At 39.5% G+C, this 128,963-nt stretch overlaps 7 protein-coding genes across 16 annotated transcripts; 5 read left to right on the forward strand and 2 right to left on the reverse strand.

Moving 5' to 3' along the window:
- Positions 1 to 30,330: 30,330 nt before the first annotated feature.
- Positions 30,331 to 47,981, forward strand: s1pr2 (sphingosine-1-phosphate receptor 2). 4 transcript variants are annotated; one of them, XM_032587325.1, is made up of 3 exons: positions 30,331 to 30,813; positions 37,631 to 37,817; positions 44,903 to 47,981. In XM_032587325.1, the coding sequence occupies exon 3, from the start codon at positions 45,040 to 45,042 to the stop codon at positions 46,153 to 46,155; it is 1,116 nt and encodes a 371-aa protein (XP_032443216.1). In that variant the 5' UTR covers positions 30,331 to 30,813; positions 37,631 to 37,817; positions 44,903 to 45,039; the 3' UTR covers positions 46,156 to 47,981. The 4 variants fall into 4 exon arrangements, with proteins under 4 accessions (XP_032443216.1, XP_032443217.1, XP_032443219.1 ...); XM_032587326.1 differs by lacking the exon at positions 37,631 to 37,817; XM_032587328.1 differs by lacking the exons at positions 30,331 to 30,813; positions 37,631 to 37,817 and adding an exon at positions 37,875 to 44,540.
- A 3,912-nt stretch (positions 47,982 to 51,893) lies between these two features.
- On the forward strand, positions 51,894 to 63,026 carry dnmt1 (DNA (cytosine-5-)-methyltransferase 1). Of its 2 annotated transcripts, XM_032587230.1 has the most exons (35): positions 51,894 to 52,118; positions 52,528 to 52,564; positions 52,779 to 52,886; positions 53,595 to 53,835; positions 53,936 to 54,008; positions 54,103 to 54,184; positions 54,274 to 54,314; positions 54,402 to 54,456; positions 54,553 to 54,636; positions 54,723 to 54,832; positions 54,912 to 55,030; positions 55,113 to 55,205; positions 55,279 to 55,430; positions 55,513 to 55,700; positions 55,843 to 55,857; positions 56,433 to 56,613; positions 56,709 to 56,806; positions 56,936 to 57,083; positions 57,607 to 57,722; positions 57,799 to 58,000; positions 58,077 to 58,210; positions 58,363 to 58,542; positions 59,194 to 59,418; positions 59,506 to 59,698; positions 59,802 to 59,892; positions 59,989 to 60,123; positions 60,658 to 60,940; positions 61,026 to 61,167; positions 61,270 to 61,436; positions 61,521 to 61,698; positions 61,777 to 61,972; positions 62,050 to 62,213; positions 62,394 to 62,510; positions 62,597 to 62,693; positions 62,772 to 63,026. In XM_032587230.1, exons 1-35 carry the CDS (start codon positions 52,072 to 52,074, stop codon positions 62,804 to 62,806), a joined length of 4,527 nt encoding a protein of 1,508 aa, XP_032443121.1. In that variant the 5' UTR covers positions 51,894 to 52,071; the 3' UTR covers positions 62,807 to 63,026. The 2 variants fall into 2 exon arrangements, with proteins under 2 accessions (XP_032443121.1, XP_032443122.1); XM_032587231.1 differs by lacking the exon at positions 55,843 to 55,857.
- A 1,296-nt stretch (positions 63,027 to 64,322) lies between these two features.
- On the reverse strand, positions 64,323 to 68,660 carry eif3g (eukaryotic translation initiation factor 3, subunit G). 2 transcript variants are annotated; one of them, XM_032587233.1, is made up of 10 exons: positions 66,885 to 67,008; positions 66,753 to 66,799; positions 66,041 to 66,129; positions 65,840 to 65,899; positions 65,649 to 65,753; positions 65,173 to 65,368; positions 64,971 to 65,081; positions 64,736 to 64,872; positions 64,498 to 64,604; positions 64,323 to 64,421 (listed from the first exon to the last, which is right to left on the reverse strand). In XM_032587233.1, exons 1-10 carry the CDS (start codon positions 66,977 to 66,979, stop codon positions 64,406 to 64,408), a joined length of 963 nt encoding a protein of 320 aa, XP_032443124.1. In that variant the 5' UTR covers positions 66,980 to 67,008; the 3' UTR covers positions 64,323 to 64,405. The 2 variants fall into 2 exon arrangements, 1 of the variants encoding a protein (XP_032443124.1); XR_004342373.1 differs by lacking the exons at positions 64,323 to 64,421; positions 64,498 to 64,604; positions 64,736 to 64,872; ... (1 more) ...; positions 65,173 to 65,368; positions 65,649 to 65,753 and adding an exon at positions 68,530 to 68,660 and having other exon boundaries at positions 65,877 to 65,899; positions 66,885 to 68,454.
- Positions 68,661 to 69,783: 1,123 nt separating this feature from the next.
- ppan (peter pan homolog) lies at positions 69,784 to 73,327 on the reverse strand. The gene is made up of 12 exons (XM_032587232.1): positions 73,114 to 73,327; positions 72,704 to 72,874; positions 72,517 to 72,618; positions 72,378 to 72,428; positions 72,019 to 72,189; positions 71,763 to 71,839; positions 71,444 to 71,551; positions 71,221 to 71,344; positions 71,060 to 71,138; positions 70,741 to 70,870; positions 70,501 to 70,658; positions 69,784 to 70,415 (listed from the first exon to the last, which is right to left on the reverse strand). The coding sequence occupies exons 1-12, from the start codon at positions 73,126 to 73,128 to the stop codon at positions 70,006 to 70,008; spliced, it is 1,596 nt and encodes a 531-aa protein (XP_032443123.1). The 5' UTR covers positions 73,129 to 73,327; the 3' UTR covers positions 69,784 to 70,005.
- Positions 73,328 to 74,984: 1,657 nt separating this feature from the next.
- On the forward strand, positions 74,985 to 81,627 carry angptl6 (angiopoietin-like 6). The gene is made up of 7 exons (XM_032587064.1): positions 74,985 to 75,196; positions 76,410 to 76,858; positions 76,952 to 77,089; positions 77,179 to 77,383; positions 79,691 to 79,884; positions 80,121 to 80,391; positions 80,477 to 81,627. The coding sequence occupies exons 2-7, from the start codon at positions 76,436 to 76,438 to the stop codon at positions 80,659 to 80,661; spliced, it is 1,416 nt and encodes a 471-aa protein (XP_032442955.1). The 5' UTR covers positions 74,985 to 75,196; positions 76,410 to 76,435; the 3' UTR covers positions 80,662 to 81,627.
- Positions 81,628 to 81,785: 158 nt separating this feature from the next.
- Positions 81,786 to 86,498, forward strand: LOC116735290 (hemicentin-1). Its single transcript, XM_032587057.1, has 10 exons — positions 81,786 to 82,012; positions 82,860 to 83,135; positions 83,264 to 83,569; positions 83,684 to 83,983; positions 84,078 to 84,329; positions 84,436 to 84,798; positions 84,882 to 85,115; positions 85,219 to 85,443; positions 85,541 to 85,804; positions 85,925 to 86,498. Exons 1-10 carry the CDS (start codon positions 81,928 to 81,930, stop codon positions 86,110 to 86,112), a joined length of 2,493 nt encoding a protein of 830 aa, XP_032442948.1. The 5' UTR covers positions 81,786 to 81,927; the 3' UTR covers positions 86,113 to 86,498.
- A 114-nt stretch (positions 86,499 to 86,612) lies between these two features.
- Positions 86,613 to 106,764, forward strand: trip10a (thyroid hormone receptor interactor 10a). Of its 5 annotated transcripts, none has more exons than XM_032587058.1 (16): positions 86,613 to 86,963; positions 91,046 to 91,161; positions 91,680 to 91,736; positions 91,980 to 92,127; positions 93,740 to 93,802; positions 95,374 to 95,478; positions 95,574 to 95,702; positions 96,291 to 96,437; positions 96,537 to 96,722; positions 102,163 to 102,327; positions 102,594 to 102,617; positions 103,198 to 103,307; positions 103,534 to 103,666; positions 103,799 to 103,887; positions 103,977 to 104,110; positions 105,457 to 106,764. In XM_032587058.1, exons 1-16 carry the CDS (start codon positions 86,940 to 86,942, stop codon positions 105,606 to 105,608), a joined length of 1,782 nt encoding a protein of 593 aa, XP_032442949.1. In that variant the 5' UTR covers positions 86,613 to 86,939; the 3' UTR covers positions 105,609 to 106,764. The 5 variants fall into 5 exon arrangements, with proteins under 5 accessions (XP_032442949.1, XP_032442950.1, XP_032442951.1 ...); XM_032587063.1 differs by lacking the exon at positions 86,613 to 86,963 and adding an exon at positions 87,515 to 87,698; XM_032587059.1 differs by lacking the exon at positions 102,594 to 102,617 and having other exon boundaries at positions 86,614 to 86,963.
- The last annotated feature ends 22,199 nt before the right edge of the window (positions 106,765 to 128,963 follow it).

A 128,963-nucleotide genomic window follows, 5' to 3' on the forward strand; every position in this document is an offset into this window, starting at 1 on the left:
AAAAGCTGTGAATGTAACTCATGTCCTTAGTAGGTTCTGACTGCGTATTATTATTATTTTTTTTATCTTAACTGTCTTTGAGTGTGTGGATTCGGACTAGCCGTCGCTGAGATTTGGAACAATTAGCCACATTTTATCTAACAACTGTCAAATGTGAGCTGACCTGAATTCTGGTGAGATTTAGACCTTGTTGAAGCGTTCTTATTTGGGTTAGTGTGCCTGACCTGATTCTGCAGTGTCAGTCAGACCTCGCTTGGGGCTGCAGTATTTATTCCGGCTTGCTTGTTTTCCATGGTATATTGGTGTCATACAAGCTTGCTCTTCTTCCTTTTTCCACTTTCAAATTTCATAATATCATTTTAAAAAGTCGTGTACATAATGTGAAATTGGTTTTTTGTATGTTTTTATCATTTCAAACTTAATTATCGGTTTTGTTTTTTTTTTACAAAGAACAGCGAGCTCCTGCTAAATTGCAATCAACATAGGCCCAGAAAAATTAACTCCATGCGTTTTCCTCATTAAATTTATTTCTAGTGGGCATATTAACATTAAATTCAGACCAGATGTCAGTAAAATCCTAAGTAGTCCACTCTTATAAACAAGTCTATAAATGTTGTGTAATAAAGTAGAATAACACATGAAGTAGATATTAACGATATGAAGAAAAGAACAAGCACAAAGGCAAATAAAGCCATGCCTAAATCAGCACAACTAAAGAAATCTACCAGGATTTTCTTTATAAAATTCTGAACATTAAGCAATTGTGGATTTTCAAGAGAATGATGCCAAAGACCTGGCCAAGAAAAACAATTGAGCAGTTTCAGAGAAAGACCAGTCTGTCTTCTCCTTGAATCTGGGTGAAATTCAGTGGAAAAAACTGAAGATTTGAGTGGATAGAAAAAAAAGAACCGAGAAAAACATGAGAGTAGTTTTTCCATACAATTCACATTTCACAACTGCCATAAACAAAAATAGTTGTATATATGGAATAAATAGATACAAGGTCCAAGACATTTGTATTACTTGAATGCTTACAAACACTGTTATAACTTTCCTATATCAACTCAACCGAGAGTATTTCTTCCGGATATAAACAACTGTTTTTTGGCAGAATTTTAAATCTGTTTTATCTCTAATGCACGGTAAAGTTTTGAAGTAGTTGGTTCAGACTGACGTGGGGGAATGATTGCTTCTTATCTGTAATCTACTGAACAGTGACAGTAGTTTGAAGCCTCTTATGAAAACTATTTCAGTGCCCACGCATCCGAAAGTCACCAACACTCTGATTCACTCCCACACATCCAGCTTTCGACTTCTACTGTTCACCAGTCTTTCTAATTTCTAAGTAGTTTGGATGAAATGGTCATGATTGCATTATCCTATTTTATGTCCGGAGAATTCATAAAACACACGTGTAATACTAAGACTGGACTTTCCACACTTTCCCCTTGAGAATCACATCCTGCCCTTGTAGTTTCACAAGTAGGACTTTCCAAATTTCCTTGGAATGATAACAGATTTGCTTCCCTTTCCTGATAGAATGAGTGTAGGAATATTAATGTGGAGTCAGCTCATGGCTGTTTAGTTTACAATATGCTATTCTTCAGTACAATGATTAAAAATCTGGGAACAAAAAGTGTGTCAGGAAAAGAAAATATCAGATGCAAGCATATACTCCCTAAGCTCCTGTCAGCCTCAGAGAGAATGGGCAGATCCCAGAAAAATGTGTTTTTAGTTAATACAGGGGGTGGGAGTATACACAGAATAAACACCCATACACAGCAAGTTTTCTAACCTAGAAGGGGATGAAAAGATAGCTAAACATTTTTACTGAAGCAGTGAACGATAATACAAAAGTGAGGTTTTGAAAGACAAACAGAAGGCATCACAAAGGGAAATGGAGATTTAGATTCCAGTCATGTCCCCAAGGAAGGAACTGCATGCACTAATCTCTCCTCCTTACTCCAGGATGTTTAGAATATCAGGCTCTGAGGGTTGGAAGAGAAAACACAATCTGTTCTTATTAATGCTGAGCTTTCATCTCTGCACAGGGAGTTTGTTACTGAGCATTTTCACAGGAATGGTAATTAAGGAAGGAACCGACAAACACAGCATCATTATACAAAGTGGGTTTCAGTTTCTCTCATCACACGTGTCAAACCGTCACATCTTAACATGAACAAAGATTTTCTACATAAACTTTGCGGAAAGGATAATAATGGATAAATAATTGACCCGGGAAATGTCTTGAAAATGACAGCTGAGGTTGATTTAATCTTTCCTCACTGCAAAGCACTTTGGTTTCATCAGGTTGTGACAATGTTCATTTCTCTACAGGAATTCAGTAGGTTAATTGTGCTTTGGTTGTTGTTTCTACAGCATGCAACAAGGACGACATCAAAGATACGTGTTTTTTTTATTATTATTACAGTCACATTGATTTTCCATAAAATAAATTTGACCCCCCTACTCAAAGAAGGTTTTTTTTTTCTTTTTGCCTCCTGAGGGCTCAGAAAAGAGAAGTGACAGAGACCCCTCCCTTATCCCTAATCTATTTTGATATGAAAAACTGGAAGCAAGTGAGCCAACATCTAAGAGAACAGGGAAGTGAATCATGAGGTAGTTAGGAAAATACCTCTAGTTTTAGTCTATCTATTGTGTCAGCAGCCCTGATGTTTAATCTGAATGGGGTTTTTTTGTAAACCCACCAGGGTGCCAGTGGTCTAGTAAAAAGACGGATGTGCCTGTAAAAGTGGAATCACAGTGATCTCTCTTTTAAGAAATCGTGTGACAGAGGGAAAGCCCTCTGTCACACAAGCCCACACAACGGAGACACAAGAAAAAACACTTATTAAACACAAAAGTGCAAACACAGAGCCAGTGACGAATGACTTGTTGAACAAAGGTGAAAGAGTGACCTTGTGCTTTCAGAGAAAAGCTTACATCAGCCTTAGAGACCAGATGTTTTCTTCTCACACTTGCTATATTTCTCATTCAGCTAAGTAGAAACTCTGCATTCAACAACTTAATTTAAAAAAAAAAAACAAAGATTAAAGGAGAGACATTCAAGGCGCAACAATGTCAGTGTTGTTCATTTACTGAACGCTAGCTGTAATGTGATCATGCAAATGTATGAGGCAAACAGAAGTCCTTCTGTTTCCACATTCTTTGTGTCTCTGCTGGCATTTTGAAGCCATTAGCTTCATCGTTTGTAAGGAAAACCGACACCAGTGTCAGAATGTCTGAGAGACTCTTCAGCTTGAATTATTTTTCCCCATGAAAATAAATTTCCCTCTGAAAACTTGCAGGAATGCCAAAGCAGAGAGGCCTAAACTTGTGTTTCAACGAGCTGCTCAACATTAGAAACAAAAGTATTTACAATCTGTTAGAATATATGTTGGATGCACTTTCCTTGCCGACCTCACACAACACCACTTCTGCTATGAAAGAGAGAGTGCAACACGTCACAGTGTTGAAAGAGATAAATTCCTGTCCAAGGAGTTGTTATTTCCTGGGAAAATTTCAGTGAACTGTGGTAGCGTCCAGATAGTATTGTGTTAATAACAGGATACAAGAATTACTCAACCTGATTTTATCTTGCCCCTCTTTTAAAAATTCCCAGAAATTAAAGCAACTTCCTGGAGTTGCATAAGTGCTGACATTCTGTTTTTTTTAATTATTATTATTATTATTATTATTATTATTATTATTACTAACAATAATAATAATAATTATTATTATTATTAGTCAATAATAATAATTATTATTGACTAATAATAATAATAATTATTATTATTATTATTATTATTGTTGTTATTATTATTATTATTAATAATAATAATAAACCAATACACTCTCAAATTGTCATGAAGCGGTGTGGTGAGGGGTGGTGAGGCAGACGCAGCGGACCCAGGTATGATGAATAAAATGATTTAATGGATAAAGTCCAGAACAACACAGTCCAAACAACGAGCAGCAGGCACAAGGACACACTGACAACGACTAGACTGGACATTGACGTAACATTGACGAGGACCCGACGAGGAACAAGGAACACAGGTGGAGTTAAATACACGGGAGGGTAATCACAGAGACGAGACACACCTGGGAACAATCAAGGGGAGGACAGGACAACGAAGAGACTTAAGGACACAGAAAACTCTAAATAAACACAGAAAAACACAGATCCTGACACAAATGTTTACTTCTTAGTGGTAAAATAAACCATAAATTTACTGTTTCACAATAAATAGAGTAAAGCTCGAGCTAATTCTTTTGCTTTGAGGATACTCACATCCAAACTGATGGGTTAGTTTATATTTGGGAAAACCTTCTCATTTTATTTTATAAAATGTGACTGAATAGTTACAGTTAAGCCCAAAATCATTCACACTTAGAAGACTTTGAGCTCATCGCCAAGGATAAGAATACCATGGAAATCCTGTGAAGTGCTGGTCAGCAAACATAAGGAGGGTTTGATTGCTGAAATGCCAAAACACTTTCCAATTAAAAAGTAAGAAGTATATAAGATTGCTTTTAATGTACTTCCGATATTATTTATTATCTCTTGAGAGATGCCTGTCTCGTTTTAAATCAGAAGACAGTTTCTTGGTTGAATAAAAATACATTTTAATCTGAGTCTGCCTGGGGTATTTAAATGTAACTTGTGAGTCCCTTATTAAGCTGAAATGTAATGTTCTAGTAATACCCCAAGTAGTAGTATTTGTTGTAGTATTTGTCAAGTAAACAACAGAAAATTAGATTCCAAGTGGCACTTTGTTTCTTACTGATTAGGAGTAGTGGAAAAGGTTATTGATTGCAGCTGGATTGCTGCGCCTTAAGATGCAATAAACTCTAATAGTTCACAGATGTTCCATTCTAAAATGAAAAACATAATATTTCTGAAATACAAAGGGTCTTGTGTCCTTGGAGGAAAACATTTCTGAAACATGACAGAATAATTTTCAGATGCAAAAAACTGCAATATATACCGTATATGTCCTAGTTAAATATTCGTTAACATCATTGCAGTTACTAGACTCACCATGAAAGATGATAAAGGAAAGATAAGTTTTATGTACAGAAATATGACCGTTGCATTTAAAAAACATGTTTTAAAAAAAACATTCTTTGCTAGGCTCAAACTGAGAATAACTTTGTCCATATGATAAAGCGTGGAGCACACTGCAAAAGCAAATGGACTGGAGTCCATGCATTCCACAAAGGAACACAAGGTCACATGTGTTTATTAATGATACGACTGGTGAGGGAAGCAGCCAGATGAATTAGACAAGGTGGAATAGTTCCCTGAAAAGAACCACAGCAGCTTACAAATACAATCAAAACCACTAGTAAAGTTTTAACATTCTACTAAAGTTGAATCTAACTTAATTTTGTAAATCATTGATTACAGACAAAACCAAAGAAAGATTGATAAAAGTTAAAAAAAACATTGTGTTATACATTTTAAAACAGAAGACAATTTAGGACAGTTTTTTCCTGAAGTTTTCAGTTTCCTTAAACATGTTAAATCAATCAAGAAAAACTGTAAACTAGCTAAAACAAGTCAACTGTGCTAGCTCTTCACATAACGGTACACATTATTGTCACTGTAGCATCATTGCAGCCTTGTCATGAAGTTTATGTCTTCACTGAATTCTGCGTTTCACTGTGATAATTTCAATCTGATTTAAATTACATCTCATAAAATTCACTCTGTATTTTACATGTACAGCATAGTGAACATAACACATTACTCATGTTTTTATTTTACTTTTATTTCTGGAATCATAACTCTCTTTCTTTTTTCAGATGCATTATTGAGATGTTTAAATTCCACCCTTCTTCACAACACAACAAAGCCGTCCTACTGTTGCCTCCATGTCACAGGAGCTCACCCACTGCTTCATAAAGAGTCCCACAATAAATCTCACCTATGGTGCCAAAGTGGCTAGGGCCAGCCCCAGTAGTGAACTTCAGGCTAATGCATACAGGCTAATGCATACAGGAACTACATGCTAGTGAACTTCAGGCTAATGCATACAGGAACTACTGTACATGCTAGACATGAAACGGATGTTTGACTCTTTGACAAAAGATAGCACAAAACAATGGAAGCTGATATAGAAGTAAAAAAAAAAACGGTTGATGACAAAGGCTCTTATGCAGTCAAAAGTTATTCTCGTCATATTATTTTTGTTTGATAATCCAGTGCTCTGACTCTACTTTTCATTTCCTCAAATTACTTTCCCCAAATTCATTCTGCTGGTCAGCATCTCACTTTACAAAAAACCTACAAAAGGAACACACATCCAGAGCTCAAAACCTGCATGAATAAGCTGTGAAAGAAGTGTCTGCTAAACCAAATCCTTCACCCATCTTCTCATTTTACCCGATGTACTTAGTCAGCTTGTTTCTCCAGTTTCCTTAAAATGCAACATCTGTCTTCATTTGGAAACTAATGACTGCTGTTGCTGCCTCAGTTGGCAAAGAAGTCATCATTTCACAGTAAAATACAATGTGTGATCATATTGCTTTGAGTGGAGAGTCTCCCTGTTGTCCCACTGAGTCGTGAGAGGAGGTATTTCCAAGAACAGTCTACCCCTTCCAGGCCCCCTCTTTTTGCTAGTGGACTGATCAGAAAACAACCAGAAAGCCCAGGTGACGGAGGGAGGATTTGTTTACGTATTGGATCAGGAAAACAGCAAGCTCTTTCAACCTGTCAGGATAGGAGAAAACTTTTTTTTTTTTTACAGATTGTAAGGGGGAAAATGATGACCAGGTTACACATTTTTGCACAGACATCAGATTTTTCATCCTCTTCTTTGGATGAAGGGAAGCGATATAGTCTGACATCAGATTCCAGATCCCCTTTTCCTCCCTCTCTAACTGCATTATGTGATCCTGATGGTCTGCAGGAGAGGGTCATTAATCTGCAACATATAGCTTGACTCAACCATATGGAAACGGTTAGGGAACTGGAGCATAAAAACAACTAAAAAAATCATCCACCTCCTACAAGTTATTTAGCATAAACACAAAATTCTAAAAGATTCTGGTAAAAATAAACATTTCTTTTTTTAACTCTCAGCAGCATGTTATTTTTTTCTCAGCAAAAATAATTTTGAGTTTATTCTACATGCAGAGGCTGTGTAAAATGATGTAATGCAGTCTGGGAGAGATAAAGAGCAAATATTTATCAGCTGAACAGCAGTGACACTCCCACGACATTTAATTGACTTGAGATGCTCTTAACCTTTTGAGTGATGTTATCTTCAGAAAACAAAAGCTCACAATGTTAAACGATTCCTCGGGGAGACAGAAAAGCATGTGAGGATGATGGTTTTTATTTATTTATTTATTTTCTTTTTGTTCGGGGATTTAACTGCAAAAACAGATGCAGAAAAGTTGCCTAACAATCAAGATCTCTGGCTCCTCCTAGAGACCGAACCTGCAATGTGTTCTCATAATAAATTTCAACTTGCAAATCACCAGTTTGCCAATGTCCCTTCTACAATACATTAAACATTTCCTAATATAAAGATAAACAACTTACAACAACCTATCATCATTAAATCCTTGGAGTTTTCAGCTGCTTCACTTCATTACAAAGGTGGGGGGGGGAAAATCATAATTCGCCACTAGATGGCACAAAAGTGCTAAATTGCAGCAACTTGAAACAGTCTTAAGCCATCAAACAATGTGCTCTGTGCTTTGCAAAAACCTGCGGGTTTTGGTTAAGATGTAGCAGGGAGCCTTTGCAAATCTCAAAGACTGATTTCTTCAGTCATCACAAGATCCCAGCAGTAGCAAACCACAGCTACAGCATCTGCTAACTGTGGTTTCACCTGAGCTCCAACATAATCAACAGGGTTCAAATGTAATAAGTTGAAACTGCGACTCAAATCCCAGTTTTAATGAACTGTATTGCAACTGGTGCTTACTAAGAGGGGTTTAAGTAATGCAAATAAATATTTTTACAATAAATAAAAATAAATAAAATTTTACATTTATTTAGAAAAATAAATGTAAAAATAAAGCTGCATATACAGTAAGTACGCCATGTTTATATTCAGCAGGAAACAGAATTCAGTGTTGTCATGCAGGTTGTTTTCTGTACAGACAGGTCTCACCATCAAAAGAAGGTTCTGCAATTTTTTCTTGACTTCATCTAAAATTAAAATGCACTCTATTCCCTTTATAAAATTTGTATTGACATAAAGTAGGTATCGCTTGAAATTCTCTCTGTTTCTGCTCTGCTCTGCTATTCGGTTTAAACTGAGCGTATTACGTTGTTACACCCAGCTCAGAGAAAATGTTGGGCTCATATTTCTATCAAAAGCTTTTAATGGGTGGGTTTGTGATTTCAGGAAAATAAATGTTTGAATTTCAGAAATTTCTTTCGAGGAAAATGGTTTTCCTTTTGCATGCCGATGGATTGCGGAAGATCGACATAGTTTTATTTCCTATCTTGCCTCATTTTGTGGTGACCGGCTGTGCCCCGGCCAGCTGTGTAGCTGCTACATAGATTATTGGTTGCATTGTGGTGGGATAGACCACAAAACTGACAATTTCTTAGGCCTTTGAAATGGTAACAAGGTAATCCAGTGTTTGCTGGAACTTTAAACATACAGATTGGCTGTCCTTCTGTGGTTTAATTTTAACCTATTTGCTTTGGACTGTCTCCAGCGTGTGCTGCAGATGGATGCTTTCTCACAGGGCTCTTCAGCTTGAAACTTTTTCCCTCTCTCTCTCCTTTTTGGATTTTGTTCCCGGGCTCACTTGCGGCCTCTGTGGATCCCCCAAAGGGTAAAAATGTTTTATCGCCTGACTTTGTGGCTCTTTCTCTGACCTGGCAAACTCAAGTGATTCTTAGCTGGTATCTTTAAGGATGTCAGTAAAAACTTGTACTTATTATTAGAATTTTTTAACTTGCGTTATCTTCTGGGGAGTTCTGGTGATCCAGATGCAGATTAATATCGAAGACTTTTGAAATTGTTCATCTTAAACTCCGGTATCACTTAGTGAGAGAAGGTAAAGAACATGATAAAAGAAGTTAATCTTGAAAAATTTCCATAAATGCAGAACAAACTGAACTGGGAAAGATTGCAGAATCGTAACAGGTTTCTGATATGAGATACCCAAAAACCCAACCCAAGGATGCTAACAATGAAACCTAATAGTATTTACCCCCATTTCCCATTTGCACAGAGAACAGCTGCAGAAGAATTTGTTATTCTGTTTGTGAGCACACCCGCCATTCAATGATACCAAGATGCCTCTTTAAACCCCGCCCAGGCTGCAGTATTTTGTTTGAATCCCTGCTGATCAATGCAAAGAGAGGATGGATCAGTGATTACCCTGTGAAAGGGAAAGCATCCCCAGGTCCTTTTTGTGGGCTCTGTAGGAGCTTGAAAGGGGCCTGTGACCTCGCCTCCCTTCCCCCATCAAAGGCCTCTTGGGCACCATTAACACCATGAGAGAGGCACTGACTTCCAAGGTCTGCTGGAGAGTACAGCATCCCAACATCTGGAAGGCATTATGTTGTTACTGCCCTCGGGTGAAACTCAGGGACACGGTGACGGGGGACTGCGTGTGCATGTGTCGGGGTGTGTGCGTGTGTGTGTGCTGACAAAGCAGAGTCAGAATTCGTTAATTGCGTTGTTGTGTGAGATTATGAAACCACGACCTCTTAAGAAACTCTCAAATGATGGTGGCATCACAAACTGTAAATAACCTGACGCAAGACAAAGAGATATACTGTACTCTGTGTGAGTGTGTTGGAGGAATGTACACAGTCCTGTATGGGTCTTTGTTCGTGCAACTTGTTTGAACGTTGGCTATTTTACAGGGCGGCAGGATGTGGAAGTTCTTGGCAACGGAACAGCTCCATCTGAACCTGGTCTGAAACAAGATGGCTTTGTGTGTATGATCACCATCCTGCCCCTCCCTTCCTTCCCCCTCACTGTACCTTTAAGGTTGGAGGTGCTGCTTTCAAGGTGCACCCCCTCTTTACCCTCGCAGCGGTTCAGGTCATGCTGCGTACAGTGGTGGTTAGGGTAACCTGACCCTCATGCACACCGAATGCAGCGTTTTCTCTAACAAGGACTGTTTTAACATCAGGTAGGAGAAAGCGAGACGCAGGCTAGATGTCAGGGTCCAGCATGTGACGCCGCAAGGTTGCTGGAAGACGCGCTTGTGCTGAAATTCTTCATTGTGACACAGTGAGAAGCATTAAGTTCAATATTCTGCTTGCTCTCAGTCCAACCACAACGTGATGTTAACATTGCTTATGGATTATTTTCTGATCATCTGACTGAACATTTTAAAGCCCAATGAAAAGTGAAATAGATGGAAACGGACAGGTTTTCCTTTGAATTTCTGACAAAACAAAACGGTAACACTTTATTTGAAGGCTTGTGTGTAAGACTGACCTGAAACTGTCACAAACATAACATAACACCTGCCACAAATATGAAGGAGTCTTCATGAATGCTTATGAGTGTTGTCGGAAGGAAGTGTCTTTTGGTAAATAATGACACTTTTAATGCAAAGTTGACACTTTCAATTTATTTTTAATGCAAGTTGTAATGGAACTTTGCATTAAAAGTGTCATTGTTTACTGAATACTGAAAAGCCGACACTTTCAATTAATTTTTTAATGCAACTTTTAGTGCACCTTTCCATTAAAAATGTAATTATTTACCGAGCCCTGCGACAGACTGGTGACCTGTCCAGGGTGAACTCCGTCTCTCGTCCAAAACGTTCGCTGGAGATAGGCACCAGCACCTCTCCCAACCCCACTAGGAACTAGGGTGTACAGAAAATGAATGGATGGATGGATTATTTACCCTGTCGTAAACATTTATGAAGAGCCATTAATGTTCATGACATGTGTTTTGTCATGTTTATGACAGTCTCATGTCAGTCTTATGTACGCCGCTTCAAATAAAGTTACCAAAAAACTTCCACTGGTATGATATGTATTTGTATTTGCTTTCTTTAAAAAAAAAAAAAAAAAACTTCTGGGGAAAATCCAGTTCGAGAAATTTGTGAATAGAACACAATCTTATTACGAAAACAATGTTTTTGTGAAGACGTGATGGTTATATAGAAAACATCAGTGAGCAATCAGTTTTAAGAAGACCAGAGAACACAAAAAGGTCTGGGACTTAAGTTCTGGAGACGCCTAAAGCAGAGTCAGGCTATAAAACAATAACACTGAACCTTTCACTGAGCTTTGCTAAATCCATCATTTGAAAATAGACTATGACACTACTGCAAACGTACCAAGACAGAGTACTGATCAGAGCTGAATACAAATACATGTAGGAAGGCTTTTGAAAGGCAATGCAGATGTTCTACAATAGCTAAAAGAAACAATCCATTAAAAACAAATCTTGTTTTTTCTGGACCCTCACCTTTACACCATTTATTTAAATGCAGACTTGAGTTTTTCCTAAACATGAACATATGTTATGAACCTCAGGCTCACAGCAGATGAAGGCCGTGGACAACCTTCTCCCTTTCTCCTTTACCCTCCTCCACCCCCATGTCAACTTGTCATCTACTCCCCTGCCCATGCTTTGCATCCCAGTCCCCCCACCCTTCTCCTCTCTTGCCATCAGTTGGTTGCTGTTGAGCACGCATTTCACAGACACTCCCACCGAGACCAGTGACCTCAGCAGCGGGCAGGAAGTCAAAAGGGTTCAAGTTCCTCCTGTGAGAGTAATCCCACACATTTCTGTACATTTGATTCAGGAGAGGGGATCAGTGTGGGACTCCGGGGGTGTGGAGTCCCGGCATGAGACAGTTTCTCACTATCAGACCATGCCACATCATCTCTGTCATCGCAGGGCAATAGACTTTGACGTAAGCGCTCCTAGAACAAGAGAGCAATCTGAAAGACGAGCTGAATCCAGGTGTCCGTATTTCCTGTGAGCCAACAAGGCTGCAATGTGGCACTGGAACAATGAGAAGGAAAAGACCAAAATTAGAAAAGAAAGGAGAGAAAAGGAAGTAAATTTTAACAACTGGCATTGTGTATGTTTGACTGTTAATAGTCAACAATTTGGTTTGACATTACCAGTCAAACACAGCTCTGTCTCTTTATCAAACGTCCTTCAGCGATGGAATAATCATTAATTTGAAATACCAGGGAAAACTGCTGGGTGTTTTATTTTTTTCCCCCCTGAAATGGGTCAATGACCTCGACTGTTTGTCAGTCTCTTCCTGCTGATACTTTGTTGCAATGAATGTGATCAGTGGGAATGTAAACCAACACAGACATGAGTCCTTGCTAGACACACCCACCTGCACTAATCGGGGGAGAACACCACATGTTATTCCTTTGCGGTTATGTTGTAAGATTTAAGTGTGTTTTACTAAGACGGTCAAAAACAAGAAATGTTGCATAACAACATTTGAATAGACACAAACAAGCAAAAAAAAAAATCGAAAAAAAGCCCAGTCCGCTATGATCATTTGGGAGAAACAATGGATTTGTTCTTGTCATTTTCTTTGTTAATGTTGCCTTATTGAGCTGCTTCCATTACATCCCTTTCAGCTGTGTGGCATGGTAGTACATATTTCATGCAGATCAATGGGAGCTCATTGAATATCTACTGAGGCTGTGTCATGCTGGTTCACATGTCCCCAAATTAAATCAAGCAAACACAGCTGTGGGGTTTTTTGCTATACATTGTGTATCCAAAAGAAAAATCTGTCCCCTATTTAAGGAAGCAAGTAGACTGAAGTCTCTTAAGGCACTTTTCCACTAGCAAGTCTTGCATTTATTGGACAATTACTGCATGAATGATTGTTGTTGATTATTGGCAACAAGTTAGTTAACACTAAATGATGCAAGCAGTGATTTAAGCAATGTTGTTGGAAAGCAAGAATGCTTGAAGGTCAATAATTTGAACCTTCTGTTTGTGAAATGCTTCAACAGCTTTAAGATGTAAATTCTTTTTGGCCTTTTTCCCCTCCAAGACACAAGTTCAAACAAAACAGTTTTCTGTGTCTTCCCTAATCATTTCCAGAGTATTTAGGGGAAAAAAGTCTTTACTTATGGTTTCCTAATGACAGTTCTGGGAGTATTTGGCATGTTTCTATTTGTTTCTGTGCTTCAACATGCCTGGTTTTATATGATACGTCATTAAAAGGCTTCAGTAGAATGTGATCACTGTGTGTTTACGTGATTTTCTCTTTTGACTCAGATGTGTTGGAGCAGGAGAGATTGCCTCGAGAAGTGGGATTTCAAAACACTGATAGTAAAAAGTTTCCATACATCCATAAAAAATGTGGGAATGAACAAAAGATTGACATTGATTGGCAACCCTGATAACATAAGTCAAAGCCTTTTATTAAATTACATTGAGTAGAAAAATTATTTATTTTCTTATTTAATTTTATTAGGATTTTATCTATGAGATCAATGTGGATTTGTGCAAATTGTTTCAAATTTAAAAGATGTGCCATACGCTTTCAGCCTTATTTAGGCTGCTACCCCTAAATACAACCCAGTGGAAGAAATTATCTTTAGAAATCAGCTATTTGGTACATCGAGTCTGCCTGTTGTCATGGGGTGTGGTGCGGTGGAGTGGTGAGGCAGATGCAGCGGACCCAGGTATGATGAATATGATGTTTTTAATGATAAATAAGTCCAACAATGAACAGCAGGCACAAGGAAACACTGAGGACGACTAGACTGGACATTGACGTTGACGTAACATTGACAAGGACCCGACGAGGAACAAGGAACACAGGTGGAGTTAAATACACAGGAGGGTAATCACAGAGACGAGACACACCTGGGAACAATCAAGGGGAGGACAGGACAACGAAGAGACTTAAGGACACAAAAAACTCTAAATGAACACAGAAAACACAGATCCTGACAGTACCCCCCCCTCAAGGGCGGCTACCAGACGCCCCCAAAAAAAAAAACCACAACAAGGGTGGGCGGAGGGGCGCCGGATGGGGGGCCAGAGTCCAGAAAAAACAAAAACACAACAAGGGTGGGCGGAGGGGCGCTGGACGGGGGGCCAGAGTCCAGAAAAACAAAAAACAACCCACCATCGTGGGCGGAAACACAAGAAGGGCCAAGAGTCCAAAAACAAACAAAAAACTACCCACAGGGTGGGCGGAGGCAAAGGAGGCAGGAACCACGGAGGTGGTCCGGCGGTCGTCCGCGGCGGCGGGAACCACGGAGGCGGTCCGGCGGCCGTCCGCGGCGCTGGAGGCGGGAACCACGGAGGCGGTCCGGCGGCCGTCCGCGGCGCTGGAGGCGGGAACTACGGAGGCCGTCCGGCGGCCGTCCGCGGCGCTGGAGGTGGCGATGAGTCCCGGGGGCCGCCCACAGACGGCGACGACGAGCCCCCCGAGGCAGGGTCTCTGGTGGAGCACAGGGGGTCTCAGTGGGAACGCCGGGAGTCTGAGTCGGAACACTGGGAGTCTTATGAGGAACGCAGGGGGTCTTGGTCGTCGGGGTCTCGGAAGGAACGTAGAGGGTCTCGGGAGTCGGTGTCTCGGAGGGAACGTAGAGGGTCTCGGGAGTCGGGGTCTCGGAAGGAACGCAGAGGGTCAGGGTCTCAGGAGGAACGCTGGGGGTCTCGGTCTCAGGAGGAACACTGGGGGTCTCGGTCTCAGGAGGAACGCAGAAGGTCAGGGTCGGAACGCAGGGAGTCTCAGGAGGAACGCAGGGAGTCTGAGTCGGAACGCAGGGAGTCTCGGAAGGAACGCTGGGGGTCTGGGTCTCGGAAGGAACACTGGGAGTCAGGGTCTCAGGAGAAACGCTGGAGGTCAGGGTCTCAGGAGGAACGCTGGAGGTCAGGGTCTCAGGAGGAACGCAGAAGGTCAGGGTCTCAGGAGGAACGCAGAAGGTCAGGGTCTCAGGAGGAACACTGGGAGTCTCTGGAGGAACACAGGGAGTCTGAGTCGGAGCGCTGGGGGTCTGGGTCTCGGAAGGAACACTGGGAGTCTCGGAAGGAACACTGGGAGTCTCGGAAGGAACGCCGGCTGGAACGCCGGCTGACTCGGCCTCGGGTGCGCCGGCTGGAACGCCGGCTGACTCGGCCTCGGGTGCGCCGGAGCGAAGCCTTGGAACCGGCCGCGGAGGCGAGCCGCAGCGAAGCCTTGGAACCGGCCGCGGAGGCGAGCCGCAGCGAAGCCTTGGAACCGGCCGCGGGGGCGAGCCGCAGCGAAGCCTTGGAACCGGCCGCGGGGGCGAGCCGCAGCGAAGCCTTGGAACCGGCCGCGGGGGCGAGCCGCAGCGAAGCCTTGGAACCGGCCGCGGGGGTGACAGCTCCGGAAGGCGACGAGGGGCCGGGTCCACCGGCGGCTCACGTCGCTGTCTCCGGGCTGACCGTGGAGGTGGCGGCTCCGGAAAGCGACGAGGGGCCGGGTCTGCCGGCGGCTCACGTCGCTGTCTCCGGGCTGACCGTGGAGGTGGCGGCTCCGGAAAGCGACGAGGGGCCGGGTCTGCCGGCGGCTCACGTCGCTGTCTCCGGGCTGACCGTGGAGGTGGCGGCTCCGGAAAGCGACGAGGGGCCGGGTCTGCCGGCGGCTCACGTCGCTGTCTCCGGGCAGACAGCGGAGGAAGTGGCTCCGGAAAGCGACGAGGGGCCGGCTCCACCGGCGGCTCAGGTCGCTGGCTTCCCGGACGGAGGTATCGACGGGGGCCGTATCCGGGGGGTGCCAACACCAGTCTTGTCCCCCGGAATAGCTCCCGCTGCAGGTCGGCGAGGGCTTCAGCTAGCTCCCTCTCCTCCCTGCCAGATCTCCGCCGCCCTCCGCTCTGCCTTTTTGGAGGGAACCTCGCTCCAGCTGGGTCCATTTCTTTTAGCAGCCTCACCGTTCAGTCTGGTCGGGTCCTTCTGTCATGGGGTGTGGTGCGGTGGAGTGGTGAGGCAGATGCAGCGGACCCAGGTATGATGAATATGATGTTTTTAATGATAAATAAGTCCAACAATGAACAGCAGGCACAAGGAAACACTGAGGACGACTAGACTGGACATTGACGTTGACGTAACATTGACAAGGACCCGACGAGGAACAAGGAACACAGGTGGAGTTAAATACACAGGAGGGTAATCACAGAGACGAGACACACCTGGGAACAATCAAGGGGAGGACAGGACAACGAAGAGACTTAAGGACACAAAAAACTCTAAATGAACACAGAAAACACAGATCCTGACACCTGTGTGCCATTTAATTGTCATTTAAATACAACTGTTGTGGCTCTGAAGGACCCAGAGGTTTATGAGAGAAAATCAGTAGGACAAACAGCATCAAAAAGAGACAAGGACACATTAGACAGGTCAGGATGTTGTCAAGAAATTTCAAGATGATTTAGTTTATAATCTAACACTGCATATAATCCTGAATCAACTAAAGTAATGGCGTCATGCTGTGGGGATGCTATGTTTTTAAGCAGAAACAGGGAGGCTGGTTACACCAGGAATATTTCTAATGTAGGTTAATAAATGTCAAACCTGCAAGAAAACGTGTTTTCTAGTGTTTTTAAATTCATTGCCTTGTTGTAATATCCAATTGTGGCCACTTTGTGCAATACACCAGGAGTCACCACAATGTTTGAAAGCTCCTTCTGTATTCATATCTTTGTAAATCCAACCTGGAGTATTTCAAACACCCTCCATCATTGTGGTGGAAGTAGCAGACCAATCTTTATCTTGTATGATTACTAAACTTTTCTAAAGAAGTCATTTGACTAGTCTACATGTAATTTTGTGGCTATCTTACTGATACAACTTTTGTATCCAGTTCTTCTTTATTGTTACTCAACATGCTAACCAATTTCCTTTTGTCTTGTGGTTTAAACGTTTGTGCTAGAAAGTTAAAAGTTCATACATTTAATTGATCCATTGGAACAATGATTCCTAACCAACAAATCAGGCGAACATTAATCTCAACATGATTAAACCTTTATGGATTGTGCTTAAAAATGAAAAATATGTCAGGAATGAGAAATACCAATTCTGATGAGAAGAGAGGCCCATTATTGTGTCAGAGTTACACCAAAGCCACGCTGACGGCTTCAGAAAGCATGGGCTCGTACTATATTTGGAACCAGAACATATACTTTGGAGCCTATCTAAATAAAAATGAATTCAAACTTCATGACTCAGTTCTGGATTTTAGTATTCTGGTTGAGGTGCATATTGTATAACTATTCCAGACTGGAAAATGAATGATTCAGATTAATTAAAGGGCCATAATTGATATGTGATTATCATCCTTGGTTAGCTATATTGGACAATTTTCTTGATTCACATGAGCTTCAGCCATTCAATATATTGTGAAGCAATCTGTATTAATCAGTGAGATGACTACACACACTGCTGTAGGTACATTCAACAGTTCAACTTCTACAATGTTGAAATATTGGTTGATTCAACATTCCCAATGTAAGGAAAACTGTCCAAGCTGACAAAGGAGCAAAAGACATTATCTCATATGAGGAAGTATTAATGTCCCCTGCACAGCCCATTTTTGTATGAGTGAATGTACTCTGTATGGATATTCACATGCTGGAACTTTTGAGACTGTACCATTAAAATGTTATCTCTTTCAAATATAAATTTTATTTCATCAGATTTCATTCGGTGTGATTTAGAGCATACCCACAAACAGTACAATGTCGTCTGTGGTAAATGTTTGTACATCATGAATAGGAGAATCAGACAGTCAAATACAGACCAGTCATCACTGTAAGTTATTATTCCCTCTTCCCTAACAGTTAAGTGGTGTAATTAAAGGGGAGGATGATGCACCACGATGCTACTCATCTAACTTTGTATTTATGAGTGTATTGCTGGAGTCAAATACTGTACTGATTTAAATTCCCTAAACACATAATATGGAAGGTTTTGAAAATCTGTTTCTTTATTTTGCATTTTATAGAGGAGAATACAACCAAATCTCGGTTTAAAGTTATTGCTGCGCTTTTGAGAACTAAAGTTGTCTGGAAATAGGGCTTTTGTTTCACATCCTGTGTGTAACTCCTACTCATAACCTCTTTTCTGGAGCCAGTAGGGGGTAAGTTGCAACAGGTTTGTTGCTGCTTTGTGCTGACGGAGCAGAACAGCGTTTTAGTTCCATGGAGCTGCTTTGCAACTCTAGGCTTGCAAAACACAAAGAGGTAAACCAGAAATCCCATAAAAAAACAGACTTTTAGTCAATCCATGCAGAAGCTCACAAGACCAGGCAAAAATCAGATTTAGGGTGTTGCTTTGTATGTGTCTGAAGGAGTGTAAAATAACTGCGAAATGGGCATCGGCTTTGCTTGGTTCATCACGGATCTTCGCCCACGAGAACATTGACGGGTTTGTACCCAGATGTGTGGGAAGGACAGAGCTGAACAGTCATATCCAGTGTTTGTGAATTCTTTCCAGCTCTTTGGACACAGTCCATTCTCGTCAATAAATCTGCCACACTTTCAGGCACTTGCCGTCAGTGACCCAGTTGCTGATTTTACATGCACAGACTACGTGCTTCTCCAGCCTTATAAAGGTTTAATTGCTACGATAAAGAGTAACAACACAAAGAAGTGTTAGCTTGTATTTTGTTTTTGTTTTGTCTTGTTTTATTCAAGGCTTATCATACGGGAACAGGAACCCAGCGATAAAGTCGTGCAATTTAAACAGCACCACTTGTCCACAAGGCCCACTGTCGCCGGGTCACGTCACAGTCAGCCCACTCTGCTTTCTTTGTGCAGTCAATGTGGAAGCTCTATGTGTCTTAAGGGCCTTTTTTCTTCTCTGGATCAGACTCGATGCCAGTATTCATACTTTGGTGAAGCAGAACATTCAGATAAAAACAGCAGTGAGACTGGGAGGACATTCAGTGATAAACTTTGAACCCTCACAATGAGAACATTCAGGCTCTGCAGACAGGGATGGGCTGCACGCACTCAGCACCCAGTAGATAGCCATGGCGACCTGAACTTCAAGCTTCTGTCATGCAATGAAAATGAAAATGTAATTACGCCGTTAATAATGCACAAAGGTCTTATTTGACACGCACAGTTTGACTGGGCAAGAAACGTTTGCCTATATCGGCACGATAATCGCGGAGTTTAGAGATCTATAGATTGAGAGAAAGAGGCGGAGTGATAGAGAAAGCATGTGAGTGTGCGGAGATAAGTGCAGGTCACTGGAGTCTGCTTGCCTGAGGGTCAAGAAGGTCAGCTCTGATGTAGGAACATGGAACGCCGTGAACTGTTGCTGTGTGGGAAAGCTCGGAGAGAGGAAAGGGGGGGAATATTTTCAGGTCTGTTTGGGATAATTGAAGTGCGTCCTTCAGCTGGAGTGTGAGTCAACAGAACCCTGGTCATATGGAGAGCAGTGGAGGGGAAGGAGAACGAGGAGATTTGGTCCTCGAGCAGGTCTGGTTCCCATTAGACCAGAGGCCAGGGGTCGGTTTGTTTGTACAGGCAGAAGGTCCCAGAGGAAAGTGCAGGCAGTTTGATGTTGCTCCTCCCCGACTGGGCCGTCATTGAGGGGAATATCAGCTGCAGCGTTTCACTCGTTTGGCCCTCTGTCTTAGTCTGCTTTCTGCCTTTCCCCACCCTTCTGGAACAAAGTCCAACAGGGTCCTCCAAACTGTTTACGGATGTTCTCTGTTTATGTGCTCATCATGAGAGCAGAACAAGAGTTCCTGTAATACCCTCTGGCCATGATGGCACTCATCCCAACCATACAATGGGTATGTTACTCACATGTCAGCCTAACCTTCTGGATTAATCAGCTCACCTGCATGTGACGGGCGTGCAGCGACAGGCCTGTGCCACTCTCCTGGGTTAGGCTGCAACACCAAGCTCCCATCTGTTTTTTGGGGCTAAACACAGGCCGATCAATAAAATCTTTTTCATCCCGATTGTAAAATAAAGGTTGCATAACAAGGCTGTGTTGTGTCATGGAACATTTTCCCAGTCTGCATTCTGCAGCTCTGTCCTCCTCCGTTATATGTGTTATTACTGCAACATGAGCCTGCAGGAGGTTTTGGTTATGTGCTTCATTGTTTGCCTCAACGCTGCAACTATAAGAGGAAAAACAGTGTTTTGACCGTAGCACTAGTGTTGTGAAGTGAGGGGCAATAAAGGCTTCCAACGACAACATGGCCTCATGCAGAAACACGTACAGATAAAAGGGGCAGGAAGACTGATTGATGGAGCTCGACTTTGACACCAATGTGGTGCGTCAGATGGGGGCTGTAAAGACCTGAGCATACCGCGAGTGACTCAGAAGGAAACAGAGACCCTGTGGAGGTTGCGGTAAAATGGTGAGGAAGTTCTCATCTGCTAAATTTGGCTGCATTATAGCAGTCAGAAGAAGGTGGGTGGAGCTCTTAGAGGTCGTAGAGGAAAGGGAAAAGGATGATGTTTCTCCCTTGGAGCTCCACAGGGAACAGTCTGGGAGTGGGTTTGTGATTTATGGAGGGGAGAACTGTACAGAAGAAGTTTTTTTTTTTTTTTTTTTTGGTATTCAGGGTTGTTCATCAGAGTAGAGGTGCAGCTAGAGAAGAGGTTACAATGCGGGACAGATCTGAATCTAGAATATGAGGGTGTACTTCATTTGGGTTATTACAATCACTTACCTCAGAAGGAGTCAAGCAAAAGAGCTCACTAACTGTTAGTCATTTCCTTTTACAAATTGGACTGAATTATGAGTCTGTCTGAAAGCTGTTTTACTTAGATTGTCAAAGAAAAAGCTTGACTGAGAGTAACTTTGTTTCTACCAACTGAAATCACAGAGGCAATTTAGGAAACATCCATGTTTTTTTTTAGCTTTAATTCAACTTTAACTAGTTGAATTCTTAACACCACAAAATGTGGTTCATCTTATTTCAACAGTGTAAAAAGAAAAAGTCTTGGTTTTTCTAAATATACTCATGGGCTCCATTTGTGTTTCCAAACTGAGTTTTAGTTTGCAGTTTATCTTGCGTGTGTATGCTTGGATTTACATTTAAAGTTAGCTATAAACTGTGAGCCTGCTGCTTCGCTGGCATGAGACAAAATGTCTAATCCAGTCTGTTTTAGATTACTCAGATTACTGCCAGTTACAAAGGGAATCGTGTGAACTGTTAATTAAAGCCACAGTTTTGTTTTCTTATCCAGCGGCGATTTTCATCAGTTTTCATGGAGCTTGTCTCTGTGGCCACCACAGCGTTGCCAAATTCAACATTTTATGAGCGGATACATGCATGTTTGACTTTGCATGTCCCATCATTCACTCTAGAGGGGAGTGAACGCATTCGGTCTGTCACAAAGATGCTGCCCTTATCATACATGCCTTTAGGTCAGATAGCGATGCAGCAAGTTGTTTTTCCACTCTGCACACTTGGAAAACTCTAATGGTATGACTCACAAATCAGCAAGCAGAACCAGACCTGCTGGCAAGCAGCAGCATGAGCTCAGAGTCATCATTTTGTGAAAGTCTTGCTCACAGACGCGTCAGATCTGCTGATGCTAGACCGCCTTTAAATGTGTTTGGGGAGAAGTCAGTTTAAGGGCGTCATGCTCACGTCTCCCTGGCTCATTATGAACTTGATCTGGGAAAAAGTGACGGCGCTTGTCAATGGGGTGGATATTGTTTAGTATTGAAGTAAGGCCCTCTATTGTATGGGAGATGGATTGCCAGTACATGTGCAAGTCTGTGGAATCTGGATCTGTTGTTACTTATCCTCTAGCGTTGCTTGAAACCACTTTTAGTGCTAAAGAAGATATACATGTGCAATTTTGTCCTTTTTCTGTGGTTTCTGACAACATTTCTTTAACTAAAGTCTTTATCACACCTGTTGTTTTGATTGCAAAAAGCTGCCTCAGTGTTACCAGTGTCCTTTGGTCACAATGTGCTTTTTCTTCTTCACCCTTTCTATTACTCAAAGTATAAAGAAAGTTACCATTCTGTCGAAACAGACTATCTTTTCGTCATAACTTCAAATGCTGTTGAAAGTTGGAACCCAGTGCAACAATTCATGATGTCAACACCACGCTAGAAATTCCACCCATGAATGCCAGCTTATCTGAGAGGCTAGATTATTATAGCAAGGTGCTTTTATTCGAAGCAAGACGACTTGAAACCAAGCCAGGTTTACTTCTGAATTGCTGTTTGACAAGCCCTGTATTTAGCTTACCGACAGTGACATAAACATGTTGTTTTATTACATAAAACACAACAGAGCTCTGAGATGATTCATAGAAAACAAGAAGAGAAGACTTGTGCAAACGGTCACATGCATTTGATTAGTCAAAAAAGTTGTGAAGAAACAACAACTTTTTCTTTTGTTGAAAGCACCAACATTGTTTTAAATTATTTGTACTTCTTAGGATATGAAATGTATCACTTTTACTAATACTTATTTTTGAGCTACTGTGTTTGACTCCTGTTTGCATACACATAGAGGATGTTCCTTTCTGTCACTTATCTCTGTCACTCTACATTTTAATTTATAGGCCAAAAGTCAGGAAATGTACTGCACACTGGCTGCAGCAGAGTGTGAAACAGAAATAGAAAACCGAAGCGGAAGGTAAGGCAAACATGGGACAAAGTATCATCTGCAGCACAGTAAACAACTTCGTCTTTGCAAGGATGTCGGCTTGAATTACAGTGAAACAAGCAGCTGAAAGATCATACTTACATAGAGTGCATGAAAAGACTTTTCAAAACTTCTGAGATTAAATAAGACTAAGCCGTTCAAGATTTAGGTGAGTTAGAATTGCCTAGATTATTTGTATTTGCTAAATGCAACTGTAATGAAGAAAATTAATACACTTTTAAACAATTTGGGAAAGCCTAAATGAGGATGTCATCGTTTTGAAAGCTTCACACAGATCAGTTTGCAGCATGTGTGTTAAGTCCACATGTGGATTTATTTTAAGGTGTCATTTTTAACTCCCTGCTTCCTTTTTGTGACCTAATAGGTCCTATATCAGGAAGATCGTGATGGACTTCTGCAAGTCGACATCACTCTTTAGAAAAGTTCCAGATTTCTGAAGGTGCCACTTTCATTTATTCAAACACAATCAAAATTTCCAGCCATCTTTCTACACTGGTCAGGAAGGAGACGGGTCCTGTGTCTCAGAGATGAATGTGTTTTTGTTCAAAATGTGTTGACAAAAACACACATTTTTGTTCATACAAAAACAGTGTATGAACAAAAATGTGTGTTTTTTTGAACAAAAGCTAAATATCTAAATGCTTTGTTTACTTTAAGAGTTCATTAGTTTACTTAAAGAAAATACATTAATAAAGTTTACAGTTAATATGCTAAAGAAAACATTCCTAAACACGGCTCTGTACCAGATTTAGCCTAAGCTACTTTCTTTCTGAAAAAGGAAACTATGCAAATCTGAGAAAACCATCTTAACGGGGAAGTACAGGAGTGACTGCATCATGTTGCTAAGTTGAGTTGCTGCAGAAGGGTCTGGTGCATGTCACAAAGTTGACTGCACCAGACATAAAAAAATCATTATGTGGAAGTATTGAAGCAATGTTTCAAGACAGAAGGCAAGAAGTTAAAATATGGGCAAAAATGGACCATGATCTTCACAATACCCTGTAGTAAAAAAAAACTATTTCCAAGCAGTGTTCAGGTAAAATCACTCAATCAGGTTTATTCATGAATTGCGCACAACTCAGAGAGCTTGCAGGACAATCAATAATGAAGCAAGTCTGAACAGAAAGCTCTGCCAAGCAGAGACAACACATGAGTTTTATACAAAAGGGATAAGGGATCCAAAGCATGGGAAACAGTCTGGTTCCCATGCAGTAGAAAAAACAACGTCCTACCTTGTACATGTAACCCAAATAGCTTTATCTTGGTGGGACTATACAGAACTTAGAGTAAACATATATCAATACAACTAGCAGGTGTGACCTTATTGTAATTTTTCCACATCAACCTCAAAATAGGTAACAAAGTGGTGTATGGACTTTGTAAGTGATTTGGAGGGGTCATCACAGAGCCTTAATTTCGGCTCATAAAAACTTGTAGGCAAACCTGAGAATTTTCCAAATTTCCTGCAAACTATAGAGAGAAGCTTATAGAGAGATAAGAATAACATTTTAAAAAATTACATATATTTTACCAGACACTATGTAAGCTTCAGAATTAGAAAAAATCAAATATATTTCCTCTATATTTTGGTATTTCACAATCATAAATTTAGTAAAGAACCATCTAGTTTCATTTGATGTCAGAACTTGGGCAAGAATATGGTTTTTAGACCGTGTATATAAATATCTGGTTTCATCTGTAGGTAGGTGGTGTCAGCTCTCTGAAGTGGAATTTTGTCAGCCTGACCTCAGTGGAGTGAAGGCATGAGCAACTGGAGGTGCTCCAGCTGCAGCCAGTAATAAAAAACTGGGGAGGAGAGTGAAATAGTGAACTGAAGAATGTGTGCTGATCAAAGCATTGTTTTCTGGCTAGCATGTGGAAGTTTGACCACAAGGGAGGCAACACTTTGCAGCCAATAATCGTAGAAAGAGGCACAAGTCTCTCTCGCTTTAGTTTTTGCACAGCTGTCACAATGAAAAATTACAGTAAGAATATACCGCATCTCCACCTTTTTATTTATGATTTATGAATGCACAACTATTACATTCATTAAAAAGTGGATGAGTCACTTTCTCAAAGAAGTCTGTCTGGGATGCCAGGACAAAGGCAATCACTCCCCCAGTGGGAAAGTCTGGTCTCCCGCCCTGTGAGTTTTCTGTCCAGGTCTGGCTCATGTTCACTGTGTGCATGTTTACGTCTGTGTCAGCGTTTAACGACAGCAGGGCTTCAGGCTGTATCAGGAGAGTGTGACATCTACACCCCTGCTTGCCCTCCTGTCATCTTTCCTCACGTCCTTTGTGCTTCTGTTTATTGTACATTTTACAGCTTTGGCAGCGCCGCGCTGTGATTGTTCACTTTCAACCACAGGCAGAAGGCTTACGTTAAGAAACAGCTGGATGGAAATAGCAGCCCGACCCCGTCTTATCTCACAACGCCCCAACACCCAGCCCCCTTCACGACACTGACCCCAGGCAGCCACAATCTAGCTTCCCGTTGGGAAGTTGAGGATTACCTACTCAAGGAAAGAAATGCACACATTTTGACGCGTTCCTTCAAACAAATATTTAGCAATCTGCCTCGAGCAAAAAAACAGGCAGCGAGTATCTTGCATACCCAGGCCTTTTTGTTTCAGCTACACAACAACCACATTTCTCAGGCAAAAATCCCAATAGGTGCATGCTTGACCTGGTTACCAAAAGCTTGTTTCACACTCTATTGATCAACTTGACTTCCTGTAGTCCTTTGCTTACAGACATTAGTCTAGTTTCCATTTCCTCCCACTCCGTGTTTGACTGGAGATCTGCAGAAATCCTATGCATGAACACACACACACAAAAAGACAGGTCTGTGCTTTGTTTTGATGTGCATGAGGTCTTTGAAACATCTGTGAGCACGTACTGTGTCATATCTAAGTGAGCATGTAGGGTTAATTGAAAACCCATCTTAACCACAGGGTCAAAGAAGGAACATCTTACGTGACAACTGCAGATGGGAGATAACATTGTGTTTAAACAAAGGCATACTTTATAATCTGAATTTGTTATCACTAACAAAGGAAAAAATCAAAGAAGTATTTGTATTATCATTTATGTAGAGGTCATGTATACAGCTCTGCTGAGAGTTTATTTTCACCTCAGGGATGTGAGACGACAGATGGACCACAGACCAAAACGAGTTTGCGTCACTTCTGGGGTTTTGCATCACAACTGCTTCTACCTTGTGGAAATAGACGTAAAGTAGATGAAAATATTCTTGTTAAAAAGATGTGGATTTACATTTGTTTTTCCAGGGGTACTTTAGTAAGACTGTGCAAACGCAGCGTTAATCTGCAGGAAGTCACAAAAGTCACCACCTTAACTCCCACTGCAGTCGTATGGGCCTCACGCTTTGCTATCCACTAAAAAACTTTTCTTGAGAGGAGCAGGAGAGTGGGAAACAACAGACACCCAGTACTAATGTTTAAAGACAGAGGGCAGTCAGACATTTGCAGAAGTGGGAACAAACTCTCCAGGTTTTCTGCGCAAATAAATTTATCTTATGCACACGTTGGAGCCCCAGCAAGTGGATGCAACTGTGAAATGTCATCATACCAGAGAGGCATGTTGTTAAAATGGTTTCCTTAAAAATAGAGATTTAACATGTGCCTCGCTGAATATATTAACATGTACATATTGACAGGTTTTATTTTTACATTATTTACAGAAACACAGCTCAATTGTGTCTCTGTTTACAGTGAGAACAGATAAAATAACCAGAACACACATACGATTATTCAGATGTGAGCACCGCACAACAAACAGATCAAGTTCTTATGCGTAATAATGTAGACTAAAAAGCACTAAGAAGACTGGGGAGTCTTTTGTTGGGCGGGGGGGGGGGGGGGGGGGGGGGGGGGTTGAAGTCAATTTGCGGGGTGGACGCATTTCTTCTAAAGCTGAGAAGCAGAGACATGCGGCTTAAGCTCAGTGTTTAGAGCACAGAGGAAGATAAGCCAGCCCGACTCCAGGCAGCTCTCAGGAGAATCTGCTCTCGTCTCTGTCTTCACTGCTTTCTTTCCGTCTAACTTATTTCAGCAAGGCAAAATTGCACCTAAATGTATTTTTTATTAAACTATCCTGTCAAGAAACAATAAAGTATCAAAAACAACATGCCATCATGTAGAAGTGTGACACATTTCCTTCCTTGTATTTAGCAAATCTTGGTCACACAGTCCTAACTCAACTCTAATGCACATGACCTTCAAAAAACTTGAAGTGCCAAAAACATAGATCTTCTTTTTGGTGTGGCCATCTGGGCAAATCAATCAATCAATCAATCAAATTTTATTTGTATAGCACATTTCAGCAGCAAGGCATTTCAAAGTGCTTTACATCATTACAAACACAGAAACACAATGCAACATAGAATCAATAATCAAAACACAGCATTAAGTCAGGTTCCATCAATAAATTTGTAATTGATTACATTTCAAATACAATTCTAAACAGGTGGGTTTTTAGTTGAGATTTAAAAGAAGTCAGTGTTTCAGCTCTTTTACAGTTTTCTGGAAGTTTGTTCCAAATTTGTGGTGCATAGATGCTGAAAGCTGCTTCTCCTCGTTTGGTTCTGGTTCTGTGGATGCAGAGCAGACCAGAACCGGAAGACCTGAGAAGTCTGGAAGGTTGATACAACAACAGCAAAGAAAGTATGTTGTACACTTTGTTTTCATCTGGAAGAGAAGGTGCGGGTAGATGTTTCCACAACGCTTCACTGTCTGTGCATATTGTCTGTTTGTAGCCGAAACAATTCCGTGTGTTCCTTGTCTGTGAGGATTAGTGGACACACAGGCACACAAACATATCAGTCAGTCATTCATGGGTACAGCTAAAAACAAACATTAGGTGAGCAGTGTGACAAATCAGAGCCTAAAAGATTTATTTTTATTCCATAATTAACCCACTTGTATATGTGCTTCAGCTTTATGTGGTGTAGATAAAATGGTAAACAAGAGATGGAAAGTCCCAACCTCACACGACTCAGAGCATGAGAACAGATTGAATGTGCTGTTAATGACTTCCCCAGTGTAATCCTGGGTCTTAAAGGAGGAACGCTCAGAAGCTTCTCAGACCACTTTGCCGTTTTCGAGACTGTTGCTCTTTGATCACAGAGAGACACATGCTTCCACTGTCAAAGTGCAACTGTCTTCAGCATAAAACCTGCTTAATACCACGTTTTGATCGAGTTCGAACACAGGTCGGTAGACCACAATTTACTTGAAGAATCAAAATACGTAACACTGTTCTTCCTTTTGGTGAATGCGGGGAGCAGATTGAAACGAGTGGCTCTGCAAAAAACAATTTGTTCTTTTGTGAGAGATGAGGCTTGTTGGTATTTTTCATCCTTGTCAGCGTTTATTGTAATAAAACCTGCTTACCGGAAGACCCACAGTGGATTAATAAGTTACAGTTTCCTGTTTAATTTGTAAAGAAACCAAGGTACGGTTCTAGACTAGAGTTAATTAGGCAACCATTTTCCCCTTTCACCTTTATAACATCATTTAACAGCTCCTCTATATTGTCTAAATACTTCACTAAAATGCAACATCAGCGTCAGCTCAGCAGGCAAGACTCATAAAAGTAGTACCATCCCACAGTGTAAAGGGCCACATGTCTGCTAGCATGTGAAGTAATGCTCATCAGGGATGAAGGGGTGGCTACAGGAGGTTGCTAATAACAGCTGCCAGATGTGCAGAGTCCCCCGAGTCCCGCGCACATTCTCACAGACAATGGAATGTTTGTGAGGAGCCCCAACAGGAAGTGAGGTCAGGCCTCTTGACCCCTCCCCTGAAAGCCCAGAGAGAGCTGTAGCAATGGGGCAATTTTAGCTGAGCAAGCCCCTGAAAATGTGCCATAGTAAAGCCATGGACAGTGAGCAAGGCAGTTCATAAAAACTTCCTGCAATTAGATCACAGGACCTGCTTTCTTTCTGTAGAAAGACCAACTGCTTAGAAAATGACTGTGGGGCTGGCTGTAAGAATGGATGGCCAAAGTAATTAAAACTGTTTGTTAATTACAGGCAAATAACAACTTATCTTCAAACTGTTTTAACTAGTGAGATCCTCCAACAACACTCCAGCTGCCAGCTGCAGGTGAGCTGTGTGACGGATTAAGTGTACTTTTCTTTCAAATTCACTGTTACTTCACATGGCCTAACATTACTCTCAGTGGAAGCCAAGATAAACCTAAGGATTTTGAAGAAATGCCATCTGCTTCCTGTCCCGTTTGTGGTCAATTTTAGAGTATGTGAAAGTCATGCGCTGTCACGCAAACCTTTCATTTTACAATTTCATTTTCGCTTAGTGGAAGTATTTATAACTTGGGAATTTGGGTAATTTCCTAATTCCTGATTTAGGAAATTTCATAAATCTTAATGTGGCACAAAGAAATCCCTGATGAAAACCTGTATCTCTTGCACAGAAGTCAGGAGGGATGTTTTTGCGAGCTTAGTTATGCATGAGAACATTAAGAAGCCCCTTCCTTTCACAGGCGCATGACATCACTGCCACTAGGGATGACTTTCAGGATAATGACTGAAGACATTATAACCTTCCTCAGAGGAGGCTGGATAGTAGCTCATTCTCTGCAGGCAGCACCTGCAGTCTCAGACACAGCCCAGGTGACTAACATGCTCTGACTTACCTTCACCTCACCCCTTTACACCTAAACTCATAAAATGGGTTAGAAATTCAATGCAAATAAGAGTTGGAAAACATTTCATCACCAACCAACATGAACTTATATACATATCACTGCGGTGGCATTTCTGCCAAAAGAAGCTGTGCCAATGAGCTGAAATGTGTACGTTTCCTATGTTTTACAACAAGCATTCTAAAATATGAATAAATAGCTACTTCTGCCTTCAGTACTTCTTAAAGTTTAATCATATTGAACGTCTTTCCACAATGATGTAATTTGGCAGCACAGTTAAAAAACTGATTAAATTTGATTAGCAGAACAATGTTTAAGCACAGAAATGTTATTTAAAAGGGTTCATTTAGGTGTCTTGTTAGACTTTAGAGGGCCACATAAAACGTTATGGCGGGCCAGATTTGGCCCCTGGGCCTTGACTTTGACACATGTGGTTTACGGATAAGGTTGCTATTAATCATATATATATATATATATATATATATATATATATATATATATATATATATATATATATATATACCGTTACACTTCTCTTTTAGGAAGTTTCTAATACAACAGAGGTCAAATTAACTGGACAACATGTATCAATTCCATTTCAGTTTATGCCGGATCACCACAAATATCATGAGGAAGTACTTCACAAGAGCAACCGGTCTAGTACATTTTAATGAACATATAATATATGTGAAACAGTCCTTAAATTAAATTGCCCATTTTTGATCGGAGACAGTAAAATTATTTTTTTTTCTCAGTTGCATCCAGCAATTATGAGTACAATGGAGACAATTAATTCATATCAAAACTTTTTTCTTTCTGCAGTACAGCACCAGCAGCTGTACTTGTGCCACAGTTTGAGAAGAAAAAAGAAGTGAGGAGGTGGAACATCTGGATTTCATTCAGTATGCTACAAAGTGGTCAAAAAAATCTCCAGAAATAGGTTTATTTTCCACATTAATTCCTATCCGCCAAACTGCGCCGTTACTTTACTCAAACGGTGAATCGCGGCTTATGACGTTTCCACACACCCCACACCGTTTCTCTATAGTGTGGGTGTGTGTTGGTGTGCGAGTGCGCAGTCTATTGTGTGTGTGCCTCCCAGAAGCTCTTCAGCCCCGTAGAGCTGTTGTTCCCAGCGAGCAGCAGGACAATCAGACGGACTGCTGGATTAGGAAGGACAAAAGACAAAGTGTGATTTTTTTTTTTCTATTTTCCCTCTTCTCGGTCTCTGAGTTATGCGTCTGGCTCGCATCAGTTCCCGTTTTTTTTTTTTTTAGGTATCATCGCTCTGTCGGCTGAACTTTGCTTCTGTGGTACAACACAGACCGGTATGGATTTAGTTACCACAGACTAGACAAGACATTCCGTCTAGTCGTCCACTAAAGTTTTGATTGTCACCGTTGGTTCCCGACCCCAGAGCGGAGGAAAACAGCGCAGCGTTTTCACTTTTTTAGGTTGTTTCCTTTACATTTCTTTTGGAACACGTGTGGGGACATTTGGACGCAGTTTTTTCCCCCCTGTATCTCCATACTCTCTTTCTCATGGGGTAAGTTATTCGCTCTTCTAAAAAATGTATATGTTTATTGTGAAAGCATGTGCTGGGACACGCGAACAAAAGGTTCCGCGCTTCCCGTATGCATCCTACGTGATAAATCGAATCGATTCTTGGGGACGTCGCAGTTCACAGAAATGTTTCATGTTCGGAACCCCATCCACCGTGTACTCTCCCCTGATTTGCATTGCTTCCGTGAGTCAAAACACGTGTAATTATCAACCGAACATCTGAATTTACGACGAACTCTAGAAATGTTCCAGTGACGAACTCATGACAGCATGATCGCCCACAATAAGCGGCGCCTCTTGACGCTTCAGCTCCAAACCCTGCTGTGGATCTCACGTGACAGCTGTGCTTGTTAAACGTTCTGCTTTTCAGTGAAAGCACTTTGCAGTGATAAATATCAACTCACAGGTCCATCCCATGCCTGCTGCATCATTTGCTGTGGAGTTGTTTAGGGGCCCTCGCAGACTCACAGCTCCTTGGAGCCGTAGCGCAGCCTGCTGCGCCCCCTCCTCCCCGCCCTCCACTCTCTGACCCTACACTCCGATGCTGTTCAGGCTTGTTCATCCGTCACTCTAAAGAGAGCATTGTATTGAAAGGATGTATTAATAAGACAAAAGCTCCCATTATCCCTGTCTGTAGGAGTTAATCTCATGGGGTTTGAGCTGCAGCTCAGAGACTCTTGCAAGCAGTGACTTAACAGGACACAGTTTGTCAGCAGAAATGAACGTTGCACAAGTTCTTTATGCAGACATTTCATCATGTAAAGTTGTATTTTTGGTCAAGTTGAAGTCTTCCTTTAAAGATCGATGTGCCAATGAAGGATGCATAGGTGTCAGCGCTCCAGAAGGCGTCCTGGGAGATTCCTTAAGTCACGGTGTGATAAGATGATAAGGCAGAGGAACTAGTGTTTATTGTCCTGATAAAAAGCCCACATCCTTCAACCTCTAGTCCTGTGCTCGACCTGGTTCACTCTGCACTGCGTGGAGCTCATTAACAAGCTGCCTGAATCTGCCTGGGCTTGTGAACGCACTGTCTAAACTCTCAGCTGCAGCAATGGGACAAAAAAAGCAAAACAAGTCTAGCAGGCGGGGGCCCTGAAAAGCTTGTTTAATTCAAGCAAGCATCAGTGTGATAACATCAAGAGTAAGGGGAGAAGAGGAAGCTCCTTCAGCAGAGTTTGGATAAGAGTGCTGAAAGGACTGTCAGCAGACTGAATGATGCTGCAACTGAGCGAGGGCTGCTGTCTTTGTTTCGGGCATGCATGACCACCTATGGACATGATCGGTTGGAGACAGGGCAAATGGACGCGGCCACATGTCCGTCAATATTGCGTCATGCGATCACATGGCTCACTGGGCCAGTAAAGCACCCGCCAACCCACCAAACCTGACTGCTGTCGGGTTTTTCAACACTCGCCCCGCACCATCCCTGGACCGTCTCTGGAAGGTGCTGTGAATAGCTTCAAGACTTTGACCACAACTTCTCACCTCATGGCAGCCTGTTGAGGACATGAATCACTCAACTTGAGCTCTGCAGGGCTGGGTTATTGAGTCACATCAGCAGGTCATCACCTCAGAGTTCAGGATCTATGTGTTGTTGGCCCAGCTCACTCTGCTCCATGGCTCTGTATTCCTCTAGAAGATGACTGCTGTAATTTGAGCTCTCTCGGGGGAACAGCTAAGGGGTGCATGAGAAATTAAGACAAATAGATGAGTTGAATCAATAAATACATTTGCAAGTGCATGCATGGATAAATAAATTAATGGTATTTGAGTGGTGGGAACTTAGAATTGTGGGATTTTTTTTTTAATTGAACCAGTTCACAAGGGGGTTGAAGGCAGGATGGATTTTGGGTGGGTGGCGTCCATCCCTGAAGGACGCTCACATTTCAGCCCCGGCCTGGGAGTGGTCCATTTATAGGAAGCAACGAGAAAGCTTTTCTTTTGGTAGCCTGACTTTTCTTTTGTTGTCTTCTGTCACCATTTTATAGAGTCGGCTCATATGAGCCTTGACTCTGAAAGACGACTGCATGGAGCCACGTGCCAGAGCTGACCTTTCTTTTTACCTGATTAAATAAAACCTGCGTCAAGCCACTTCAAAAGTCTCTGCATTCAGACAGAACAGAAACCACAGAAAACACCAGCAGTCGATGCACATGTTCATAGCTATTTGAGAGGTTTGAGCAGTGATATTAATAGGGATTTTGGATGGCCATCTGGGTTCTGTGTGTTGAGTTCTAACTGGTTCTCCCTTCAGAAGAAAAACACTTTCCTTGGGTGTGGCATAAAAAAAAAAAAAAAAACGCCTTCTGTTCACTAGTTACTGAAGTGCAAGTCACAACACACAGCTGACAGCAACACGCAGCTTCTGACTCACAGCAAGCAGTGAGGAGTGCCCCCAATCAGGGCTATAAATATGGCCCTGACTTTGTTTTTTCTTTTTTTCTCATTTCATAAACAGAACTGAGAGGAGGAGGTGCTCAGTCTTCTTTGGAGGTAGAATAATACAGATGGACACTCGCTGGCCTTATCTGTCTTTCCTTTTTAAGACAAACTTTCTTGGATGTAAAGGTTGAACTGATTATTACATAAACAGTTACATAAACTGATATTTGATGGGGGAGGATGACCTTTGGCTACTATGAAGGTATTCTTTTTCCAGTAAAGGAACTCGTTAGTGTAAAAGTGTCCTGTTACATTCCTTTTCCACTTAAAGCACTTGGATAAACCATAAGACCCCCCATGGCCAGGCACTGATGCTTGTAGCAGCATGCCAGGATTTCCTACTGCTTTCTTGCATGTGGATAACACTTCCCTCCTCCTCACATTTCAGACTTGGATCGAGCCTCAATCCCAAAAACCTGCCAGTTGGACGAAAGGACAGAAATGGGCTGATCTGAGTAGCAGTTCTCCTTGTGGGACGTTGCTCAAGAGTTAGATGCACACAAGAACATTATACCTCCAGCAGGGACAATGACATGTACACTGAAAGCAGGGTTTCTGGTTTGTGATGTGGCTTTGGATGGGATCAGTAGCACTTTGCAACCACGGTTTGGGTTGTGCTGTGATTTATGACTTAGATGGGAACAACTCATCTGCTCTGGCAGCAGGCATAATCAGCGTGGTCATGTCGTGGTTTCTTGATTTTTTTCTTTTTTGGTCATTCTCAGAGTTCACTCTTAAGTGATGCTTTGCGGACCAGGTACGCATTTAGATGATGTTGTTCCTTCTGACATCTTTGTTTCGCCGTTGGACGTATTTGTTGTGCAGTCAACTTGTTTGTACAGCTGCAGAACTCAACAGGATTACTCCAAAATCCCACCCTCCAGAGACCCCAAAATATGTTGGAAACAGTCTTCTCGGATGTTCAGTCTTTCTCTACAGCTACTCAGTCTGCTAAATCCGTTTACTTTATCTGGAACTTAAGATTTTGTGTTGTCTCTCATCCCCCGTAAGCTCCTCTGGTCATTAAATTTCCTAATATCTAACAGACTGCAAAATTGCGCTAAAGTAATGACATGTTTTTTTTGGTTATAGCTGTTATGAGTAAAGCCTTGGGTCTTTGGAAGGAGATTTGCCAACAGCCACCCACAAAGAGGGTCAAAACAAGAGGCCAGACAGTTCTCTTAGAAAAGACAACTTCAGTGGAAATGCAGCCAGTTTGTGTAACTGACAATGGCTCAACCACTTCCACTTTAAATGAGCCATGTCTGGCAGTTTAGAGTAAGTGAATTGCCTTTGACTTTCTTAGAAAAGCTACACCATATATATTAAGCAAATTCAAGGTTGCGAGAGGCTCTATGTAGAAATTAATCTGGGGCCCACCTTGAGCTACCATTGACCTCCTGTTGTTATTGTCAATGCTTGATTTATTATTATTTTTTTTGCATTTTTGCCTTCTTGCATTGCTGTACTTTCATTTTCCCTCAAAAGGGTCAAGCAGCCATAGGAAAAAAGGCTATAACTTATTTATAGATCTAAAATGTGGATGAAATATTTGCTCAGCTCAGACACAAACAGCAGGAATGTTGAAATGAGCTTTCAGTTTTGACTGTCAACAAACTTTCAAACTATGGAGGATTTTCTTTACTTGTGTACTAGGCCTTAATAATAGTAATAGTATTTGTACAGAAGGTTTGCATCGCAAACAATTATGTAGAATTTTTTTTTCTTTATTGAAACGTACTGGAAATTATCCAAATTGTGATATAAAACCAAAGTGCAGCCTTTTTGCTAACAAGAAGGAACCTAAGTTGTCACATATTTTGTTTGTAAAAACCTGTCCTTTACCCAGATTGCTAAAAATCCCGCAACAAGCCAAAAGTTAACAAAATAATACTTGCAAAAACTTTATGGACAGGTAACTTGATTCTTATTTTTTGAGTATATTCTGTATACCTAATTTTTACAGAACCAGTTTTCTTTGGTTAGGTAAATGAATTCCCTTCTATAAAGAAAACAGAAAACAAACCCTAAAGTTCTGGGTAACAACTGTAGAGTGTGTGGATATTACAATGTTCCCTCTCCAGGCAACTGTGTTTTTTTCCCACTAAAACAGGATTTTGTTTAATGGATCTGTGTTTGCCAGAGGAGTCTAAAAATGTGTTTCATATAACAGCCAATGAAAAGGAAAGACTGAGGGCTCCATCAAGTAAGATTAATTCTGTTGGCCTTGAAGTAAATGCATTCAGGGATGCACTGTGACTTCTTGTGCTAGCCTTTGTGGAATTGTATAATTTTCCATCAGATTGCACTCCAATATTATTTATGATGTTTTTCTATTCCTGGGTTGTTTACAGGCCTGTTAATCAGTGCAAAATCAGTTTAATGAACAACCCTAAGGACTTGCAAAATACACACTCTTCAATGTATGTTGTCATAGCTCGCAATGCAACAAATAATCAGGCCTCTTACAGCTTTCCCAACAGAGCAAGAGAACTTGAGAATGGGTGGAGCTCAAGGTCTATCTACACAGTAGAAAATGAGCAGAGAGCCGAAACAAAAGACGCCCAAGGAACTTGAAAACCTTTCATTAGGAGAGATCCAAATATAAAGAGAATAATACTGAAAGGTGTGAGAGGTTCAGGGTGAGTGAAGCTCAGATCAAGCACGATTCAGTCCCCACACATGCCGCTGAGCTTCACGTACTTCTGACCTACCATCTTTGTCTGCAACCGATCTGCCCATAACGGAACTGTGCAAAGTGGATGCGAACTGATCTTTTGCACGTCTGACACACTGGAGTCCCAACCTTTAGAGTGTGGTTAACACTAGCCCCCTTTCAAACACGCAACACTAACTAACTCGCATCAGCACTTCTTATGTAAGGTCTACCTATGTCCCAGATGCAAACAAAAATTCTGCGTAGCTAACTAAGGCATGTGGTGAAAACCCAAGGACAGCTAAACACCTGAGATCACATCCTGTCTGTAAAGGAAATGCACAAGTGAACAACAATATCACCGTTTTTCTGAACGTACCGCACATGCACATTTGAGTAGGGTTGGAAAATATTGTTTCATGATTCAAAGCTCCTGAACTGAGAACTGACGGCCCAGTGAGGGCTGTAATGACGACTTCTATAAAAGGGCTTTAAGAACATGTCTCTTTCAAATGTGTGCTAAATAAATCTGTCTTAATGTGCATTTAATCACTTCTCTGTGGCCCCCGTCTTTTGATCTCTGAGGCAAGTTCAAAATTTACGCAGCAAAGAGGGGGTGTTGGGCTAGAGATGATGTGGCTTTGGAAATCAGGGTTCAGCATTAAGTAGAACTATGCAAATGAGAGCAATTTAAGAACATGAATGATTTGGAGAGCAGCCTGAAGTTGACAGAAATGGTCTAAGGGTGACTGTACTAATTTCCCATCTGGGAAGAGTGAACAGACTAGGAAAGGAGGGGTTATGGTTCATGAGGCTATATGATGCCCTTCTTTACACAGCTCTTTGTTTTTATGTCCTCTCGCTGTCGCAAGTTGCAATAAGTAAAGCATTGCCAATCAGGAGGGATAGCATTGCACGTAGAGCAACAGAAAAAAATTAAATAAACAAGTGAAAGTGAGAATAATAAAAAAAAAAGCAATAATATATATAGATGTTTTTACTCCAGACTGACAGATTGGATGCCTCAGAAGCGGTTGTGCTCAAACTGTCAAGAGTTTGACGAGCGAAAGGGTAATCCCTAATTATATGATGAAACCCCACGTATTGGGGACACACACTGCCCCAATGTCTTGTAGATTATATTCTGCGTTTGTGAAGCTTGAATGTACATGGAAGAGGACAATAACAGAGAGAGGAAGGCAAGGCGTGTGTGGCTAAAATTAAACATTTGGCACAAACAAAAAGTAAAATACACAGCAGGGAACAGTTAAATTTCGCACAAAAAGAGGAAGAGCTTCACTCTTGTCCAAAAAGCCCTGATGCATCTATGATATTGATACAGTTTTGAAAAGCATACTTCTCTATTTAAAAATAGGGATGTGTTTTAGGTGTGGGCTTGTCTGGTGAGGGACAGCCTCTTCTTTATTGTGTGTGTATGTTGTGAATTAGCTGCTCTCTGAATTGAGGTTTCTCTGTAAAGACAAAATGGTGAGATGTTGCAAAAACCCATCTCATATTTTACTCCTTTGAACACGCAGAGCCTTCTTCTATATTACACTTCTCCTTCACTTTTGGCTTGTCTCTTGTGACCTTTAAAAAAAATTACTTCCTACCCTCTTATCCTCTTGCTTCTTTTGCATACATGCATTGCACAGGAAATCACTGCTAAAATGTGTGAGACTCCCTGTCTCTGTCTTTCCAGATCTTATTGTCTCGACTTCTGAAGTAGATCGGTAAACGCTGAGAAGGTGTCCAGATGAGTGGACCAGAGGTCACACTCAGAGCTCTGCTGCTGACAAAAGCTTTCAACCCTTCTTTTGATGACATCTAGAGATACAAACATGTTGCAATAGTTTTGCAACTAGGACTTGAAGGCATTTCTACTGTGGGTAAGGCGACATTTACTCTACTCTAGTGATAACTTCTGCTTGACTTTAATTCAACAACAGAGGTGCATTATGATCATTCCTGTTTTGCTACAGCTGTACTGCAGTGTAACACCAAAACAAAGAAACTTATAGATTCTGACTCTACTGCTTGCTTTTGCTGATTGTATAGGTGACATATTCCCCCAGCTGTGTGGCGCCAGAGTCATTTGAAGTGCCAGATTAAAGTTCAGTCATGTCACGGCAGCAGCGACCCAAATCCACCTCCTCCCAACAGCAGTTGGAGGCAGGCTGGAAAAATGAATAAATTCTGGTGAACAATCAATAGTTTGACTGTGCTTATGTAAAAAAGTTGTCGCACACAGATGGAGGCTTGGGGTCCAGTGATTGATAACACAGCAGAGAGTTGCTGCAGGCATCGTATATGGCCACTGTGTTTTCTGGTTGCACATTATGACTCCATAGTTCAGCTCGATAAAAATACAAAAGCCTGCCTCTGGGGGTCTTCTGAGCGCCGCACAGGAGGGCTGACCTCTCTGAGGTGGAGATGGGAACGCAAACATCATCATGACACCGTTTGTGAATCAGAAGTGTGGGCAGAGACAAATCACGCATGCACGTATCACTTAAGGAACTTCTTCTGAAACGTTGTGGGAGTTGTGGTGAAACTTTGTGGTGGGAATAGCTGTGTTTCCTTCTTGTGTGTGTGTGAGAGAGAGAGAGAGATAGACATGTCAACACTTGACTGGGGTAACTTTGTGACTACTGTACATATTACATTGAATTTTCCTTTCGGGAGACTTTTCCTGCCTCACTCTGTGTGCCCTGAAATTTAAAATGAAAGTCAGGTATTTGCATACATTGTATAAAATAAAATCTTTTTACTGCCTTTCTCAGGTTGGCAGAATTTCTGTATTTATAGATGCCAGAATAATGTGATTTTGTTTTATCACTTTTCACATTTATGAATTTACATACGCTAAGACTATGATGCTTCTTTAAAATAACGAGAAAGCTGGGGAGTTTTTTTTATCTTCTGAGAGGTTAATTCGCAACATTTAACTTAAATTAAGTCACACCTGTTTCCTTATATGTCGTCATGGAAAAATATAAAGGAAATTCAACATAGTGGTAGAAACAGGTGTATTTCTGCTTCTCTGCTTGGTGCTTAAGTAAAACAATAAAAGAGCCTCGGTCATTTATTTAAGCAATTATGTTTGCTTTTAAGCATAACATTCGGTTCGCTTTAAACAAACCAGAGTTAATTACTCCCATTAATCTGGACCTTTTGTGCATTTGAGATCACACTCAAGCAAAATCTGGTGCGGACCAAACAACCGGACCATAGGTTTGGTCTCGGTCCGGTCTGTGTATCACTCAGGAAAAGAGACCTGTTCTCTGTTTTAAAAATGTTTTGGTGTAAAATGTGCATCTCAACCCCAGAAGAAAAGCAAAAGATCTTGTGAAGGTATTGGCTGAAACTAGTGATACAGTGTCAGTATCCACAGTGAAACGAGTTCTTTAAGCTGAATGGCCACTCAGAGAGCAAGAGGCCGTTAGTCCAAAGGCATCAGAAAAATATTGAAGTTCACAAATTCACATAGGGTAAAAGATGTTTATCTTTGGGACCCGTCCTTTTGTGTGATAGCTTAAATGAAACTGTTTGAGTATAATGATCAGCAATACATTTGGAGTGAAAAGAGAGACGTGTGTAATCCTGAGTACTTTCATCTCAACTGTAAAGTAAGGTGGCAGCAATATTTTGCATAGGTGCTTTTATAAAAAAACAAAAAAAAAACCAGTATGTATTACTGTTGTATCATTTTGGCACTTTTAGCAAATTTGATCTAAACATCTAAAACAGGAGTCAATGTCAGACATTAAGGGAAAAATGTTTTGTGTCTTTTTATCCAGAATATGCAAATATCTGGATTAAATTGTACATATTTGGTTTAATTCTTGGTTGTAATTTATTAAACCATGTCAAAGAAACACTAAAAGGTTTAAGGCTCAGTAGAGGAATGTAGTAAATAAAAAAGTGAAGGAAGAAGAAAGATGTAGGTTGCTTATTCTTGTACTTGCACAAGAATAAGCAATCTTACCTGTGTTCTTTTACAGATAAGATGAACCTTTTTATTAAAAGCTGTGAAACTGAGAAGGAAAAAACTGATCGCAGTAGTTGTAGTAGTAGTAGTATGGTTCTCTGCGATCATTGTGGATTATTTAATATCTGTTTATTAAACAAAAGGTTGATTAAGTGTCTGTCAAGCAGATGTCTCTTAGCAAAGGAAGTCATTAAACCACTGAAGCTAAATAGGCTCCAACCGTAATTAATATCCTTTTATAATAATCCTAGCATAAAAAAAACATTCCTTTTAAAGTCTAAACACACATCCTTTACAGAAGCACCAGAAGCTGGATTGGTTGTGTTTGTTATTACTACAGTGGCTTGTATGCAGGGAGGATGAAGGGCAGATGGGACAAGATACGTTACGTTTACGTTTCAGACCACAAACTGCTGAACTGCAGCACTGGCATTTGTGACTCATCTGACTAAACAACCCGTGAAAATATTTGAATGCAAACAAGATAAGATGCAAATACAAACTGTCTAAATTTCAGCTTTTTGTGTCTTATCTAAGACGGTTGCTGCAGATCGTGAGATGGGAATGCCGTCTCGAAGGTGAGGAGCCTAATTGATCCAAGAGCTTTTACACCAGGAGAAAGTGGAGTGAGGTTGAAGTGCGGCGCCACAGCTTGCAGGCGATGTAATGATGTGGTGTTGCTTCGTATTTTAGAAAGCTGGCAGTCTGCTAATTGGGGCTTATCGGGTGTTTCTGGAAAGCACCAGAGGGCTTTTGTGCAGTCTTCAGTCCCATGTTGATGGAGGGAGGCCTGTCTCCTGATAGGATTATCAGGCAGCAAGAGTCAGCTTTCAAGCGCAAACCTTTTGCTTCATCTTTAGCATGTTTTTTTTGTTTTTTTTAATTTACCTTATGTGCGAAATCCAGCCAAGCGCAGCTGTGATATGTGGTGTTGAAATGTGGGCAGAGCTGCGACAACACAAACCATTCGATGGCCTGAGTTCATAAGAATGTGCACATGAGCATCTCTTGAATCTTTTCTCACATGTGAAATGTAGTCTTGACTTTATGTTTTTGTGTTTTTGAAAAGGATATCCTGTCTCTTCTTTGACTTCCTTTTACTTTTGTCACTTGATTAAAATCTTTGCTCTCAGGATGTTTCTTTTTCTTACCTCCTACAAAACTTCTGTGGGCCTTACTGTTAAATTCAGGCAGGATTTTGAATTTTGTAGCCCAACGATATCTTCAGCTGTACTACAATGCAGGACACACCAGTGATGCTCTGCTTTTTACATAAATAATGTTGGACTTAAAATCCCTGTACTACTATAAACTTGTACGTCCTACCTCTTCATACTTTGCATCTCTGAAGTGTAACACTAGTGTTGCAATATACAGTTTAATTATATAGACTGCTAAGTAAAACTTTTATTTATTTTGTCACTTACATATTTAGGATCACCTAATTGAATTCTGATAGCATTCAATGACTCCATGAGTAAATATTTATTTGCATATTTATAATATGAGTAGATGAAAAAGGCAATGCAAACAAACAACTCTGACCCGGTGTGAATAAGAAACCCCCTTTGGCACCTCATGTTTAATCATGAATAAACTGTCATGAAGCACAAAAGTCCAGCTTCACTAGTCACACCCAGGGCTAATTGCTGCTTGACCTTTTGACTTAAAGGATCACTTAAATAAAACTTGTCTGGTGACACGAAGTAGGGTAAAATATCTTTAAAAAGTATCATCTGCAAATGTGGAGAAAATGTGGAGCCTTCCTAAAAGTCGTCAGTCTGTCAACATCCAAAAGCCAACTCCTGCAGAAGTTCTCAAAGCCCCGGTTAAGTTAAATATTTATGATTCAACAATAAAGAAGAGACTTGGCAAAAATTTTATCTGTGAGATTTACAAAGCAAACAAAACTAACACGTCTCGCATTTTTTAACACACATCTTGGTCATCTCCAGGTCTTTCTGGAAGATGTTCTGTTGATTGCAACAAAAGAAAAGATTGGAAGGTGTGCGTCCCCTTATATCAAGCAGAAACTGATAAAAGAACATCAGACCAAGAGTTAAACATGATGGTGGTAATCTGGGGACTACTTTGCTGATTTAACTGGATCAATGAATACTGCTCACTTTCAGAAAAATCCTGAAGGAGAATGTCTGTCTATGTTCTTAGGCCCAAAACACACATAGGTTTTGCTGCAGATCAGTGATTCAAGGCACACAATTAAGTCCACCTCCGAATAGCTAAGAAACACACAAAATGACAAACATGTTTAATCCCAGTGAGGTTCAGTGGCATGATATTACACCTTTTGTTTGTGCTTGAGGACCGTTAAGTTTGCTTAAGACAGTGCTGCAAGAAGAGGGGGCCAAAGTTCTTCATTTCTAAGACTTATTGGCAATAATTGCAATTGTCGGATGGCAGTTGCGGCTGCCAAGGCTGGCACACCCAGTTGTTAGGATAAGAGGACAGTGATTTCTGTCACATATATTGGTTCGGATAGCTTTTTTTTCTATGATTAAATTAAATCACACTTTGAAAACTGCTTGTATTACTTTCTCAGCTAATATCTGTATGCTACTGAAATGTATCTGAAAATCTGAAAGTGTGGGACAAAAAAGTAAAAGCGTCTTTGTGACTAAAAAAAACAACTCTTGTCTTACTTGGACTGCTTCGCTGAACCACTAAAGCTAACTTTCTTTAAGTTCTTTCTGTTCTCTGCTTGTCAGGAACAGCATGAAAGGAGTTTTGACAAGTTTTGTCTGGAAGTGTGACGCTGGTGTCTGAGTCGAACGTGGGGTACAATTTTAACAAAGGCTTATGGGAAGGAGTGGGGCGTGGATGGGGGTTGGTTTACATTGCAGGGAGTCTGTAGTGTGGTTGACCAATCACCAAGGGAAATCCTTCATATGGCACATGGCAGGTAGAAGGGCTGGGTCAAATACAAAACAGTGCTGTACGCAAACCAGCCTGTCAGGTTTCTCTACCTGCAGCCAAATCCCTTACTGAAAGACAGCAAAGACTCCACAGTGACAAGAGGACCTTGAGTTGTCCACACACAGCAGATGGACAGACACAGCTTGTCCTGCAAAAACCAGACCAAGATGAAACAAAGAACACCCTGTGGCTTTCTTAGCAGACAGAGATCTGTGGAGATGCAGCATGAATAAAATCATTATCCTCCAATAATGCAACCTAATGTAATTACCCTGCTGCAGTAGGCACATGTGCCTAAGCTCCAGTCTTGCATTTATGTCTATAAATGGAGCTAAAAAGGATGAGGAGAAGACAGGCCTCCTGAGATGGCAGTTCGATAACAGAGTGCTCGACCTCTAATATATTCCTGTTATGATACAGTGTCGGCAGCCAAATGTATGTGTGCTGCTCCGTTATGAAGACAGAAGGCTGCTGCTGTACACGCTGAAGGCGCCTATTGTTCGTTGTTCTTTCTTGAGGAAGTACTGTTCTAGATCTAGCTGGCAGCCAGAAGCAGCTGTTTGCTTAGCCTACCTGTAAGCAGGGAAATATTTCACCTAAGTAATATCAGGGTGTCACTATTAACTTTGTGTGGGGAAGAATATTTTTCTACTTTTGTACAGGTTTGCACTGAGTTGGTTTTTCTCTGTGCATGTGTACGTCACAGCGGCGTCTCAGATTCTTGCCTTTGTGTCCAGATGCCGTTCCACATGCCTGATCCCCGTCTGCCTTTGTCCCGTTCTGTCTTTATCTCCCACCCTCCCAGGTTCTGACTCTAAGCCCAGCAGAAGAGTGAGGCGGTCCAGGCGTAGTTTCCATCCATTTATTTAGAAAAAAAAATAGCTGCAGCCGTCCAGGAGAACAAAAGCAGGCAGTGGAAGGAATCATCAGTCTTAAATTACCCTGAGAGCTGGTCTGTAGAGGGATCGTGTTACTTTTGACAGGTTTAAGAGACCAGCTTCACCTCTAATTAGATTTCCAGAGCCTCCAATTCCTCTTTGTGCTCAGTCGTGAAGCGTCCATCTGTTTAATTTTTTTATTTTCTTACATTTTGAGGAAGCCGCTCCTATAAAAGACTAATGGGAAACCATGACAGTGGTTGGAGAGGTCTTTTTGTCTTCAGAAGCATAATTCAACTCAGATTAAGTTAAATTGATTTACACGCTTCATTTGGCAAAAAAATTTAACATGGCATAATAGTGCCCCGAGCTAATTTTTTTTCTTTATTTATTTTGCACCAGTAATATGCAAAAGTGGAAGTAATACTGCAAAACACATTCAAGTCTTAACAAGCTTTTTCTGTGGAAGTCGGAGAAGCCCCCGCTTCTTCCTGACAGGTATCTGTTTGATTTGTTGCTGGCTTTTCTCAGCTGGCTGGAGGTGGATGGGGAGGTGGGTGGTTGGGCAGGTCAGGGCGAGGAGTGCGAGCTGAGCCACATGCTATGCTGAAGTTTCAAGAGGTAGCTCACTGGAGTGGAATGGCTCACTCCGCACAACAATGCGGTGTGTTGACAGTCGAGTGCTCGGACAGGGTCAGAGGAATGTCCCCTTCAGACTGCGAGAGCGGCCCTTTGTCTCAGCGCTCACAGAGGATTCTTTCACCTGGAGAATGACGTCTGCTTGTGCAGGTTCACCGTTAAAAGTCAAAGTAAATGACTTATTCCGTTGGAGAGGATTTGAATTTACCTTGGGAGTATATTGCTGTGACGGCATGCAAAGTGTGAGCAGAGTTTCCGTGTGCAACGTGCACTTTGTCTTTTTTGATCGTCTGGGAAGACAAAATGCAAACTTCTTTTATTGTAGACCTCGTCGTTGTTTGCTAGAAAATGTTTGACTTTGGTCTTAGTCTTTCAACATCTATTTTTCACAGTTCAAAATAATCTACACGTTACCTGGATACTATTACATTAAACTTTAACTTTCTGTTTGCTTACTCTGTGTTTGTTTTTATACCTGTTTTTATTTCCATTGACACTAACTCCTGCGTTCTCTCTTTCTGTGCATCTACAGGTGACCCACATACGGCTCCTGAGACGTGACTGTAGGACAAGCAGCCCCACTCTCCTCCCTCGCACAGCTGTTTTACTGTCCTTTCCAAAAAGGCAGTAATTGATTCCCTTGAGACTCTGCTCAACTCCACAGTTTGAATGAATCTTTGCTGCAAAGCCACTGGGTTCTGCCACAGTGTCACCATGTTGAGCAAGTACCAGCAGTACTATGAAAAGGATCTAATAATATACTACTATGCCTGTGCTAAGAACTGGACCGTGAATAAAACAAAGGAAGAATATGATAAAAAAAAACAGCTCCCGGACTTCAAAGTTGTCCTCGTGGTCCTCTGCATCATCATCATCCTCGAGAATCTTTTGGTCTTACTTTCTGTCTTCCGCAACAAGAAGTTCCACTCAGCCATGTTCTTCTTCATTGGCAACCTGGCGTTCTCTGACTTGCTGGCTGGCTCTGCCTACATAGCCAATATATTCCTGTCAGGGTCAATGACCTTACAACTCTACCCTGTGCAGTGGTTCATCAGAGAAGGCACAGCCTTCATCGCCCTGGCTGCTTCTGTCTTCAGCTTGTTGGCGATAGCTATAGAGCGCTTTATTGCGATCACCAAAGTCAAAGTGTACGGCTCAACCAAAACGTGTCGCATGTTTCTGTTGATAGGAACCTGTTGGGTCACCTCGATTCTGCTCGGAGGGCTTCCCATCTTGGGATGGAACTGCATCAACAACCTCTCTGAGTGCTCAGTTGTGCTGCCGCTCTATTCTAAGAGATACATACTATTTGTTGTCTCCATTTTTACCCTCATACTGCTCTCCATTGTCATCCTTTATGTGAAGATCTATTTGATCGTTCGGTCCAGCCACCAGGAAGCAACTAATTCCCAAGCATATTCGCTTTTGAAAACAGTCACAATTGTGCTGGGTGTCTTCATCATGTGCTGGCTGCCAGTTTTTACCGTGCTGCTCCTGGATTCGTTCTGCAACATCCAGGACTGCCCTGTGCTCAAAGATGCAGAAATGGTTTTTGGATTCGCCATTCTGAACTCTGCGCTTAATCCATTGATCTACGTGCTGCGCAGCAAAGACATGAGGAGGGAGTTCATGCGTGTGCTGTGCTGCTGGGGTGTGCTGCAGAGCGGCCGGCCGTCCGAACGCTGCCTGGTCCAGCTGAAGAGCTCCAGCTCTCTGGAACATTGCACCAACAAATTCGAACACCAGACCACACCCATCATGCAAACGTGTACCACCTGTGTCTGACTTAAGGGCTTTGTGTGTGCACGAAACAGAGAGATGTGATGATGAGGTGGGCAGATGTTAGCAGAGAAGCCAGCATGTGCTGGGACTAGACTTCTGGACCGGTTGGGATCCAGCTGTCTGTTGGGACACATTACATGACGCAGAGTGCTTTTCACATAAAACTGTGTGACTTGTTCAATGTTCAGCTGTGAAACAGGTGTTAAAACATTATTAGAGGCTACCAATTCAATATATGAAAAAAAAGTTGAGAAATGTGAAAAAAGCTTTGTAGCTAGGTACATTTATCAGTGGATATGGAGCAAACCATTTTCATTTTTATTTTTTTTTTTGTCTTTAAACTTGCAAATGTGTCAAAAACCAAAATTAGCAACAGAACATGCAGAACATCCTAGCTAGATTGAGCTGTGTTAATGCAAAGCTTGCAAAAGTTGCACTTTTGTCTGTTAGCATGCAGATGGACCTGTGTAACCTTCGACTGCCTCACTCATCTTGATAGAGACAGGTAGAAATCCACCACAGCTTTCTATAAAAGAGGAAGAAATTTGCAACAATGAGCACTCCACGTAACCCAGACCACACTGAGTGATTTTTTTAGCAAAAACAACAACTAAATATTCCCTATATAACCTTGCTTAACCAAATTGAATAACCACAACAAAAGTACATAATCTGCTTTATTTAGTGCATGATGAAATTGTAAGGCATTTGTAAGTGTAATGTTTTTGTTATATACTCCAGCTTCCACCACTAACACCTCTTCTCCCATGTTCCCTCGTAAACTGTGTCTCTCTTGCTTTTTGCAGTTGTCTTCTAAATCCTAATTGTTTCCACTGAGGAAGGCCAAACCAGAAAGCACATTAGGTTATTTGGCGCTGATGAATTTCACTTGTTAATGGCTCTCAGACTGATTTTTGCCCTGACAGTGTTATAGCCATGTAGCAGCCGTGTGCCATCTTCTGCTTGTGCCTTCCTCTGAGAGAAAAAAGGCTGAATGTATGAATGAAGTGTCGGAGCGCGCGCTCCGTTCTAGACAGTATTATTGATCAGGATTTTGAAATGCCAAGTCACTGATTAGCAGAGAGTGGGATGAACAGGGTAGGTCACCCTCACTGTGAACTCTTCTTGCACCAAGAACAAGAAATTAATTGTGAACATCCCGGTTTATCTTGCTGGCCATATGCTTTGTGCAACTAAAAGCGTAAACACCACTCGTCTTTCCAAAGACCCCATCCGACTTCTCACCGCGTCTGTATGATGGGAGAAGATCCGGTTTCAAACGCACAGGAGGGATCTGTCCTCCTGGGAGAAATGCTTCTTCATTCTCTGACATAAAACATGAAACTTCCTCCAGATCTAGGAAGTCCTGTTTTCAACTGTCCATTTCCTGTTGTTCAGGGTTACACTAACCTTCCTGTAGACAGACATTGAAAATTTTTCCTCTCCGTTAGTATTTTTTTTTAAGAGTAACATTTGCATTTATACAGCCAAGTAGAAATGATGAAAAGCACTTTGGCAGCTTCAGTGATGTTTAAATTCCCCCTTTTTACCCCTTTTGGATGGAACAGTGTTTTAATCTGTATGATTTCAGTGTATGTCAATGTTTTTGTATGATAAATATTATAAATAACAATGTGTAATTATGTTGTATCTTTGTACAGTATGTAAGATTTTCTGTGTGGTATGAAATGTCTTGTGTGCAATAGCTTTGTGTGTTCTGTGGCACGCTGCCTGTGTTAAATTGGTACAATCCTAAACACTAATGGAGGTACATAAACCTTTTGTTAAATGCATTCCAGTTTTATAAAATAAATGACATACTGAAACAACTTCTACGTGCTCGAGTTTCATTTCAGGCTTTGAAGAAATTCAGAGGCAGCTGGGGCCTTTCTGCAGGCCCAGAGATGTTCTGTTGTTGTGCCTAGATCTGCAAAGTATTTAAAATGCAGTATTAAATCCAAACATGCTCTGACAAGGTCAGAGGAGCGCTAGCTTCAACTTGAAAGCCTGGAATCGTGCGTGCAAATGCTGCGTGGGCATTAATCACGGCTTTCTTACCTAATAAAATTATTCAGTAGCTTAAAGGCTAAAGCAAGACTGGGCAATGATGGGAAACTGGGCAGAGAGCGGGGATGATGAAGTGGGGTGTGGCGAAGAAAGCTGTCTGTTTTTGAGATAGTTTGTCTGAGAGAAGCACAGCATAAAGCCCCCTGGAGGCTTTTTTTGGGGGCGTGGGGGAAGTTTTGGGGTGAAGGGAGAGACTGACTTATAGTGGCCTTGGGAGAGTTCGGCCTGTTTCCCTTCAGACATCCAGAATTCCTGGGTGGGAACATTGGCTGAATCAATCCCAGGAGGCTGTGCTACTGGGCCGCTTGCCAAGTCTTAGTGCCTTAACAGATATTAGACCAGATTTGGAAACCTGTAGGTTAGGTTTTAATTAAAAAAAATGCAAATCCTTCTTTCACATAAAACCTCTGTTAGTTATTTCTGTGCTTAGTGTTCTTTGGGGTTATTTAGGAAATAATCTCCTAAGACAAAATAGCACCAAGAGTAAGATTTCCCTGTTTGTGTCCAGCAATAAAAACACACTGCACATTTCCGTCTTAAATATTTTCCATTCAATTGCATGAAGACAGTATATAATATTTGTGTTCATATTTAAAATGTTCTAGTTGTTGATCTGACAGAAGAATGACTTTCTTTGGATAGTGGTTACATGATGCCATCTTGTGACAAAACAAGAAAATAGCTACTCATTTACGAAAGCAACACTTCTGTCACATCAAATATCTTTTAATTCTCTGTGGAGAGCTTCCAATTTGCTAAATTAAAAAATGACATACAATTAATTCCCGAGGCATTAGATAAATAATGGAATACTGTCATCATGAAGTGGTAAGAAAAATGCTCAACATGGACATGACCAAGAACTGGACATCACTGCAAAATTGATTAAAAGACCAGAAGGAAGTTAGTAGGAGGTCTATAGCAACATTAAAGGAGCTGTTATCAAGGATATAGAGTAATGTGGAGAGTCCCTGTGCAAAAAAGCATTTTAGCAATTTAGAAAAAACACATTGAAGTATCCCAAAAGCCTGTTGGACAACATGTGTTAAAACACATTTAACACAGTGAGGCATCGCGGTTGTAGCATCATACTTTAAGGCACCGTTTATTTCCATGGAACAGACATATTATGAACAGTTTCAAGTACCAATCAGTGAAGGACACTAAAAAGCTGATGATAAACAGGAATGGCAGCAAATGGTAAGTTACCTGCATTAGCAGTTTTTTTGTCAAGTTCAATGACTTCAAGCTTTGTGAATAGGGTTATTCACACCCTTATGGCGGTAAGCCACTGTAGCCACTGCTGCCCAGAAGCGAGGTTGCCACCAGGGCAAGGTGGGTGAGTTGTCTAAGGGCACAACACCAGGGACAAACAGACTGGGGGGTTGAACCGGAAACCTACTGGTTACAAAACGAATCCCTACCCCATGAACCACAGTCAGCAACAGAATAAAGACCTTAAAAGAAGAATATCACACTTCTATGACGGCTCAACCAGAGAAAAGGCCTGAATCATATTAACAATCTGTTAGCTGATATGAAGAGGGCTATAAAGCAAAACCGCAAAATCTCTTTAAGTTTTGAAAGTGACTCAAGGTCAAAGTTTAGAGTCATTCACATTTATATAAACACACCATTTGTTTACTTATGTCACACCCAGAAGATTCCAGTTTGTTTTGAATTGAGTTGTAGAGGTTACATGATAGATTTATATATTAGATATTAAACGTTTTAATGCTACTTATATTGGTCTCATTTATCAGGGAACTTTCTTTTTTTTTATTCAGACTGTATGACAAATAGCTAACATAATCTAGGTAGGATCTGAATCATACATTACAGAAAAACTGTAAGCTGATCAGACGTTGGTGTCTTCCTGCACAAAACATCTCAGCTATTCAGTGCAGACCTGATAAATAAAGGTCTGAAGTCATCTCTACCTGGAAGAGAAGGAGTTCAGGTCTCTCAGAAATGAGGGCGGTTTGGGTTTCCCACCCCTGCAAATATTGCTGGAGTCCAATCTCAGAGGAGTGAATAGGGAGATGAGTGAACTGAAGTGAAAGATATGAAAACCTTTTATTAGACCAGAATCACAGTTAAAAACCTAAATGACTCAAATATACTGTATGTCCTTAGAATTTTTTTAAACTTTCTTGAACCCGATGGAAAATCAGCCATTACTTAATGGGTAGTGGCTGATTTTTCTCTGTGTAAACAGCAGGTGGTACCGCAAGGTTTGGAGTGCAGATGGGGGAGTCGAGAAAGGAATTTCAGAATCTGACGTATTCAGAAACTGGGCCCAATGAATGAACCAATACTTCCCTCTCCATACAATCATAACGTTGCTAAATTAGCTCAGAATGACTGAGCTGCTTTAGGACACATCGTAAAGCACTGCAAGAGGTAGAGGAGCTTAATGTTCAAATGTGGTTTAAATAAAAACAGTCAGCTGATTCACTATGTACCACCAACCAGTTATCTTTTGAGGGGGGGGGGTTGTCACCACTACCTCTACGTACTTCAGTGAGACATAGTTGGAATCCTGCATTTAAATCCCATCTTTGTTTTTCTTTTCATTTTAACCTAAATTATTTGAAAATATTTTGCCAAAGTGAAATGTGGAGTTAGGAATGCGTTTGATATACAATTACAATAAAGTAGGGCTACAAAATAAACTAAGTTTTGAATAATAAGTGTTTTATAACGGTTCAAATCACAAATGTCGAGATGGATATTTCTGTTATTACCCATTAGTAAACAATATTCTTTTTGCTTCCGCCTGTCAGCGGACTTCAACAAGTGTGAAACATCAGGGGGAAACCGTGGCTTTTTGTTTATTTATAAACATGTATAATTTGGGCAATATTTTGCCTCCTAATATTAACGGTTCTACTTATGAGTTCTGAATTCGACACATAAAATGCTTTTGTGAGCCCAACTCAATTGTTCAATAGAGATTGTACATTTTATATATAGGTATTTTACCCATAAGTATTTGTAATGGTAGCGTTGCAGTGCCAGGGTTTCCGTTACTGCTTTATCGCTCGCAACTGAACCGGCAGGATGTGCCAGCTCATTACGTGAACGTACGATAATACATACCGTCCGAAAAACTTTTACTGACCATTTTACATTAACTTTGCATATCGTGTACATACAAGGACATACTATAAATATATAATGATTCCAAACTATTTATGCTGATATTCAATTTAAAAATAAGCCACGATCATCCATCACTCTGAAAAATAGACACAGAACATTGTTAAACCTCTTTCAAAAGACAGTTATGCGACAAATTCGCAAACGGACAAATGAGTCAAGCTCAACCAGTGAAAACAGCTTTTCGGACCACTCCTGACTTCACAACCTCTTTCAACCTGCGATTTTCTATAAAATGTGTAAAACGTTCTTTATTTTAAAAAAACAAAAACAAAAAAACCCCACCATTTTCTAACATTTTTTTTATATCAACCAAGTTAAAATTGTTGCATTGAGAAAAAATTATCAATAAAGGATTAGGATTGTGTTTCCATGTATGAATTACATGTTAAAAGTTATTTCCCAGGGCAAGAAGAAGTGAAGCTATTTGGGAAACGGAAATGTCGGCTCTTGTTGGCGTTCTAAGCCAAAAGATTCGGCTCCCGGAAAGGAAACGCAAATCCCAACGTTACATTCCGCGCGAAAACACGGCCTGCGCGCCCGAACTGCACATAGCATCCACGTTAGGAAGCGTCCACAGACTGGCGGGTCACTGTGGAGCCGTGCTGTGGTTAATGACAGCGGGCTCAACTAGGTGTTTTAACAGTTAAAGCAGTTTTATCGTGTTTGTCTTTCGAATAGCTTTTTACGATGCCATCCAAAACGTCCTTGTCTTTGCCCGACGACGTGAGAAAGAGGTATGGTAATATTAAAAAAATGCTACTATTGTGATATGTATATAGCAACCTACATTGCTATATTGGGAATTACAACAGCAGGCCTGGAAATTTGTCACTTACCCCGCTGCTTATGACTGCTGAACTTCGCCGCTTTGCTTGCAGTAGCATCTGCAGCTAGCGTTAGCTTGTTGCCAATTGTCAAATTCAGCTGGTAGGTTTTCCTTCTCCTGATATTAGCTTGCTAGCATGGTTAGCCTCACAATGGATGGGTTCGTGTGCGTGATTTGGCGCCACTCATGAAGTTTTCTTATTTATGTTTTTTCCCCTTTCCCTCTGTTAACCCGATTTCAGTATTAGAATATATAAGTCGGCGTCCTATTCCTTTGGCATAACTGTATCGTTATCTTGTCATGTGTTCTGGGTATAGGTTGCAGATGCTGGATGAAGATGGTTCTCCAGAAGAGGCAAGTAAAGTTTTTAATCAATAACACTGTACTACTGCTTCGTGCGACCCATGCTGTAATAGTTATTCCCTCTTCATTAAAATCTAATAACATTAAGTTTGGTTTCAGATTTTTTTTAGCATGACATAATTAAGGAAATGCAATTGTGTCATGTAAGTTTGTGTTTTATTTTTTTTAACCTGAAATTTTCATTACTGTTAACCTGTTATTTCAGGATCAGGTGAAAGAGAAGCTACGGTTGGTGCAGGACTTCCTGCATGATGACGCTCAGGACCAGCTGACCAACCTGGAGGAGAAAATGAAGAATTCAGAAATCTCAAAGGTCAGGGATTCTATGTATTTATTTCTGTTCTTGCCTAGCTACATGAATGCATATCACAATATTGAAAAGTACATTTGTTTTAATGATTCAGTTGCAAAAATGAAAACTTGTGTTGTTTTTTTCTGTTGACTTTGGTAGCTTAAGAGTGTTTCTGTTGACACCTGATTAATTCCTGCATCCCATAAAGTCCCACAGAAGCCTTAAAATCACCCACTTATTGGGTCAGGCATGTGCTTTATTAGCAGACTTCAGTTCATCTGTGTTATTTGGATGTAATCTCCAGACAGTTTTATCAGCTGAGGGAAGCATGCAGTGGTTTAAGGTTGCTGAGTATATCCCTGTGTTTGAGGTGATCTTGATAAAACAGCCTGTGTCAACTGCTGAAGGTGACATTGCTCCCCCAAATCATCACAAACTGTGGAAGCTTCACATTGAACCTGAAACATCAAGAATCCAGTTCTTCATCATTGTTCAGTCCTCTTTTGGCTACAGTTAATCTTGTTGCCTGTGCTTGTCTTAAAGAGATTTATAAGTTTTAATCGGTACTAAAGTCATAATCATATTTACTAATCCTAAAAAAATCACGGTGCATTTGACATATTTAACCTTGAGTCATTTTAATCTAATTCATTCCCTCATGATTTTCTTATTTGTGGAGATCCTCCTATAATCTGCCATGCAACTGTAACTTTTATTTTTTTTCCTCAGGAGGTTTACATCTCTAAAGTTAAGGTCTTGCTGGGCAAAGAGCTTCGTCTTGAAAATGGCTCGCATGAGGACGGCGTGGAGCAGAATGGCAAGTCGAATGGGTTTGTTAATGGCTCCCATAAAGATAAAGAGGACGAAGATGTAAATATGGCGACAGAACAGGAAGAAACAGAAACCAAGTCACCACCTGCTCTCAAAGGGAAAGGTGGACGCAGGAGCAAGGCAAACTCTGAAACTAAAAGTTAGTTTAACACTTATTCCAGCAAATTCTGATTTTTCAAGAGCTTGAGTCACAAAATATGTGACTTTAATTTTTTTAATTTTTTTTAACTATTTTGTAGAATCACCGACCAGTACCAGAGTCACCAGAAACAGTGGCAAACAGCCAACCATCTTGTCAATGTTCTCTAAAGTGTACGTATCGGCTTCATGGGTTCTGAAAAGAAAAAGGAGAGTCAAATTATTTCTCTCAGGAAGTGGCTGACATTAAAATGGATTTGCTTTACAGTCAGAAACGCAAATCTGAGGACTTGAACGGAGAAGCTATCAATGGAATAAATGAAGCGCAGAAAGAAGACGACACTGAAGAGGTGATGATTTTATTGATCAGCAGATATGAATATCTGATCAGGGTTGGACTTTGAGTGTTTGTTAAAATCTATTTTGCACTGTGTTGAAGACTCAGGAGGAGAAACGCCTCAGGGTGGATTCTGATGAAAAGTAAGTCATTACCTATCCAGATTTATTGATTTTTTTCTACTCCTGGAGTGAATTCATTATTTCCAACTTTTGACTTGTTTTCTGCAGACTTGCTCCAGAGGAGTCGAAATCCAAGATTACTAAACCAGGACCTGCTGCAAAGGTATTGAGGTGCTTCTTTAAACATTGATGCTGTGGTTTGTAACAACATGAACAGCTTCAGCGTTTTCCTTTGACTTTTTTTTTTTTTTCTCTCCAGACGCCACCTCCTAAATGCCCTGACTGTAGGCAGTATCTGGATGATCCAGATCTGAAGATGTTTCAAGGGGATCCTGATAACGCGGTGAGAGCTTTGTGGTTTCAGATGGTCAAAGCCCGTCAGGGTGGCGTTTAATTCCAAACCTGACTATTTTTAACTTCCACCTTCAGCTTGAAGAGCCAGAGATGTTAACGCATGAAAGTTTGTCGCTGTTTGAGGCTAATGAGGATGGATTTGAGAGCTACGACCATCTGCCACAGCACCGGATCACAAACTTCAGGTAGGGGATCCGGTCTGGATCCAAGCTGCTGTGTGCTCTGTGATAGTTCTTGACTAAGTGGTGTGGTGTTTCTTTGCAGTGTGTACGACAAGCATGGCCATCTTTGCCCATTTGACTCTGGGCTGATTGAGAAGAACGTGGAGCTTTACTTCAGCTGCTATGTGAAACCAATCTATGACGACAGCCCGGGCTTAACCAGTACGACGGTTTCCTTCAAGACGTAAACCTTTTGTTGGTTGCTTGTAACTCTACAAATTATTCTCCGTTTTCTTCGACTCAGGCGGTGTTTTTGCCAGAAAGCTTGGACCCATCAACGCCTGGTGGATAACTGGTTTCGATGGAGGAGAAAAGGCTTTAATTGGATTCACAACATGTAAGTTTTCCTCTTCTTACCAAATGCCTAACACTGTTTAAGTGACTTGCTAACATCATCTTCATTTGTGCAGCTTTTGCCGATTACATCCTGATGGAGCCCAGTGAGGAGTACGCTCCCATTTTCGCACTGATGCAGGAGAAAATCTACATGAGCAAGATTGTGGTGGAATTCCTCCAGAAGAACCCAGACGCCACTTACGAAGATCTTCTCAACAAGATTGAGGTGAGCTCTTGCGTGAAATTTGAGCACTTTGGGTTTTTTGTGCTGCGATGTAGCGCTGACCGCCTTTGCCCGTTTCCTGCAGACCACCGTCCCTCCAGCAGGACTGAACTTCAACTGCTTCACTGAAGACACCTTGTTGCGCCACGCCCAGTTTGTGGTGGAGCAAGTGGAGAGTTACGATGAGGCCGGCGACTCAGATGAGCAGCCAATCATTGTTACTCCCTGCATGAGAGATCTGATCAAACTGGCAGGAGTCACCCTGGGAAAGAGGTAAAGATCTGTGACCATGAGCTGACAATGAAAGTTCCTATAAACAAGCTGTTGTTTTTTACTACTTTTGTATTTGTGTATTCACACTCCTCACTCCTTGTCTCCCAGAAGTCTAATATTCCTTTAACATTTCCTAATGCAGCATGCAGCTGTACTGGTAGGTAGGCTTTACTGTGGTTGAATTTAGCTTGTTTGTGGCTGTGTTCATGTGAAACATTCCAAAGCTTGATGCTCAAAGATCCATACCATAATTCATGCTCACATTTTGTTTTTAACCACGGTTTTGCTTTATATACCAAGTTATTTTCCTAGTTTAAGTATAGCATTTTTTTATCAGTAGGTGTGTGAATTGGTGCCAGTAAAATGTACACTTGGTTTCAGGCCGTAGCAGCAAGTTTGTATAGAAGTCCAGTTTTTGCTACATTAATGTGTTCACTTTTGGTTTGAGATGTGTAAACTGGTAGTTCATTAAAAATAGTTTGTCTCTAGAAGAAGAAAACGGTAGCTGATTTATTAAATTTTCATCTTTAAAATCAGATTCTCCACACTCAATACTTTCACTTCAAAATGCTTTTTCCATCTAGAGTGTGTGTTTCATTTCTTTGCTTGTCGCGTTGCATGGCCTGACGCTGGGGTTTAACGGCCAGAAGCATCACAATGTCATCACTTCACGTGCGATGAGGTGAAACCAAAACAGCAGCTTTAAATTAAATAACTTTCTTCCGTTGACAGGAGAGCAGCCAGAAGACAGACCATCCGCCACCCAACTAAGATAGAGAAGGACAGCAAGGGACCAACCAAGGCCACCACAACCAAGATGGTCTACCAGATTTTCGATGCCTTCTTCGCTGATCAGATAGAGCAGAATGATAAGGAGGGAGGAGTCAAACGGCAGCGCTGTGGAGTCTGCGAAGTGAGTTGGAGAAGCTCTGATTTACGCCAAGCTATGGTGATCCTTCACTGCACTTCTACATGAATAAAACGTTTGATTTTGTCACCCGTCTCTAGGTGTGCCAGTCTCCTGACTGTGGCAAGTGCACAGCCTGTAAGGATATGATCAAATTTGGAGGAAGTGGCAAAAGCAAGCAAGCTTGTAAGCAGAGAAGGTGAGGATGTTAAAGCAGCAAAACAAAACACAAATTTAGTTTTTTGATTTTTTTTTTTGGTTTTGATCTCAGTTTGCTCTTGCTGTTTTAATGTTAAACATGTTAAACTTTGTAATTCTTTTCCCTTAGATGTCCAAACCTTGCTGTGAAGGAGGCTGAGGATGATGAGAATATTGAGGAGGAAGATGTTCCAGCAGAGAAGACCAAAAAGGTTCTTCAAACCAAGAAAAAGAGACAGACCCAGTCCAAACTTGCATGGGTTGGTGAGCCTGTTGAGGTAGGATTTAATTTTGTGACAACAGGGTTGGATTTTCTGTCAAATTTTCTGCATAATGACAAAAAAACAAAACAAGATTCACTGCTTGAGATTTTGGGTGTTTAGATGTGCTGTGATACCTGCGTTCTGCCAGCAGGTGGCAGTAGCATTGCCATTAACATGCATGGCAACCAGCAGTTGCAGGCTGAAAGTTGTCGTAAAGCATGTTTCCTTTGACACGATTTACAGTTTCCTATTAACATTTGTAGCTCGATTTTGAGGTTTAATGAAAATGGTCACCATGAAGTGAGGCAGATTTGTCAAAACTCAAATCAATTTCATGATTGTAGTGCTTTTTAGAACAGAAACCCAGGCTGGTTATTTGCAAAACATACATAATTTCTTTTAAATAATCATAAGATATCCAGTGTGAAGTGTTTTTTTTTTCTTTCTTTTTTTTACAGTTTTCCATACAAAGCACCTCAGGTTTTTGTCAAATAGGAGTGCTGGTGTGGGTATGGGTTTTAACTCTGATTCTCTTCAGACCGCAGGGAAGAGGCAGTACTACAAGAAGGTCTCCTTGAACGATGAAGTGCTGGAAGTGGGAGACTGCGTCTCAGTTTCATCAGAAGATCCGTCCACTCCTCTGTATCTGGCAAGGTATGACATCTCTTTATGTCCTCTAACACCACGAGGAGTCTAACCTGTTTATATCTAATGAGATATTTCTTTTCAGGATCACTTCACTGTGGGAGGACAATAATGGGAAGATGTTTCATGCCCACTGGTTCCTCCGTGGGATCCACACAGTCCTCGGAGAGTCCTCTGATCCACTGGAGCTGGTTATCGTCGATGAATGTGAAGACATGCTGCTCAATTATGTACAGGGAAAAGTGAACGTCATGTACAAAGCTCCATCAAACAACTGGTTCATGGAGGTCAGTTGGTGGTCTTAATGCACTATGTATTGCATTTTGTCCTGAATTGTTTATTTAGAGGGTCCGTTTATTTCAGGGTGGGGTGGATGTTGACCTGAAGGTGATTGATGACGATGGGAAGAGTTTCTTCTATCAGTTCTGGTATGACACAGAGTTTGCTCGGTTTGAGACTCCTCCTAAGACTGAACAATCGGTAGACTGCAAGCTCAGGTAAATGGCTTTTTAAATTTTAACCTGTTCAGTAAGATTAATAAAAAGGCATGTAAAAGAACTTGTTTGGCATCAAATAATGCCAAGGATTACTACTTTAGTTTTCTAGCTTTTTATGATGTTTCATTAACATTGGTTATGTTTTCATTTAGATTCTGTGGCAGCTGCGCCCGTACTAAAGAGCGAGATGAGCAGGAAGTACCTCGAGCGTTTGAACCCCTGGAGAACGAGGACAGTGACAGCAAGGCTCTTTATGCGTTGGCCTGCTTCAAGGGAGAACAATTCAGGGTTGGAGACAGCGTCTACATGCCTCCTGAAGCCTTCAGTTTTAGGTAACAAAATGAGTGGATTTCTGTAGCACTAACGGGTAGTTATTACTGCCTGACAATATGGTATCGGGCAGTAATAAGAGGGCTGTTGGAGATGAACTTGATTTATATTTGGTGCAATCAGAAGTCCAGTGACTGAGAACAGAGATGCAAACAAACTGTTGGAAGCGAACCAATCACTGACCTTTTTGACTTTTATGGAAAAGCTACAGTAAGTTATGCAAAAGGAACCAACACTTTCAGTACCCCTCCTAGTTTCTGATGTGATCTTACAAGCAATTCTGTCAGGCAATTTGGTTCATTGTTCTGTACTTTATAGACTAAAAAACAAGATTTCATTCAAGCAACCTGCAAGTTATCGAATGGTCTATAAGAAATTGTCTCGATTTTACTCAGGATTGACGAGTGGTAGACTGACAGATCTAATAATTGACATGGTTAAAATGTGGGTCATGGTCCATAATAACTGTTTTGTGTAGAGCACTTTTTATGCATTAAAGTGCAACAAAGTGATTTATGGTATTTAAAACTATGAAAAAGCATGCAAATGTATCTATATCTATATTTATTTGATTTCTAGGTGATCTAGAAAACAACTGAAGTTCTCAGTTTAAGACTGTTACCTAAACCATCATGTGATTCACCTGTTTTAAGTGTGAAACCAGCCAGTCCGGTGAAGCGCTCCCACAGAAAAGAGGATGTGGATGAAGATTTGTATCCGGAGTACTACAGAAAGTCTTCAGACTACATTAAGGGGTCAAACCTGGATGCCCCAGAGCCTTTCCGTGTTGGCCGCATCAAAGAGATTTTCTGTCATCGCCGCAGCAATGGAAAATCAGACACCTCAGAGGTCAAGCTGAGACTCTACAAGTTCTACAGGTACACGTTTCATTCATTTTCAGGATCTTTAAGGGTCTTGTTGTGTAAAGGAGTGAAGAACTAACAGATATTTGTATAAATAATCAGGCCGGAGAACACACACAGAGGCGTCAAAGCCAGTTACCATACAGACATCAATCAGCTCTACTGGAGTGATGAGGAAGTGACGGTTAGCATGTCTGAGGTACTTGGACGCTGTCAAGTAGAGTACGCAGAAGACCTGAATGAATCTGTCCAAGATTACTCCAGCGGTGGACCGGACCGCTTCTATTTCCTGGAGGTATGGCTATTTCCTCTTCTGTTTTTCTGCTGTCAATTCAAATTTGCCTGAATTAAGCATCTCTTCAGTGTAGCATATGTCTGATATTTGTTCTCTCTTACAGGCTTACAACGCTAAATCAAAGAGTTTTGAAGACCCTCCTAACCATGCCCGCTCTTGTGTTCACAAAGGGAAGGGGAAGGGCAAAGGAAAAGGTTGGTTTTTGAAAAAAAAAAAAAAATAAAGGCCTACATGAGATCTGGATGTTCTTGAATTTGTTGCTGACCGATATTTCACTTTACATTTATCAGGTAAAGGCAAAGGAAAAGCATCACAAGAACCACAAGAGTCTCGCACGGAACCACAGGCACTTAAAGTACCAAAATATCGCACCCTTGATGTTTTCTCCGGCTGTGGTGGACTTTCTGAAGGCTTCCACCAGGCTGGTAGGTTAATATTGCATTTCAGTTACCAGAATATTTCATCAAACACACAAATTTGTTGCCCAGAATTTGCTCTTGTTGCTGGGTGTCTGTATATTTTTAAAAGGTTTTAAATTCATATTCCTGAAATTAAGACCTTAAAATGTTTTAAGTTCATTTTAAAGAATGTAAGTTGGCCTTAAATATGCTAATCACAGCTCTTGAATGTTGTAGTAATACTATTCAATCTCGTTTGTAGTTTTAGTCGCATTCAGACGTCTTCATTGCATTCTATGACTCCAGGCAGCCGCTAATTAGCTGCTAATATACCCTTGTTAGCTAGCTAGCTTATTTTGTGCCTCCATTATGGATAAGTGCAAAATTATCATCAGTTTTATTGACATTTGTTTTTGCCACTGGCTCACTTGTGTTGCCAGCCCATGTGAACCAGCAGGATTCCCTACATAGTTTTTACTGTCTTAACTTTAATTCAAAAAGGTCTTAAAAAGACTTAAATCTGACTTGCTGAAGCCTACAGATACCCTGTGTTTCCTTCAGGTATCTCCGAGACCCTCTGGGCTATTGAAATGTGGGAGCCTGCTGCACAGGCGTTCAGACTCAACAATCCTGGCACCACAGTTTTCACAGAGGACTGTAATGTCCTTCTTAAGCTGGTCATGTCTGGAGAAAAGACCAACTCCCTTGGCCAAAAGCTGCCTCAGAAGGGAGATGTAGAAATGTTGTGCGGCGGACCTCCTTGCCAAGGTTTCAGTGGAATGAACCGCTTCAATTCTCGCACTTATTCTAAGTTCAAAAACTCACTCGTGGTGTCCTATCTGAGGTGAGTGTCTTATTGAGTAGCCACGAATAATATTACATAGAAGACGATCCAGTTTAGATTGCTGATTGAATGGCTCCTCATGCAGTTACTGCGACTACTACCGGCCGAAGTTCTTCCTGCTGGAAAACGTGAGGAACTTTGTATCCTTCAAGAACTCCATGGTCCTGAAGCTGACTCTGCGCTGCCTAGTGCGGATGGGCTACCAGTGCACCTTTGGAGTCCTTCAAGTGGGTACCACCATTCAGATCGCTCTATTTCTGTTGTGAATGTGTGAAACTGTCCTGGTGAGGCTAAACCATTTTGGCTCTCTGTTTTCTCCTGCTCATCAGGCCGGTCAGTATGGCGTTGCTCAGACCCGCCGCAGGGCAATCATCCTGGCTGCTGCTCCAGGAGAGAAGCTTCCTCGCTACCCTGAGCCTCTCCACGTGTTTGCTCCCAGAGCGTGCTCGCTTACCGTGGCGGTCGATGAGAAGAAATACGTCAGCAACGTGACGCGGTAAAGAATACAAAAAAGTTCGACCTATGCACGTCTGCAGATCTCCCGAAAGCTTGTGGATCTAACTGTTCTGTTGTGGATCAGAGGGAACGGTGGCATCTACAGGACCATCACAGTCCGGGACACCATGTCTGACCTGCCCGAGATTCGCAATGGTGCTGCTTCTTTGGAGATTTCCTACAACGGAGAACCTCAGTCCTGGTTCCAGAGGCAGATCAGAGGCTCGCAGTACCAGCCCATTCTCAGAGACCATATTTGCAAGGTAAGCTGTATTTTAGTTTTCACATAACCTCATCACAAATTACTGCTGCTCTTGTTAAATACTAATTTCTGTTTTCAGGACATGAGTGCTCTGGTTGAGGCCAGGATGCGTCACATCCCTCTGGCTCCGGGCTCCGACTGGAGAGATCTGCCCAACATTGAAGTTCGGTTAAAAGACGGCACCACGACGAAGAAGCTACGTTACACGCATCACGATAAGAAGAACGGACGCAGCAGCACCGGTGCTCTCAGAGGAGTCTGCACCTGTGCAGGAGGTATGTAAGGTTCATTTACTTGATTTCTAATAGAATTGATGATGATCTCCAACTGAAGAAATGTCTGGTTATTTTAGGGAAAACCTGCGATTCTGCTGACAGGCAGTTCAACACGCTGATCCCCTGGTGTCTGCCCCATACTGGGAACCGCCACAATCACTGGGCCGGGCTGTACGGCAGACTGGAGTGGGACGGTTTCTTCAGCACAACCGTTACCAACCCTGAACCCATGGGGAAGCAGGTATGTTCTCTTTGTGGAACAGATTTTTATGGCTAATCGTTAAAAGTATTAATCTAATACCTTCCATAGTTTTGAGAATGTTCAGTTAATTTCATGGCTTTGAGTAAGATCTAGGTGCTTCTATATAATAATAAATCTTTTTTTTTTTCTTGTGATTTTAACCCAAACCTGTAATTACAGGGCCGTGTTCTGCATGCAGAGCAGCACAGAGTTGTCAGTGTGAGGGAGTGCGCTCGCTCTCAGGGCTTCCCCGACACCTACCGCTTTTTTGGAAACATCTTGGACAAACACAGACAGGTATGTTCCCAAACAATTTAACATTAGGAGAAACAAATAATAAACTCTTTATCAGCATGATCAGAAATGTGTTTTCTTTTTCCCAGGTTGGAAATGCTGTACCTCCTCCGCTCTCCAGAGCCATCGGCCTGGAGATTAAGAAATGCGTCTCAGACAGGATGAAGGAGGAACAAGCTACAGCAGGTGGGTAATTTGGTTTGTCTGCTTTTATTTCTCCAAACCTGCATTTACCATTTAAACTTATTCAGTTTTTTTTTTCAGACATCAAACAAGAGAAGATGGAGGTCTCTGATTAACTTCTATATTTCCATGTTTTAAAGGTTTTAATGCTGATGTTGGAATACTTTTTAAGTAATCTTGACTTCACTGTCACCAAGTGGCCACTATGTACTATGTAGTAATCATTCCATATTGAATCTTAATTGTTTTTATTCATGTTGTCAAATGTTCAATGTGGAATAAATTGTATGTAGATTTTATATGTAATATTTCAAATAAAGTCCTTCTGAAATTGTATGTGATTGAATGGAGCAGTGCATTAATACCAGCGACGAGGATGCAGCTTTGTACAGACAAGTTATACTGTATGTCCACCAAATAGTAAAAATAATTTTGGTATTTACATCTGCATCTACTCCTTACATATTTCAACATAATTAAATTTAATGAATAAGTGGATTATAGTTTTCTGTTTGCGATTTAGTTCCAACTTCTAAGCATATACATGTCTTTTAAAAATTGCAAAACGTATAGTTTGCCACTTAATTTCTTGGTTTCATTATAGATTTAGCTGTGCTGCAAGGTTTTTACCCAAACTAACTATTTCAAGATGCTTGGGTTTTTTACCATCTTTCATGCACATCCAGCTCAGCAATCAGCAATAGCTGGAACAAATTTAACTGTAACAAGTCAAGATGATTTATTTCAGTAAATCTAAAAATTCTTAGTGTATAGCTTCACTACATACTGATTTTTCTATTTATTTAGGTGATAATGGGCTATAGCCTGAAATCTAAAACCCCAGTAAGGGAAGGTGCCAAGTCAGCTTTAAGGCAGAGGGAAACAAGAAGGGCTTTAAATGAATTCATAAACATGGATAATGCCAGATTAGACGCTACCCAAATAATCTGTGGAAACTTCAAACTGTGGAACCTCACTCTGTCCACAATTTAATTTCCAAATTACTTTTGTCTGAAAATGATTTTGGACCACTGAGCCTCACTCCCATCCATTTTCTCCTCTAATGTCTTTGGTTTAACAGAGAATCTGGACCATATTTTTGATGTCTGTGCGGCAGCCCAAACCTTGATAACCTCCAATCTCTAGAATGGGTTTACCATCCCATCAAGACTGATTATCTTGGTTAGTAGTGCACATACTTACTCAATTTGTCTGAATACTACCAGTGATTAATGGCTTGTACAGCCCATGGTAGTGACAGAAAGCTGGACAACTGTAGAAGTTAAGTCTTCACCATGATCAGGCTGCCCATAATTTTCTGAACAGACATTTAGATTTTCAAGAACTAAGCCACAATCAAAAATAAACTTAAGATCTATTAAGGTTATCCTTTTGTAATTACTGAAATAACTTAAATTCCAAGTCATGTTATGAATGTTTACAGCCACTCCTGTGTATTTAAGAGCTCACCTCTCAGGTAAGGTTTTATGCAGAATTTAAAGAAAAAAGAATCCTCTTTCAATTTTGAGAAACTATAAACAGCTAAGTCTAGGTATAAAACTTAGCTTATACTTGAATTAAGTAAAACAAAACTTTATATTATAATCTCTGCCAAAGGATATACAACAAGCAGATAGTGACAGTTTATCTTTATTTAGATCATAGTCACACTTTACAGTGACAAAATCTGGCATGTTGAAAGTCTAATGTATCCCTCAGTTGTTTGAAGGTCTGCAAAGAGAAAATAAAAGTTAGCAATAAGAAAGCATATTGTTAATTTAATACACAAAATTAACTGTAAACTCACTTGGCCCATTCAACATTGAGAATAAGATGATCATATCCAAATCCTGACACGCCTGCGATGGCTCTGGCTGCATCCTCCCGCCGGTGGAAACTGATGAAAGCAAATCCCTGCAGGAAAGACAGCATTAGATCAGAAAACTGGTGCTTGTCACTTCTGGTCATAGTCTATAAAATCCCAATGCACAATGATGACGAACGGTAATCAACACAGCAGAGACAGAAAAACAGTGAGTACCAACCTTGGACTGTCCAGTATTCTTGTCTTTCGCCAGATAAATTCTTGAGATGGAGCCAAATGGTCTGAAAAGCTCCTGCAGGTCGGTCTCACGGGTGTCCTCAGACAGGTTGGTCACACGGATTGTGGCATTATCATCAGCTGTAAGGGTCAATCATTCGGTGTTTAATCAGATGAATATCTAGATGCTGCTCAAGAACTGAAATGCAGAAAGTCATTGTGCCTTCACTAATACTCACCCCTGCGGTTAGGCTGCATAGACTCTCCTCTTCGCGTTCCTCCATCCCTCAGACTCGGTGGAACGTATTTTCCAGTCTTGGTTTGCGCAGGCTGCACAGGTTCTGGTTCAGCTGGTAAAACACAAGAGCAAGCCGTTTTAATTCACAACCACGCTTAAATAATAATGATAATATTGAGTATTAAATAGTGAACAAATAGTACCAGAGCCAGGAGACTTCTCTTTGTCTCCAGTAGAAAGACCCAGCTGTTCAGCCAGCTCCTTCTGCATGGGACCCAGGGTGTCCTTGTATGGACAGCGGGTTGTCCAGTGGTCGCCTTTACAAATACGACAGGACACAATCTTCTGTCCCTTAAGTTTGTTCATGGGATCTTCTTCCTGATCTTGAGCATTTAAGTCCTGCAAAAATGAGAGAAATTAGCAACTCAGGGACAAGTTACAGATTCTGCACAACGTATGTTAGAGATTATTACTCCATTTTTCTTACTAATTTAATTAGCAAGGTGAGAATGTTTGTAGAGTTGTTTACAAAGTCAAATGAAGGCAAGTTCAGATTACTAAAACATTTTATCTAATCCACTGTAAAGTGTGCTCTCATCCTTTTATGGATGCCTCAAGTTATTTTTCCATTATTAAGCTGTGAACAACACTGGGTTTAATAAGTGCAACGGATTCTCACATCTTTGCTGGATATAAAGGTCATAAAGACGTCGTCGCTAACTGTAGTGGTAGCAACATTGGGACCTGGTGCATCACGCTCAGAGTTGCCAAATTTCTTCCAGTTCTGCAATAAAAGAGTGAAAAAATATTACATCATTTGGGACTTTTACCGCTGATCATTCAATAGGTGAATGCACCTTCGATACAAACCTTCCTTCTGGCAACAGCTTTGGATGCTTTCCGTGTCTCGATCTTGAAGGTCCGCACAATCTAGACCAAAAACAAACAAAAAAGTACATACTAAATATAATTTTATTAATAAAGTACCACAAAACAAAATAATATATATAAAATCATGGATGTATTGCATATTTTCACTTTAAGTGTGAAGTAATGTGATCAAATAATTACCTTGGATTTTTTTCCGTCATCATCTATTTTATATTCAGTGACAGTTTTTATGTTTCCTTTAATGGTTTCCTTAGGAGATGGTAGAGTGCCTGTTGAAAAAGAAAAGTTTTTTTATTCCAAATCTACAGACTTCGGGAAGATTCTTCAACAGTTATCTTCAACGTAAACTTTTAAAAATCCCTATGAATAAGACATGAGTGACATGTCGGACAATCATAAAGAAAACAATATAATCACCAGTTAAAATTATTCGTGGTCAAACTGTCGAAAGGAAAGCTGAACTTCTCCATCTGTTGTCATGTCTCCTATTTTAGCTTTGTCCAGATATCAAAACGAATATATTGACAAATTAAGCTAAATATTAATCAATTTGCAGTGGCCTATGTCTATCATAACTGTCTTGTAAACTGTCTAGCCTTCCGTAGGCAGCCCTTAAACATGCTGGAAAACACTGCCTCGGTCCCTGTCATCATGTCCGCTTTCTAATTATCTGATAGCAATCGATCCATTTTGGATAGTTAGAAAAAGGTCTGATAAATATCGCTTTAAAGCTATTTATCCCGATCAGTCAGTGGTTACATTTAACTTGTTTTTAATGCCCTACAACCACGTGGAAGTGGAAGCCGCCTAGCCGGGCCTCACTCTCCTCTGGCGGACTGCGAACTACCGGAGCTGTGCTAACGTTAGCTCCACAAGCTAAAATACTCCTTACCTTCATCTCCTTCCTCCTCGACCTGGTCGGCCCAGCTGGGCTTGGAGCTAGAAGTCAGAGTTGGAAATTCAGTTTTATATTCGTAAAATACTGTAAAAGCAGTCGGAAACAGTTAAAACTAGTGAAACTTACTCGTCGTATTCAATCGACGGCATCCTCTCCGTTAGCCTAGCTTCAAGAGGATCACCGCGAAGTTGCAGCACATACTTCCGGCACTGAAACTTCATAATAAAGGTCTAACGTGACGCCAATTCTTTCAAAATAAAGGTTTATGGACAAAATTCAGTTCCCTGTACTAATAAATAAAAGACAATCCAAACAACCATCATATCAGTACTATGGATGTAGAATGCGGATAATGTGGGCTTCTTTGGCAGCCACATGTAGCTTTAGAGGTTAACTATGAACTCCTTTGTAAGAAATTCTCCTGGTTCATTGCAGTACATTTACAATATAATGGTAATTATTTTATTTTCCTGCAAGTTGCAGGAAGGAAACTACATCTTGTGTTTACTCTATCTGATATATAGAGTATATACTTGTTGCATGACCTGAAACATTAAGTTTGACAAAAAAGTGAAAACACATTTGATCCCATTTGTATAAATTACATGTAATGTATAAAATGAGGAAAACTTTGAAAAAATGAACATTTTTATTACAAACAGATGTGATTAAATGTATTTAGCACAGAGCTGTGACATTTAGGCATCTTACAAAGATACATGCAGCAAAGTTATGTTTAGTCTGAAACCAGGCTCTACTTCCTCATCCTTCTGGGTTGTCTTCTGAGCTCTTTCCACAGCATGCTACTCTAATACTGTCAAACACAGCCATGTAGAGTATGGGATGGATACACATGTTCAGCGTTGCCAGTCCCTTGGACACTTGGTACATTTTGTAGACCCAACAGTTTATGCTCTTGGGGTCACTTTTCCTCAAATACAGATGATAGACTTGGTAGACATGATAGGGCACAAAGGAAACAGCATAGAGGACAATCACTGATGAGACTAACAAGGCAACTTTACGCTTTTCAAGTGTCGTTATGTTGACATTTTTCCACACAACCCGAAACACCAGACAGTAAGAAGTAAAAGTTACTATGAAAGGAACAAGACAGCCAAAAACAGCAAGGAACACTCTGTAGATAAAGTCCGACGTGTCGTCAGACGTTTGGTGACAGAAAGCCACACATAACGTGTTGTTATTGTAACTGTGTTGACAAAGAGAAGCAAACTTCAGCATAGGGCTCGAGATGACTCCAACAATAATCCATAAGATGGCACTGATGACTTTGACATGAAAAGGTTCCACATACGAGCGGGTGAAGAACGGGCACACGATGCCTATGCAGCGGTTCACGCTTATTGTCATGATGAAGAAAATGCTCACATACAAGTTGCAGGTGAAAAGGAACCTCTCGATTTTACACACAGCCTCGCTGAACAGCCAGTGTTTCCCCAGTGCGTAGTAGACAATCAGCAGAGGCAGGGTGAGGATGTACAGCAGGTCACTGATGGCCAGGTTACAGGAGAGGACAACACCGGAGTGCCAGTTGCGTTTTTCTTTGCTGAGCAGCAGCCACAGGGCAAACGTGTTTCCTGCCAAGGCCACCACAAACTCAACCCCGTACATGGTAGGGAGCAGGCCAATCTGAAACTTCTCACATTCAGAGAAGTTGACTGCCATCCTGTTTTCTCTAAGAAATAAAAATGGAGTAAGGCATTAAGTCGATACAGATTTCAATCAAGAAGTAAAAATAACTTCAGCTTACCAAAAGGCAGACATGCAAACTTTATTTTGTTGGTGAAAAGGCTGAAGACAGGAATTGCTCCTCAATCATCCTCCGCTGATAAGTGAGTGATGAACAGCTCAGAATAACACAAGACTCACTTCCTTATGCTCTAGCTTGCATTGTGCAAGATGCAGAAGGAAAACTGAGCTGTGACGACACCAGCACCATCCACTTGCCAATATTGCAATACAAAAGCCTAGTTCATGTCAGAACTTTGTTTAAAAAGCGACTTTGTACTAAAGACTAAATATGAAGAGATGGTCGATTACCGTCTGCAGATTTTGAGTGGGAGTGTACAACATGGAATAAAAATACTTAAATTACAAAATAATAATAAAAATTTAATTTAATAAACATTTAATAAATAAAAAATAATGAAAATCAGAAACTAGTTTGGTAGAATAACTATTTGCAAGTGGAAAATATATGCAACCATGTTGTCTACTAAAGCCTACTATGGCCTAAATAAAAGGCAAAATGAAGCATTTACTCTTTTAGGGTTGTGACTAATTCTCTGAGCAAAGCTGCATTTGAAAGTGGAGCCACTGACTGCAGCATTGAACAAAAAAAAACATTTCTAAAACATCTGAGTGCAGAAGTGAATATTCAGTTATCAGAATGCCATCTGTACCGATCATAAAAAAAGGATGTAAACTCACTTCAAGGCTGGTTAAGGAAGTGGTTTGATTTTTATTTTTAGAGTGTTGCTTGCTCTCAAATACAGATGACAGCAAAATGTTATGTGAAAGGGTCATTTTCATTAGTTTAGATAACATTTAGATCTGACAGTGTTAAAATATTTTCAGCAGCATTTACAAATGATTGCCAGAACGTTCTGGTTTCATGGTGTGTTCTTTAGTTGTAACATACTGTACCTCTTAATCTAGATTTTAGCTTTTCCTTGCAGTGCAGTTCTTTGCTTAGATTTGTACTCCAATTTAGCTTCAATAGTTCAGATTACTTTACTTTCAGAGAAATTTATAAAATGGCATCAGATTATTGATAACACCAAATATGTAACCATCATTTTCCCATCCTTATGCTTTACATTCACTTTTAACTGTTGAATGCTTAATTCTTTGTTCTTCAAATTTGATTCTCCACTATTGGGTTACAGTGAGAAGCTAAAAAAAAAAAATCTTCCCAATGAAGTTAATCTAAAGCAAAAACACTATGTTAGAATACTTAACATTAATGAAATGTACAAATCAATGAAAGACAAGAACTTCAGAGTTATTTAATCAAAAAATGTTTTATTTTTGTTCTGAAGTCGACAACTATAAACTGATGAACATTTCTGTATTTTTTTTTTTTTTTTACAATTTGTTCATTTGAAACTGTCCAATAACATTTCCTCAGACTTAAGCAGTAAGAGCAAATACATTTGCTGCCTTCTGTTGCCTTTGGAAGGTACTACACCCAAAGTCCAAATGAAGGGGAAAAACAAAGCAAAGTTCAGCGCTTTCCTTTTGTCCGTGTGAAGCTTTGCTTTCCACCTGCACCTTTCCTCTTGAGGCCAGACTTGCCTTTGTGACCTTTTGTCTGAAACGTTTTGTCCTTGTTTTTCTTTCCATCAAAGTTTTTGCGTGAAAATTTATTTTCCCTCTCTCCAGATTTCTTAGAGCCAAATGCTTTTCCTGGAGGCCGCTTTTTCTTCCCAAATGCTTTCTCCTCATCTTTAGATTTCTTCCATCCTTTTCCATGAGGAGCTTTTCCCGTTTTGTCTCTGTGCTGCCCAACTGCACCTTTTCTTTTTGGTGATTTAGAATCTGGTTGTTTTGATTTACCAGGGGACAGCTTTCTCTTCTTGGCTCGGTCGTGAGATTTCTCTGGACGCTGCCTCTTCTTGGCCCCCGGAAACATATCTGCATTGTGGAGAAATATGTTTTAAGGATTTAAAGCAAGACTAGTGCAACAAACGGTGCACGGCTGTTTGACTTGAATACTCACCTTCATCTGGTTCTTGCCCCACAGCCTGTCTATAGTACTCCACATCATCATCAGATTCAACAGCAGCTGGCCTATCGTCCTGCATCCCTGGATCTTCCACCTCACTGTCCTCCTCGGCTTCAGCTTGTTTCTTTTTTATGCCTTCCAGACTCTTTTTCCTTACAAGATGAAAATATTTTACAGACTTCAAGTATTAATAAAGAGAAAGAAAATTGCCCAATAATTTTACGTTCAAATTACTTGTTCTCTTCTCGTTTCTCTTTCTTCGTCGCCACATTTTGCTCCTGTGTTTTCCTGCGTTCCTCCTTTTCCTTCATCTTCGCCTCCTTCCTCCTCAGGATCTCCTGTATTTCTTCCTCTGTCTTGGAAACTGGCACAAAAAAAAAAAATCCCGACTGAGAAACGGTTTGTGCCAAATGTCCATGAAGCAAATAAAGAACTCAGGATGAATCAGTAAGCGTTTACTTGTAGAGATAAATCATAGAATTCATAATGCTATTGTCATCATGTTCATCTGGACATTTGAAGCAGAAACTAGCTGGGAGAAACATTCACTCACTCATGGAGTGGTAAAGAATGTTCCCGTCTCCCATCCCTTCCTGGATCTTCACCAGCTGCAGCGTCATTCGAGGACCGATCTAAAAGGAGAAAAATGAAACGGGTTCAGCTGATCCATACGGAGTGGAGGAGTTTGACGTATTCTAGTCACTTCGTACACACTTCGGTCAAACGGACAGCGCTCTGCTGGGACGGCATGTTGCCTCTTCCGGAATACATCTGTGGCAGCTCCGTTATGTTGTGCTCGCCGTCCTGCTCGGCTTCACTTTCAGACAAGTTTGCTCCCCTGAAGAGTTGTTAAATAAAGAGTTCAGATAAATTTTTACTTTTGTAAAATGGAAGCAATCTACTTTTTTCAGTGCCGTGAGAAGTAAAAGAATCTTACTTCACCAGCAGTTCAGTGATATCCTCAAACTTGCTCATATTGGGGAACTTTTCTTGCATTAGCTTCTTTATTCCTCGGCTCATCCCCACAGGGACGACCTTCAGGCTACTGCAGGACGAGAACAACAACAAAAAACTTTTAATTTGTTACTGAAAGAAACTCAATAAATAACAGAACTCTGTCTTTAAGTGTGAAGGCTCATCAGTGCGTTTACTTTAGACATGCATCATGACAGTGTCAAGTCGTAATCTGTCATCATCTGAGCCCATCACTTCAAAATGCTGATATTAGATCAATACCTTAACAGATCATTACTTACTAGTGCCGAAACTGAATTTCCTGGGATGCTGGGTCAAAACTGAACAGTACACACCTCTTGATGCTGTTGAGGTTTACCTAAGACAAAAAAATAAAAGTTATACCCAAGGCTTAAACTTGTATTATGCTGAAAACCCATTTCACAACAAATCAGATAGCGTTTACTTTTGAGAGATCTTCACAGATACTCAGAAGACTATACTGTCATCACATCGTTCTCAACATGAGGTGGGTGATTTTTGTTTTACTAAACGCACCTTTTGGACGTTTATGGAGGGAAACATGTTCTGGAACATGGTGGCCATGAGTTTCACGTGCATGCCATCCACTCCAAAGTTGCTGAGGATGAGAAGTGGATGGTGGGTGAACTGCTGCTCATGCATCCTGTGCTTCTTCAACGATGAAACCACGTCTTTGATAAGGGAATACTGGAAAGGAAAAATAAAATATAAATGTCCTGAATAAATGTTGATTTATAATTAAAAGGGGTCATCAAATGGCTTTGATAGCTTGGGTTCATCAGTGCGTTTACCTTGAAAAACATCACTTTACAATCAGGTTTCTGTGCGTCATCATGTAAACCCGATACATTTGACTTGGATGTTACAAAACTTACCTTGAGGACCTTAAAATAAAGCATGGGGCCTTTGGGAAGTCGAGCGAGTCTCTGGAAGGAGAAAGAAAATTAAACTGATGGTGACGCAGTCCTTATGTGAGAAAACTGTATGTAGGCCGTGATCAGACTCGGTTCTCACCATGTTGATGCTGTCGGGAGTTTTGCCAAAGATAATGAAGTGGGTCACCCCCAGGGGTCCTGCTACAGACACAAAGTCCTTAAGGAGATTTTTTTTCCGTACCTGAATTTTAAAAATAATAAAGTTACAAGCATGATGAGTGGGTTGTTAAAGCTTGAGCAGACCTTGCTTTAAGAGGATGACAGACCTTCAGAGACTCTGCGGTGTAAGGCTGCATGACTTTCCTCATGTCCTGGACGAGCTGACCCACGTTTTTTCCAACCTGACCCCGATGAAACACGAAGGAGTGGGGCACAGACCTGTAGGCATCCTCAGCCACGTGGATGGCTTGTCCTCGGGATTTCTTCTGGTTTTTAGTCTAATGAAAACGTGAACAGAACTCATTACTGAGGTTAAATATCTAAGACGCAAGTTTCTTACACAACGCGAACTATGAACGTGATGCAAATTTACAACCCAACACATATAAATAAATGTCTCTCCACCAGAGCTGGTTATCATAAAACAAGGCTTTTTATCAAAGACAAGTCAATGTAAATGGCACGTCTATGTAAATGGTTATTAGCCATTAGCTCCCATGCTATGTCTGGCACTTACCTTTGATTTCCCCATGATTTAACTTGAAGCCGACTGAATAGTTTCACCACAAAAACTCGAAAAATGTTGCTAAAGTATATATAAGCTAACCATACTGATTACATAAACCGGATCAGCTAAATGTTTCAAACCACTAAAGTTGAAATAATAAGCTTTAAAGTGGACTACGTTCTTTCCACATGGTGTTCTCGCTATGTGCAGCACACTAATATGTCCGTGCTTCTCGTTCAGGCGTGCTAGTTCCGAGCTATATAGGTTTGACCACAAGAGGGCAGAAAAAAAGCGCACAATGAAAGATAGAAATCTTTTTGACCATTAAAGGACAGAAGACGTGCAAATCGTAAGATCAAATTCATGTAGTTATTGTATTACAGAAAAGAGAAATAAATACACGAGTTCAATGAGTAAATTGCATTATCTATAAATACATCTTAATATATTTTAAGCAGAGAAAAACTCTTGTGTGCTTTAAAATTGCTGGACAAAATAAAGTACATACATCAACACTTGTGAAACCACATGCTTTACATCTCTATTGTTACGACCCAGCTCAGCCAGGGGGAAAGAGAAGTAACATTAAAGAAACCTAGATGTTAAGGTTTATCAGTTTGGAATTTATTGTTTGGGTTTGACAAAAAATTAAAGGTAAAAAAACTCTACAGTCAAAAGTTAAGGTGTCATAACCAAAAAGAAAAACAATGAACAGGAATCCACAAAACAACCAGAGTTGGAACCAAATGTCTTAACCAAACAAAATAGGACCAAAACCTAAGGTTAACAACAAACAAGGTTAACAACAAACAAAACTCTAGTAGCCTACTATTAGTAGGCTACTATAAGCTTACATACAAAGCCCTCACAGGGACTATCACAGGTAACAAAGATTTACACAAGCTCACAAAAAGACAATGCAGTATACAGCAGTCAACAAACACCTGGCAAAGTGGCAAGCTGTCTCAGTAAAGAATCAGCTGTGCCTTCTCCCAGGAAGTCTTGGGTTTAAAAAGGGAGGGATTCATCAGGGATTGGTGGAGCTGATAATTGGTGAGCCAATCAGCTCTGCTGTAGACCTCAGGGAGTGGCGCAGGAGGATTAGGGCTGCAGCCAGTTCCCAATGGAATTAATTTCATTAGAAAGCTGCAGATATACAGAAAAGAAAGAGACAAAGGAAACATACCAGGCCACCGGCCGTAACACTATCGATCAGAAACAGATACACACGAGTAAGATACATTTTTGGGAGTTGTCCTTACTAACATTCACAACTGCCCTCATATGTGAAAGAACCAAAATAGGTCTATGTCACATGTTACTTTACAACAGCCCATGCAATATTAAACAAAGTCATTCACAGATTACATTATATGAAATAGAGCAAGCCCTAAAACCCAGTTGCTCGATTCACAGTTTGGACAGAGGCAATGTATGTGTGATTTATGTCTTGTTTTGATTATTCTTGCCCATTTCCTGCAATAGCAAGAAAGTTATAAACATATGATTTAAGGTCTAAAATGTAAGTATTATTCACAGCAACAAATGCAAAAACTCAAATTTGACACAACATAAACAAAGATTTAAGCAAAAACGCCTAAGAACTGTATGTTTATTTTTTTAATGAAACTAGTCTTCATTGAAGATGGGCATCATCTGTGAAGTGGGTGGTGGGTATGACTCGAAGCTACAGCTTCAACACAACGCCTTAGTGCTCTTGTCTGTCGTAATAGTGAATTCATGGCAGGCAGGATAACAGATGATGGCAGAGGGAGGAGACATTCAGATTCCTGCTCTGAGTACAAAGCTGAGCCTGCAGGAAGGCAGTGGCACTGGGATACTTTGTAATTACGTATCTCTTTCTTTAGAGATCCTGACACAGGAGGAACTCTACGGACCAAGAGCAAATGTGGCTTCTGAAAAACCTGACTGCTGATTTGATCCAAACCTATACGCTTTCAGATTTGATTGTGGAGACACACTGCTTTTCATCCATTCAAAGTGTGCAGCTTTAAACTTTTAAAAGTTTTTTGACATTACTTTGGGCTGCTGCTACAGAAAAGGACATTTGTTGTACATTTCCTTTACAAAGGTAAGTTATTAAAATGTCCAACCTTGCTCAGAAGAATGTTTAAACCTTGCATATATTTTATCTCTAATTAAAGTTAAATGGAGCAAAAGAGCAACAACAGTTGTCTCAATACCAAATAAAACATTGTTATGGGCATTTTTCATTGAGACTCTTGCGCATTTCAAGATCATGTATCAGTGGTTTCCTGTTTGCTTTGCTCATGGTGTTGTCAGGTTATCTGTGCTGTTGATCCAGAGACAGATGGATGTTGGTTTTGTCTGGTTTGTGTTGACTGTCATCCTTTTTGTTGTTGATATGACAATTTTCAGGAAGGTGAGGAATGCAAGAACAAATGGTATGTAAGGGAAGGCTCTACATTTCTCCAGCATAAAATGTAAAATACAAAACCAGAGCTTGATAATTCAAACCAGGTTTAATTTTAGTCAAAGTGCCCTTATCAAAATACACCCCTGACGGGACACCAAAGAGAATTTGATTTTGGGTCCATCAGTCAGCACAACATGATCAATATTACCTTTATACATCCATGTTTAAACATTTCTGCATGTCTAATGTAACCATTATCACACTTTACAGTTTTAAAGTTTTACTGCCCATGCTGTTATTTACATTCTTTACATTCATGTTTTGTGTTGCTTTAACACATTCCTTTTACATCACGTATATATTGATTGTGCTTAAGATGAAATGTAAAAGTTTAAACATATTCAAAGAACATTTTGTTAGTTCTAAGAGAAATGATTTTGTTGAGTCTGGAACTCATACGTTTATACTGTCTCAACAGAGGATAACAATAAACTAGCATAACACAAGTTGATCTCCATCTTGTCCTCTCAGAAGTTGAAGTCAGATGACCTCTGGGAAAGTCAAGCATTTTTCCTAATGTAGACATAAATTGTTTCTTTACTTCTCTGGTTTGGGTGATTGCATTAAGGGGAAAGGTAGAACCTTAATCTTTATGACAACAAAACAGCAAACTCTGAAAAAACGCCCAGTATATCCATTTATAACAAACATTTTAAAAATAAAGGATCACAGTTTTGTTTTCTTTAATCTGTTTGACTTGTGTGATAATTTCAGTTCCTTTGAAGGCCGTTTGTTGGTTTGTAAACGCTTATTTTGCCTTGCATGTCCTCAAGAAACTTATCTCCTTATGCACACTGTCAAAGATTACTGGTTTTGTGATCATTCTTCCTCTTTCTTTCACCATCAGGTTGTCCTCAAATATTCGACTGATTAATGGATAGGACACTGGCAGCATCTCTCACCCTTTTCTTCATCCTTTGCGTGACTACTAAAAAAGCTGGAGCGTCCTCGCGTCTGAAAGCAGGTCGTTGCTCCTACACCTTCATTGTTCCACAGCAAAAAATCACAGGAGCTCTGTGTTTGAACACCCCCTCTTCAATGCCCAACCAATCAGAGGTAGTCGCTCTGCAGTTGGAGCTCAAACGACAGCAGGAACAACTGGAGAAGCTCCAGAGTCAAATGGAGCATGAAGGGTCTCTTGCCGCAGAGGTGAGAGCCTTGCGCAAAGAGAGCAGCAGCATGAATTCCCGTATTGCCCAACTTTACGCCCAGCTGCTGAGTGAAGTCATCCATAAGAAGGACCAGGCTTTGGAGCACCAAAGGTTGGAGAGCCTTCTCCTGAATGCGACAACACATGTGAGCCAAGAGTTGCATAGAATGCAGCATCTTACAATTGGTTGAGATACCGAGCTCATCTTCATGTTTTCTGCTTTTGGCGGGGAACTACAGGCTTTGCAGGTGTCCAGTAGCTACAGGGAACTGGAGAGGAAATATGGAGCACTCACCTCCATGATGAGCTCCCAGAACCAGTTTATCACCAAACTGGAGAAACAGTGCCAGTGCAGGGATTCCAGCCAGCCCTCAGTGGTAAGAAGCATGATATTTTTTTATATGTAACATTTTACTGTCTGAAGGTCAGCAAATAAGCAGGCGTTATTTTGTGTTGGTCTGGACAGGTGTTGACTGAACCCCCAAAAAATCGTAGTAATGAGCATCACAACTACAGCGGTAAGGCCACCATCCTGACAAATGACGTTCAGAGGGACCAGAGTGTTCCTTTACACCAACTGCAAGCAGAAACAGTCGGAGATCAACCCTTCTCTACTATCAGCCCTCCTACTGAACTGCCTTTTGTTGGCTTCCCTGTCACTAAATCCCCAGGTACAACAACATAAAGCACATTTTAGAGCATCTGATTGAACTCCAAACTTTGTGCATAAACACAAACAGGTCTTACTTCTGTCAGAGTTATTTATTTTCTCAGCTAAGAAGCAGAAGCTGATGGGGTCAGTGACCTGCTGATAGAGGTCTTATCTTCTTGGGAAAACCTAAACAATGTCAAACACACCAAGCGTCTGCCAGAACATGGCCTCTATAATGAACACACATTTGTTCCACAGTATTTGCTGGTGTTTTATATTACACATCTAGCAGACAATTGTACAAACTATTTCAAGATTGAGGGGACAGAAAGCGACCACAGCTCTTTTTTTGTTCCCAAGTGTGATAAAAGAGAGGGTAATACTTTATTTGAAGGGGTGTGCATAAGACTAATATTACACTGTCATAAACATGACATAACACCTGTTATGTACATGAATAAGTCTTCATGAATGTTTATGACTGGTGTCATTAAGTGTCTTTTGGTAAATAATGACACTTTTAATGCAAACATGCTTTAAAAGTTGCATTAAAAGTGTCAACTTAGCATTATTTGTTAAATAACTACATTTTTATGCAAAGTTGCATTAAAACGTACATTAAAAGTCAATTAAAAGAATCAACTTTGCATTAAAGTGTCATTATTTACCGAAAGACATTTCATGACAACAGTCTTAAACATTCATAAAGACTTCTTCACGTTCATGACCGTTGTTATGTCATGTTTATGACTGTGTAATGTCAGTCTTATGCACACCCCTTCAAGTAAAGTGTTAGTAAAGAGAATTTGTTGCTACATCCAGTTCATGTGAAAATGCTTGTCATAGTTGCACTTTAGTATTTCACTGTGTGGGAGTTGTTCTTCTGTGTATACATGCAGATTCCTATGTTCACCTTATCAAATTCCCCACGTCCAAGAAGATAAATGGAAGCTGCACAGTGTTTTGATCTACCAACCCCAAGCTTGGATTTTAGTCCACAGAACAGAAACACCAGCACAACTAATCCACAATTGTCTGCAACTAAAACGTCTACAAATTATTCAATAAATATTTAGAGATATACCATTGTCAATTGAAAGAAAAAAAAGATATGATAATTTTTATTTTATGAATAAAAGTGTGATTTTAGTGCAGTTTTTAGCTTTCCCTGAAGCCATCTGACTTCAGCAGGGCTCTAGTAAAGAACAGCAAACCGGTATGGGTTTAGGAACATCAGGCTTATTTTTCTCTCCTCTTGTAATCATACATACATTCTAACCAGACAAAAGGAGAAGCAAAATGGAGGATGCTAATACCGGCTAGCCCTTTTCATACATTTCCAGGTGACTGGTTCTTTCTGTTGCTGTTTTTTCCCTCCCTTTTTCCTCCAATTTCTAAGGTTCTCCTACCTGATGCTTCTCAGCAGTGCTAATTAGCTGTGTTTTTTTAACTCGCGTTTTTATTCCTGGCAATTTGCTCTACTGTCACACATTGTCATTTTCCGTGAAAGCTTGTTTAAATTCACTATGGAAAAAAGTGCTAAAACTGCCATCCTGCTTCTTGTGAAGAAATGTGTTAATATGATAAAAAAAATTCTTAAGAAAAGTACAAATGATGATATGAAAAGTAAAAGTAAAAATATGAAAATATAAACAAAATTAGAGTCGCAAGCGACGTCGGGCGGCCCTCGCAGGTCAGCACCTGAATATGATGAAGCCCCCAAACAGCCCCTTCTTTAGTGGGGCAGAATCGTAATAATAATAAGAAACAGTACGATTACAATAGGCCTGCTCGGGCCTAAAAATGTCAGAGCAGTAGCAGGCGAAGGTGTGAACAGCACCCCAGTGAAAAGTGTTCACCCAAAACTAATATTCAAAATTAAACCTAGTGCAACCAGTTGACTAATTAGTAAGGAGAAATAACATGTGTGCAATTTCATTTCAGGATGAAAATAGTTATCTTGTAAAGGTCTCAGAGGATTGTTAGAAAAGAAGTTTAAAACAGGGTTAGTTCATATAATAAACATTTGAAGTTTCCCTAATCTGATGAACAAGGAGAGCAATAATTAGAGAAGCAGTAAATATGCCAGTGTTAAATTTAAATTTGGCTCTAAAAGTTTTAATGTGGAGGGACTGCATTGATCTGAACAATTCAGATTTGTACTTGTATACAATTTAGAAAACCATATACTATTTTCCCTTTATTTCACAAACACACCACTTTCTGTTGGCCAGTCACATATCGGAATTAAACACATGATGAATTATTGTGCAAGGTATTCTAACAGCATTATATTGGTTGCATACAGTACATCTCTTTTGTTTAGGGCCATGGCGGGACTGCCAGCATGTTCTGGATTCAGGCGAGACCACCAGTGGGATTTACCTGATTCATCTTCAGAGTGCCAACCGACTCTTTCAGGCCTGGTGTGAGCAGAGTCAGGCTCAGGGTGGGTGGACTGTCATTCAGAGGAGACAGGATGGGTCAGTCAACTTCTTCAGGACTTGGGAGCAGTATAAGGTAACACCAAACAACTTTGAAGTCTGAAAAACACAACAAGGCTGAGAAATTTTACAGTTTAGAACAACAACCACATAGATAGATAGATAAACAGAGTGACAAACAATAGATCAATCGATCGATTGATCGACAGACAGATGTATTAGTAGTGAGTCATTTAGGAGGTGTATTAGATTACTTACTTAAGTAAAAGTTATAGAAATTGACCCTAATTGTTTTGCATTGCGTTGTTACAGCAAGGCTTTGGAAACCTAAATGGTGAGTACTGGCTTGGCCTGGAACACCTCTACTGGCTGACTCAGCAGGCCAAGTACAAACTCCGGGTGGTCTTAGAAGATTGGCAGGACCGGCAGGTGTTTGCTGAATATGACAGCTTCCACCTGGAACCGGAGAACGACTGGTACCGCCTGCGCTTGGGACAATACCATGGCAATGCAGGAGACTCCCTGTCATGGCACAACAACAAGGCCTTCACCACTCTGGACCGCGACAAGGACAGCTATCCAGGTTTGTCCCCATCTTGTCTCTGTCCAGCAGTTTTCTGAAATGATTTGACCTTTTGTGTCAATAACTGTGTTTCTCGCATCATCAGGTAACTGCGCTCATTACCAGAAAGGAGGCTGGTGGTATCACATGTGCGCACACTCCAATCTGAACGGCGTGTGGTATCGGGGTGGACACTATCGAAGCCGCTACCAAGATGGGGTCTACTGGGCTGAGTTCCATGGAGGGTCCTACTCCCTGAAGAAAGTTTCCATGATGATCAAACCCACATAGCTGCATTACTGCAGGAACTCTCCAGGATAACACTGACAAGGATAAAGAAGATGCAGAGAAAGTGAAACATTATGAATAAAATGTATAGTTATAGAAATGTTTTAACACAGATGCCTTAATTGATATAAATCATTGAGTTACAAATGATGACTAAGTCATGAGTGTGACTCAGATATTTCCTTCTCTCTCTGCTCAGATATAGCTGACTCAAGTTTTTGAAAGAGGCTGCACTCAAAGCAAAAACACTTTTCCTACATTGCTGCTTGTGGACTTAAACAATTTTCTCTGACTCCCTGATCTCTCTGTGGTTGTTTGACATTTTTGGTGTTATTGCCTCAGCTCTACGCGGAGGTTTGGTTGATCAGAATGTGTTCAATGATGCAGCTACAGAATGTGGTTAGAATATTTTTTGATATTTTTACACATTAGATCATTCTTCCTCTGTCTCTTTTTAAAACTGTTGCTTCTCTCTTGGTCAGTCTTATAATTGCATTGTGTGCCCTTCTTTCTATAGTCCTTCTCTCTACATGCCCTTCTCTCTGTAGTCATCTCTGGTTTTATTGTTACATGGAGACAGTTTGTTGATTTCATGCCACATCACCAGATTTCTTATTTCTGTTGGCTACTATTAGTGGTCAGTGATTCACTCCAGTTTTATCAAAAGGATTCTGTATGATGTTATCTAGTATGTATCAACACAGTCATTGGATTAGCATTTAGAAAACAGTTTGGACCTTCAGATATCATGGAAATCTTAAAGCAAAGAAAGTTTTACATCTTGGCAATAGCATTAGTCTCTTAAAGTAAGCTATAAAGCTTTGACTGGCCAGCTTGTTCAATCATTTACAAGAGAAGGCACTATTGATCAAAACCTATATTGCACTTGTTTCTTAAAAATAAACACAATAAAAAATGCTTTGACGTCCACTCAAAGGTTGGGAACTCTGCAAACTTATTTTACAAATTACGTTTACATCTTTTATATGAAATTTTGTGCCACATGATCTCATTCATCACAGTTTCATCAAACAAAACATCATCAGAAGCTGCACTAAAGGGCGGAGAGAAAAAAGAACGGTTGCACCAGCCTTTCCTGTTTCCTGTGCAATAGGGCGGATTATTTACCCGGTAGTATGCTTTTTTTTTTCCTATAGTAGCTGTTCAACTGTCAGCACATGCTGGGCCAGTTTTTGGCCAGGATTTATCTCATCCAGCTACAAAACCCATCATTCTTTGGATCCTCCCTAAATACTTTTCACCTCCTTCATGAGCTCCCATCCACCTGTGAGCCAGTCCGGCATGCTGCCTCTCGGGATGTTGGGCCTCCTCCTGCTCTCATTTTTACCTTGTGGTGAGTGGAAACAGTGTAGTGAGGTTGTATGATTGCTTTGTACTATTTTAAAGTTTTGTTTATTACTATTTTAGGGATAAGGTTGTGATGTCGAGGTAGATTTTGTTTTAGTTTTCATTATTATCATTTTTTGTTTCAGTTACTCTTTGAGGCAACTGACTACTATCTAGAAATGGAAAATTTTGTTAAAGACAATTAAGCTTAAAGAAATAATTTCTTACAACTTTGGTATTAGATAACTGATGGTTGTGAGAATGAAGTTTTACAAAGTTAATGTCTTTCACTTCTCTGTTCTCTAGGAGTTAAATAGTGTGATTCTAGTGGGAGGGGTAGGTGTTAAATCAGTCATATATCACCTTTCGCTAAACATATAACTTGGGCTTTCTGCAGAAATTGGGTGTGGTGATAAAGTATATTTTACTTTGACTGCACAAGAACATATATCTACAGTTTATAGCTCCAGAAATACATGTTGTATTCAAATGAGACTGCTTTTTGAGTGCTTGAGCTTTCATAAATCAAAAAGAAATGATCTATAAATTTGCCTTTCTTGTGTTAATTGAACTTAAGGAGGTATTTCCTATATTCTCTTGACGGTTGAGGTCACACAAAGGTGACTTGGACAGTTCTAGAACAATAACTTGTTTATTGTAGCCTGCCAAATTAATTTGAGATTTATTTATTTTGTCTGTCAAATGTGCATGTCTGTATCGTTTAAACCAAAATGAATATCAGAATTTGCACCTTTTCCGTCACTTTTAGAAAAGGTGGCAGAAGAGGTGCAACATAACCAATACCACCAGAGGGCAGAAAATACTACTTCATATAATTATTTCTGTATCAACAGGGGCTGACCTCACCTGCACCCCGATGACTATCCTGACCTTGGATGCTCCTGTAATCATAGAAAATGGAACACAACTTTATGCAAGTTGCAACACCACAGAAATAGATTTCGAGGAGATGAGCCTATGCCTTGGAAAAACATGCTGTAAAAATACGCAAAAGGATCATGTTGTCTCCTGTGTTGCATTAGTGTCAGACTCTGAAATGAGGGCAGAGTGCAGAATAAAGCTAAATGAAACCCTTGAATGCAGTGAAGACCTTGACATCACCGTATACAGTAAGTTTCTTGTCAATTAGAGACAAAAGCCTTGCATTATTATTATTATTATTATTATTATTATTATTATTATTATTATTATTATTATTATTATTATTATTATTATTGTTATTATTATTATTTTATAGAGAACCCAAAGGTTATGCTCTCTATGAGGAATGGAAATGCAAAGCAGGCAGATTACGAACTACACTGTGATGTCTTTGATGTTGCCCCTGCTCAAAACATCTCTGTCACGTGGTACAGAAATAACAAAACCTTTAAGTCCTTTATGGATTCGATTGAAGAGCCAGAAAAAAATTCTTACATACTGGGCGTCAACATCAGCCGGGAAGAGAGATTTGCTGAGTTTAGATGTGAAGTTCAACTGAAATTTGGGGAACTAAAACCACAACATCCTGTTATTTCTACAACACATCGTCTCTCAGCACGCTGTGAGTAAAAATGTTGCCTGAAAATAATATTATCTTTTTAAAATGATCGGTTCCAAAAAGCCTTTATTAGAATTTCAACCAACACAAATTTTCACTTGATTTTTGTTTTTCTAGATGCTCCTGTGCTAAGGACAAATTCTAGCAAGATCATCACTATGGCCTGGGGTGGCAATGCAACTTTGCTCTGTGACATAGAGGGGAACCCACCTCCTGTGTATCAGTGGACCATTGATGAACAGCCTATGCTAGAAACCACAAACAGGCTTGACATTACCCAGGTTAACAGCAGTTCAATTTACAGCTGCACAGCTACCAATATTCTGGGAAAAACAACTATGAACATCTTTGTTGACATGGAAGAAAATGACACAACAACAGACCCTCCAGTCATGCCAACCCCTGAGGCATCTGAAAGTATGCTTTCTTACTGATAGTACTGTTAAAGGTTTGTTTCTTATTGTGCACCAAATCAAAGTTATGATTCAAAATTTTGGCTTTTCAATGACAGATTGTGGCTTAACTGTGATGCCCTCCGAAGTTTATGTGAAATATGGAGATTCAGCTTCGATTAATTGCAGCACAACCAGCAAAGACCCTGCTTTAATGAACTGGGAGTTTGCAGTTGGCAAGACTTCTGGTACACCTCCTAGTGTCACTTGGATGATTGAGAAACTAGAAGATTTCACCGTGGAACCTTTCTGCTTCGTCACTCTGGATACTGATGAACAGTGCAAAATGAAACCGAACATCACTCTTTATAGTGAGTACTCACCACGCCTTCTGCTTTTAACTGTTTCAACCTGGAAGCTTTTCCATTCAGTGGTGGAAATATTATAAATTGTACTGTTTTATTTTGTTTTTTGTAGAGCTTCCAGATTCTGTGGCAGTCTCTGCAGCGGGTAATGGTCCAAAGAAAGAAGGCGAAGAGCATCAGCTGCAGTGCCACATTTACAGTGTGGCCCCTGCAAAAAAGCTCTTGGTGAAGTGGCATAAAGATGATAAAACTGTCCTCACTGATTACCTAAAAAGCTCTGATGTGACGCCACTCCCAGAATGCCTTAACGACCCCACTGTGAGACTGTGCAATGTATCATCTATCTATACTTTCACTGTCAAGAAAAGTGACAATGGATCACTTTTCAGATGTGAGGTTGAGTTTCAGTTTGGCCCTGCAGGGCCACTGGTGCCCCCCTCCATGGCGTCAGAACCTTACACTACTGTTGTACACTGTAGGTTCTTCATCGCATTATATTTAGTGTTTCTATACCTACCAAGTAATGTTTAAATGACTGAAATACTATATTTTCTGCAGATAAGCCGACCATCAAAAATTGCCCTGGTTATGTTGGTGTGGAAAATAGCTTCCGCCTGAATGATTTGCCATGTGAAACTGATGGGAACCCTCCACCTGGTATTGAGTGGTATTACAATGGTACACTGATTGATTCATTCAAGGTCCTTACCAGGGCTGAATCTGGGATCTACAAAGCTACAGCGCGTAACTCAATGGGACAGGTTAACACTGATGTTCACATCACAGTTGAATGTGGGTCTACAACATAGAACTACATTTTATTACAATAAAGCCCCCCAAAAAACAAAAAAACAGTTGATTATTTTGAATAGTATTTTTGATGTCTTTTTTACAGATGCCCCCAGACTTTCCTGTCAGATGCTGTATGAGGTTGAAGTAGAAGACACACCGAAACCTTTGTGTAATCCAGAGGGTTTACCTCTCCCTAACATAACTTGGTTTAAAAATGGAAAAGAGCACTTTCCACAGCACTGGAAAAAAAATGAGAGTGGAAACTATTCAGTCAAAGCATTCAACAAACATGGAACAGCTGAGCACATGTTTTATCTGGACATTTTATGTAAGTCAAAACTTTACTCTTTACTTTATGCCCACTGTGGCTGCAAAGAACTTAAACATGATTTGAGAAGTCTTTTATTTTTCTCTCCATTCAATAGATCCCCCAGAGTTCACAGAGCCAGATACAACCACAGGAGTTATTGTAGACGGAAATGTGTCTTTAGTTTGGGAAGCTGACGGGAACCCCAAGCCTGATATCCAATGTAACGACTCGTTAGCAGAGAATGTACGGGCGTCCACTGTGGGGCGCCAGAAGATCATAACCATCACAGGAGCCACGTCTACTAATGCAGGCCGTTACATCTGTGTTGCCACGAATAAAGTTGGGAAAGTGACAAGATCAACCACTCTGCTGTTAAAAGGTATTATTCTGTGCAAGAAAAAATTAAGTAATATTGCTAATGTCACAAAGGATGAAAAAAAAATTATACAAAGAGATGCAAGCTATTGTTTCAGCTATTTTATTTTTTCTTCTTTTGCAGATAAGTCCACTGACCTCTTCCAGCACTGGTGGGTTTTCCTACTTGTCCTGCTAGTCTTCGTGATTTTTTTGGTACTTGGTTTTATACTAAAGGGCCGCAAGAAACATGGACGATATAATTTCCCGTTGCAAGCCAGATTCACTGTAGAGAATGGGACGACAGAAGCGAATGGTGAAAGCTTGAATTGAAGGCAGTTAAGTAGCGTGTAAATAAACGTTATTACTGATTAAAAGAATGATGTGTTAAGTGATGTATGCCTCAAAGATATGTTAGCCAAGAAATTGAGCTTACAATAAACATCTCATGTTATTCTGTTGTGTTTCAGCTTTTAAATAGACTTTTAACTCTTTCATTTCATTGCATTAGTATTTTTTTTCTTTCATTGTTGGTTTTTGAATGTGTTAAAATATGAGACTTTTATCAGCGTACATCTTTCAAAATACTGGATTAAAAAAAATGGAGTAATTAATGCTACTTATTTTAACTTGAAACATTGTATCTCATTGTATCTCTTTCTAAACTCTTCACTGTTCTTCCTGACTTGAACTACTGGCTATTAAAAAGAGACTTTCAACATGCTTGTATCTGCTGGGAGAAGAGGCTGAAGGAAATAGAAATGTAACACTATCCAAGCCCTCAGGATGTAACGCAATTTCCAGGCCCGGTGGGTTTTATGAGGGTGCTGGCCCTTTAAGGCAGCTCACTAACTCTGGGATTTGGGAGTGACGCGGATACGAGAGCTACTTTGTCCCTCTGTTTCCTTCGCTATGAAAAATATTTGGACTTATTAGAACAACGGCTACCAGCGAAAGTTGATTGATTTACTTATGAAGCCGATTTACACGTATTGTTAAGAAAAAGCGCCAGTGGATCGCCCTGGTGTTTACTTGGTGACTGATCAAGTCGGGATTGTGTTTGTTTGCGGGCCGTCCGTCCTCCAAGCTGCTGCTGCTGCGGCGGCTGGGATAACTTTGGAAGAAGTTCTTTGTATTCAGGAAACAGTTTGGCAAAGAACATGGACTGGGGCACGGAACTTTGGGTGAGTCCACCGTGAGAAGAAATCTAGCCAGGGTGACTGTAATGCATTGTTGTTCTGCACGCTGACGAAGTTGCAGAGGAACAAAGTTTGGCAAATCGGTTTAACTTTTTTTCCCCTTTTTTTTTTTTTTTTTTTTTTTGCAAAACGAAGCACATATGAGCGTTGCCTGTTTTTAAATTGCAGATTTCAATACAGACACCTTCTCCATATTAGACTTCAGTAATTTAAGTGATAGGACATATGAGGTCGTGTTCACTGTTCAGGCAAAAGTATGGAGATTGATTTAATGCAGTGTCAATACTCAATTTGTTCTGCATGCGGGTACTTCAGCTGTATGAGGGTTGTGTCTTTTCTTCTCTGTTTACATTTTGTCACGCTTGGCTTCCATAGAGATGAAATCGTCTGCTGTGAAGTAACTTGACAACAATGGCTCATCACTGTTAAGGCGCATCTACCTGAGTGGCGTGCTTGCTGGTTCCACAAAGCATTGATTTCTGTGTTCTGAACGCACAGAGAAGAGCCCCGTGCAAGATTAAGACCAAATCAAGGCAGCACAGCCTTGTCGTGGACGTTAAGCTATTTTCTTGGAAGCAGAAGTGAAAGGATTGGCACTGTCCTGAACCTTAACTAAACAAGCTTTGCCACTTGTATATTCTCAGAGAACCTAATGTGTAAAGTGGAGCATTGCAAAGAGGAGGGAAAGGAGGTTTTGGCCTCATTACTCTCTCCCCCTGGGTATGTACTCTGTCTCTCCTTTTTTTTCATCCTATGCAATGGTGCAACAGCCTAATTAGTTTTGCCCTACTTTGAAAAATTCAGGGAAGCTCCTTTTAGAATGAATTCTACACATAATCATTAAAGGTACAGTTTAATATTCCATGGACATGTGGGAAAAATATTTAACCTCTGATCATTTTTGTGTGTTTGGGCCCAACCTGGCCCGCCAAATCATTCACATTCCTGTTTGCATAATTGGTGTTGTTAATGTTTGGCTGCAGAGTCAAAGCGCAGGCCGGTTCAGCTCTTTGGCATCTGTTCTCCTGATTGTTGTTAATCCGGTGGCTATTTTAAGCTACTGGTTGGTGCAGTGCAAGACTGCAGGTTCTGGGCTTTAGTTGGGATACTGAGTTCAGCTCCTGTTGATCAGGTCTAGCAAAGCCCCATGTCCCTAATTTTCTGCAGGAATGAATGATTCAGGACTGAAACATTTGTGGAACTTTTATAGGAAAGCGGCACATCCTGGGTGGCTCCTTCCAGCGTTGAATGACTTCAAAGGAAGTTGGATACTTTCTTTGGATTCAGATATGGAGGCGTTTGAGCACTTGTTGCTAACTGTTGTAGCTTTCTTATTATAAAAGCATATATGTTAAAAGGGCTGTGTAAAGTTGCTTTATAGAACTGCTTCTGATTTATGAAAATGATCAGAGCTCTAACAGCCTAAATAAAAACCTTTTAAAGCAAGTTTTGACTGTGGCTTTAGGGCGATAATAAAAGGCAATAAATAGTCTGACCAGTGCTGCGGCTTCTCAGGACACCGATTTATATACACATCATTTTCAGCGTTTTAAAATTGCTTGCATTTCTAAATATAGCAATAGTATTTTGAATGAAGTGGGTATAATTAAATATTCCTTCTCAAGATAGGGTAGATCCAATTTCTTTCAGTTTTTAGTTTTCTTTAGAAAAATGGTGCAACCACAGTTGCTGCATCCCTCCATGTTATATTAGAGAATGTCCAGGACTTTACTTGTAGATCAAACTAAGGCTACTTTCATTGTTTGGAGTCCTTTGAAATGTTTTGAGAATGCTGTTTATGCTCTTGGGGCCAAAGAAAGGGGTGGAAAACATCCAGTAAAACTGCTGTTTTCTTCCATAATGTGAAAAGTGTACAAGAAACAAAGCCTCCCTTTGTCGTACCCTGAGATAAACAGTGTTAGAATATTGGTTAAAACTTACATTTGCAGATATGTATGTGGGATTACAAAGTGCCAAATCATTTAGTGGTAGAATTGGCAAATGAATTTAGAACACGCGACAAAAAGAACCCTGATTGGAGCTTCTCAATCACAGGCATTAGGATAAAGGGTTTTATCTTGATGTTCAAGTGCCCATTTATTTATCTGAGATCGCCTGAATGTGATAATTCTTGCAACTTTTGTTTGTATTGTGAAGCTGTTTTTTTGTTGTGAGTGTGTGTGACGCTGTGAAAATGCAGAAACTGAACAGGGTTTAAGATCTGGAGCCTACTGCACACATCCAATCTGCTGAGGCAGTTTCAAACCTTTCTCTTCGTTTCTAATGTGCAAAACTGTAGTACAAACTGAAAACCAGTCCAAAAACCCAATATGCAAATAATATACTAAGTCATGCAAAATGTTTGTGGCAGGAGCTACGCGTAGCACACAACTTTTTATCTGCACTTTCATGTTATGGTGAAATGAAAGTCGTACGAACTCTTGGGATATTATGCATATTTATCCACGTAAGTATCAAATTACAACACCATAAAGCAGATTAAATGAACCCAAGCAGCTTATTTAAAAAAATATGACAATTTCTACTTTTTTTCCCACCATGAGAATATTTATTTGCAAATGTGAGAAAACATGAGTATGTTTCTAGCATTATTCGATAATTTGACAGGGAAATTAGGGCCACACACCTGTTCAGTTTGACTCGCATCTGTCATTATATCCCCCATATAAGACATGGAGGTGGGAGTAACATTATTTGAACATGTTCTTGTAGCCTGTTGTGTTGCATTTCACTGAACACTCTCACACAGGTCATTCCAACTGTTGCTTTATATGCACAAAGGAAATGTTTATGGAAAGCAGTTGTATTTCCTAATACAAAAGAAACTGTCAAGATTTGGAAAGTTCTTACCTAAAATGTAAAGCTTCTGAAGTTTATCCAAACCAAAAATCTCAACAATGAGAAAGGTTTTAGTTTCACTTATTTCTGTGTGGAAAAAAAAAGTTATCTTGGTTTTAATTCTCACAGATCATCGGTGCTTATATCTAGGTTCACCATAACTTAGATATTCATCAGTGCATAATTTTATGTGCATGCCTTATGGAGTAAATTTCAAATGTGCTTTACATATATAAACACTGTAAGAAAAAGCAGAAATGGAAATGAAAGAATCAAATTACTTCTACAAAAAGTTTCCTTATAAATGGACAACTTATGTCTTGCGTTTTATTAATCCATTTTATAATTAGCTTTAGAATCCTGCAACTATTTTGCGTTTGCTAATAATAATTAACAGCAACAGTTTTTCGTTTTGTAACAATCATATGCTATAAAGGTTCATTTAAGGTGAGTACTAAAATGAAAAAAAAAGCTAAGTTTTGAAAAAGAGTTTTATCAATTAAAGACTTTGCAGGAAGAACACAGGAATGCCTTTTTTGTTGGTATTTCAGAGCTCTAATTGCTAAGCAGATTGCAGGCCTCCTTAACTCGGTCCTGCGATTAGCTCTGCTGTGTCATTTGAGCTCCATCTCTTTTCTTTTTCTTGAAGAGCTTAAAAGGTGCTGAGGAACAAGGCTCGACATGTAAGGAATCCCTTTTTCACAGACCCCAAGTTCACCCTAAAAGTCAGCTGCAGGGTTAGTCAAAGACTCGGAGAACTCTTTTTTTTTTTTCCCTTTTCTTTGCATAGTGTGGGAAGACTACAATTTCTCAACACTTCAAACTGACTTGTCTCAGCTTGAAGGTGTGAGAGCATCACTTACCAAAAGGCAGAGAAGAGACAGAGGTAGGGATAAAAAAAAAAAAGAAATATTCAATTCAATTCTTCCATCTCGTATGATGGAGGAATTTAATTTCTTCTGTAAATAGCAAAAAAGTAACTTAAATCATTTCTTGGTGGAATTTTGGAGACCATAACTGACATGTTTTCCACATGTGAAGAGCAATCCGACATTCAGGAGAACGCACGTTGGGTTCAGCTTATTGCCTCCCGTTCTAGATTCTTCTAGGTGCTCTAAATCTTGGAGAAACATCACAGCTGTGACCTGGAGGTCAACTCAACTTCGAGGCTTTCTTTTCCTTATTTGTCTTCCTGCTCCTTCCCTTAGGATCAGTGTGACATCATAGAGAAGCACACTCAGTCCGGCCTGGAGCTGGTGGAGAAGTATGTGAAGTTTGTGAAGGAACGGACCGAGATCGAGCAAAGCTATGCCAAACAACTGAGGTAGGCCTTTTAGACCAACTCGCATTCTTGGGTTCAGCTCAAAGCATCTTGTGTTTGTGTTTGAATGTTTGCATGTTGGAAGGTTGTTTATGAAATGCTCATTGGTCTTATGACTGCTCTGGGACAAATTCTAGTTTGTCTCTGAAACACTAGCCCAATTCTCCAGCTGCTGCATGCTTTCTGCCTCTCGTCTCTCTCTCCCTCTCCTTATCCTATGCGCTTTCTCACCCAGTTGTTTCCCCACACACACAAGCCCACATCTGTTGTACTGCTGAGCTCTGCTGGAGAGGGGAGGAAGTGGGAGCAGACTGGCACATGATATAGTGGATGTGGTCAAACAGAGAGTGAAAGCAGGAAGAGCGAGAATTTAAATTTGTTCATAATCTGTAGTTTTTATTACAGTTGTGTTAAATCCCCTCCAAAAAACAAATTGCAATTTTTGCAGTTTCTCCTTTTATCGGATGTTTCCCGTTGAATTTGTTGAATAATTAGGTTTCACTTTATGTCCACATCCATAGGAATCTTTCAAAGAAATATAACCAAAAACGAAGCAACAAAGATGAGCCAGACTGCAGGTGAGCAGCTGCTTTGTTTCAAAGTCTTTATTCTTTCTGTTAAAACTTTCTGTTACTATAGTTACTCATGAGGTTGTTTTGAGCCGACGCTGGTGACATTTTAAATTCCCTGAGAAGGAAACAGGAATAAGGAAGTCACAAGCTCCTTATCATAACTTAGCTTGGTGCAGAATTTTTGTGTAATTATCACTTTATCAGCAGCCCTCATCTCTCCACCCTTTCCTTTCTCCTACTAAATGGCAGGCTGTCCAGCTACCAGTCTTTTGTGGACATCCTGAATGAGATGAACGACTATGCGGGGCAGAGGGAGCTAATTGCTGAGAACATGATCATGAACATTTGCATTGATCTCACCAAGTACCTGCAGGAACTCAAGCAGGAGCGAAAGACGGTGAGCTTGATGTGGAGCATCAAGAATGCACTGATTTTTAGCCACTTAAGACATGCAGTGGATATAAAAAGACTTACACGGCCTGACACAGAGTAATTTTTGTAAGGTGAAAGACTGAGACAAAGTATAATCTCAAAGTGTTTTCTTACAGCAGCGTGATGTTTATTGTGTACAATTCAGCTGAAAAATTTGAAAGAAAAAATCAGATGCAATTATAATTTAAGTATGCACTCTTGGGTTTAATTCCCAGCTCGAGTATTGTAGCATTAAATTAGCATTTTGTTTCAACCGTGCATGTGTTTTTTTTTGGCTACTCCTGTGTCTTCCCAATATCCATAAAGATGCTTCTTTGGTTCATTTGCGTCTATTGATTGCACCTTGGATTAAATTTCTATTTTCCTCCATATCGGATTGTTTACTTTGAATGAAAAGGCTTATGTCTGCAATTCTGCTTCTCAGTCCAGACACAGAGAATGCAGATAATTGTTGTCACATGTAAAACACAACCAGTACTAAGCAGAGGTTCCTGCAGCTCCTTCAGCGTTACTGTCAGGTTTCCATTGTGCCTTTCTATTAACTATGGTAAATGTTTTAGTTAAATAATAGTAGGTCCATAATTTCTCCAATTATCAGTGGCTATCTGTACTGTCCTAATATTTATAGGGCTAATGCTGTGATTTGTTTTTGGTATCCTTCTCCTGACTGATACCTTTTTAATCCCTAAAGGTTTTGCTAAATGTATCAAAATTCTAGTTGAGCAACTGAACTTTATTCTGTGGTGATCAGTTTCTCCATTATGAATTGCTGCTGAGAACTCAATACGAGTCACTTGTCTTTTCAAAAGGTAACTTCAGAGTTACCTGGTTGCTTTTTGTGTTTGTTTTTCAGTTGGGTTTTACTAACTGCCATTAAAGTTAGAAAATGTTTTTAAATAATTTATTGATTTCCATTTTCTTATAAAAACCAGTGGATGTTTGTTGCAGTCGTAAGTAATTGAATAGAGTATTCACCTGCACACACACCGTCTCCTACAGCCCAGATTTTTTAGCCGTAATATTTGTATGAGCGACTTTCATTTTGTACAGTTTTGCAAATTGTCACATTGCTTTAACCAGATGTACAAGCTCTTCTCAAAGTTAAACAGTGCTGTTTACTGTACGCTAGCATACGGGTGTGTGAGTGCATCACCATATTAAGAAGTGGTTTAAGAAAATACCAAATGTGGGTTTTGTTTTTGTTTTTAGTCTTGTACAGGAGTAGTACGAGGAAGAAATAGAAAAAGTAGATGTTTAGAGATTTTATTTCTTCAGCAGGAAAGAAGCTTAAGTGTCTCTTGAGGGAGGTCTGGTCTGTGCCGTGGTGTTTCGTTTCTCAGTGAGAAACATTCTGTCTTTGTCATGTTGGACAGCAAAGTACAGCCACATTCAGACACTCACTGAAGACGCCTCCAACAGACACACTGGTATTTGTTTTCTTGTCTGTTTTGCTGTGTGGCTCTTTGAGGTCATTGTTTATTCTGTGCTCTCCTCCACATTTCTCTCCCTCTCTCTTTCTCTCTCTCTTGCTCTCTCTCACTCTCTATCTCTTTCTCTATTTTTATAAATGTCTGCAGTATCTATTGGAGGCCAAGAAGGCCCAGCAGAGTTTGGAGAGCACCTACAAGCAGCTCGACAATGTAAGTCTAGTTTTACTACTGAAAAATCTTCCTACTCATGCCTTGATGGACTCAAGGTTGAATAGAAACACAGTCGGGTGAGTGGCTGCGAAAGCAGTTGAGTTAGGCAGGTGAGTTTTGTTTATAGTCAAAATAGAAAGAACAAAGTTGGAAGCAACCTTATTTTAAACTCCTTTTACCCTTACAGTCAATCCTAACCCTATGAATTAGTCACCATCTCCGGTAATCAATCTTTTAATTTGAATAACTTGATTCGCCAGTGGAGGAGAGGGTGAAATCTCAGTTTACAATTTTTTAACATTAAATCACTGGTGTCACAGTTTTTGGCACCCGTGCTGTAGCTACACTTTACAATCCCGTTTTGCCAGTCGGACAGCTATTGGTTTTCTCTTATAACATTTTACAATATTGGAGCAAATGTTTGGCCATTCCTCTTTGCACAGTCTCTAAATCATTCAGTTCTGGGACTTGCTCTTCCCTTCCAGTCACCTCACCATGCCAAACAGATTTGGCAATCTTTTCTAGACAGATTTTATGGCCACATATTGTCAGTTTTCTAGCAAAGGCCACCAGGTTTTAATTTAAAATCTTTTGGTATTCCAAAGAGTTTGTCCTGGACACCAACAAGGTTTTCAGTAAATTATTAGCGGTGCATTCAATATGTTAGTTAATTATTTAAGTACTGTGCATTCAAGCTTGCTATTGCTGTAATATATTTGGTGAAATTTGTTGCTATTGCTGTAATATATTTGGCGATGTTTATTGTTTAATTCAACACAAAAGGTTTTGGAAGGTAAAGGAGTAAGAAACTACACATAAGTTGTTCCTTAGCCAAAATGGTAGATGTCGGCTACTAGAAATTTTCTTTATTAAGCCTTCTTCATGCTTCACCATACGATCACATTTTGGACAATTTAATGCTCCCTAACAGTTTGGGGATTACGTATTCCTGTTTTAACATGACTCTACAGGACACAAAGCCAGATCTGTAAAGATCCAAATGAGTGAGTTTGGTGTGGAAGAATTTGACTGGCTGGCCCTGACCTGAAATCGATAGAAAATCTGTTTGGGCGATTTTGAGTGGAGATTGTGAGCCAGCCGGCCATGTCCAACATCAGTGTCTGACCTCACAAATTTGTAAAGAATGAAAACTGAACGCTTTTTCAGAAGATTTTAGAATAAACATTAACCTCATGAATTAAGAATAGGATGTTGCTGAAGCAAATAAATATGTGAGAGTGGGTGAGAAAATGGTAACATGCCAGTATATTAGAGGTGTAGTTTCATTTATTACCAAAAGCAATCCTCAAAAGCCATTTATGGCCTGCTTTGCTGCAATTGAGGAATAATAGCTGGTGAATTACTGACAGTATCCAGTTGGCTCCAAATTCAACCCATTTCCATCTAATACACTGATCAAAGAATTGAATTTAGATCCAATTAACTACAATCTAAATAGATCCTAACTATGAAACGGCACAATACAGTTCAATACAGTTACTTCTGACAAAGGGGTAGATGTGATCACACCTTAGTAGAGAAAGTAAATTGTTTGTTTTTCTCCCTTCTAGAGTAAAAAGCGCTTTGAGAGAGAATGGAGAGAAGCAGAGCGCGCAGCACAGTATGCAGAGAAAACGGATCAAGACATCAACGCCACAAAAGCTGATGTTGAAAAAGTAAGAACTAATGTAGAATACTCACTGGAGAAAAAACCACTTGGCATGATTCAAGTTGCACTTTTTAACCTGCCTGCTTCATCTGTGGTTTTTAGGCTAAGCAGCAGGCGCATATGAGAGCACGCGTAGCTGAGGACTGCAAGAATGACTACGCTGCTCAGCTTCAAAAGTACAACAAAGAGCAGAGCCAGTTCTATTTTAATGACATGCCACTTATTTTCAATGTAAGTGAACCTGCTGCATCCCACAAACCTGCCACCAGTGGCCCTGTGGGTTCTGGCATCACAATGATGTGATGAGAATTGATTTGGTATCCAGATCTTAGAAAATATGCAGCTTAATTACACTTGTAACAGACAATTACATCAAACCGTACTGCTAACTTTGGAGTGCTTTGTTGAACATTTTACATTTTTATCTGAGTTCTGCAAAACACACTGTCTGAACTCAAAACATAAATGCAAAGAGGGAAAAAAACAAACAAAAAACGTGTTTTCATCATTTGTGGTCCCAGAAACATGTCTTATTTGTATGAAAGCCTATGAGAAAGGTGGTCCATCTGTCATTAATTTGTCATTTTATAAAGATTTTCAAAGATTGCAATCACTATTTTTTAAGTTATTTGATGGCATTCAAGGTTCCTTCAACCATTGATTGTGAGATCGTGATCTCCCATATAATGATAAGACTGGGAGCATCACAAATCTCAACTTTAGGCCTTAAAATAGGAGTGATGTCATTGTGTACCACTACACACATCTTTCTTCATTTCAAGTAATGGCTGTTTACGTCAACTGTCTTGTTCTTTCTAGAAATTGCAGGATTTGGATGAGAGGCGAATACGAAAGTTGGGACATGGCTACATCTTGTTCTCAGACACAGAAAAGAATGTGATGCCCATCATTGGCAAGTGCTTGGAAGGGATTACTAAAGCTGGCACCAATGTCAATGAGAAAAATGTGAGTTGGTTTCAGACACTGAACATTTAATTCTGCCGAACAGAGCCATGCAATAGTTATTTCTTCGGAAAGTATTATTAATAACTGTGTTTATTGCAGGACACCATGGTTATAATAGAGCAGAATAAGTCTGGATTTGAGCGTCCTGGAGACGTAGAGTTTGAAGACTACAGCCAGGGTATTAACCGAGCCTCTTCTGACAGCAGCCTCGGTACACCTAAAGGCCCCCTGGACCTTCTGGGGAAGAACAAGAGTAAAAACTTTTGGCTTTTCAAGAGGAATAAGGTAGGACGTTTTCTCGTTACAGTCCGACATTGATATGAACTGCCTTTGACAGTTATTTGAATGAGTTTTCTGTTCCCCTCAACCGGTGATTTTAAAAATGTATCTTTTACAGATACCCAACTCCATGATAAATTCCTCTCCTTAAGTGATTGCTTTGATGGTTTGTTTTGTCGGTGAAACTTTGTTTTTCTGTGAAATAAATATGCCTGAGAAGAATTTAAAGTTTTACAAATATGTCAAAAAAAAAACTTTCTTGTAGTTTTATTGTAAACTTTCACAGATACAAAGTTGATGACTTGCCATGCTTCAAGTTCCCACGGAATCACTGAATTTGTAGGAACACAAAGATTATAAATGCATAGTTGTAGTGCTTTGTTTTTATACCTCAAACTGATGGCTTACAACAAATTGAACTTTTTCACAGCTACAGATTTTTCTGTTTTGCTCAACAATGTTGAATCTCATTTCAGAACCAGTATGACATTTGTACAGATGCTCTGCAGCATTTTAGATCAATTTAAATCTTCTCTTTGTTGATATCTGCTTTTGATTTGTTGTACTTTTCTAAATTTGTGAGTTTGTTGTCCTTGTGGATGATGAAGGGTTTGAGTCCACTTGTCTAGTTTTCTTTTGTTTTCTGACATTTACCAAAAAAGCCGTGACACCTCATTGCTATGTCATCTCTTGTTTTCTCATTTACTCACCACACATTATGTGTGCTGCATAGTTCCTTCGTTCTCTGCAGGATTTATAGTTGATATGTTGTAGTTTGCTGCTCCAGATTTGTTCTCAGTTTTGCTTTACCATTTTCTGTGTTGTGGATTTATGCTCTGGCTTCTGGATTGACTGCTTTGTCAGCAGTCTGTGTTTGTGTGAGTTAATGAAACCTCTTTGCCTCAGTTGCCTACCAGTGTTTAGGCAGCTTAGTGTTGTTTGGGTTATTAAAGTGGATTTATTTTCATTGAGCACTGTAAGAGCTTCTCAAAACTTTTCACATTTATATTATATTATACTAAGACTTCAAACCATATTGCTGTTTTCTTTTGAAAGACCAAGAGAAAATATTTCATAATTGCAAAGTTGAAGGAAAATGATAAACAAATTTTCTTTTTTTCCCCCAAAATCCAGTGTACATATTTATTTATTCAGCTGCTTTTTATCCAATAAAAAAAATGTTTAAGTGGCATCCACCAAGTAATTGGGTTTTTATGTGAAGCTCTTATTGGTTTGTTAGAAATAAGTGAACAAACAAACTGCATCATGAAGATCATAAAACATACCAGAGAGCTGATGAATGAAGTTTTAGAGAAAATTAATCACTGTTTCTGTCCAGATTTTATTTACATAGCACTTTCCACAGGTTATTAACCACGAAGTGCTTTACAATTAAAGGAAGCATAAAAACACAGATTCAAAAGAAGAAGAAAGCCATTAGAGGCTTCCTCTTCAGTTTGCCACAAGCCATAAATGTGCATCCATGCAAATTGTTAGAGGATGGAAAACATCATACACTATTGCTATAATGAAACATGGTGGTGATAGCATCATGCTGGGGGATGCTATTCTTTAGCAGACAGGAAAATTGGTCAGTGTTAAATTGGATGATGGAAGAGGTTAATATGGGGTAATCACTAAAGGGAACGTGTTAGAGCCTCCAAAAGACTTGCGACTGTGAAATGAGGTTCCGAAAGCATATTGCTGTATTAGAATGGCCCAGTCAAAGTCCTGCTCTGAAGAATTTGTGATGAGACTTCAAAATTGATGTTCACAGAAATTCTACATCCAGTCTGACAGAAATTGACAGAGCAAATAAGAATTGGCACCAAACTCGGTCAAACACACAATATGTCACAAGAGGTTTGAATAGAGAGAACGAGAGATAAAAACAGGAGGTAAAAAATAGATATACAGTTCATGTATTCTTTGCTTCCACTTCACAAATGTACTACATTATTCTGGTTTATCATAAAAAACCTAATAAACTAATAAATAGCTTGAGGTTTTGATGTGTATAAATACTTTTGCTAGGCTCTGTTTTTTACATGGATTATGCATAATTATGCAGAAGTAATTAATCATTTCAGTCACTGTAGTTCACTTCTGTCACTATGAAAAGGGCCAGATTTATAATGAAGCGTAACAGGAATTTTTAGTAACGCTTTAGAGGTTTAACATGCAGAAAAACAGCAGCTGCACTACTTCCCTCTCACCTTCCCCTTTTTCTACAGAAACCAAGTTTGAAAGAAATGGTTGAGAGGGAAAAAGGTGAATGTTTAGTCCGTTTTATCTTCTGATGCTCATATCTTTCTAGAAATGGATATGTGAGAGCTGCAATGTGAGATTCACAGTGTAACGCTTAGTGTTAAGGGCAGTGAAATCTTCTTTGTTACAAATCTTCTTTGTTACAAATTTGTAACAAATCTTCTTTGTTAGTTTGTACCTGAGTTGTTGCTGTTTCCTTTGTTTGATGAATAAAATTACAGATTTCACACTTTAGACTCTGGAGCTACTCACATTTTATGAGTTTTACCTTCATTTTTAAGGTGGTAAATGTAATTGCTTGTTGTCTTTGCAAATAGAAGCCCTTTCAACATATCCACAAACATTAATGTTACAGGCATTTGGTGTTTCACAGAAAAACAAATTGTTTTTTCAGGTTTCAACTCTTGGGTCAGAGTGTCCATTAGGAACAATAATTAACAAGATTAAAATGTTAATGTTACTATTTTAGAATAATAGTTGACTTCTTGCTTGGCAGAACCAGGAAATCCTCCAAATAGCATTTGCGGTAAACCTGTAGTTATGGCAACACATGAAAAACATACCAACAATGTGAATATTTTCTCTATTCTAAAGCTCTGTATATTAATGCATGAGCCTCTTTTGTCTCATTTTATATACACTCCAGCACTTCTAGAAAAGACCTTTTGCATGATCCTGTCCCTGGCTGTGAGTGAATAAACCTTGACCCTCCAAATACACACAGACACGTACACGTATCTCTGCATCCTGGCTTCCAATAGGTCAACTTGCAGTCAGCATTTTGCTGTGCTTGTGGTTTCATGAACACGGGACCCAAACTACATTGAATTTTCCTCTGCGGGCCTCCACAAACACACTGCCTCTATTATTCTGCCCAGAACCTGGCACTATGTGCATCACAAAAAATTCTTTGTGCCAACATAAGAATGACAACGAGTTAAGATGGAGAAACTCAAATTGTTAAACAAATTGTTGGTCCGTTAGTATCTGTTTGGAGCATAGAGTACTTTACACAGCTACGAAACTATAAGCAACTTTAATATCCCACACTGGTGCTATGGTTGGCCTACTTCTAACCAGTTAATAGTCCCCTCCTCCAGTCCCAAAACTAAATGATCCCTTCCTCCTTCCCTGCAGTGTTCTGCTTGGTCAGCACCTCTTCTTCTCTCTGCATGTCTTAGTGGCTGTGCTCAGCTGTGCACTCTTCCTGTTCTGTGTATGTGTGCGACGCAGAGCTCTGTGTCATCAGTCATGCTCTCCTAATTAGACCTTAGAAGTGTGAATAGAAAACTGGGTGTACTGGTTCAAGTAGCTCGTGGTTTATGTCTGGCCCTTAAGCAGTCCTATTAACTACGTTCCTGTAGTTAGAGCCCCATAACTCTAAGAATTGTAGCCCCAGAGTAGCAGACATTCACATAATAACAGTCCTGTACTTCTGGATCTCTGTGTTTACACACGGGATCTTGTTGCAGGGCAGTTTAGCCCGTCTGCATTGAAGACTTGAAGCCATCAGCCTGCTGTGTAATTTAGCTAATGGACCCCACCCCACCACCTTTCAGCATAGATGTACTGTAGATGTTTGTAGTTCACTCCCGCCATGTTGTCAATTTACCCTCGCTCTAATAAAGGCCATTTGCCCTGCCTCAAAAATCTATATCCACTGTTGCCAGCTATTTATAACAACTGCACTGGTTTACAAGCTGGTTTTATTTATGTAGGTCAGCTTCTGGAGTCTGCAGCACATGTACAAGTTTTTCTCACACTGAATCCTGATAGTTAAATGTTTACTTTTACAGTATTGATGATCGATGCACGACAAAATGTACAGCCTCGTAAACTCTGAGCAATTTGCTATGAAAATAAACAAGTGTAAGCTGCTCAATCATGAAAAGGCAATTTGGTAAAATGCTATAAAGAGATGAATGGAAGGCTGTAAAACAAGAGAGCTGCTAATTTTGAAATCTGAAGCAATACAGATGTTTAGTCTTGGTGGCCTGCCCCATGATCCTCACTGAGTCTTACGCTGCCCTTCAACTTTTACCTGAGTTTTGTTGTAAGTGTTGGGCTGTTGTAGCACCAGTGTGGAGGCTATGGCTGGTTTCTTACTGTGATGTTTTTGTGCTTCCGGTCATTCCATGCAAGTTCACGCAACTCTCCAAATCCGTACTTACTGCTAGAAAACTTAATTGTTCTTAGATTCAAATGGTATAAAAAAATGTGTAGTTTCATCCCCGTTTTTCGATTGGTTTTAGTAAAAGCCAAATTTACAGAAATTCAGTACATATCAAATATCCGATTAATAACAATTTTTGTTGACTTTTTTGGACAGCAAAGACTGTTTGTTTTACTTTTACTGGGTGTTTCGTATCATGAAAGCCAACAGTTTAAAGTATTTTTTTCTAATACAGCATAGTCATAGCTTAGAACTTTAAGGGAATGTTGCTTTATAATTCCAAATATTAGGATGTTACTTTTGGGTGTTTTTACAGCAATTTATTTCTGTTGTTCAAGAAAATAGTAGAAAAAATTGGAAACATATACCGATTTGCAAATTTTAAGTTTGCTTACAGGCACAAAATAGAAGCAGGAAAGAACGAATTTTTGCATTTAGGAATACAATGCAACAATTTACCAAATACAAATTTGGCAAATGGATTTTAGTAACCAGGATCTCAAAAGAGTAGCTTTTGAATACTGCAGAGCAAGTTGTACAAACATGACCAAACTCTTAAAGATTAGCATAAAGAAGAGTCCATCAGCATCTCATTAATTAGTTAATTAATTAATAAACTTTCAAACTTTACAGATCCAGTCAACTTTTTTTAAGTGTCTATAATTTACATGATTGTTTATCCTGCTAAAATGATTGCGAATTGGCATGGAATGTCCTGTTTGATTTGAGCCAAAGATGTATCTTTGTGCTTTCATGCTCTTTAGGCTCATTGCTGGGTTTGTGTTGTCCTTCCAGGCATTGTGGTGCGCTTTAACGTGTTGACGGTGTCTATTTCTTTCCTTTGTCACCATGTTTTTTTTTGTTTGTTTGTTTTGTTTTTTGTCCTCTCTGTCCCCTCCCATATCTCTGTTATCCTCATCCTCCCCCGCCCCCTTTTTTATACCATCTTATGCCTGCACACCTCATTTTCGGGTGGCGGTACGTTTGGTCTTACCCGACCCCCAGCTCTCCTCCTCCACACTCACTCCTTTCTCCACACCCCCTGCCCCTTCACCTCCTAACGGAGCCCCTTCCCCCAAGTTTGGCCGGGACCCACTGTCGTACTGTTTGAAGGAGATCAATAAGACAGTCAAACCCAGAATCTCTTCCTTCCGGACACTCAGGAGATCGGTGAGTGACAAGAGGAGACGATTCGGGTGCAAGGCCACCAACACTTCTAGTGACATAGACATTATTCTCTGCTCTTTGCTTCTCCAAAACCTTCTTCATCATTATCAAAGTTAAGGAATGCATCCTAAAGCATGCTCTTTGTATATGGATTAAGATATTTCTGACATAATGCAACCATCTTTTGAGGTTACCTAAGCAGGTAAACAGTTAAAGTTACTGTAAAGTTTTTTTTACTGGAAATGTGCTGTTTCTCTTTCTCCCCTCAGAAATTTACCCCAGACAGGATCATGGTAGGGTAACAATGTCATCAAAAATGGTGTGGGGGTCTAAGTTTTTTAACTCATAAAAAATTGGACACTTTTTCTTTACAACGTCTCTTGTGTAAATTTACGATGTTATTCCTCAACAACAAGAACAAAAAATCTTCTAATGCATTTGTACTTATAGATGACCTTTGGTGTTGTATTGAAAAGGTGGCCATCTGGTGGAGGAAAAGTGACACTTGTTAGTTCAGGATGAAACTCGTCAATCAAGAATCCAGTTTACAATTTGTTTACTTTTGTGTCTCACCTCTTTCAATCAAAGTTTAGTTTTTTTTATAAATATATAGCTTTTTTGGGGTCTAAAAACCACATAATTGTTGCTAGTTTGTAATTGTTAGTAAATGGGAATTGACTTTGTGTTCGGCTCTCTAATGAGCTAATTTATCTAAAAGATCTAAATAAGCGATCTAAACTTTGAGCTGGTTGCAAAGGGCGTTCTTTCTCACTTGTCTGGTTCTTTAGTCACGGTGACGGCATGTTTATGAAGGTGACAAATATGAGTCTGAGTTCAGCGCTAACCCACCCTTCCTGTGACGACTTCTTGCAGCCTACAGTGACGGAGGACTTCGGCCATCTCCCCCCGGAGCAGCGCAGGAAGAGGTTACAGCATAAATTAGAGGAAATTTCTAAAGAGCTGCAGAAGGAAGCAGATCAGAGGTGTGTGTGCATGCACATGACGGCTTCCTGCCCATTCGTAGCAATCTCTGTTAGAACCTCTCTGCTGGAAGCATAGATACAATATTCATGCAGTGTAAACAAGTCTGTCTGAGTCTGAGTGAATTGTTTACCCACCCGTGAGCTGTAGGGGATCAAAATTTCACCGAAAGTCACTTTGCTTCTTCTCCCCCCTTGTTCCTGTCTTCTTTCTTGTTTTCCTTTGCAGCGAAGCGCTTGGAAAGATGAAAGATGTTTATGAGAAAAATCCTCAAATGGGAGATCCAGCTAGTCTTGCAACCCAGATCAGTCAGACATCTCAGAATATAGAGAGGCTCAGAGGAGAACTGAACAAGTATGAGGTAATTCTCCACACTGTTCTTTATTCATAAGATGAGGGCCTCGTTTCATTATAATTTAGGACCCTGGGTTATGTCACAGTGTTTCAGTCATGCAGATAAAGCTGACAAGATTAAACATGTTTCTGTTATCAGACTTGGCTGTCTGAAGCAGGTGTTCGGGGGGACACACTACGATACAGAGCTCACTCATTTAACAATAACGGAGCTCATGAAGTTCTTAGGTAGGTTGATTTTCTTCCTTTAGAGATGCATTTAAAACAAAGTGTCTTCTGTTTGTTTCTAAAAGACGGATTTCCTTTTTGCTTTTCAGTCCTGATGGTGCACATTCAGATGAAAGCACTCCCGATCCCTCTCAAGCTATTTATGCTGAGTTTGATGATGACTTTGAGGATGAAGAGCCAGCGGCGCCCATCGGGAAATGCACAGCGATGTATAACTTCCCTGGTATGTCTTTTTTAATTTAATTCAAAATATGTTATTTTTAATTAATTTCTGAGTCAATTCTGTTTGGTATGATTTAATTTATTTTTTTATTTCAATTTAGGTTTTTTTTTATTATAAAATAAATATTAGACTGGGGTAAAATGTGCTCATTTTTTAAACTTGGACAAAATAGCTTGCTGGAATGTTGGCCCAATCCTAAAAGTATTGGTGTAACTGAGTCAGGTTTTTAGGCCACTTTGTCACCTTTTTAGCTCTACCCACAAACAATCTGTGGGAATGAGATCACCACTCCAAAACATTCACTTTTTTTTTTGTCCGAAAAGCAACTTAAACCTAAAGTAAACATTTTTCACATGAAGTTCCTTTTTTTATGTCTTATATTTTGTAGAATGCACCAGTACTTCCTTCAACAAAAGAAACTCAAAAGGATGCTGACACTTCCATATTTGGTTTCCCCTTTTCCTCCAGGTGTAGCAGTGATACTTACATTCACCTCTGTGTAGGGCTTGTTTCACTGTGGATACTGACATTCCCTTATCAGATACAGCCAACATCTTTTGCTTTTGATGAGCACATTTTGCTCCAAAACATATTCATCTCTGAGACAGAATTGGTTTTCTACCTGTATGATATGACTGGTCATTCCCATGATGTTTTATCTTGCAGGTATGTAATTAAACAGATGAATGTAAATGAATTTGAATGATTTTCTTCTAAGATTGAATTGGAGAATTGTGGAGATTCACAGCCATCTCCCTGATATCTCATCTTATTTCTTTGGATTTTTCATGCTGTCACAAAAGAAAAGCTGTGTGTTTGACATTTTGCACAAATTATTTATACTGAAATGTGTATATAGCACATTTAGAGTCGGCTCAGAATAACCTCAGCCACTCTTACTTTAAACTTTTTCCAAAAAGGAGTGTTTTAAGTTTAGTGTTAAAAGTAGACAAGGTTTCTGCCTTATGGGCAAAAACTAGGAATTGGTTTCTCAGCAGATGAACCCAGTAACTAAAAGATCTAAGATATATATATATACATATATATACACGGTGTCAGAGGATCATTAGTGACTTTCAGTGGAGCTGTAATGAGATCTGAAACCTGACTAGCTTTTCAAACAGGTAATCACTGTGTAAATGTTCACACAATTAATTTATCTGTAAATGTCTGATTTTGAAGAAAGTAGTGGGGGAAAAAAACACACTTCAAGACATTCTTGGTCTGATTTCATATTAGCTGGTGAGTGAGTGGAGGAAAAAAGAAAAAAAAATTATACACTGTATGTAAATCTCTGATTTGATATAGCTGCTATCACATTACAAAGTTATTGTTTTGCATTTCAGGTGCCAGTGAAGGGACCATTTCGATGCAGGAAGGGGAAGTGCTGGCTGTAGTGGAAGAGGACAAAGGAGACGGCTGGACCCGCGTCCGAAGACACAATGGAGATGAAGGCTACATACCTACATCTTATGTCACCATCACATTAAACAAATGAGCGAGAAAGAGACATTCAGGTTCCCATTTTAACGTCATTTCCTCCACATGTTGGAACAATCATGATGAAGCCAGGTCAGAAATGGGTGAGACCATCCAAAAGTGCTTTGATATGTTTTTAAATGTCTTTTTGTTATTTTTATCCTTGGCATACTGTAAATTCGCAGTAGAGTTCTCACTCACATTTTGGAGCAGATAGTTCTTATTAACACCTGTGTTGGTTAGGAGAATGTTTTTTTTTTTTGTTTGTTTTTTTTTGTGTGAAAAACTGAGCTGTTACCTTTGCCAACCCCTCATGCTGCAGAGTCCATATTATGTATTACCTCTTTCATTTTTCATTTGCCTCAAGAGTGTCAGTTTTGATTTGTAATGAAACTTGAGTGTTCCCACTCAAGATTTTGGTGCAAGAATGTTTCACCTTTAACTTTACAACAATTAGTGCTCTGTTACAGTGAAGCATACACACAAAAAACTATATACAAACTGTTAAATGTTCAGACAATCACATCCATATCATCATTTAATTCCAGACATTTATCAGTAGCAAAGAAAATACAGCAGATGTCATTTTCTTACAACAGCTGATAGAAACCTGCTGCTGTTTTATTTTTATTAGATATTGTACTAGAGATAATTTATTACAAGTGTGTATGAATGAAAATGTTTATATTTGGAAAAAAACAAGCTCTTTGTATTTAGGATGTTCGGATGTTGCTATTTTTTCCTCCTTGCACAAAGTGTGGGATGGAGTGTAGCCACAAAAGGGAGGAAATATTGCACACACTAAATATGTTACATTGAGAATATTGTATTTATATAATATATATATTTTAGCAATCACAACACCACTATTGTCTTATTAGCATTTTTAACTATTCAAATAAAGGTTGTTTTATTGTAAGAGAAAGCAGCAAGTTTTGAAGTTTGTTGCTTATGATGTTACATAAAAGTTCACAAGATTTTTTCCTGTAGTGCAGATTACTACCTTTCTGCTTAATACTTATTTGTCTTTGGTGCCTTTCTGGTTAAAGCATTGTGTACATACCTTTTGAGCTAATTTGTCCTTTTTTCGATACTTAATAATTGTAAAGCACATTTCAACAGTAGAAGTCATTATGTTCACTTTAAACTTGAAAAATAAACTAGTGAAACATGTACCAACAGTGTAAAGTATGTTACTTACAGCGGCTTGCAAAACAACTCAAACTCCTTCTAACATTTTCCAAGTTTTACTTTCTAACATTTTCCAAGTTTTATCATGTTTTCCTAGTATTTTTGAAACATGACTTTCCAATAACCCTACATCTGGTTTCATCCATCACATTTGACCAGCTGCTCTCAGTGTTTTGGAAAAACATCCCCACAGCATGATGCTGCCACCACTAGGTTTCACTAGGGAAGTGGCGATTTGAGGTTTTTATGATCTCCTGTGACCAGAGTACTCTTTTCCACACGTTTCCTGGTTTGCTTGTGACAAATGTGGAGGGAACCTCTTCTGGCTTTCTTTCCACAGGCTTGCCACTTTTCCATTAAAAAAAAACAAAACAAACAAACAAAAAAAACAGATTTGTGGAATGCTCAACTAATAGTCTCCAGGAATCTAAACTAGTTCTCCAATTGTTGTCCTGTCAGTTAGTTTAGAATGGCCATGTCTTTGTGGCTTTGCATTTGTGCCTCACCATTAACTATGTAATAATTTGAATAATGTGAGATCTTCACATTGTTTGGGATATTTATATTTACAATCTGGCCCTCCTATAAACTTCATCTCTGACCTGTCTTGTCTGTTCCTTTTCCTTTGTGATGCTGCATGTTCATGAATGTTTCCTAACAAACCATTGAAGCCTTCATCGAACATCTGGATTTAGATTTGATTTAAGATGCACACCGGTTTATCCTATTTACTAACTAGTTGACTTCTTAAGCAATTTATTGCACTAAGCTGCATCTAACTGTAGTAAATTAAAAAGATTTGAATGTATTTCACACTTCAAATTTGTATTTGATCTATTTCACAATTATCCACTACTTGTAATTGTCTAACAAAAACCCAAATAAAATATAAAAACATTTTTGGCTGGAATGTGGCAAAATGTGAGAAGCTTCAAGCATCTTATTGCTTTTTTTAAGTTTTAACTTGAAAAATACTACAAAAAAAATTATTGTGCAATTCAACCTACTTGAGTTATAGGTTTAGAGGTTTTGCATGCACATATTCCATAAAAACACATAGGAATAGTGTTTGGGTCTTTTTTTGTTTGTGTGTGTTATTGTCCGAATACATAGCGTCTCTTCTTATAGCTCACATCAAAATCTGAGCACAATATTTGTAATAAATCTCAATTCCAGGATATTACCACTTAGAAGTGAGTAAGCATGCAAGGTTTTAGAGTTTACCAGTAGGTGGCAATGTTGCATAATTTCTTTTGGTCTTCCCCCCCCCCCCTTCCTCTCTACATAATTGTGTTTTAATATAGTTCCTTGCATTTGCATTTGCGATTAAATTACACTAGCTTTGGAGCCATACCGTTTGTAATGACTAATTAAATAACCCAAAATTTGCAAGCTTGCCACTCTATTATTACCTAATTCACAGAAACACGCAAGTGAAAAGAATGACAACAATCACAAACGTGAATATTAACATTTTAATGAAGTATTCTGGTATATTTTCAGATAGATCGGAGCATATTGATAAGATCCACTGAGCAAAGGCAGAATCCAGCAGTGACATTTTGTGATGGTGAATAACTGGCCACATGACTGAGGAATCAGATCAAAATTTGTATGCAAAGCCTTAACCCTTTAGATGCATTAAAGGTCAGCCTTCCCCTAAGCCGATGTCTTGCACTTGCCTGCAGCTGGGAGGCAATGCTGCATCCTGCCACCTCTGCTCACCCTTGTGGGGATATTAATGAGGAACTTCACAATGATCACGCAGAGATTAAAGAAAGAGCAATTTTAGCGCTGGATGTGGCTTCATATTTTATGCATATTGCACTTCTGGCAAAGCTCAAATGAGCTACAAAAACTGCCTTTTTTTAAGGTGGTGCATAGGCTTTAGTGTGCCCGTCATTAATTTTTGAAGTTTTATTGTTTAAAAACATCACACAGACGGCCAAATTAGCATGAATTGGGGAAGATCGTCATAGGAATGGTAAGCTAAAACAAGACATTTTTCAGATAATTCAAATATGTTTCACAAAACAGTGAATGTGTATGAGAGCCTGAACAAATAAAGTGAAATAGATTTTTGTATGAGTTGACCTTGAATTTTTTCATTAGGATTGTATTAATTGTAATGGTTTCTGGTGGACAAATGTGACATGTGAGTCAGCAGGTTTGGCTGCTTTTGTCTGACTGTGGCTTTAAGGAAAAATGCTTATTTGCTTTTCTCACAAAGGCTCCAAGAATCAACAGTTAATGGTCATCACTTTCTACCTAATTCAAACTTTTTAATGCTTGATAAACTAATGAGCTGCAATTTCATAGTCATTTGCAATGCTTTTAGTCCAGTTTAATGTTATGCTAATACAGTGATAAAAGCTACTATAAACAGTCTGCAGGCAGAACTTCGCCAACTCTAACTCTCTGAGACACTAAGTACCAGAACACTTTTATTGAGGTGGGTGATGTTACAAAGCAAGCAATTATTTCTCTGACTACTGCGCCACAGGTGATTGAAGAGCTTAGAAATCAATCTTCAAGCTATTGCTGCAGAAAGAAAGATTGTGAATGAAGCCTTTAGGTTTTTGTGCCCCAGTGGAGTCTAGAGGAGAATTAACTGTTCCTATCCATACAGAAAAATAACTGTTCCAAATATTATTATAAACTATAAAACATATTTAATGTGGGGAGGGAAGAAAAGTAAGCTATCAGCTGCACCCTTAATGAGTTCACCATTGTTTATTCTTATTTCATTAATGTCTTGTCTCTTGCTGTCGCTGTCTTATTTAATTCCTATTTGGTGCAAAATGACAGAGCCATGGATTGCATTTTTGGTGCTGAATGTACAATATTACACTGATCAAACTTCAGTTTGATCAGTTTAAGTATTGTGTACTATACAGTGTACTATAAAACATAGTTTAATATTCATGAAAGTTTCATTCTGTTTCTAAAATACACATAAACAGCATGTTCAATGTTTCTTGGCTACCTCGAAATAGTGGTGAAAACTGCACTACATACACCGGTCAAATGTAAATTATATTGTTTGACATCAGTTACGTATTACATTACTAAAAACACTGATCACTGCCTCACATTGTTTCCTTCCTTTTCTTGAAGTTTCGACCAAAACTTAGCAGTAAGATTTTTTTTTTTAATTTAGACATAGCACATTATTTGGGTTGGGGTGGCAGTCTTCTGTTAGCATAAATTGTTTAATATTTACAGCAAGACTACTTAAAGTCACTTGAGTGAAATGTTTTGCATTCTAGTACACAATTTAAAAGTCACAAAAGCACAATAAACGTGATTGGCTTTCTTTAAAAACGCAGCTTTCAGATACAGTACATTCGCAGCAGCAGTACCCTCAGGGTTTTACTGAAAGCTATGCAGATATTAAAAGGTAAAAGATGAAATGAGTTTCATGTTGTTAAAGGATTTATAGTGAAGCCTACTTTACCCTGTAGCAACCAGGAACAAAGCACATTTTCCAGTACAACATAGAAGAAAATAAAAACAAGCAAACAATGACATGAACAGAAAAAAAAAAATGCTAGATGTTAGCTTTAACCCTGATCCTCTAGGAAATGTTAGCTCTTATTCCACTGGGAATCCATGGCATATAAACACATCCATCATCTCTCACTGGATCTTTAAGCTCTGGTTGTTTTCAAATGAGATGTCACAATGTTTTCCTGCTTTGATTGGAGCTCCCTAAATGTTGTTTGACAAGCACGGTGATGATGCAATACTTTTTTTCCCCAGTCTTTTCATTTCAGACCGCACATTCTCCAAGGAGTGGCTGACCCAGCGGTGACATGACCTGTCATTCACATACAAACACTCGAATGAAAGACGAAAAAAACAACAACCCTGAACTGATGCGTCATACTGCTGCTTCCTTCTTCTACCATTTTTACAGGAAAGCTTTTTATTCTGTTAAAATTATTGTTCTGTTTACAAGACAGATTACCATCACATAAACAAGAGAATATACTATATTAAAATTGTATGCAATTACTAATTTTGACCACAAGTCTTTGGATATTCACCTGCAATACACATATTTTTTTCAAAATATTATTTCATTTTTGGAATTTCGCTGAAACCACCAATCACTGAAATGCACCAGTTTCTAAACAGAAAATAGTTTTATTTCTGACTGATGATATTTTATTCGTCTAAGTTATGATCTTTACAGCTCTCTGTAAAGACATCTCAGCAACTCTAATTATTCCGCAGAGGGAGGAAGCAAGCGTAGGCATTAATCACTAATACCAAGAATACAATTAGGATAATCAGAAATCCTCATAAAGTCTTTTGGGGTGACAACATAGAATAAGATATTACCAAGTTTAATAGCCCAGTTTTGTTCATGTCATAAATGTTGCACCTTTATGAAGTACCCTTTACTTAGTCCAAATAATTAATTTACAGAAGCCTTGTTTGCCTTTACAGATTTCTGTCATCTTATAAATCTAGACAATCGTATTAAACTGCCATTAAATTAGAGACAAGTGAGTGTTCAGATTCAAGAGGCTACATCAACTTTAGTGAATTGCTCCTTTTAAATCAATGGGGCATCATTTTGTAAAATCAACTTTTTTGAGCTTAACATCATGTTATAATGTTATTCCCTCATCAAAACCATACCTGGAGTGTTGCTTTGATTCGTCCTCGGATGTTTGAGAAATCCTTTACTCTCCCTTCGGCAACCATTGAGCTGTGAAAATTGACTGTGTGGGTCAAGTGCTGCCTTCACGGCGCAGTTTCCAATCTTCCGAGGTCCCGCCTCACAGTGGACCCCGACTCAGCTCCTTCAGACTAGTGGCAGCAATTAGCAAACACCTGGTGGAACTGCACATCTGCTGAGCTCATTATACAAGCTACTTTTCAGCTTTTCAACGGAAGTAAAAATGTTGTTAAAGGATTAATAGAGGAGCGATGTTGTGATGACTTCCTGAAGGTGGAATTTCAGAAAGAGAGACCCACTTTCAAAGTGTTAATTTACTAAATAAAATTTCTTTTAAGTCATATTTAATAGATATTATGATACATATTAGATACATCATATATTTGATACATATAATGATACACATTTTATAACAACTTAAGGTAACATAGTTACTTGATTGTGTTATAAAATGGAATAATGTGCCCCCATACATAATACTGAATCACAGAGCATTGAAAAAGAGGTTTCAACATTTTACATAATTGCACAATGGATGGCAGGTTTTTAGTTGAATTGAAGGAAAAGACTGAGCAGATTTTAAATGCGAATAGGATTCAATAACTGACAGAAGCAATTTGGCTAATGAGATATCTGAATATATAATTTATACTATCAGGGATTTATAGTTGTATTTACACGGAAACTGATATGAAAAAGTGAATAAAAATACATTAGTGTAGCTGTGCAGTTTTCCCTAAACATTTGACCAATTAGATGACTATTTTTGACCATAGTTTGGAATTCACAGGCTTACCCAATTGGCCGGGTCCTGGGTGTCTCAGTAAGAAATAAAGAGGCAGGATTTGTATTCAGCTTCAGGGGAAGTTCTGTCTGGGAAGCTCAATTGAGGGCAACAGATGCTAATGAGCTCTTTTCAGCAGGAGAAAATGCAGGCTGCCAAAATGTGTTCCCTCCCCCCACTCCCTCACTGTATTCTAGAAAGTTTGGACCAGGATGAGGTTCACATGAGAGCATTGGGATACATCCACTAAGAGATACTCAGCATTTCTGCCTGGCATCAACCAGCTCTCCATGGAGTGGGCTCAGTACAAATATTATTTTTCATCTTTGTTTCACGTTTGTTCTTTTTTAACCTTTCCTGCTTGTCACACACTGTGCTTAAAGTGCAAATACAGAAACACAGTGTTGGTGTGTTGCTTGTTGAATATAAATAACAGTTTTTTTTGTTTTATTGCCCCTCCCATCAGGCAAACCAACAACCCGCATGGAGTGAAAACCAAACACAAAGAGGCTGCTCTGCAAAGCACAAAAACAAACACTGCAGAATATGCAAATAGGTAAAGCAGGAACAGTTTGATAAAACATATATACAGTTCTTCAAATGAAAAACGTCAAGAATACAAGAATTCCAAATACAAGGGCTTATCATATGAATAGGAAAGGAAAAAGTGCAATTAAAAGTTGCCCCAGGAGGTCAGAATGAAGTGACGGATTGAGTTGGTCAAAGTTTGCATCTCAACTTCAAAGTCCTGAGGCACTTTGTACTTTTTGCCAAGCAGTTTGTCTCATAGATTTATTTCTGAAAAGAATAATGGGAAATGACTTTAACTTGCCAGACAAATAATGTTACTGTAATGAGAAAATATTGCGGAAAACATTCCTTCTTTTCTGGCCTGTGCATTGTGTTGAAATAGAGCATAGTTGCACTTTTATAATTAAAAACCTAAACCTAGCTGACTAATCCACACAATTTCATGTAATTTCACATAACGCAGACACAGTTACACCAAAAAGCCGTCCTTTTATTAAAACTGCGGTTGTTCTAGTCGCTCTGGGCTTTTGTGTTTTTGAATTTTGTTCAAATTAATCCTCATTGGACTTTTTTTGTGAAGCCCACTCCTTTGACTGTTATGGTTGGGTTTGCTTCACTATTTATAATATTAAATTGGTGTTTGATTGTGTTTTTTATTTTCATTTTTTCCATTTGTGACCTTTAAGCTCAGTTTATTCTATGTGTCTTCAGTTCAATTCATCTTCCTCCCACCCAGTCTGGCCTCACATTATTTAAATTCTCATATTTTTTTCTATTTTGTCAGCAGCATTTCATTCTCCATCAGTTTTATGCACAGACAGACAGACAGACAGACATACAGTATGAATGTCTGTCATGACAATGTCCCACACAGTCATGGGAAGCCTGCTGATTGCATCTCCACTAGGAAGGTACGGGTCAGAATGTTCTTACTAAAATAAAATTTGTTCACAATTTACTATATCCAAGCATAATAATGGAAAGTTAAGTGCAAGAAAAAAGTGTGGTTGAAGAAGGTGCACGAAAAGAATGTGTGTAGCCAGATTTTTGTGAGGAAGGAAAGTATGCAAAGGGACAATACTATATCTGAACCCACAACTTTTAGACTGTAATGCAGTTCAGAATGTATGTAACTGACCTGAAATCTGTCTGTATGACTGGAATGAATTTACCTTTATTTATTTATTTTTTTGTAATTTATTAACTGAATTGAATTATACTGTTCTTCCCATCCTGTTGTTCCAATGATGTTCTACTGTATTAAGATGTATCTGTGTTTCACACTTTTGTATCAGTTCTCATTATCAAAAAGGTTGTAAAATAATACCAACTCTAAAAGAATTTTTTTTATGTAAACAGATCCTAGTTGATGCAGCATGCTTCTGATGCTAATGGGGATCTCAATAAACATGAATGTAAATAAATATCAAATATTATCTATGGCACATCACTTCACTCAAATGTTCACAGAATTTTCTTAGTCTGGCTGGTAACAATGAAAATCAAAACTGAATGTGTGTGGTCTCAACTGGTACCATATTAAAAAATGTTTTCAGAAAACCCAGTTTGTTGCAACTCATAGCTAGATCTTAAAACCTTTCCTAAATGTTTGGGACAAGTGAGTTGGTTGAGTTGAGTTCAGTGAGTATGAACTTTGACAAAGAATAAAGTTTTGTGGCTGACAAAAAAGTTTACAAAAACCTCCAATTTCACATTTGTCATCTGTGACAGAATGTGGGTGTATGTGTATATTTACATCTTTGAAAACACAAGAGCAATGCAAGAGGTTAAACAGATGTGTGTTGTCTAAATTATTTCGGAGTACCACGTTACAAGAAGATCAAGTCAAACTCATTCTTAAAAGGATAACTAGGGTGAGACTTTCTGGTTAGAGAATACAGGTACCGGGCAGACTGAGCATGACCTGCCCGGTCATGCTCTAAAGAGTTCACAAAATGAAACAAGAACACCAAGTGAAGCTTCCAAACTTCACTTGGTCTCCTAAATTCTGAAATCTGTCCAGAATGTACAGGGGGGAAAAAACATCCAATTTTCTAAAAGATAAAACATTTAAAGCAGAAAGTTACATGCGTATAGGCAATTATTTTTACAAATAGGAACAGGATCAACATTTCACTATATATATGTTATTAAGGAAGAATAATTTATAAATTAACTTTGGAAAAAAGTTTGGCTCTCTCTCTTCCTTAAACTCCCGGGTCCTCTCAGCAGGCGACGTGCAGCCACAAGGAAAAACAACAACAATGCGTGTTAACGTCACAGAATTACAGAGTTTAATCCCATACAAAGCAACGCATGAATCAACAACAAAGCTGCAGAGGAACATAGATATATATTCATTACCTTATACAGACAAAGACAGACAAGACAGACAAACAAAGACAAACAAAAAAACAAAACAAAGACGCGTCTTTGGAGAGAGCCGATGCAAAAAAGCAAAATAGTGGCAGCTCTCTGAATTTTTACTCCTGTACACGAAGTCTTATACTGAAGGTGTGTCTTTCCTTTTTAATATATTCAATTAAGGCGTACCTCCGGCTGACCAACCGGAAGCTACCTTGGACACTCAGAGAAACTTAGAAACTCCCCCTAATTTACGCCAAAGATCAAAGGCCATTTGGTCTCTGGTAGAACAAAAGAGCCAACAGCTGCGTCCTGGCCTCCTGGGTTCTACGGTCATTTTGGGTAAACAAAAACATGAGATAAGATTTCACAGATACCTGTGAAATCCGAAGTCTCTCCCGTTATCTCTCCTTACATAAATTCTCAGGACAAACTTAAATCCAGTAATTTTGGTTCAAGGAAAGGTTATCTTTACAAACCCCAGTTTTGCTCCTCTGCACTCAGCACCTCAAAAGATTGAGTCCTGCCAAAAATAACACATAAAATCAACAGAACAAAATGACGTATAATTCCTGAGCAATTTTCTAATACAAAACAAAGCAATTTCATTCAAACAATTTCCATTTGATTCTGATATAGTCACAGATAGTACGATTTTCAAATACATTCATCATTTACTAGATTAATAGTTCTACAATTAGATAATACAATCTTTATTAAAACATGCTATTAATACTTAGAAAAATGTCTTAGAAATTAAATGTTAGTGGTTTCAACATTCTATGTTGTATTCAGTTTTACACCATCCCAGATGTTGGTTTCTGGAAGACTTTTGATCTTCTGTGAACCAAACAGATTTCTCTCCTGCAGGCTCAAGTGATATTGCCTTGCAGCAGATGCTAATTTTATGGCCTCCTGTGCTCTGACAACACAGCAGGAGTCCCATTGAGAGATCTGCATTTGGTTCCTGTTATCTGAATGCTTGCCCATCTGGTTTAATTTTAAATCCTTAACACAAACCTGTTCAAAATAAAGAAATTTGTTCAAAATAAGAGTGTTCAATATACCTTTTACACATTCCGTAAGATTAACTGTATTAAGCACTAAAAATAATCATTTTTCCTCAACAATGTCAAAGAGAAAAGAAACAACATCATTGGAAACACAATCCTAATTTTTTTGTTCACCTAGGTGCATTTAGTTTGATATATTTTTGATCTGGCAGCTGGAAAGTAGATCTGTAAAGAACAGCAGACATGCCAAAAGGTTTTGATAGAGGACAGGTAAATTAGTGTGATTTTGTGCAGCGTGTTGTCTCCCACATTACACTGCTTCCTGCAACTGAGGATATGTGGGCCTCTTTAAATAGCAATGATTAATTGTTGGTTTTAATTGGAAGGGTGTTGGGATAGCGCTGCGCTCTCTCTTCCTTCACTTGGTCGTTTAGGGGAGTGCAAATGTCAAAAGGACACCTGGCGCTTTCTTATTCAGTGCCTCTGCTTGCTGTATCGACGTGACAGAAGCTTCTTCCTCTTCTGCCTCTTCTCCCTGCAGGTGTCAAGGACATGTTGTCTGACTGGCACAAGCAACTCTTTCCAAAACTATATCTTATCTTTTCTTTCAATTTCTTTCTTTTGCTGCTCTTTCTGCTCAGTTGCATCATCTCTTATTTCTTCTGTAGTTTGAATAATTAGCACCATATTTATTCTGTCATTGTTCCTTGCCTGGTTTTGCATCAGTATGGACATTTTCTGTATTGCATTCTTGATCTGAAAATGCAACAACAACAACATTGCCATTTTTTTGTACATAATTAACAAAGCAAGAACATAAATAATTTATTTTGTGTCACTTTTTTGTTGTTGATTTAAATAACTAAAACAAAATCGCTCTTGGAATAGCTTCCAAGAGTAAGAATTTTCTATATTTTGCAAGTGATTGTCTGTATTCATAGTGCATATGTATGTAGAGATCATTGTATCTGATGAAATTCCTGAGCAAAAAGCATTTACTTCTTTCTCCAAAACTAGATATGCTGGATATTTTTTCCGTGCAAAAACTGAATTTAAAGCTTCACCAAATCAGAATAATTAGTTGTTTTGTGCAATGTGGACCAAAAATTAACAGAAACTTAAATCATGTTTAATTTTAGATTCATTAAGGGTTTAGTTATAATGTCTATTGAAGCAGCCTATGATGCCTTGTGAGTGAGTTTGGCTTTGTAAAACACTGGATACAAGGTACAGTATATTCTGCCCAACTTCCAAGGATATTTATTAGTAGCATTAACTAAATGTGACTTTTAAATTTACACTTCAACATAAAAAAATATTCCCTTCTTTCTCTGCTTATGTAGTATTCTAGTGTGCAATGTGTTTCCTTTCCAAACCCTAAATTGTTTGAATTGATTTGTTGAATAAAAACATCAAATTGATTTTTGCACACTAACTCAAATGATTTCAAGGAGACAAGTACGGTTGATGTCAATTATATTTCTACAAGTATAGAAAATGCAGCTATGTCTTTCCTGATAGCTTATATGGTAACAAAAGGAAGTTTTATCATTTAAATTAGGAGACCAGGCTTTTATTACTTTGTACCATATATGCTTTTCTTCCTTTGTGGCAGCTGTCAAATGTTAATGTAAGCAAATGGACAAATATGGGATTCTTTGAATATAAATGTTTGGAGATACATTCTATAGATTATTCAGCAACTAATGCTTCTCATGAAGTGGGAAGCAGGGAGAGGGGTGTTTTTTTCGTTGAATTTGCTTTGGAGTCAATGATAAAAAATATTATTTTTCTAATCCTAAATAATGCTAAAAATGATACTGTATGAATGTAAACTACTGAATTTACAATTTTTCTGAGAGAATCTTGGTTTTTTTGAGTTGGTTTTGGGTCATGTTACTGTCTGTCTACTTGTTTGATTAGATCAGCCATGTTTCTGTTCTATTTGGTTCAGTCTTTTCTTAATGTTTATAGTTTATTTCTTGTGTCTGGTTATTTCTTGTTTCTCTGGTTTAATTGTATTTCTGAGGTCTAGTTATTGTTTGGTGTGTACTCTCCCTCGTTTCCTGTGCCAATTAGTGCAGGTCCATTGGTCCACATTCACTCTGCCAGCACTTAAACACTTCCTCACACACCTTGCTGGTTCCCCCTGCTTACTACTTCCTCGCTCATGGTCTCCTCATGTCTCCTACTGGCTTTTTGTTATAGTTTATTTTTGTTCTACTCTGGCTCCTTGTGCTTCCATGGATTTTTGTAAATTTTTGTTCTTATTTTGTCATTCAACACATTCGAGATGATCCACGCTCCTAGCTCTGCATTTTGAGTCCCCACCAAACACCACATTCCACTTTTTGGCTTAAATTATCATACAAAGCAATTAGTGTCCTTGTTAACATACTTCTGAAGATAAATGCACATTTAATCCTCACTAACAAAGATTATCACAAAGTGCTTTAAACTATCTGTTTTGCTTTCACTGTACAACTTACTTCTGAGGTGAGGGGATAACATTGCTTTGCCTTTCTTACTATCTGCAGCCTCCTTGGGTATGCACAGTGGCCCCTGGTGATTGATGATTGGGCAAGGGCAGAGGAAATCTATCCCTGGGTTACAATGCTGCTCTGGTGATGGATAGCCCCTTAGAGGTCTTGGCGGGACTGATGGGTCATGGGCCTGAGTGAGCCCAAAGCTATGAGAGGGAGTGAGGAGCAATATCAGGGAGGGAGTAATACAGAGACCAGGAATATGATTTAAGAAACAGCTTTATGTGTCTCATGACTTGTGTGTTTTGGTCTTTTGGTGTACAGTACCATATATGTTTGAGCTCATTACTATGTGATTAACATATAGCTTGCATTTGATCTTTTTGCATTAATATTGATATAAAATCCATATTTTTTCCTGACTTAAATCTGAAAGCAGAGATTTTGCTCTGGCTGAAATCACCATAAGATAAATGCAGCCCATGACCAAAGCTGTGCAAATTTTAGCTTTTATATTAAGGACTGCCACTAGTCTGTGGATGAAGATTGAGGTGAAATGGCTACATATAAGACTACATTATTTTTCCCAACAAAGGAACTTAGATATTGTCTCTTAGATGACATGTTTGTATTTCTCTTCAGGCAATCTAAGACTGCATTATATAATGTCAGTGTTTTTATTAGTTTGTGACAGCTCTGAAGCCACCAGGACCTGAGATAATCTTGTATTGAAGATAAAAGTTTTGCGCTGCCTTGTGGGACATATACTATATCATCATGCTACAGAGAATTAACTGAAAATCAATCACAATGAATCACGGGTAGCATGTACAAACTGAAAGACAAATTAAACATGCTATATTTATTTAATATTGCATTAGATACATAAGTATTTTTTTTTAAATATAGATTGTCTGACAGGTTGTAAAAACACATACCTTGACAAGTAGCTGTGAGCTGAATCATAAAAAGAAAATATATTATCTTCCCTGGCCTTATGTGATCATTTAATGTCCTCACCATGCAGCTAACATGGTAATAAACCTCTCTACAAATGTTGTAAAGCCTTGTAAAGCCTAGACTTTTGAAGGATCCATTATTGTGTCTCAGAATAACAGCATAGCTGGCTGACTTCCATGTATCCATTTAAAGGTGAGAACTGTGGTCTCCTTTATGATCAGCCTTTTTTTTTAATGCAAATAAGAAGATTTCCGCATCACAAACAGCCCCTTCTGTAAAAAAAACAAAACCAATAAAAGAAGAAAAATAACACTCATTCTTTGTTCAGTCTGCACCATCTAGTTTGCTCTGAAGCAATATAGCACTGAAGTGGGCCATATTAGTGATAAATTGTCATGGATTAGATGTCGGCACTGAAGCAAATTCATTCCCACTGAGGTTATGGTAAATTTGTTCATGTCACAAATGGTCAGACAAATTAGTGCATGCTCTGTGCTCAGTAGAACTTCATGTTTTTGTATTAGAAGAAAACAATACAGACAGAAAACAGACATAATGATTGATGAAGCCACAAGCCAAAGAGAACGTGGACAAGTTAAGACAAGCTTAGGGCATTAGATCTCTCAGGAGAGAGTCAAACACTGAAAAATTTTTCAATATTGTGCAGCTTGAAAGAGCCTTTTACACGAGGTACAATTTAATTTAACCTTCACAATAGGAATAAAAAATTATAAATCTGCTGTTTGGTACAAAATTTCCTGATGGAAAGGGTTTTTTTCAGCATGACAGACTATTGATACTCAATCACTGCTTTTGGGATTCCTAACTCATTGACTTCCTGGTTTCGATGTTTGCATGTTTTACACTACTTTCAACACAGTTCATTTTCTCTAGTCTTGATATCTCTCTATGAGACACTAAAGCCACTTCGCCATTGTCAAGTCTCACTCTAGTTGGTTAATCTTTGGCTGGGTTTTAACCAAGTTTGGAGCATCTCCATTGCAGCCTGTTCCTCACTATTGTGGCTGTAAACATGGGCAGGATCCTGGTGCTGCCAATGGCTACACTCCTCCACACAGAGAGGCTCTCTGACGGCAGACGGCATGTACGCCGGTTCACCGATGTTGTTGTTGTTAGGAGTTTGCAAGGTCTGGCCTTCATTCATGCAGTCACATAAATCTGTAAATCTGCTGTCAATCAAATCATTTGTGTGCAATACACGACTTGGAACGGCTTCTACTCCTGAAGTGGTTAAGAAAGATGGGGAAAAACCATTTGCTAATGAAGGCGGACGGGGGGAGAAGCGGCTTAACAGGACACTGCTGAAGTGAAGGAAGATAAGAACATTTACATCAATCACCTCTTAGATTACAGCAAATAATTTTCTCTTTGGCTTTTTTTTTCCTGAAACTGCATGTGGAGCTGGCAGACAGCTGGCAAGCTCCATTAATCATACTATGAGGATTTGAATTTGTGTGTCTGGCAAATTTTGTGAAGATTTCCGATTTGCCAAAGGGCTGAGCGAGCTCCCATGCGAATAGCAATTAAACATAAGTCTCTTGTGGAGACGTCAGATCATACTCTAAACCGGTGAGTCTAAATTGTGTCTCATTTTTACAACCTCTGGCTCAGACTGTAGGTGTCTTTTGGGGAAGCCTTTGTCATTTTTTCCCCTTTGTGACAGAAATCTTTCAGATTTTATATTTATGCATTGTCCTCAAAGTGGGTGTGAAGGGATTCATAAGCACTCTGCATCTGACAATCTCACATTTGTATTTTCACACAGGCTTCAGGACTGTGTCGCTTCAACAAGCAACAGCTGAAACTGATAACCATCTTTTCTGTCAGCTTGTATTATGAATGTCTTGTTAAAGCTCCAGACTGACTGCTCTTCCATTATAATGCTCTTAGATGTGCATAAAGAAATAAAGGGGTCATCAACCATTAACATTTCCCTTTTTTTCTTAGTTCATTTTTTCCTCATAGATTATGCTACTCTTGTTTATGCTCTGTTTGGATAAATCACAAATGCTGCATCACCAAAAATATTTTTGAAAACATAGTTTACTGTCATGATGGAAAAATATGGTGCACTCAGACTTTATTTAAGTCTGAGTGCTGAAAAGGACAGTGCAGCATGTGTTAAGGATGGCTACTGGCTTGCCTGGCAGGAAACCAGGCATGCAATAAGGGCTTTGGAAGAAGCAAGCGGGACAAAATGGCTCCGTTCTGATGGACAACTGCCCAGGACTAAATTATTCCAGTCAGCGAGGGTTTGAAGTAAAAAGCACAACACTTGTTCGAAGGCAAAATGAGGTTCGAGGCCTCTTCTGTCTGAGGACACAGAGCAATTGTAAAACACCTACTGCTTGGAAAGTGGGATGCTGAAAAAGCCTGAAAATCTATTGGTAAAGGGCAGGAGTGCAAACCCTGTAAGATGCTTCCACTCGGGCCCTAAGACCTTTGTCAGCTTTCTCTGTCATAATGTGAGATGGAGACATTCAGCGGCTACTTAGTTCCCTTGGATGGGCAGGGGATTTATTACACACTTGCCCTCTCCAGGAGGCCTGCTTGATGCCTCTGATGTCGCGCGCACGCTGCACTCATTTGGCTTCAGACCAGAAAAGGTACTGCAGTGGCAGAGATGTTTCACTGAGGTGGCTGGTAATTGATATATGACTTCAGCCATCTTAGGTGTGAGCAGAGGAAAAGAGAAAAGCAATTTGTGTCTCAGCTTGGGTCCTTCTCGACAGCTTCAGAAAGCGCTCCAATTTTTCTTCTAGTCTACCCAGTGCTTTTGTCTGAGGATAAATGGCTAGCTGAGAATTTCCTTTGATTGCATAAACCAAAATCCACACACATTTGTAATGGGCGACATTTTTGGCCTCTTTGAAAGGTTCGAGTAAGAGGATTTTTTTTATATATACATAGATAGGACATGCAGTGTACACTGGAGGAGGAAATGATGGTATGTCATTTTTTTGTGTGTGCTGAAAATTGATTGAAGAGCTGTTTGAACTGACAGCAGAAGGTAGGGGAAGGATTTACTACCTTTATAGGTTTTAGAGATTCTGCTCAAACCTCCCCACAGACTCCTTAATATAATTATTTACTTACCTAAGTGTTTCAACTGCTAAAACCCTTTAGAAACAGAAAGTACAACTTACATCCATAGTCAAGAAATAGGTTAGGAATAGCAATAAGAACATTGCTGTATTTAACTCTAAAGGAAATATTGCTTTTTGAATGACACTATCTGAAATTCTTTTACTGCTTCATATAAAAGTGATGTCAAATGTATTATATACAATCTTAAAGCTACATCTGTAAATATAGAAAAGTCTCTTGCTTTTAATATCTCAGAACAACAAATTCACTCTATACAGTCTCCAACATGAAAAGAACCAGAAATGATTGGTATTGTTCATCTCTGTGGCGTAGTTTTTGTAATTAACTGACATTTTTTCCTAAGTAAATCTCATCTCCCTTCCACCATCCCAGCTAAAGACTCATCAGGAGTAGATAGGCTATGGGTAAACTGGGTGGGATGTTGATTATAATTATAGCTGAAAGTATAAACATTTCTATTTTCTCTGTACTGCACCAACCATAAGTTAATATTTCCACCATGTCAGATGGTTAATCATAAGCACTTAGTGTTGACGAATCACTGTCAGTGTTTATCTACTACATTCACATTTTGGTTATTGCAGAGAAAATTAAATACGCCTGTCAGTTTGTGTTTCCAGCGAAGTCCATCATGTTGCGACAGTGTAAAACATTTATTTTTCATGAAACATTTTCACACATACACACACACACTTCTTCAGTTTCTGTCTGCGCGTTGCTTCAAGCATGTATCATTTACAGTACCCGTTGCTGTTTATTCCACTAAAGTCAAAAAGAAATAATTATACGAGAATTGAAAATTAAAAGGACACTGAATACACCTAAACTTGAGAATATACATATATTTTAATAAAATGTGTTACAATTTCATATGATATATTTTATATAATGACATATTTTATATAAATTATATTCTATATTGAAAACCAAGAGTGGGGCTCTTGCCTTAATGGTCCTTCTGAAATCCTGTGGACCATTGTAGCACATCTGAAAAGCCTCTTGACATTAATTAAACAACCCTCTGTTGAAAGTAGCTCTGCTTCTGTCATGAATTAAACCATAAACTCAAATTAAATTTCTTCTTTTCATCTGTTCAGTTTCCTCTTACTTTTTTAGGCTGGTGCAACGAGTGACACAATCTTCTTCTACATCATTCATAATGCATAAGCTAGAAGATCATATAAGCTGGTGATCAAAATTCTTATTTTTTATGCTCTCTCCCTTCAAGGTCCATTTTTCTTTTATTATTTTCATCTTCCTATCCAAATGGACACACACACACACACATATGCGCACACCCACATGGACGAACTCACACTGATCCGGCCTTAGAAGACTTTGCTTTGAGTTGCATCATTTCCAGGAGACGTATGCGGAGGTTCACCTTAGTATGAGGGGCCGTTTAGGACAAAATTTACGTTTTGTCTCTCACACACTACCAAAAACTCTCGCATACTCCAAAAAAGTAGCCACGCACACTCCAAAAAATTACGTTTTGTCTCTCACACACTACCAAAAACTCTCGCATACTCCAAAAAAGTAGCCACGCACACTCCAAAAAATTACGTTTTGTCTCTCACACACTACCAAAAACTCTCGCATACTCCAAAAAAATAGCCTCGCATACTCAAAAAAATTACGTTTTGTCTCTCACACACTACCAAAAACTCTCGCATACTCAAAAAAATTACATTTTGTCTCTCACACACTACCAAAAACTCACGCATACTCAAAAAAATTACGTTTTGTCTCTCACACACTACCAAAAACTCTCGCATACTCAAAAAAATTACATTTTGTCTCTCACACACTACCAAAAACTCACGCATACTCAAAAAAATAGCCACGCACACTCAAAAATTACTCACGCACATTCAAAAAATACTCAAATTGCGTATACACACACTACTAAAATGTCACACACACACACACAAACGTTAACTTTCTCGCTCACATACACTACTATCAGCTCGCGCACATACACACAAACGTTAACTTTCTCGCTCACATACACTACTACCAGCTCGCGCACATACACACAAACGTTAACTTTCTCGCTCACATACACTGCTAACAGCTCGCACACACACAGACGTTTATCTCTCACATACACAAGACTAAAGTTGAACACACACACAGTACTAAGACTCGTTTTATGTATGTGTGAGAGCGACACTCTTTATGAATGTGTGAGAGCGAGGCTCTTTTTGAATGTGTGAGAGCGAGACTCTTTTTGAATGTGTGAGAGCGACACTCTTTTTGAATGTGTGAGAGTTGTCACGGAAGAGGCGGGGCATAATTTTTGGATCAAACTGCGCATGCGTAGATCCTAAACTATAAGTTTCGATTGTTGACTCACTGTATGTTCTATTACTTAGTATATTTGTGCTTTTAAATATATATAGAACGTTTAACTTTCTTGTAGATTAAATGTGCTATAGAAATAAATGAATCTGATTGATTGATTAAAAATAGCAAAATTGCTGTAGTACAATCTGTCCACTGGGTGCCAGTATTACAGGAATTATTAACCGGCGCCAACTAGTGCCGAAGAAGAAAGAGTTTGCTATACCGAACATGGCTAACTCTAATTCGAAACGAGAGAGAATTGGTCAGGCAGCTGCCATTTTAAACACCATTCTATCTTCTCCGGAGGCAACCAGCACTTTGACAGGCGCATTAAACGATTCAACGACTGCCCGCAGTGCTACAATCTGGCACCCAGTGGACAGATTGTACTACAGCAATTTTGCTATTTTTAATCAATCAATCAGATTCATTTATTTCTATAGCACATTTAATCTACAAGAAAGTTAAACGTTCTATATATATTTAAAAGCACAAATATACTAAGTAATAGAACATACAGTGAGTCAACAATCGAAACTTATAGTTTAGGATCTACGCATGCGCAGTTTGATCCAAAAATTATGCCCCGCCTCTTCCGTGACAACTCTCACACATTCAAAAAGAGTGTCGCTCTCACACATTCAAAAAGAGTCTCGCTCTCACACATTCAAAAAGAGTCTCGCTCTCACACATACATAAAACGAGTCTTAGTACTGTGTGTGTGTTCAACTTTAGTCTTGTGTATGTGAGAGATAAACGTCTGTGTGTGTGCGAGCTGTTAGCAGTGTATGTGAGCGAGAAAGTTAACGTTTGTGTGTATGTGCGCGAGCTGGTAGTAGTGTATGTGAGCGAGAAAGTTAACGTTTGTGTGTATGTGCGCGAGCTGATAGTAGTGTATGTGAGCGAGAAAGTTAACGTTTGTGTGTGTGTGTGTGACATTTTAGTAGTGTGTGTATACGCAATTTGAGTATTTTTTGAATGTGCGTGAGTAATTTTTGAGTGTGCGTGGCTATTTTTTTGAGTATGCGTGAGTTTTTGGTAGTGTGTGAGAGACAAAATGTAATTTTTTTGAGTATGCGAGAGTTTTTGGTAGTGTGTGAGAGACAAAACGTAATTTTTTTGAGTATGCGAGGCTATTTTTTTGGAGTATGCGAGAGTTTTTGGTAGTGTGTGAGAGACAAAACGTAATTTTTTGGAGTGTGCGTGGCTACTTTTTTGGAGTATGCGAGAGTTTTTGGTAGTGTGTGAGAGACAAAACGTAATTTTTTGGAGTGTGCGTGGCTACTTTTTTGGAGTATGCGAGAGTTTTTGGTAGTGTGTGAGAGACAAAACGTAAATTTTGTCCTAAACGGCCCCTCATACCTTAGAACTTTTATTCACCTTGAAATTTATGTTACTGAAACACACACACAGACACCCCCACACACATTGTTATCTTAAAATATGTTTGACTTCCTTTTAGAAAAGCTTTTTTAAAATGGAAGTGATCTTTGATTTTCATGTCATAACACTAATTCCTGTTAAAAAGGAATTAGAAGAGAGGCTGTCTATCTTAAGCAAAGGATTCTTTTTAAAAACTTGAAGTATTTTTCTGGGCTACAGATGGGGGTCTAGAAATAGCTCTACAAATTACAATATTCTGTAATTTACACTGGAGTCTTTTAATACCAAAATGACTTCTGACTCATATTGCATTATGCAGACTTTAAATCAGTCTGCAACTTAGGAGGACAGGATAATCCAAGCCACTTTTGAAAGGTATTTACTTGTCAGGAGCAAGTTACTGTTGTCTTTGATTTATTCTGAGCTGAAACATTCATTGAAAAAGGAAGAACCTAATTTGAGGAACAAAAACGTGACTTTCATAACAGAAAGCTGGAATAGAAAGCAGATGTTTTATCAGTTTTGACCTGATTAGTTTATTTCTCTGTGTTTTACTGTTATAATGCAGTTCATTCATTTTTGCTTATGTTATTTTATGCTTGTGTTCTGTTAATTTCACATTTGACTTTAATGTTCTCAGATTTATGCCAAGAATTTTTCTTTTTGGTTTCTAGATCCTTTAAGTTCTATTAATTAGTCTCCTCAATCAGCTTCCCTCGTTTCTCCTCATCACATTTGCTCTGATTAGTTCATGTGGTTCTTTTGCCACTTTCCTCTCATGCCTCAGTATTTAACCTCCTGATTTTTCATTGCTCTGTGTTGGATTCTTCTGCTTTGTCCTGGTTACCCTGTGTTTTACTGTTCAGGCAAGACCTAAGCTTCAAGCTATAAAACTTTGTGGTGTTCATCTCTGTGATGTTTTCACATTAGTTGTATTTCCCTAGGTATATATTTTACATGTGTACTTTTTAACAGCTATTGTTGTTAACTCAATAAAAATTTTTTGGCGGTTGTTTGCATGCGTGTTTGTTTCTTTGACTTCTGAATAAGCGCATTTAATTGGGTGAAAACCGATTTGACTCTCAAAATTGGAGTTTTGGACATGTTTTTCTCTTTCTCTTTAAAAATTAAATTTCTTTTGCAGTACAATGTGGACATTTGTTGATTTACTTTAACTGTTGTTCGCACTGCATCCACGTACCAGGAGCCTGGTGATGCTGTCAAAATTGCCCACTCACACTCAAACTGCCTTAACCCGTTTTCTTTTATTGCTGTACACAGGGGCTGTTAATCAGCGTTGTCCCTCATTTAACCACACTGCCCAGGAGCTACAGGAGTCATAAAGGACCAAGCAGACAAAAAGGCATTGAAGGACCAAGGGATCTCTTTAAGATTAGGAAATGCTTGTATGGGTGTGCATGTGTGAACCATACAGTGATGTGGATAATAACTCCTTTTATTCACCAGTGGCCCTGAATGTCTGAGAAGCCACTGCAAATCCTCCTTTTTTGCAGACAAAGCAAAACACCACCAGGAAGAGAAATGAGTTTTATTCTAAAGCGTTGTCTCATTCAACAGATTACATCCCTCTCCATCTTAGGTGACTGCACACAGCCTGGATTCTGGTGGCACTGACAATATGTGGTGGCTGCCTACTAAATTTAAAGCCAAACTGGTAGTGCAGCACTGATGCTTTGGGAATTTATTCCAACACTGTGTTGCCTGAACCAAAGTGGTTCCATATAAAATCCATATTTTTATTCAGTCAACCCCTAAACTGTGAAATAAGAACAACTATGCTCCAAAGCAATCCATTATTTCTAAAGGACTTAATCCCCCCTATTTTTACTTCATGTTCTTCTCTGGATGCATATTGCTTGGAGCTAGAACTAATTGAGATTTTTAAGTGTTTTTTTTCATAATACCAGTAATTAATAGATTTTTATAAATGTACAGTCTTTTACTCCCAGCAGTTAAGAAATGGTTGTGGTACAAAAGCTTAAACATGTAAATTTCCTGAAGCTTCTTAAAAAAAGTTTTTATTAGCAAACGTTGGCGTTGTCTTCTGAATAACAGTATTAAGAACGAAGGGAAGATTTGCGAATGACTGGTGTGAAATAGTTGCTGCTTTTATCCATCTTCCCTATAAAAAAAACACTTTATCTCACATAGGAACCAGTAGTTTTTTTGTGTGTAAATGGTTTTCTAGAGGAAGGCTGATTCTATACAGCATTTTCCGTTTATTTATATGTGGACTTCCAAAGACAGACCTATGCCTGCAAAAGTGACATCTTGTAATGTGTTTTTACCACATGCTGTGCAACAGGTAAGCACAAGAGCTGTTTACATTCTGTAAAAGATCTCAGATATTTTTTTAGCCCACAATATGATCATGAATAGCACTGTTGTTTTGATAGTTGTGCTGATAAGTCACAGCAACTTCTTTCCCCAACTGGATAAAGAATTGCGGTTACTATCACAATACAGGAGAAGTGGG

Source organism: Xiphophorus hellerii, chromosome 16, assembly GCF_003331165.1.
Source record: "Xiphophorus hellerii strain 12219 chromosome 16, Xiphophorus_hellerii-4.1, whole genome shotgun sequence".
Classification (NCBI taxonomy): domain Eukaryota; kingdom Metazoa; phylum Chordata; class Actinopteri; order Cyprinodontiformes; family Poeciliidae; genus Xiphophorus; species Xiphophorus hellerii.

Bases quoted from the DNA above. Each gene is read 5' to 3' on its own strand.
- LOC116735290 (XM_032587057.1), top strand. From the start codon at position 81,928: ATGAGCTCCCATCCACCTGTGAGCCAGTCCGGCATGCTGCCTCTCGGG. The intron at 83,136-83,263 runs GTAAGTTTCTTG...ATTATTTTATAG, and splicing joins CCTTGACATCACCGTATACA to AGAACCCAAAGGTTATGCTC. The intron at 84,799-84,881 runs GTAGGTTCTTCA...TATTTTCTGCAG, and splicing joins TTACACTACTGTTGTACACT to ATAAGCCGACCATCAAAAAT.
- angptl6 (XM_032587064.1), top strand. From the start codon at position 76,436: ATGGATAGGACACTGGCAGCATCTCTCACCCTTTTCTTCATCCTTTGC. The intron at 77,090-77,178 runs GTAAGAAGCATG...TGGTCTGGACAG, and splicing joins ATTCCAGCCAGCCCTCAGTG to GTGTTGACTGAACCCCCAAA. The intron at 79,885-80,120 runs GTAACACCAAAC...GCGTTGTTACAG, and splicing joins GGACTTGGGAGCAGTATAAG to CAAGGCTTTGGAAACCTAAA.
- dnmt1 (XM_032587230.1), top strand. From the start codon at position 52,072: ATGCCATCCAAAACGTCCTTGTCTTTGCCCGACGACGTGAGAAAGAG. The intron at 54,637-54,722 runs GTGAGAGCTTTG...TTCCACCTTCAG, and splicing joins AAGGGGATCCTGATAACGCG to CTTGAAGAGCCAGAGATGTT. The intron at 57,723-57,798 runs GTATGACATCTC...ATTTCTTTTCAG, and splicing joins ACTCCTCTGTATCTGGCAAG to GATCACTTCACTGTGGGAGG.
- trip10a (XM_032587058.1), top strand. From the start codon at position 86,940: ATGGACTGGGGCACGGAACTTTGG. The intron at 95,703-96,290 runs GTAAGTGAACCT...TGTTCTTTCTAG, and splicing joins ACATGCCACTTATTTTCAAT to AAATTGCAGGATTTGGATGA. The intron at 103,308-103,533 runs GTGTGTGTGCAT...TTTCCTTTGCAG, and splicing joins CAGAAGGAAGCAGATCAGAG to CGAAGCGCTTGGAAAGATGA.
- s1pr2 (XM_032587325.1), top strand. From the start codon at position 45,040: ATGAATCTTTGCTGCAAAGCCACTGGGTTCTGCCACAGTGTCACCATG.
- ppan (XM_032587232.1), bottom strand. The intron at 72,429-72,516 runs GTGAGAACCGAG...TTCTCCTTCCAG, and splicing joins CTCCCGACAGCATCAACATG to AGACTCGCTCGACTTCCCAA. The intron at 71,139-71,220 runs GTGTGTACGAAG...TTCTCCTTTTAG, and splicing joins GCGCTGTCCGTTTGACCGAA to ATCGGTCCTCGAATGACGCT.
- eif3g (XM_032587233.1), bottom strand. From the start codon at position 66,979: ATGAAGTTTCAGTGCCGGAAGTATGTGCTGCAACTTCGCGGTGATCCT. The intron at 66,130-66,752 runs GTAAGGAGTATT...CTTTTTCAACAG, and splicing joins CGAGGAGGAAGGAGATGAAG to GCACTCTACCATCTCCTAAG. The intron at 65,900-66,040 runs GTAATTATTTGA...TTTTTGGTCTAG, and splicing joins ATGACGGAAAAAAATCCAAG to ATTGTGCGGACCTTCAAGAT.